Source organism: Oculina patagonica, chromosome 5, assembly GCF_052425735.1.
Source record: "Oculina patagonica isolate OP01 chromosome 5, crgOcupat, whole genome shotgun sequence".
NCBI classification, from domain to species: domain Eukaryota; kingdom Metazoa; phylum Cnidaria; class Anthozoa; order Scleractinia; family Oculinidae; genus Oculina; species Oculina patagonica.
Window position 1 is genome coordinate 24,493,755 of NC_135762.1, and position 112,546 is coordinate 24,606,300.

The window sequence follows — 112,546 nt, forward strand, 5'->3', positions numbered from 1 at the left end:
ACGCCCCGTGCTAAATCTCAATCGCTGGAATCCGTTTTGTGATGCCCTTCAAAGTTGCTATAAAGATCAGTATCGCTGGTGTGCGGCTTTCTACTTAACCAACCGGCTGGGTATCCTCGTGATTTATACATTCACGCCGGCGAGTCCAGTGAAACGACTTCTGTTGGAGGGTTGCTGTATCTTGATCCTGCTGACTTTTGCAATCCTAAGGCCCTACAAGGAAGCCCGTGATGTCAACGAGGGCGAGAAGAGTTACGAGTGGACGTACATATCTGACGTAGTACTCCTGACGACTCTTACCTTCATTGCTGTGATAACTTCCCTAATCAACAACAACGGTGCGACTAGTAACGGTTACAACAGAGTTCTCAACATATTGTCGTGCGTTCCCGTTGCAGTATTGTTGATAGTGGCCTGCTGTGTTGGCAGAAGATACCTACCCGCTTTCCGAGGACCTCCAGACGATGAGACTGTTTCAGTTATATCTGAAACATCAAGCATGTCGGTAACTCCTGAAACTTCCGTAACTCGACACAGCAGCAGCGGAAGGTACAGCTTAACAGGCAGGCCTCAAACAACCCGTTCTCTCTATGGCAGCATAGAGATCTTTACCAACTAAAATTAAAATAAATAACTTCCTTATATATTTAGTGAATGAAAAGGACTGTAATGACAGACAGGTAAAATCGCTTGCATTGAATTAATGCCTTTTACTCCTCGATTTATGACGAGGTTAAATTCCATTGCCGAGCTTTAGTTGATCAAAAGAACTAAAACCAAAACTTATCGGGGTAACAAGTGCGTCTAAGCACTCGAAGAGTTTCCATTATTATTTTTGTAATCTGTAATTAAAACTATAACAAATTCTCGAATCTGGTTGGATAGCAACAGTCCCGATATTTACGCGCGCTGCAATAGGATACTTGCACTCAAGTGGGTACCTTTACAATCCATCTAAACAACACCTCATATATCAACTGTCGCCCTTGATCTTTTCGTCGATGTTTTCCTTTGATTTCTCTATAGTTAATTGGTAACAGGGCTTTATGTCCTTCCCTTTTGTCTGTAGTCATATCAGTGAATGACAAATCGAATTTTTGCTTCGCGGTTGCTTGATTAGTCAAACCAGGTTAACGAACATCGCGGGCTCAAATAACTCTCGTGACGGGATTTCGTCATTAACTGGTACAAATTCACTTAATTCAATCGAAAGCTTTTAATTGGTGGGTTTTAATGGGGCTAACCGGCCAACGTTTTGATTGTTGTTATAGAGCTGGAATTTTTTTTCTCAACAATGCGCGTTCTTATTGGATACTTAGAGGTCACATGACATCTAACAATAAAACCGTTTCCCGCCAAAAGTCTTTGAGTGGGCCACATTGCAAAATCTATGACGTCAGAGGGTAACAATGCAATGTTGCCCGCGAATGTTGACCGACGACTGCCGTTACGTTGTGCTATATAACAAATCACTTAATGACTTGTCCCTCGGGAAACCAGTTAACGCCTCGGGAAACATGGAGGTTCCCTGGAAACAAAAATAACTGTTTCCCTTGGGACGAGTCATTAAGTGTATAATATGAAATTGTAGAACTTTTTTGGGATCGCCACGCAATCTTCACCTACGTGCTGAGCAGAATTGCGTAACGATGCCAGGAGACGAGATGATGCCTTGCACAATCATCCATTACATTATAATTGCCGTCCATGTAAACGTAAAATAATTACAAATATTTTTATTGTTGGAGAGGATAATCATTGTATCATCGGACAGTAGAACTTTGGATTGAAAGTGAAGTGAGAGGCTTGATTGCATTTTTGGGCCGTCGTTTTGTGGCTTAGGAACCTCCCCTTATAATTACGGATAGTATTATCTTCCACAAGGTCAGGTTTTTACCTATCGTCAGTAAACAACTTCCCCATGCTGACACTTTTTCCGGTCCCAAGGGTGTCCGCTAACGGAAGGTTTGACTGCACATTGAAAAAAGCAGTGTTTGTAGATGAGAATACAGTGTCGAAATATTTTTATTAGAATAGAATTTTTAAAACTTTCTAACGTCTTAAATACTCAAAATAAACTAATACAAGAGTTTCGAGGTTGTAATTGTAAAACTTTATTTTTATTTTTATTTTAAACTTTCTTTTATTTTTAGTCAATATTGTAGGTTGGAAACTGATACTAGGTTTGAATTTTTAGTTATTTTGAAACAGTTTGTAAGTGTTCACCTCTTTTTTCTTGAACAAGCAAACTTCAATTTCAAGTTTTAAAGTTCAATGGTCGAAAAAGTGTGTCATTTCATGATCTTGCCGGTAACCTACTAAAATTAAAAAAAATGGCCAAAAATAATCTAAAAAATCTATATAAAAGTTTGACCCGATCAATTTACGGAATCATGATTATTAAACACCAAAGTAATTTACAAATTTTAATTAAATTTACAAATTTACAATTTTTAAATAAAATACCTCGTATACAATGTGTGGTACTGTTGTTGTTCGTTTTTGAATTAACCGAGGGCTTTCTTTTGTTTTGGAAATGCATGTGAAGGTGATCCAAGTCCAGTTGCATTCTTATACATTAAGAGTTTTTATGTCGCTGAGAATAACAATATAAGACCATTTTCGGACAAGTGTACCGCCAACTCGATTTCAAATTATCCGCAGTGTTGTTTTGACCGATTGCAGCATGTGCGCATGCTCCGTGTGTGTCAACTTGTCCCTGGTAGGCGAGGAAAAAGTAACCAAACTGTTTATATAGAAAAAAAAAATGGCTCGCTCCCCAGGTTTACCCTACCTTCAAAGCGAGTGACCATGCCTCCCGAGCCAACTTTGCAATTTCTCATAGAAACGGCGCAGCTATTTATAAAGAAACGCATGGAAAGCTCTCTCGCCCGGGGTGGCTCGGTATGGAGGGTAACCCTTCATACCAAAGACAAAAAGCCTCGATATAAACAGGCCCTTAGAACTTATATATGAGAGTGGGCGGAACATTAACGAGAAGAAAAAGAGCAAGGAAAAAACTTCGGAACGGTTCAGCAAAAAAAAAATCCAAATTTTGGCTTATGCGCATGTGCCAAAGTAAAACATTGTACATTTTTACATGGAAGTTTCATGAAAGACTTGCTGCAGTGTCAGAAAGTACATTTCAAGCAAAGTTTAGAGAAATTTAGGACTGTAGCGCCAAAAAAAATAATTAACGGTTAAAAAACGTGTTTTTCAGAGTAATTTCAGCATATTAAGGGTTAAAATCGTTGTATTCGTCCACACTCGGCGAAAATTGAAGTTGGAAATGGCGCTTATTATTATATAGAGCGATTTTCATTTGAGTATGTTAATTCGCATTTGCTTTTCATTTTGCAGTTAGCGTTTCCTCTTTAAGGTCTTCCATCTCCTGAATCTGCGTTTCCAGTTCTATTATTCTCTCCAATAGTTCTTTCTCTCTTTTAGTGTTACATTCCATAACTTCAACCACCCTTCTCAAACTCTCCTTATCCGACTTTCCACGTTTTAACTCCGGGGTTAACTCATCAATTTTCACATAGGCTTGCTCCAATGCCTGCTCTTTGCGGTTGAGCTAAGGAACGCTACTTCTTGTCCGGAATCTACTCTAGAGTCGTTTTTTGATTTGTCTACATTAGAATCTTTTAGTTTGGATTTTTCAGTACAATCTTGTAACTTTAATCTCATATTTTTCTTTGAAAACATTATTTGTAAATTTTGCCTTGCTCGCGTTGTTTTATTTGGGTCAGTTGCTTGGTGGACGTGGGTTGAAATTGCCAAAAACAGAATCGAAACTCACACGTTTGTTATTTGGAAGGATAGACCTTCCCGTGATAACACCTTCTCTTGACATGCACTGCGCATGTCATTACATAAGATTACATATGGAATTTTGACATTTTGATGAATGATTGACGGTTATTGTTCCTGGTCCCTTTAAAAGTGCGCGTGCAAGATTTAGTATTGAAAAGAAGAGTTGTAGTACCAGTGCTTTAGTGAACTTGTAGCTGGAAAATAAACAGTATAAAAAGAGCTGATTGCGTTATTGGAGTTGGACGGCTAATTCCCCATAAAAACCGACTTCAACAATATAGAACTGTGACAATGTTGCCCTCCTTCGTTAGGTTGTCTTATCATCTAGTTTTTTGAAAGGCGCGGGAAACAAGTTGAGACATGTGAATATAATTTGCTATATTCAAAGAATATGGGCTAGGAAAACCAATCGGATGCAGTAAAGGCATTCAAATTTTATTACAGTGAGCTGAATGGACTTACATACCGTTTTGGTTTTGGCAGGTTGACGTCACAGGGAAGACCTTCGGGAAGTAAACTAACAATTGATGTTTTGCTCTTGAATGTTTCAATAAACTAAATGTGTAGGCTTGAATGATTTTTTCTTCAGTTTTTTTTAACCAAAAACCATTATATAGTACAGTGGAACCCATCCTCGGGGACCCAGGGGCAGTTAGTGGGGGCGACGGGCAGCTTATCGGGACAACGGGATTTTCGGGCGAAAGTTTACAACATAGAGCGTAACAGCCCCTGGGCACTTTGTCTTACCGAACCAGTTCCAGAAGCGTTTGAACTCCTTCCTCTTGATTGGCCACAAAAATATTTTTGTGGCCAATCAGCGAGGTTGACCAGAAGAGCGACTCTGACGTCTTCTTACACGAAGTTGTTTTCCTCATAGACTCGTCGTTGTTGTTAAGCCCGTCCATCGGATGATACTACGTGGGTCTCAGATAAAAAAGCAAAACAAAAACAAAACAACGAGACCTGGGAATATGTTAACTGTAGCATAGCGCAAGGAAACCAAAAGTTTTTAAAGCTATACGCGAGCACCTCTTGTTTATAAGTTTTGTTTTTGTTATTTAAATATCCAACAAATTAAACAAAAACCCTTTGTTTCAACTGTCAAGCTGGCAACAAAATAACAATAGGTGACGACAGCGATATCTTCGCTAACGCGTGGCCCGTGCAGTGAAATACCCAGACCGTGGCAAGTTCCAGAAGTCGAACGACCGAGAAAAATAATAAGAATTGTTGTTTACTCGAATAACTATTAAAAAGCGCGCAACTAACAGTGTAGAACTGGCAGTCGTCTAAGGGTTATTTTTTTTTTCTGAGACTCTCCATGTAATAGCATCCGATTGATGGGCAGAGCATCCACGACGAGTCTATGAGGAAAACAACTTCGTGTAAGAAGACATCAGAGTCTCCTGGCCGGTCCTCGTCGCTGATTGGCCACAAAAATATTTTTGTGGCCAATCAGGAGGAAGGAGTTCAAACGCTTCTGGAACTGGTTCGGTAAGACAAAGTGCCCAGGGGCTGTTACGCTCTATGTTGTAAACTTTCGCCCGAAAATCCCGTTGTCCCGATAAGCTGCACGTCGCCCTGGGTCTCCGAGGATGAGTGGAACCCCGATATAACGATATGCCAAGGGAGCAGTACAATAATATCGTTATATCGAAGAATCGTTATATCGAAACTCCCGATATAACGATATGGCCGTAAAATAACCGAAAATATCGTTATATCGGGGTAAGCCTAACAAGTACTTTTTACTGCATATCACAGAAGGATAAAGAGAAAAAAAAATGATAAGAAGGCTTAGAACACAGTTTCATTTTCGTATATCATCGTACAAAGCTGTTTTTAGAAAAGTTAGAGATGACTCGATTACTTGCAAATAAAATGTGACGGTGTACTGATAATATCGCTATATCAGGAGGATTTTACGTTCGGTCCGCTAAATTCTCATCGTTATATCTGGAATATCGTTATATCGAAGATCGTTATATCGGGGTTCCGTTCCATACATTTTACGGTAACTTTTGCCGGGACAAAGAATATTCATCGTTATATCGGGAATATCGTTATATCGAGGATCGTTATATCGGGGTTCCACTGTAGTTTATTCCAAACTTTTTAGGGCCGGATTACTGGGAGGGGAAAATAACTAGATTGAAAACTAGATTCCTCAGTTGATGAATTATCCTACCTTATTTATACTCCTAATTTAGTATCATGCGCAAAGGCACTAAACTTTAAACCGACTAGTGTGCCTCAAATTATTCTCGACTACTCTGCAGCGATTATGCTTGTAAATATGCCAGTGAAAATGGCCAGAACAAAACCTATGTTGCACGTTTTGATAGTTTCATTTTCTTCAACTTGTTTATTTTTATCTACTTATTTGGGAACGCCTCGTCATACCAATTATAACTTATCGATCCCTAAATCGTTACACTTACAGTTCACAAAAAATCCTTTACAAAGCAATGTCGTACAGGGACCGTGGAGCACTTTCCCAATTGGGGGGGGGGGGGGGGGGGGGGGCTGACTAGTGACTTGTAGTGGGGGGCTTTAGAGACTCTTTGAGTAAAGGTAATCAGGGCTTTATGCCGCGAGATTCTGTTCCAGGTATTGCCTGAGCTTTCGACTCTTTAAAACCTTTACCTTACAGAATTAATTGTTTTACAGCTTAAATTAACTAATATATTGGTCGTAGGAATAGCTAGAAACAGATAGCAAAGAAAAAAAGAGCTCTTTCTTTTTCTACTCGCACCTCCATGACGTCTTACGCAGACGTTCATTGGACTCGTCAGGCGCTCCTCCCTAACGCGTGAACGATTAGTGGGGGGAGAATGCGTGACGTGTCCAAAGAGTTTGGCCGTGGACGTTAACCTGACGGGCGATTACATGCTAAAAGTCAGTGTAGACCCAAGGCAAAATGTAGAGGTCTTTTTACTGCATCAATAATATTTCCGTGTAAGAAGGCTCATCACTGGAAGGTGAAAGAAATTTTAAGAAACGTGTGACAGAGCAATAAAGAACTCAATTCTGAGAATTAAATATTTTAGAACCTCTTGAAGGCACTTCTGAACAATCCTTACACTTTGATGCCTTTTCTGAATTTTGAGAACACTTACGATAACAATGCTTCCGTCGTCTGCTACGTAATTTTAATTACAAGTTTTATATACGCTGACATGTCATAACCGAAAACGGATCAATGCACAGGAATTTTGACGGATATTGTAATAAAACGAGGTGCATTAGGTCATGGAATCAGTACGGCTCCTCTACTCTCATACCGGATATAGCACATTTATGCAGTATCGGTTTCGGAGAACTATGCGTGTGTCACGTTTCATTTTCATACCGTAAATTAAAATAAAGCGACGCATTAACAGGAGACAGATTCTCACACAATTCTTGTTATGCTTAATTTAGTATGGATCCTCCCCCTACTCACATACCGGACATATATAGGACAATTCTTGGTTTTCACGTGACGTCATCAAAATTCTAAAATCCAGAATCGCAAGGCCCCTGAGTTTTTATCCTTCACTGGCTATTATACGTCCTTAATACATATTTTTTTGAAGGTTTTTAGCTCGATAGCATTCGCCGTCTTCAAGATAGAGCATTTTGAATTTTGGAGTTTCACGCCACACGAGATCAAAGATGGCCGCCAAAAGGCTGTCACGTATACTTAAAAAAATGCTTTATCTTACGATTTTTAACAATCTGAACAGTTGAGATTTTGCGAGAAGTGTTTATCTGAATGTTTACTTGTTCATGATGGTGATCTGACCGCTTTTTGTAGCAGTATTTAATGCCAGATGTTTTTGTTCAGTTTGTTGATTTCCGGCCGCCATGTTGGAGCCCAAGCAGTTAGGCTCCAACATGGCGATTCCATACTGTGCTCTCTAAATTTGCGTGAAACATTTTGACGAATAACTCGAGTACGGAATACCGTACAGCCCTGAGACTTGGACGAGTAGTTTATATTGTACTTTTCTACAACCTGTAATATTCTTGATTTTTTTTGACACAATAGTTTTGGATTTATTTTTTCGCAGCGTGACAGTGCAAACCACCCATTGATGCTGTATCAGTTTCGGTGAGCTTCCAGTGTAACACAACGCTGTTCGCGTGCCACGTTTCAGCTTCATACTGTATAGTTTAATAAAGCAAAGCATAAACAGGACACGGATTTTATGCTTCGGCTTGTGCAAATGGCTTAAATGTGCTTATCTGGGGTTAAATATTCTTAAACAATCATAGAACAATTAGAAACACGGCAAAATTACCGGACGGCGAAAGTCATATTTTCATATCATAGACATAATCAAAGTAAATATTTTTTTAGGACAGGAAATCGCATCTATTTCTTATTAAAACTGATTAAAATATCTCGATGTTTCAAAGCTGAAGCGGCAACATTTCACACTGAGTAACTTTAATATGAAAAGGCTAGTCAGCTCATGTAATGCATGCTGAGTACACTTCAAGTAAACAGGAACTCGTAGGTCACATGATATTCATGTCATATCACGGTATCCCCTTATATTGTTCATTATAAATGTATATTGTTTTCACAGAATCGATGCATCACTTTTCTTGGAATGAACTGTCGCTTACTCGCTGAGATCATTTGTTCTCGACTCCAAAAAAGATGATGTATCATCTTGTGCATACAGTGTCTTTGTTCATACTAATGCTGTGGAACACATCTGCTGCCGAAAGAGAAATTTATATTTCACCACGCGGAAATGATTCGTCACCTTGCACTAAAGAAATCCCGTGTAAGTCAGTCGATGTGGCACTCTCGCTCGCTTCTGGGCTCGACTCTACAAGGATTATATTGGCAAAAGGAAGTTACACGATGAAAAAAAGCCACAGTTTTACTGGGATGACTACGTTTGAACTGTTTGGCAATGGCTCAAATCGAGACGACGTAAAAATAACTTGTGATGTAAATGTCAGCCTTTCGTTTATTCTTAGCGAGAATATTTCCTTCGAGGGAATCAAGTTACAAAAGTGCGGTGGATGGCATCAAAGCGCTGTTGGAATGAATAAACGGTATCCAGATCTCCACGGAGCAAAATTCAAGACAGCCTTGGACTTCCGATATTGCAGAAATCTTCGAATCTCTAATGTCGAAATTTCGTATTCTCCAGGGCTAGGCGCTAATTTGTATGATATTGGAGGCTTCGTGAACTTTACAGACAGTGTGTTTGCTGATAATAAGGCTTCAGATGATGAATCCAGCAGATGGAATCCACTTGCTAGGTACGTGTATTCAGGAGGTGGTGTTTTTGTGATTTTAAACCGGTACGGCTCTAATACAGTAAATGTAACGCCAAGCGAGCATGACTCATATCAACACGATAACCACTATTTGTTTACAAATAGCCACTTTCTAAGAAACGAAGCGCGCTGGTCACGCAACGGTGAATACAAAGATCTCAATACGCCGGAACTTCCTTTCAGCAGCGGTGGGGGGCTGGCAGTGTATTTTGAGGGGAATGCTTCTAGATGCAATGTTGTAATCCAAGCTTGTAACTTCACTGATAATCAGGCCTCGTGGGGAGGGGGTCTTCAAATGGAAACCAAAGACAAAACAGAAAATAATTCCTTCATAATGGAGGAAACGACGTTTCGGGGAAATAGAGCAGATCTGGCTGGCGGTGGAGCTCGCATTGGAAATACACCAAACAAAGATGCTCAGCTTGAATTGAATCGATTCCATATCAACAACTGCTCATTTGTGAACAACGTGGCCGTATGGGGAGGTGGTGCCTCAATCTTTGGCTCAACAATTCCCCGAAAATGCGCCAAACACACAGATCCTAACGTTACTCAGTTCTACTTCAACGGATGCAGCTGGCAGAGCAACATAGGAAATGTAGGGGCCGCCATGGGGCTATATCTTTACAACTATAATGAAGACCAAATTGGACCGGAAATTCCATTCCGTGTTTGTTTTGATAATGATACCCTGTTTGAGTCTAATGAGGTTCAACTTCCTAACCGCTCCCTGACGATAGGACAAGGAGCTCTCTACAGTATGGAGGTACCTGTGATATTCAAAAACACTTCCAAATTTGTGAACAATAGCAAGTCCGCCTTAGTTTTAGATGGATCAACACTCGAAGTTCATGACCAACTAGAATTTATCAAAAACACTGGGTTTAGAGGTGGGGCAATAGCAATGTATGGACGATCGAGAATTATTTTCCATGAAAATTCAAACTTAAGCTTTGAAGCAAATTCATGCGAGGACAAAGGTGGAGCAATGTATATTCAAGCCCCAGGCCCTCCCCTGGTAAGTTTCAACGCAACTGGTACTAACATTTACACTTGTTTCTTCGGTTATTTCAATTCCTCCGTGGATTATAATGAGTGGAAAACAACCGTCATTTTTAAAGATAACAAATCGCTCCGTATTGCCTTGGGAAGAGCAGTCTATGCCACTACACTTAAAAGCTGTTGGGAAGCGGGCGAGAACCGTCAAAAGAACAGTGTACTGAGATGGAAGTTTGTCAAGTTTGAAAACTTGCCTGAGAATTTCACGAATTTTTCGGGCGAAGTTGCGACAGACCCAGTGGACATAGAACATGTAAAGAGTGACTGGGAGGTTGCTCCAGGTGAAGTTTTTGATGCAACTGTCATTTTGCATGACGAAGTTAAGAATCTCGTCCCAGGGATTATTGATGTTGTAATCAAATCGCCTTCAGTTCGCCTTAACAACCCGTCATCCTTGTTTCTAACAAATGGAACAATTCTAAATATCACTTTACACGGAAGAGAAGAAAGCAGCTTTTCTGTTGAGCTAAATTGCATCGGAAGTCAACTTTTAGGAAACGAGATAAAAGATGTCAAGTTAAAGAAGTGCTACCCTGGATTTCGTTTTTCCAATAAAATATCCATGTGCAAATGCATGAAGTCCTTCCCAGAATTAGAAGAGCAAGCCAGAGGCGTCTCAAGTTGCACCTCTGATAGGAAGGGCCTATATGTAAAGAAGGGATACTGGGCTGGAGAAGTTGATGGCAACTTTTCCACGTATGTCTGCCCTTATGGATACTGTAAATCAAGCCATTTAAACTCTGATGAGTATCGTTATGTTAAGGATAACGTGTGCAACCAAGGTAGAAATCAGAGCAGCACACTTTGCGGACAATGTGATGGGGATCACACCATTACTGTTGGTAGCGAACAGTGCCAAAAGGGATGCACGAACTGGTACTTGTTTCTCTTGATACCTGTTGGTTTGGGTCTTCTTCTCCTTGTCATGGGAATCATGCTGATAGATCTCGATTTCTTTACTGGATACCTAAACGCCTGGCTGTACTCCTACCAAGTCATGAAACTCTTGGCACCAGATGGATTCAAATTTATCTCTTTTAGTGAATTTGTCATTGCTTTAACTAAGATGCAAATTCAAGTTGGGGGCAACAGTTTCTGCTTGGCCATAGGCTGGGACGATGCAGATAAGCTAATGGTGATGTACGCCGTGCCGGTATACGTAACAGCAATTGTCGTCTTGCTAGCGAAGATGGTGGGCGCCTATCCAGACTGGTGCTTTAGCAAACGTGTAAAAGCTCCATTTCGTGGCATATGCACCATCCTTGTACTTTGTTATACGGACGTCACCTATATTTCTCTCAGGATTTTGCGTTACGCCAACGTTGGATCAAAGACCGTGCTCTTCGTCAATGGTGACATAGAGTATTTCAGTGGGAAGCATCTCTATTATGGAATCGTTGCCATATTCTTCATTGTGGTGTTCGTGTTACCGTTTCCGTCGTTCCTTTTATTTCGCTCGCGGCTGACCAATAATCTTCGCCCCGTGCTGAATCTCAATCGCTGGAATCCGTTTTTTGATGCTCTTCAAAGTTGCTTTAAAGATCAGTATCGCTGGTGTGCGGCTTTCTACTTTATCTGCCGGCTGGGTATCCTGGTGATTTTTACGTTTATGCCGGCGAGTCCAGTGAAACGGCTCCTGCTGGAGGGCTGCTGTATCTTGATCCTGCTGATCTTTGCAATCCTAAGGCCCTACAAGGAAGCCCGTGATGTCAAAGAGGATGAGAAGAGTTACGAATGGATGTACATATCTGACGTAGTACTCCTGACCACTCTTTCCTTCATTGCTGTGATAAGTTCTCCAATCGACAACAGTTGTGCGACTACCGGTGGTATAAAGCGCGGTTTCAAAATAGTTCTCAACATTTTGTCGTGCGTTCCCATTGCAGTCTTGTTGGTATTGGCCTGCAGTTTTGGCAAAAGATACCTACCCGCTTGCCGACGACCTCCAGACGATGACACCGCGCCAGTTATGTCAGAAACTTCGGAGACCAGCAGGGCAAGCATGTCGGCAACTCCTGAACCATCCGAAACTCGACACAGCAGCAGAGGAAGCCACAGCTTGACAGGCAGGCCTCAAACACCCCGTTCTCTCTATGGCAGCATAGATATCTAAACCAACTAAAATTAAAATAAGTAACTTCCTTATATATTTAGTGGATGAAAAGTACTGTAATGACAGACAGGTAAAATCGCTTGCATTGATTTGATGCTTTTACTCCTCGATTTATGATGCGGTTAAATTTTCGAATCTGGTTGGTTAGCAACAGTCTAGATATTTACCCGCGCTACAATAAGATACTCGCACTCAAGTGGGTTCCTAATTAATCTATCTAAAAATTAAAAAACGCCTTATTTGTCGCCGTTGATATTTTCGTTGATTTTTCCCATTGATTTTTCTACAGTTAATTGGTAACAGGACTTTATGTCGTTCCATTTTGTCTGTAGTCATATTCATTTGAATAACAAAACGAATTTTCGTTTCGCAGTTGTTTCATTAGACATGCCAGGCTGACGAACATCGCGGGCTCAAGTAATTCGTGTGATGGGATTTCGTCATTAACTGGTACTTATTCACTTAATTCAGTCGAAAACTTCTAATTGGAGGTTTTAAATGGGGCTAACCGGCCAACATGTTGACTAAAATAGACTAGATCAAAATGTCTACTTTTAAGCTTCTTGTTCATTACTGTTGTTCTTGTACAGCTGGAATATTTTCCCAACAGCGCGTGCTATTATTGGCCACTTCGAGGTCACATGACATCTAACAATAAAACCGTTTCCCGCCAAAAGTCTTTGAGCGGGCAATATTGCAAAATCTATGATATCAGAGGGTAACAATGCAATGTTGCCCGCGAATCTTGACCAAAGACCGCCATTTTTCTAAGGCTTTGGTGTGCTGTAATGACCAATCACTTAATGACAGGTCCTTCGGTAAACCAGTTAACACATCGGGAAACATTGAGATTCCCAGGAAACAAAATTAACTATTTCCTTTGGAACGAGTCTTTAAGTGTGTTCGTCACGCAATCTTCACCTACGTGCTGAGCAGAATTGCGTGACGATACAATTAGACGAGATGATGGCCCATCGTCCATTACATTATGATTGTCATCCATGAAAACGAAAAAGAATTGGAAATAATTTTAATTTAGGAGAAGCTAAAAAGTGGCAAAATCGTTTTCTATTTTATTTTTTTTCTTGCTTAGGATAATCAATGTATCATCATACAGTGGAACCTCTTAAGTGTTCACCGCTTTATTGTAAGCAAACTTACTTCAATTTTACGTTTTAAAGTTTGATGGTTCAAAAGGAGTGATCTCGCCGGTAACTAACCTGCTGAAACTAAGAAAAAAATGACCAAGAATAAATAAAAAAATAACAATTATGAAAAAGTTTGACCAGATCAAATTACGGAGTCATCATTATTTACCACCCAGAATAAATAATGACTTTCTACGGACAAAGTAATTTACAAATTTAAATAAAATACCTAATATATAATGTGTTATATTGTTATTGTTCGTTTTTAAATTAGCCTGCGAATACAGCCGCCTCTCATTCGCTCCCGCCACTACGTGAAAGAATGAGAGGCGACTGTATTCGCAGGCTATTTTTAAATTAACCGTTTTTTTTTTTTCTTTTTGGAATTACGTGTGACGGGGGAAAACAGATCTTATAATGATTCAATTGAGGTTTCTGTCGCTGAGGATGACAATATATTACCATGGTTAAAAAAAATGTTGATTATGTCATACCTCCCGACTAACTCCGTCGTCCAGGAAACCATTGACATGACAACGTGACATTGTACAAGCACAGTTAAAGACAACGCGAACTATTATTAATTGATGTAATTTGAAAACTACAACGGTCATCCTGTCCGTTTATCAGAAGAATGTAAGTTCGCGATTAATTTTGTCGGAGTTTGATTTGTGATTTATTAAGGTTTGTTTTATTCATTACGCTGAGAAGAATCGAAAATAGGGTAAAAGGTTAATTGCGCGAGATGGGAAAATCAATTTTTTACAACACAAACAATCAAAACACTGTTTTGCATAATTTTCCTTGAGCTCAGTGTCGCTCATTTCATCCATACAGAACAGAAATCAAAAGAAAAATGAAAAAAAAAATGAGAAAAATAAGCAAAACAAAACAACAACAATGATAACAACAACATACAGTGACTATCTGATTCACTGTTCTAGTTACTTTGCCCAAATTTAAAGATGGCCGTCTTTGAAAGACGTAGACATAGTTTTGATGAGATAATAATGGGAAGAGTTACCAAAAAAATCCCAGAATCCTGACGATAACAAAATGTTTGTTAAGGGGTAAAAATACAATAAAAGCCCACATTTAAGAACCCCTGATTATTGACCATAGGCTGAAGAAGTTCAGATGTTAAGGGTAAAAATGATTTTTTTTTTCTGTTTATGGTGCATGTACGTAAATTACTAAAGTTGCATGGATTTTCTTTTTGTATTGTACTGATATGTTTTCATTGGCTCTAAAAGCACACTTACTTGGGTCTGGATACGTGTGTTTTCTGATCTTTCATATAGAGCATAACAACTTCTTTCAATTTTTTAAATGACGTGGTTCATATTTTATATGATGCTAATTTGGCCAAATTTTAGCCTGGAGGTTTTATAATCCGCGATTCCTTATAAATGTGTTTTTACTGTATTTTAACTCATTTTACCTTGATATAAAGAAGTGCCAAGCGACTGGCTGATGTGTTGGTTTATCACGAGTTGGGTTCTTTTCCCTTAATATATCTTACTATCGGGGTACATTTTACTGTACTGGGCTGAAAAATAGCGTTCGTGACGGTCTTCGTTTAATGGGCGCTCCTTAAATCGGGATCTCTCTGTACCTGTTACCTGCAAGGAATTCAACATTTTGCGCAAACTAAAAGGAATTTTTTCGCGCGTTTTTATATTTCCGCGAGTTTTCGGCCTTTTTACCGCTAACGGTTAACCCCATTGAGATCCTCCTACAGATGTCGTTCATAGTTCGATATCGATGTCTTCATCGTCATCAAGGTCAACCATGTTGGCATCGTTAGCCTCTTCGATGTCCGAGTCAAGCAAAAACTAAACAAATTGCGTGATTTTACTTTATGGAGCGTTTCCGTGGTTTTCGAGGAGATTCTTGGAGGGCCTAGGGGCGTCCATTAGACACGGGGCGTTTATTAGAGAGGTGCGTCTAATACAAATTTTACACGTCAGGGGAGGCGTTTATTAGATACGAGGCGTTTATTTGAGAGTGGGCGTTTATTAGATAATTTACGGTAGTCTTGTTCAGGATAGTTGCAACCCTTACTTACTATTTTCCGTGCTCTCTGACCTTTTCGTGCCCACCATAACTCGATAGTGCACGCAAAGCATAAACCTATTATTAATTTACAATTAGGGCATCTAAAATAGATACACCACAAATATGCAGAGCCAGCATTAAAGAAGCACCGCAATCAGTGGGTTAGATAAACTAAGTGATTCTGTCGCGAAAGACATGGGATATAGGTTCCCTAATGAACGGGTTTAATACAAATTGACTTCTTTGAAATGTCTCGGTTAAAGAAAACGCAAAACGAAAATGATGTTTGCATTCACTGTATTTGTTATTTTTTAGTGATTTTCATTGTCATGGTTTCAAAGTTTAAAGGACAGAAAACGAGTTTTTTGTTGTTACATCGTTATAACCGAAGAGTAAAGTAATAATGAGCGAAGAAAAAAAAATTGACCTTCAAGTTGTGTCAGGTTCCAGATGAACAAACAAACATTCTGTAATTTTCATAATTGCAAACTTCTTAATTAAAAAGTCAGAGTAATCATCGTTATAAATTAAGATGTCATTCAGTCTTGAATCTCACAATTTTCAAACCTTTGAAGACCTCAAAATGATGATCCTATTGGTACTCACCGCTTTGGCTTTGCAGTCAGAGATTCACGCAGGTAAAGACTTTTATTGTAATTTTATTATTAACCCCGTTTACGGACCATTGTTTTTCTTAGGTAGACCATGATAAATTTTAAAGGGACTATGCATATATATGTCACAGATTTTTACAGATTTTTGAACAGCCAAAATTTATATTTGCGTTGTAGGAAACTTTGGGTGTGGATGGCTCGGATGGAAACGGATTGCAATTTGAAAACGTTAGCCAACGCTTTCGATAATCATAGCCGAATTCTGATTTCTATCCACCAAATAAAGGTTATATCTTCATTTAAATGTGCAAAGATAATGTTTTTCATGGGTAAAAGTGTTGTTTCAGAACAGTTTAGACAAAAAATCTGCGAAATCCCCGTAACATAGTCCCTTTAAGATAGAGCTATAAAAAAACGGATAAAAATGTAACACTACAATTCAAAGGTAAAATGGAAGGTATCATCATCGAGTTGAAGTCTTAGTCTTGACGGAATAGTCTAAGAAGTGCACTTATATAACTATTATTACGCTAGTGCATGCACTAAAGCTCAAGGGGTTAAGACGGAATCCCCCGTACAGGACTTCGAGTGTTAACTGGACAAAATTATGTACCAAAATCATTAACATTTTGTTGCAAACTTCTGTGCTACCGTGTGAAATATCTTATCAAAAGAAATCAGCATTTCTATCAACACGAAACATCGAAAACAAATTTCGAAGTTCAACTAAATGTCACTAAATCGCTTAAAAGACGATAGCTGCACGTGAAATTTTACATCAGTTTACACGGTTCTTGTTAGCTTTTAAATTCATTTTCTCAGGCGCTGATAAGAAATTGTTGTTGATGTTATCACGGATAATTACTTACATCTTTACCTTTTAAAAGAGATATAAAATAACACTTAAATTATTCCGGTACTCCAGATCGATTCCGTCTTAAAAATGTTTCTGTTTTGTGTGTTTGAAAACATAACAAACAGCTCTCCCTCCAACAATTTGTTAATTACGTTCATTGTCATTTTTTTGTCTTAAATGTTCGAAGGTACACAGTCGTATATTTAGTTCCATTTTGACCAAAACTGTTGCACAATCTCCGTAATGATCCACTTTTGAGCCATCATTTCGTTTCTTTTCTTTCCAGTGAGCGCTGGCTGTCCAAAGCTGCCTCCCATCCCATTAACGTATCCTGTCTACAAGTGGTGTATAACTGGGCCACAGGTAGTCAACCGAACCTGTACCTTTGTTTGCGTCAGAGGTTATTCTCTGGAAAATGACCCAAACCGGGTTTTTTTCCGATTTGTGTGCCAGGCTAATGGAACTTGGAGCGGAAAAGTACACAAATGCGTGGGTAAGTCCAATCCTCCCAGCCAAAAAAAAAAAAGTTTTGGCGGGAAGATTTTATGTTAATTCTGCAAAATGCAGAACCATGCATTCTACCGACCTAGGGAGATCTAAATTTATTTATATCGTAATATTCCTAAAATAAGCCTGGATTTTTGTTGTTTCTAAAAACATTTTAAAAACATATTTATGAGCACACTGTATGAGTTTGATGTCGAGGAGTAAAGAAAGGGAGGTTTTATGACAAAATGTTTTTATTTCAGCAAAGGCTTACCTTGGGTACCAGAGGATTTTTTCTCGCGCGCGGTAAATACTTCGGCGGCCGAAGGCCGTCACCACGAGTGGCGAAGCCGCGAGAAAAAACCTCGTGTTTTGAGCGGCTCGTAAAAAAGACATGACTGACACCGGAAAACGGGGAGGAAAAACCTGGCACTCAGCTGCAGGATAGCAAAGGCTGGAGTTTGAAAAAAGAGCAGCTTCACGCTGATTTAGGTTTCTAAACATTGCAACTATAATGCCAGTAGGGAACTTGCTTTTACGGATGAAATCGCGCGAGTCGCCTCACATTGGGCGTCCGTCCCGCCACACTTGTTCGCGCGTGACGCAATGTAAAGAAATGTGGATGGATTAATTTTGAAATTGAAAACGAAAGGGTCCGTTCAAAAAAGGGCAATACAAAATTACAATTTGACACTATTCCACAGCGATAAAAATCAACAGAAAACTACAATTGGCAAAAACTTAACTTTTTGTCTTGGAATACATTTTGTTAAAAAAGACGTTGCAGCTGAGTGATTTAAAAAAAAATGTTTTCTGGTTGCCAATCAACGCTATGTACACATGCATTTCTCTGCTGTTGTAGGCCCTTAAGGCTATTTTACCTGTTTATCAAAGTTCAGTCAAAGACCGCTATTTCATAGATGTAGGTTGGAAGGGGGGAGGGGGTGGGGGGACTCGTTGGCAATTGCCAAAACAATTAGTGTGAAAAAAATCGAATTCTTAAGTTCCCGTGAAAGAAACAGCACCATAAGGAGCTTGCTATAACTGAAATTCGGGATCACAAAAACTATTTAACAGCCTCCCCCTTATTTGTATCTTGGAAATTTTTGATTTCATACCTAGCTTGATACTTGCATTTCTCAGACACTAGAGCCCCAAACCTGCGCTGTCCCGATGACATAACAGTCACTGCCAGGAAAGGAAGCCCATCAGAAATGGTGTCCTGGAAAATAGACGTTGACGACAATTCGATCGCAGTCGAACCCAATGCCAAGGTCACGTTGCAATCCAGTCACGCGTCTCCCCACAATTTTACCATTGGCCGACATCTTGTTGCTGTCACGGCCACTGATAAAGCTGGAAACAAGGCGAGGTGTATGTTTTGGGTGTACATCAAAGGTAATCTTATAAATCTTATTTATTGGAATACGTTATCAACGGTCGCTTATTATTAGGTACCAGAATGAAGCAATGTCAGTCTTTCTAGGACTTCATTACAGAGTTACACTCACCCTTCAAATGATTAATGGAGATCGTTTATAAGGGAAGTATCCTGGGTATTTGTGTAATTTCAAAAGCTGAGAAACATTTCATTGTTAATGCAAACCTTAATTCAAAAATGGTCCAGGTTCGTTATAAAATACCGCCTAGTATACTTAAAACGTTGGCGAGTGTTTCTGGCCTTGGGTAGAAAGGGTCAAAATGAATTACTACTTGAAAACTGTCGGCTCTTTTTTTTCAAGTTCTCGCCAAATCCTCGCCTGTTTGTCCCAAAAATATGCTAGAAACGATCACGATTTGTTCTTTTATTCAAGAATTAGTTTGAAATATTTCCCTTCGTGATCTAGGGCTATTTTCAAAAAACTACTATAGCACAGTTTCGTCGAAAAACAATCCTCTTTATACTTCCCCTTTATAATTTCATTTCCAGATTTGGAGCCACCAACTTGTAGCTTCTGCCCAGGCGACATTGTCAGAGAAGGGAAAAGTTCGTTGGTAAGAGTGTCATGGGACGTGCCAGTTTGCTCCGACAATTCACACTTGCCCCCCAAAATCGTCCCCAGTCGACGTAACGGTGAACACTATCGAGTTCCTGGAACATATAAAATTCAGTACACTGTGGAGGACTTTGCGTTCCCGAAACCGAACATTTATACCGGGTGCTCCTTTAACATAATACTAAAGAGTAAGTAACAACTTTATATCTGTCTTGATTTAAGAAAACAAGGCCCCAGGAACTGCCTGAGGCCAGCAACTCTCTTAGCCCTCTTCTCCCTCCCCCCTGTGGATTTCAGAGAGTCCAGGGCGGGGCACTGCTAGGAAGCCTTCCCATGCCCGGTCACAGCTGAGCTCTCAGTGGTCTCAAGGCTTCTGAGCCAGCCCCCCAAAAATCAAAAGCCAGGAGCAGTCCTGACCACATTTCAAAGCAAAGTCTTTGCAGAAAACAAGCCAAAAACCTGACTTTAGCCACCCCCCCCCCCCCAGCCGGATTGCAATTTAACAGCTGACCCAGGGCTCCCTAGGGTTGTTAGATCAGGGCCCCAGCTTGCTGCCCACGGGGTCGGTGACGTTGCCCCCCGAGTCGGCCTTCAAGCACGGATCCCGGAGTCCACGTTTTGTCAAATCCAGACAGATATACTCTATACGTTGTTAACTTTTTTAAGGTAAATATGTAAGTAATTATCCGTGATAACACCAACAACAATTTCTTATCAGAGTCTGAGAAAATGAATTTTAAAGTTCACAAGGTATAGGCAAAATCTCACGTGTAGCCATTTTGTAAATTCGGCTTAAGCGATTCAGTGGAATTCAGCAGAACTTCGAAATTTGTTTTCGATGTTTGGTGTTGTTAGAAAAGATTTCTTTTGATAAGATATTTAAAGCAGTAACAAAAAAGTTTGCAATAAGGTGGAAATAATTCTGGTACAACAATTTCTTATCAGATTCTGAGAAAATGATATTCAAAGTTCACAAGCTATGGGCAAAAGCTCACATCTTTTAAGCGATTCATGGGAATTCAGTGGAACTTCGAAATTTGTTTTCGATGTTTGGTGTTGTCAGAAAAGATTTCTTTCGATAAGATATTTGAAGCAGTAACACAAAAGCTTGCAATCAGGTGTAAATAGTTTTGGTACATAATTTTGTCCAATAACTACTCCAAGTCCTGGCGGATTTCCTCTTAACCGTTACCAGGAGCCCATCAACTGGAGCCTTCATCTCCCATACTAACCCTTGGAGTCAACCCTTTCCCGTATTAATTTATTTTTAGAACTAATCTCCCGGGGTCTCTCGCGGGAGATTTCGCACCTCAGTCAATCATTTGTCGCATTCCGCTGTGGTTACGCAAGCTGTGTCATCTAAAACAATGGCGCAACGAGAAGGGAAGACTGCAGAATGTTGTTCCTTGTCGTCCTCTAAATTCAGTATTTCTTCGAAGGAAGACATCAAGTAATGCTATGACTAAAAAAACTGCGGGATTTTGTACAGGTCTGTCAAAAAAGTAGGAGCGATTGTTCGAATCGAAAGGCGGCGAGAACGATCTCGCAACTGTGAAACTACGAATATATTTTGAAAAGAGGATGGATAGGCGCAACAGATCGGTCAATATTATTTGCCGTGTAATTCTTCCGATAAGAAGGCAGCTTGATAAAAGCTTGATCGATTCTAATCGTTGTTGTGAACAATAAATTTTACTCAGGGTTGTAAACATTCACACCAAACGAACGTATCAATGGTATAAATTTATAAACAAGGTACGCACTTTGGCCTGTACCAAGTCCCTACCAACACATTGCAAATCAAATTCTACAAGGCAATCAAAACTCTGAGTGACAATAATTCAGACAAGCGCTAGCTTGACAGGTTTGGTCCTTCGTGGCGAAGGCACTGGACAAACATTAGAATAAAAATCTAAACAGCCGTCCCGGCTAAACGACTCGTTCGGCTTTAGAATTCTCCAGATAGTACAGGCATAGAGTTCTCTTTGGAAACATACAAAGCGAAAGTACGGGGATTAAAATAAGCGGATCACAAGGTCTCTAACCGAAGAAAGATGTAACATTCAGGCAGTTGGCCTGTACGGGTATAATTTTAAAATTGTAAGATGCGCAATATCTCACCTCTGCAACAGCGACTCAACGATCTCTGCTATAATTCCAGTTGCTGAACTTTAGAAGAAACAAACACATATCATTTTCCTGAGGTTTTATTCGAAGCATGATGATCTTATATTGGCTGGATCTTGGAGCATACGGATAGTCAAAATTTTCATCGAAGTCATCACGTTCATACTGTTCGTCGCCGTATCAAAGAGCACGCGTTCGCCACAGCTCGGCCCATATTAAATTATTTCTGCTTTCGTTCGGGAATAGATCTTACAAATCCAGCGTCAAATCTCACAGTACTGTTTACGTCTAACACTGCATGTAATAAGTCCGTGCAAACCAGAAATCGGTAAGATTCAAACAAGCAACTGAAGCAATTACATATTTCCGATCAACGCCATGACTAAACTGACTTCATTTTCATGGACAAAAAAGTGGTTTATTAATTAACTTTTAGTCGTTTAATATTCATTCACGAGTAAACCAGGCTCTCTCGGCTGTAAAATCAGGATAGAAGCAAAAATTATAAAGGAAAACGGACAGGGAATGTGCGTACGACATTGGCCGCCATTTTTTTTTTTACATCGTCGCCCTAGCTGCGCTGCATGTGGTCTGACCACAGGAGCAATGTTTTCGCGGGAAATGTGTTTCTAAAAATAAAAATATACGGGAAAGGGTTGACTCAAGGGTACAGTACGTATAGAGGCTCCAGTTGATGGGCTCCTGCCGTTACAGATTTTGCTGTCCAAACAACACCAGTCCAATCAACATTATTCTTATAGCGGAGCTCGCAAGGCGCCGAAGGCGCCTTGTGCGGAGCCCCATAGACAGGCAAATGGTATGAAAGAAGGAACACTATGGAAATGAGTTTTCATGGTCAACATGGATAGCGGCATGGTTCGCGGGCGCGTACGTACGGCGTACGGAGTCGCGCAAGATGGCCGCCATAGTTTGATGGTAGAAATAGTGAAGCAAGAAGGCCGTATAAAGGCGGCCGTATAAAGGCGGCCTTTAAAATTTAAAGAGGTTTGAAAAGAAAAACAAGAAGCAATGAAACAAAATGTGCCTGAAAATTACGTGTAGAAAGTAATCGACCGCCAAAAAAAAAGTGGACATTGAGAGCCATAATCGATCGATGACTTTCGTGTCTATTTGTAAGGCCAGCATCGTACATAAAGGAGCATTCGAAAGCTAAATCGGGTTGATAGAATAAACAAACCATTTTATTGCTACAGGGTAAAAAAAAAAGAAAGAAGAAAAAGGAAAAAAGAAAAAAAAAACTTGACTCTCTGGAATTTGAACTCACGACCTCCGGATCCGCAGACTGGCACCTTACCGATTGAGCTAATCCGACAGACTCTGAAAATGCACGTTGAATATATCCTATATCAATGTAATAGATATTGTGGAGTCTACTAAACTGCTGCGAAACTATAACAGGATCGCGAAACTATTTTCTATTGCTAGAAAGCAGATAATTTACTGTACTCTAAAGTAATTTTTCGTGCCATGAGTAATGATTTTGCCCCGCTTTAAGATTATTATTTCTGTCGTACTGCTGACATTCGGTTTAACCGTGAGCTATTTAAATTTGTCTTGAACCTATAAACCGCCATAAACATTAGTACTTTGGCCGCTTATTCACTAGAATGAAAACATTGTAAGCTCCAGTGAAAATTAAAGAGGTTTGAAAAGAAAAACAAGAAGCAATGAAACAAAATGTGCCTGAAAATTACGTGTAGACTGAGTAATCGACCGCCAAAAAAGTGGACATTGAGAGCCATAATCGATCGATGACTTTCGTGTCTATCTGTAAAGCCAGCATCGTACATGAAGGAGCATTCGAAAGCTAAATCGGGTTGATATAATAAACAAACCATTTTATTGCTACGGGGTAAAAAAAAAAGAAACAAAAAAGAAAAAAAACTCGACCCTCTGGGACTTGAACTCACGACCTCCGGATCCGCAGACTGGCACCTTACCGATTGCGCTAATCCAACAGACTCTGCGTTACTCGTTGAATATATCCTATATCAATGTAACAGATATTGTGGAGTCTACTAAACTGCTGCGAAACTAGAGGGGGGGGACAGGGGGGTCTAAACCTCCCGCCTCCCGTACTTTTTACTCCCGCTTCCCGTACCTTTTACTCCCGCCTCCAGTCCCTTTCTGCAGCTGTTCTCTCCTGTGTGTTCCATGTCCATTGAAATTTTGTGAAATTTTACTCGTTTTCTCCCGGTTCCCGCCACCTTAAGAATCCCGCTTCCCGACCTCTCTTCTCCTGCTTCCCGCCCCTTTTCTCCCGGGCTCCCGCCCCCCTGTCCCCCTCCACAAACTATTTTCTATTGCTAGAAAGCAGATAATTTACTGTACTCTAAAGTAATTTTTCGTGCCATGAGTAATGATTTTGCCCCGCTTTAAGATTATTATTTCTGTCGTACTGCTGACATTCGGTTTAACCGTGAGCTATTTAAATTTGTCTTGAACCTATAAACCGCCATAAACATTAGTACTTTGGCCGCTTATTCACTAGAATGAAAACATTGTAAGCTCCAGTGAAAATTAAATAAATGGGGAGATCTGCTTTTAGGCTTGCCTAAATCTATATATTACACTATCATATACACTGCTTATCACTCACCCTAAGATAGAGTTAAAAAATCAGGCACAAAAAGACCCTACATTAGAACATGAAGTTCATTATTCATGAACATAAATCGTTTATGCTTGCCAAGAAATTAGACAGAGGGTATCTTAAGAGCAGGCAGGAAAGAAGATTCTAAACTGGTATTTGGAAGGTCACGGGTTTGACTCCTGTTTGGCGCTCAGAAGCTTGTTCCCTGAGGAAATTCGAACTAAGAACAATTCTCCTTTTGGATATCGTATTCTGTATTGGCATTAAGACTAACTTGGTATGATCACTTTTAGGGCCCAGATGTCCAATTTACCCTCCTCCAAAGAACGGTGCCTTGGTTTGTTTGAACCGTGATGATGGCTCGTCTGGATTTTGCCAAGTGGTTTGTCAACATGGCACTGATTTTGTGGCTCCCCCTGCCTATTTATACATTTGTGATGACGCAGGCACATGGCGAACGCATTCTCCTTTTCCAAACCTCCAGCTTCCGTGGCCGGATTGCGCAAGTATGTATTCAGCTAATTCTTTTCCAGACAATTAAAGGAGAAGTTTATTCCAAAATGCCACTTTTCAATTTACTCCAAGATGGCGGCGGCCGGTTCTCGATTTTTGGATTACTTCAGACAAGGATTTCAAAAGGTTTTAACACTCTTTTGAAGCTGAAATATTGGTGGCTAACATATCTTTGTATAAACTTTTCGTTTGAGTGAAGAAAAAGAAAGTGCCGTTTTGAAATGAACCAATCCTTTCTGTCTCAAACGTCAGCGATGCCTCTGAAGTGAAGGCATCATTTTGGGCAGAGTCTCTGGACACAAAGCTAGAATGCTGATCTGTTTCGTTCTAGTGGTAAGGCTCTGAAATTTCGCGGGGGGGGGGGTGCCCCCTCCTCTTGCCGTTAAGGTTTTTTCCAAATTTTTAAAAAAATTGGAAAAGGTTCAGATGGCTTTTTAAGAAACGTTACAAGAAGTAAAGGTGTTTTTTCTTCTGGTTACTGTATCTACCCCAAACGCTGAAAAATATGCAGCTTTTCATTCTCGTCGTTTAATTTCTCAGTTCCCTTTGACATCTTGAAAAAGAAAATACGATCATTCATGTAAGGATGTTTGGAGTGGATTAACCCTCGGACGTACAACTAGCCGACAAGTGGGGGGGGGGGGGGGGGGGGGGGGGTAGCATCCACCCCAGTAAGGTTTTTCCAAAATTTTTAAAAGAGGATTAACTCTACAATGCTAAAACTTTCAGAAGCTGTTCATTTATTCCTTGCAGAAATTTTGACATATCACCCATGTGATATTTGACATTGCCATGGCAACGTCATAATTACAAGCAGGTCTGGCCAAAAATCGTCATTTTTAACATTTTTCTTTATTTGTTCCAGTTTTTTGAAACAAAATTGAACGATTTGTTATTTTTTTACATTCCATAAGCATTCTGGCTTGATTTTGCATAGATAAGATTTCCTTTATTTTGTGTTTTTCCAAGAAAATGGTGAAATCCAAGATGATGGCGGAAAGTGCTAATTTTAGGTTTTCTAGCTTAGTAATTAGCAGACGCTTCTTTTTTACAGACTTCTATAAAAAGACATTAATATTTTATAGACACATTTTATACACACTTCTAAATTCCAATTTGATTTGGAATCAGTAGGATCAAGAAGACCACTTTGTGGAAGATCTCACTGGAAGTTTCCTATCATTATTATTCCCACTGATTAGTCGCTGTACATGTTTGATCAAGAAAAAAAAACTCTTGTTGACGAGTTTCCTTAAGTAGTACTCATCGCTTGTCTGTTTGAACTGAGAAACTTTTTGTTGATTACTGTCAGGACTAAAATGATTTAAGTCACTTCTTATAAAAGTTATTTTTTATTCCTTATTGTTTTGTATTTCAGGCGGCGCTGGTCCTTCAGTGGTGAACAACCCCGGACTGTCGAAGTATTTCTTTTTTAATAGAAATCAGGCAAACTCTCAAGTTGTTTCGGAATTAAAGCAGAAATTTCTAGACTTCGCTAAAAGTCCAAGGATCCCACCATTTTATTGTATGTTCAACAGCGACTGTAAACCTGAAAAAGTTCACGTTTATGTTTAACAGTGATTTTTCGGGAACATGTAACAAGGTCCAGTTTGGCTTTGTTCTGTAGATTGAACGACTGGAGATTAAATCGTAGAACTAGAAAGAGAAATAAAAGCTATCGCATGTAAACTGTTACAGTGTGATTTTTTGTTTCATAAATATTCATTTTGCCAAGCCTGAAATGTTCACGTAAGTGATCTCACGCCTTTAGCCTTCAATTCACGCCGTAATTCCTCGGGGAAACTCATTTTAACAACGGTAACCAAGAGAAATATTATTTTCTCTTACTGTAACGTGACATTCCGTTACGAATTCTATAGACGGTTACGTACGGCTCACAACATTGTAATGGGGAAAGGGTGGGGGGATTTGAACTTGTTCCCTGTTTCAAGTGTAAAAAACGGCAAGTGACCCAAGAATTGTAACGTAAATTATAGCCACACTGAGTCAGTGATTAGGCTACAGCCCCCAGTAAATGACGGGGATGATCGAAGGATTTTTTTGGGTTTGAAATTTTCGATTCTGGGATTTTTTTGGGTAAGAAGATTTGGCAAGTATTTTTTGGGGGGAGTTGATTCAAATAGGGGATCTTTTAGGCTTTTAGGGTATTTAAAACAAACTTAAGTGCTTTGGCTCGGACTTGGCGTATTTATGGTTTGATGAATACCAAACGCGAGCGTTATTGCCCCTCCTGGCAATTTAGAGGTAATATTTGACAAGAGATTTTTTTAGGGGTTATTTTTGGTCCAGGGATTTTTTTGGGTAATGTCGGAAGACTTAGGGATTTTTTTGGGTCTTGAGTTTTGCCTTCATTCGATCATCCCCGTCATTTACAAGTCGGAGTACCCCCCTGGGGCTACAGCCGGGTTCCTTTCGCCTCGATATTGATGAAATGACGGAGTGTTATGCTACTTTACAAGTAAAAAAAAAATAGTACAGTGGTTACCGAATTCTTTTTCGAGATACGATATCTAAAAGAAGACTCATATTTTAAATGAACTTCCTTTGTCCTTGTCCTTGTCATTAACAATTGGATTTGCAAACGTAACGTAAAATGTAACTGGTTCGATCGTGCGCAGGCCGAGAGAAAATGAAAAAGAAAATTAGCTATAACATCAAATTTGGCTCATATTTTAGTCGGTAGAATAATAACCCGAAAGGTTTATATATCCCTTAAAAAATGGGGGTCACCGAGCGTTTAAGAGAGTAAACTGCAAGCAAAGTTAACGCTAGTACGACAACCCACCTTACAACAGGTTCCGTTGGTTATAAAAAGGTTCATTTTGCTATCTTACTATCAAATTGCATTCTACCATGTTCTTTAGGCTGTCGCGCGCTCTCCTCGCGCGCGCACCTTTAATTTGTATACGTAATTGGACTACATGCTGTCCAATTTGGAAATAATTTGATGAAAAAAATTCCGAGGGCAGCCAAAATTGGTTGAGGGCGTAGGCCGAGTCCAATTTGGCTGTCAGAGGAATTTTTTTAATCTAATTATTTCCAAATTGGACAAGCATGTAGTCCGGTTACATATTAATTATATAGCTTTTAGTCATTCAATCCAGCGCAAATGCAAACAATAAACTTATGTCCAGAACGGGAAAAGCAATCAACGATAGTAGGCATAACACAGCACATACAACTCACTCAAAGCATTGTATTCACAATAAAAATTAAATAAAACAGTGCAATTTTATTCACCTGAGTTTGCGAAGCTTGCTACAAAGTGAGTGAAAACACTGCATCAATCAGTGAAAGTCGTAAACAAAGTGTCCGAAGAGCTTTACAACTTCATGAATCTGACATACTCCTTTCCACTATCTCGTTCGTACTTCATCGCCGTCTTTTCTTTTCGAATTTCAGCCAAAAAACGACAAACAATTGCATCTAGCTCATGACGATGAATATCTGACAGATTTCTTGATTCGCTTCGCTGCACTTACGTTCACCCAAGTTTTGTACTATTGGAGGTGTTTTGCTCTTGGCTTTTGCTTCTTAGTGTAGCTAGCTCCTCTTCTGACAACGTAGAAAATTTCTCTTTGTTGTAACTATTGCTGAAAAGCTCAAAAGGAATGGAAAAACGTTGCAAACTTGCCTTATAAAATTCCGCCATTGTCGACTAACAATGCGAACAAGTTTACAGGGCTGACGCTATGCTTTGTGCTAATTGGCTAATATCCGTCACATGTTGTTTTTTCTTCGACTTGATTAGCTGAGACAAAACTGTCCAATTTTTCTTAAATTGGACAGTTTGTGCATTTTACCTGAAAGTCCTAATTGAAACTATCCAAATTTAATCCCAAATTGGACAGTTCTCAGAAATTAAGGAAAAATAGCTGCGCTGACAATATACGATTTACTGACAGCTATATAATTAAAACTCGAATTTGGCCTTAATGGCGCAAGCCAGCGTTTTTAACTAAAATCTGGACTTTAATTCCACTGATGAAATTCGAAGGCCTGAACCCGAAACGTATGGAACTTTGAATTGTTTTAAAGGCACTCACTACTCATTCAGTGAGAACTTTTTTTAAACTTTGCATTCTACTATTACTGAGCTGAGGGCTATCGTTCGTTATTTCGGGGTTACACTGCACTTGGCATATGTGGAATAAAAAATGTTGCGCCAACTAAAAGGACTTTTTACGGGCATCTTCGTATTTCCGCGAGTTTTTTTTGTTTAATTCTAGGTCACGAAAGGTTAATTTCCGGTGTAGAGAAGTAGTTGTTGTGTAAGATACCGTAAAATTCCGGTTATAAGCCACCCCCCCCCCCCGCTTATAAGCCCCCCCCCCCCCGGTTATAGGCCCATCTACCTGGAAACAAAAATATACATCCGGTTATAAGCCCTCCCGGATATAAGCCCCTCCGCTTATTAGCCCACTCAAAACCCCTTACGAAGTTGTATAAGCCCAGGGCTTATAACCGGAATTTTACGGTACCAGGTGAACAAACAACTTGATGTTTAACCAATTTTAATTGCCATAAAAAATTTGAGTTTTCAAGATTTAGGGATAAATGACAATAAAGTGATTAAGTTCATTTAAAAACTGTCAATTAATAAAGAACTCAAAGAACACTTGTCTAAACTTTTTTTGTTTTTTCTTTGTCTTAATATTGCCTTATTATTTGAACTGTGAACACAGGGAAACAAGCTTAATAAATTCTGGCTTGATCATACATGAATTAGGATTGAGCTAGTACAGTAAATTAAGGTCCAATTTATCAGTCGCTAGCAATGTCTCTGGTATTCAATCAATCAATCAATCAATCTTTATTAATGTGGTCAATCATGTGTTGTTTACACTGAGGGGACGTGGAGCAGGGGGCGAGAAGCAGGGACATGTAGCAACAACTAAATTAAAATATGTTCACACACAAGTAATTGAAGCGGGGACGTACCCCAGGGGCTTGTCGCAGCGGCACATCCCACCGCGTGTACTGATAATTTTTAGCACGTGCAAAACAAGTTCCTGCAACATTTTTTGTCCCTGCAACATGTTGCACGAAGTTCAACGAGTTGAATTCCGTTCAACATGTCGCAGGGACAAAACAGCTTTTAAGTGCGTGTCGCACGTGCCAAAAATAATCAGCACACACCGGCGAGGGGACCTGTCGCTTCAACATGTCTCGAGAACATGTCCCCGCTACATTTTCTTGCGTGTGTACACATTGTGATTTTGTCGCTGCTACATGTCGCTGCGACGTGTCCCTGCGACAAGTTCCCACGTGTGCGGGGACCTTAAGCACAACATTGTTGCCGCGAAACACGATTGACAAAATAAATAAAGCGGTCACCATTTAAGAATAATACTTGCAATATCAACACTCACTCTGAAAAGGCAAATGTCGACGATAAAAATAATAATAACAACTTTGCGATATAAAATAGATATACCACAAAGTTTGCTGAGCCAGCATCAAAAAGCACTGCAGGACAGTGGGTTAGAAAACAAAATAATCCGGTCGCTAATTACTGAATGGAATGGTTTTCGCTAATGAACGGGTTAAATACAAATTGACACCTTTTTTCTTTAGACTTTGTTAAGGACAAAAACAATTAAAGCGAAAATGATGTTTACATTCAGTGTATTGATTATTATTTTTATAGAGTTTCGTTGTCATGGTTTTAAAGATTTAAAGAATAGAAAACGATTGTCTCTTTGTTACATGTGTAGCACTGAGCGAAATAATCTTTTATTGACTTTTTTTGTCACGTTCCAGATGAACAAACAGCTATCCAGCGATTTTCATTATTACTACCTACTTGATTGTAAAGTCAGATTAATTAAGGAAACGAATTGCTTATTTTAACGATAGAGAACGAATGTTTCTTTGTTACATGCATAGCACTGAGCGAAATCATCTTTCATTGACTTTTTTTTTTTGTCATGTTCCAGATGAACAAACAGCCATCCAGTGATTTCATAATTACCACCTACTTGATTGAAAAGTCAGATTAATTAAAGGACCGAATTGCTATAAATCTAGATGTCGTTTAGTCTTTATGAGACAATTTCAAAACGCTGTATAACTCGTAGTTTTTAAAATGATGATCGCATTTTTACTCGCCGCTTTGGCATTACAATCAGAGATTTTAGCAGGTTAGGCCGTGATTAATTTAGAGTTGATTCATGAGAAGAGAGATGAAAATGTAACACTTAATTAAAATTCAAGGGCAAAATGAATGGGGTTTATTGCCACGTCGTCGAGTTGACTGAAGTCTTTCTTTACAGGGGCTTTGTCCCAGATTTTAACTGATTTTTGAACAGCCAAAGCATATATTTGTGTCGTAGGAAACCTAAAAATAATGGACCATTTATATTACCAATTGCTTTAGTAGACAACTGAAACTAGAGTCTTTGACTGCAGATGGCCTGAATGGAAATAAATTACAACTTGGAAAATTGTGGCCAAACCTTCTTTGGTTGTTTACGCTTGTCTTCGAAACTTAGGTCTGGTTTAAATAAAAACGATTGTGCCTATAGACCGAAGTTATTAAAAGGGTTGAAAAATGTAAAATTTGGAAGGACCTTTTTAAAATCTGCCTTGTGTGATAAAAACAAAAATTATAAATTGTTTTCATTCAAACAATTTATGAAATATGTCCAACGTGGTTTTCTGTGCGCATTTGTGTACAGGGTCGTAGCCAGACTTTTAGCATAGACGAGGCAAAATCGTGCTAGGGGGTCTGGGGGCATACCCTCAGAAAAGTACAGATTCTAGGAAACTCTGAAACGCGTTTTCAACATTTCAGTTATTTCTTCATATATAGATTAATCTTGATCAACAAGCTGGTAGTTATTTTCCCAACTAAACGTTTTTTTTTAATTTTTGGTTAAAATCTAGACGAGGAAAGTGCCTCGTCTTGCCTCTTGCTGGTGAAGTGAGCAAAGATAACTATATAGTCATATTTATTACACTGTCTTGATGACAAATGCAGCAAAATCTTCCAAATAGTTCCCTTAGCTTTTGAGCCATCTTTTTCTCTTTTTCTTTTATTTCAGTGAGCGCTGTCTGTCCTAAGCTGCCCTCCATCCCATTGGCATATCCTATCTACCGTGGGTGTACAACTGAGACACAAGTTGTCAACCGAACCTGTATCGTTGCTTGCGTCAGTGATTATTCTCTGGAAAATGAGCCAATAACCCGGTTTTCTTTCCAATTTGTCTGCCAGGCTAATGGCACTTGGAGCGGAAAAATACGCAAATGCGTAGGTAAGTTCGCGGCCCTTTCCCCTCACGCACCCATCAAAAATGATGATGACGATGATGATGATGATGATGATTATGATGATGATGATGATGATGATGACGATAATGATGATGATAATGAGTTTTCTGTACATACAACTATTGCCTTTTTCGTGGAGTGAAAAAATATTGGTTAAAGGACGAAATTTTCGACCGTTCCTTCAAAACGTTGGATTTGAAACATGACAAACTTCACAAGGATCAAAGACCATTAAAGTAACTGAACATTGCGACCAAAAAGGTCCACATTTAGGGACTTACCATCACAGATAATACCGTGCGACTCGCGTTTCACCTTCACCTCACATTGCACGTCTGCCTCTCTTCAAGCGTGAACAAAAAAGCTGGCTAAAATTGACAGTAAAAACAAAATTATTAGTAATAGTAATTGGACTGAGTGGAGTACAATTCAGGGAGTAATCGGGCGAGTCATTTCGAAGCCGATTTGAAATTACGAGCACGATTACTCTCTGAATTGTACGACACGAGGTCCAATTACTAATTAATCGTGTCAATAACAAAATTCAAAGTTAGGAAGTCTTTAGGAACCTTTTCTGTGAGGAAAAGTCAAAGGTAAATTCAGTTGGTTGCACAAAAAGTTAGAAAACAGCAAGAAAAAACCCATTCAAATGCGCATGATTGACGCACGGATGGCGTAGGTGTCCAATTACAGGTATCCAATTTGAAGTTGCTCAAATTGGATACCTGTAATTGGACACCCACGTGATCGCGCGCCGATTACGCGACAAATAGGCGCGCGCAGAACCAATCAAAAACGAGAATTTTGTTATAGATACGATTAATCACAAAATTGTCCTACCCGCTCATCCCCCAAAAACAAAACGAGTCGCTCCAGCAGCGATTTAGGCCCAGCCTTTGACCACTTCAGTTATTTATATTCATTGATATCAAGAGTAGAACTTTCATTTATTAGAACTTTTTTTTTATTAGACACAAGACGTCCGAGCCTGCGTTGTCCCAGTGGCATAACAGTCACCGCCATGAAAGGAAGCCCCTCAGAAATGGTGTCCTGGAAAATAGATGTTGACGACAACTCGATCCCAGTCGACCCCAATGCCAAGATCACGGTGGACTCCAGCCACGAGTCTCCCCAAAATTTTACTATTGGCCGACATGATATTTACGTCACTGCAACTGATAAGTAATAGTAATTGGACTGAGTGGAGTACAATTCAGAGAGTAATCGGGCGAGTAATTTCTAAATCGGCAGAGCGCGCAGCGCGAGGCCGATTTGAAATTACGAGCACGATTACTCTCTGAATTGTACGACACGAGGTCCAGTTACTAATTAAACGTATCAATAACAAAATTCGAGGTTAGAAAGTCTTTAATGACCTTTTTTCTAAAAAAAGTCAAAGGTTAATTCAATTGGTTGTGCAAAAAGTAGGAAAACAGCAAAAAAGAACCCACTCAAATGCGCGTGATTGACGCGTGAATGGCGTAGGTGTCCAATTACAGGTATCCAATTTGAAGTTGCTCAAATTGGATACCTGTAATTGGACACCCACGTGATCGCGCGCCGATTACGCGACAAATAGGCGCGCGCAGAACCAATCAAAATCGAGAATTTTGTTATAGATACGATTAAGCTGGAAACAATGCGACTTGTTATTTTGAAGTGATAATCAGAGGTAATCTTTAAAATCATTTTCATTAGAATTCGGAATCCTAGTCGCTTTACAGCTTAAGATGCCGGAATGAAGCAATGCCAGAATTTTAAGGAACCCCTGAGCAACCTAGATTTACCGTAAAAAGTGCATGTTTTCGTAGCAGTAAAGTAGTATTTAGCCGGCAGGGGAGTGGAAGGGGCGAGAGGGAAGACATCTGATAGAAGCTAATGGAAGTGGTGCCGCTGAAGCCTTCAAACCCTGACTCTGTTTAAGACAAAATCCCTTCATTTTGAGAGGCTTGTAACTCTGCTAGAAGAGAAACTGGTTGTTATGTTTAATTTATAATGTAGATATGCTGCCTTTGTAATTACATCTGCAAATGATTAGACATTTTAGTCTTTTCGGAAAAGAACCATGAACTGTAAGTCCAGCCTTCTGTATTTTCAGTCTTATAGCAGGGGACGTTAAACTACCCACACTCTTATTCGCAAAAAGTAGGGCACGAAGCTTTCTGTGTAGTAAATTACAGTATGTATACAGCGCATTTGAACATATACATATGGAAAATGCAATTTATAAATGCACTGTCATTATTATTATAAACTTTTCCCACGTTATTTTAAACCATTTATTTCAGCAACCATATAGTCAGTGGTATGGTGTGACTCAATAGCAACCTTCCAGCTGACCACTGAAGATCGTTTTAATTCCAGATTTGGAGCTGCCAACTTGTAGCTTCTGCCCAAGTGACATTGTCAGAGAAGAGAAAAGTGCGTTGGTATGAGTGTCATGGGACAGGCCAGTTTGCTCCGACAATTCACACTTGCCCCCCAAAATCGTCGCTAACCGACAAAACGGTGATCACTTTTCAGTTCCAGGAACATATAAAATTCAGTACATTGTGGAGGACTTCGCGTACCCGAGAGCGAACATATATACCGGGTGCTCCTTTAACATAATACTAACCAGTAAGTAACAACTGTACTGTAAATTTTTTTCACTTTTTTGTGTCTTTGTATCTTTTATTTACATACCCTATTTTTCAAAACGCCAATTAAAACTTGCCTTAGCTCTTATTCAAAAAGCAAAACTGCAAATTTTATCCATACATCTTGAGTCATGTACACAATTCGTGTCCAGGTTTTATTCTCGCCTTCGACTCGAGTCTACGAATACCACACAATATCTACCGGCAAAAGCATTTTTCATACTGTCGGGAAAGCAAGTGGCAACCCTTTGTTGGTAGTGAGTACTCGTTAACTTTCAATTATTTTCCCGTCAAAACAATTGCGCAAGTGCAGCTCTCAAGAATCTGAAACTCGTCCTTACGCCAAATGGTTACGAGCAGTCGCTTAGCAACGTAGAGGCGAAACTTGCTGGCTCAGTCCTGTTTCAGAGACCGATAGTGCTTGCCCAGACAATATAGCGTTAGATACATAAACTATCATGCACAGTCTACCATTCACTTACAGCTTTAACCTTAGAGTCCTCAAAGAATTTCAAAATCATTTATAGTCACACTGCCTCATTCTTAGCTATTTGAGGTTTAATTGCCTTGCCAAGAAATCAAATGGTGGGTATGTTTTGGTATTATTCTTCCCCTCTTTCATCATTCATCAAATAAATGTTGTATTCGAGGCCTTAAAAAAGCCCCGAAAAACATTATAAGAGGGCAGTGAATTGTCCTCGAAGCAGTTCTGGACCTGGAAATTGACCATCAATACAGAATTAAATTTGTACTTTATTTCAACCGTTCAACCATTTTGTTAGAGATGGTGCCGGCAACGAAAACCGAAACTGCTCATTTAAAATAACTTTGAAAGGTGAGATGCATACAATCTTACATTTCCTTTCTGTTTGAAGGATTTAATAAAACCGCCTGCGTGGCAGGGGTCGATAGGGGAGAGGGAGAGAGGGAAAAAAGAAGGGGGAAAGGAAAATAGAAAGACTTCGTTTTCTTTCCTCGAACTTCCCTTTTCACTGAGGAGAACGTGTTGCCTTTGTAATGACATCTGCAAATAGTTAGACGTTCTAGTAGTCTTCTCGATCGGATAAGGACGATAAACCGTACGCCCCATCTCCAGCATGTTCAGTGTTATGATCAGCAGGGGACGTTAAATAACCCACACACTAATCTTAAAGAGTAGGGCACGAAGTTCCCGGTGTTGTGGTCTGTTCTTTCACATGTATCTCTGGGTTAGTTGGTGAAGTGAGAACATAGACATGGACGGATAGCGGCTGCCCAAGGCGTCTTATATGCTAATGACCGCTCTCGTCCCATAATTCTAATTGTAAAGCGCATTGAGGTTTGTAAATGCGCTATATAAGAACCTATATCATTCATTCATTCATGCCCTCCAGGCAGACTACCACTGGTAGTCTTAACCATAATCAGACCGGGCTTTTTTGGACCTTCTCTGACCGGGAGGGGGGGGGGGGGTTCCCCCCTATGCATCTTACAGAATATTTTAGCAATCACAATAAAACTTATAGGATATATTGTATGTCCGAATGTCTTTCTTTCGGTATACGTCACGTGGGATGCTGACGTCACATCACGTGACAATTACATCATGATGTCAAACAGCCGCCATCTTGGATCCGCCATTTTGCATTTCAAAATTTTTGCAAAATGCCAGAAAACCACCCAAAATCATTGCAAAGTACTCAAAATAAATAAAAATGTGCTTTAAACCCGTTAAAGTGTAAAACTTATTCCCTTTAAGTTTATTTTTATAAACAGAAACACACAAAATTACAAATTTGGGAAAACATACCTGTCAAAATGTCGTTGCCATGGTGATGTCAAGTTCCTGACACATCATCCAACCCTTCCAAATTGTTGCCAGATAGATTTTAGGAAAACTCAGAAAGTTTGGCAGCGTTTGGTTAAATCTTAAAAAAGTTATAAAAGTTCAAAGTCAGCGCGGGCCTCAAAAGCCAACCCCCTCCCCCCCCCCCCCCGGTCTGAATAGGGTTAAGTGCGTGGCCCACAATTTCCAGCACCTAGCTCCGGTTTCTGTAGACTAATGAAGCCAGTATTTCCAAATGCTTCCATAACAACATATAATAAAACCCAACATTTCCGCTTTGTAATTCGACCTGGATAGAGGGCCCGCATGAAAAATATGGAGAACTGATATGGCTTTTTCTCTTAGTATATCAAATTTATTTTTCATGCATTACGTCAACAAAAGGTCAACAATCACAGGATGGTAATGACATTGGCAATGGCAATGGCAGGGGTAAAACATTGGTTTAGATCATTACCATGTGATATCCAAATGCACTTTACAATTCAAATGTAGTGAAATCGGATGCAAGCATGTATTAAGGTGACTGTGGCAGCCGCTCCCACCCAACCGCTAAATGCATGTGAACATCCCCACTTCCCAATACTGCGTGGAAGATATGAGGACTACGTTCCCTCTCTGTTCAAACAGTAATACGGGTACTGTAAATGAATAACGCTCCTACTACTAAATATGATTAGCTGCTGCAGACAAGGCCAACGGCTTAATGTCGCTGCCCAATGACTTTGGCTATGACCGGGGAAGATTGAGATGGTTCGTCATCGATTAAATATAATAAAGATGTAGCTTTTTACGAGACGTGCACTAGTGTAAGTTCCAGCCGAGTGGCCCAGCGTTTAATTCCGGATTTTGTAACATAAAGCGAGAAGAAAATCTCCCCCCACCCCCCTCTTGGATGGGATACTCATTCATCACGGGGATCGATACACGCAACACCTAATTCACCAGAGAGAGGTCTGTGAGAGCAAAGTTCCTTGCTCAAGAACACAACACAGTGACCTATCCTGGACCGTTCGATCTGCCAAAATCCAGCCCGCTGTGCTTCTTCTTTAGCCTGGGTCTCATGTGATCGCCCCGATGACGTTTCCATCGCATCGATCGTTTACAAATACTGAGACGATCGTAGGCGATCGAAGCGATTGGAAGCGATCGGGGCTTCTCATGTGATCGTCCTGATTAATTATAAACGAATACAGCAATTTTTAGTTTTCATAATTTTATTTAACAGCCAAATCCTGCCGAAGATTATCGCCTCCCAGGAATGGAGCTCTTGTCTGCACTTCAGATGCGAATCCTTTCTGTGCAGGTTTTTGTAAGAGTGGAACTGACTTTGAGTTCAATCCACCGATGTTGTTCTATTGTTCTGCTGGAAAATGGAACTCTTACTCATTCGGTCCCCAAGGCGCGAGCAGACCATCCTGGCCTAACTGTTCAGGTAAGAGAAAAATAGCTGATCAAATGTACTCTTCTAAATAGAATATGCCAAAAAATAATAAAGTTGTGTAAAGTTTGGTGGGGATGATGTGGCATTGAGCAGGCCATTTTCTTTAGCTGTGGGGCCCTATAAAGCACGGCCAAAGAGAATCTCCTATCGCAGCATATACAAAATCTTTTCTATCTTTTTGATGTAATATATCAAACACGAGAAACAGTGTTTTACCGGGATATACAAACACCGAGTTGAAAATACGACGCACAGCATTTTTTGACCAATGCCGATGAAACACTTTCTCGAGTGTTTGATATATCTTCTCAATCGAGACAAAAACTACGGAGTAAAACGAAAAAATAAAATCGTAAAAATCTGGGAACGGCGTTGGGATACTAAGTTTTTTTATTTTTATTTTTTTATTTTTACTGCAGGCAGTGCCAATCCCTCTTGGATGAAAATGTATGGCTTTCATTGGTATTACTATAATGGTGATGCACATCGCCCAGACGTTCAAGATACTCTTAAGAACCAGTTCCACACGTTGATGACGCAACCCTTTGTTCCTCCACCTTTTTGCTTAACTAATCCAAAATGCACAAAGGATAACTTTTCAGTCTCTCCAGGAGTAATAGGTACATGATTTCATCTTATTATATTGCAGCTTAAAGGAGCTACGTCCTCAACTCAACTTGCAAAAATTGGCAAATGTTTTCAACTTGTTGATCATAATCCGTCTTAATCTTAGTAAGTCGAAACCATCCTTGTTTGGTTTTTGGGGTTTTATTACCCCTGTGGTGATTTTTTTTTAGGTTTCCTTCAATTTGAAGCTACTAAAAACAAGACTTAAAATACCGTGACATAGGTCCTTTAAAATTAGATTTAGAGTGATGTGAAATAGGTTTAGGTGGATAATCGTGGAAACAATATTCAGAAACAGATCCTTTTCAGGCCCTTACAGAGAAGTAAAAGTTCCTTTATTATTTTTAAGATCTGTTCCATTTCAAATCGCTATTTATCACAAGATAAAGGCCAATTACCTTCCATGCCACTTACCGTGACTGAGGATAATTGTGCCTTAGGATATTAAACCATGTTACCCATATTTCCGTTTTGAATTTGTCATCAAAGTCCATCTGAAAACATAGTAATGTAACAATGTTACTCTCCGTCGCTAGGTAGTCATCTATAGCTAGCTCTGTAACAGGCTCATAAAACAAGTTTAGACGTGGTGTATATTAATTTGAAATAAATACAATGTTTTTAATATAATCCATGAAATATTATTCGTGCGTGTGATTGGTCTAAACATGTCACGTGATGCAGCCAAACTAAGGAATATCACGTGGATTCGTTTCGGAAAACTGTTCGCTTCTCTGAACAGATAATGACAGCGGACAAATATCAGTGGGTATTATCGCGCCAAATGGAGACTATATTGTTTATAGAATATAGGAGTACCAATCAATCGGAGGCAGTAAAGTCATTCAGATTTTATTAGAGCAGGGTTTTCACAAGAACTTTGCCATAGACGAGGCAAGATCTTGATAGGGGGTTCTAGGGACATGCCCTCCAGAAAATTTTGAAATCTAGAAACTCTGGAACTCTTTCTTGACATTTTTCATAAGGTATTTTTTAAGATCACCTTGGGATTCTTTTCCCAACAAAACATCTGTCCTGATTTAAGAAAACAAGGCCACCGGAACTGCCAGGGGCCAGCAACTCTCTCAGCCCTCCCTCCCTTCCCCCTGTGGGTTTCAGAGAGCCCAGGGGCACTGCTAGGAAGCCTTCCCATGCCCGATCACAGCTGAGCTCTCAACGGTCTCAAGGCTACTGAGCCTGGCCCCCCAAGAACCAAAAGCCAGGATTAGTCCTGACCACATTTCAAAGCAAAGTCTTTGCAGGAAACAAGCCAAAAACCTGACTTTAGCCCCCCCCCCCCCCCCCCCCCGCCGGATTGCAATTCGACAGCTGACCCAGAGCTTCCTAGGGTTGTTAGGTCAGGGCCCGGGCTACCTTCCCACGGGGTTGTTGACGTCCCCCCCCCCTCAAATTTCTCTGACCGCAAAGGCTTGAAGGCCGACTCCGTCGGTCTTCAAGAACGGATCCCGGAGTCCACGTTTTGCAAAATTCAGATAGACATATTTTGTTTTTCATTTTGGGTTAAAATTTAGACGAGGCAAGTGCCCTGCCTTGCCTCTTGCCTCTAGTTACGGCCCTGTAGAGTGAGCTTAAAGACTACTTAATGAACGGGTTTTTTAGTATTATTAATTTGCAGGTTGACGTCGCAGAGAAGACCAGAAGGAAACTTAAAATTGGTGTTTTGTTTTTGAATGTTTCAATAAATTTCACGTGTGGGTCTGAATGACTTCTTCTTCAGTTCTTTTAACAAAAAAAAAACAAAACAATCTGCATGATATAGTAGTATACTTCGAGCGTTTTACGGCCGGCTAACTGGAAGGGGAAAGTAACTAGATTCAAAACTAAAATTGAGAGTTGCTGATTAAATGAAACGTGATCATCTTCTATCGATCTACTCCTAGACTGGGTATCATGCGTACTGGCACTACCCTTCAAACGGATTATATTGTGTCTAAAATTATTCTCGACTATTCTGCAGTGATTATGCACATGATAGTGAAAATGGTCAGAACAAAACCTATGTTACACGTTTTGATAGTTTCTTTTGCTTCAACTTGCATTGTTTATTTTTATTGGGAATGCCTCGTCATAGAAATAATAACCTTTAAATCCCTAAATCGTTTTAGTACACAAAAAAAACCTATACAAAATAATCGTTGTGCAGGGACCTCGGAACATTTTTCCAATGTGGGAGGGGAGGGGGCTGACTAGTAACTTATAGTTGAGGGTTTTAGAGACTCTTCCACCTAAGGTAATCAAGGCTTTATTAGACCGAGATTCTGTTCCAGGAATTGCCTGAGCTTTCGACTCTTTTAAACCTTATATATTGGTCGTTGGAATAGTCAGGAACAGATAACAAAGAAAGAAAAAGAGTCGTTTCTTTTTCCACTTGCACTTTCATAACCTCCTGCGCAGACGTTTTTTGGACTCGTCACGCGCTCCTTCATCACACGTGAACGGTTAGTGGCGGAGGAATGCGTGACGTGCCCAACGAGTTTTGCCGTGGACGTTCACTTGACGGTCGAGAATATTTCTATAAGTCAGTGTAGACCCAAGGCAAAAATGCAGAGGTCTTTTACTACAACAAGATTATTTTTGCGTTAGAAGGTTCATCACTAGAGGCTGAAAGAAATTTTAAGAAACGTTTGGCAGAGTGATAAAAAACTCAATTCTGTGAATTTAATATATTGTAGGTGCGGACAGGGGGGTCTGAACCTCCCGCCTCCCGTACCTTTTACTCCCGCTTCCCGTACCGTTTACTCCCGCTTCCCGCCCCTTTCTGCGGTGGTTCCCATCTCTTCGTCCCATGTCTATTGCGAAATTTTACTCGTTTTCTCTCGGTTCCCGCCACTTTAGGAATCCCGTTTCCCGCCCTCTCTTCTCCCGCTTCCCGCCCCTTTTTTTCCCGGGCTCCCGCCCCCTGTCCCCCTCCATAATCTTAGAACCTCTTTAGAATTCTGAGTGCACTTACGACAACAATTCTTCCGTCGTCTGCTACGTAATTTTAATTCCAAAGTTATATATATATGCTGACATGCCATAACCGAAAACGAATCAACGCGCTGGAATTTTGACAGTTAATGCAATAAAACGAGATGCATTAAGTCTTGGAATCAGTGCGGCTCATCTCCCTACTCTCATACCAGATATAGGACATTAATGCAGTATCGGTTTCGGAGAACTTGCAGTGTAACACAACGCCGTTAGTGTGTCACGTTTCATTTTCATACCGTAAAATAAGGCATCGCATAAAAAAGGAGACAGATTCCCACACATTTTATCTGATGCTTGTGCTTGTGTGGGTCGGTTCAGGAAGGGAAACAAACCTTATTTTCTGGGATGGCCTTAGCAACACGGCAAAATTAATTACTGGAGCGAAAAGTCATATTTTCATATCATAAACAAAATATTGTTCAGCAAATAAGGCTAATAATTATTTAGGACAGGAAATTGCATCTATTTTTTATTAAGATACCTCGATGTTTCATAACTGAAGCGGCAACGTTCCACTCTTAGTTACAATAACATGACAAGGCTTGTCAGCTCATGTGATGCATCCTGAGCCACTTCAAGTAAACAGGAACTCGTAGGTCACATGAAATCCATGCCATATCACGACATCCCCTTATATTGTATTCTCAGAATTGATGCATCACTTTTCTTGGAATCAAGTGTCGCTTACTCGCATGATACCATTTGTTCACAACTCCGAAAAAGATGCTCTATCATCTTTTGAGTACAGTATCTATGTTTATACTAACTTTCACCGGGGATCTGGATTTCTCAGTAATAACAAGAGTCCGTAATAGCGGGGTGTCCGCAAGGCGAGAGTTACAACTGCCACAAATTATTCTCGACTGTTCTGTAGCGATCATGTTGAACGTTTTGATAGTAACACTGACTTCCTTCTAGTTGTTATTTTTATCTCTGACTTATTTCGAAATAACCCTTCATCATCAATCCCTAAATGGTGTCAGTACACAAAATTAATCTCATACAAAGTGATACCGTGTAGAGGCCCTGCCAGGGTGTCCTCGAGTCGCTTGCCTGAATTTTAAAATGCTTGGTGTCGCTGTTTCATCGGCCATTCTAGGCATTTTTGTCACTTGTCGGAATTTGGCTAGAGCAATTATTTTTTGTCGCAATTTCATTCATGTGCTGTCGCTACTTTTTGGGCCATGTCGCTTGTCGGAATTTACCCTGGCAGGGCCTCCGTGTAGGTTCAGAGCTTTATGTGACCGAGATTCTGTTACAGGTATTGTCTGAGATTTTGACTCTTTTAAACTTTCAACTTTCAAAATAAATTCTTTAACAGCTTGAATTAACTAATATATTGTCCGAATGAAGCACAACGAACAGAAAACAAAGAAAGCCGTTTTTTTTTTTTTTTTTTTTTTTTTTTTTTTTTCTACTTGTGTTTTCATAACCTCCTTAACGCAGACGTTCTTTGGACTCGTCACGCGCTCCTCACTCTCGCCTGAACGATAAGTGGGGGAGAATGCGTGACGTACTTAGCGAGTTTGGCCGTGGACGTTAACAGTTGACTTAAAAAATGTAGAGGACTTTTTACTGCAACAAGAACATTTCCGCGTACAAAGGCTGGAAGCTGAAAGAAATTTTAAGTAACGTGTGACTTATTGATAAAGAACTCAGTTGTGCCGTAATTAAATACTCATGATTTTAGAACCTCTTAAAGGCACTTCCAAATAATCCTTACACTTTGACGGCTTCTTTGGTTTTTGAGTGTTTTACGATAACAATGCTTTCGTCGTCTGCTACGTTTTTTTTTTAAAATTCCAAGGTGTTATATACGCTGACATACCATAACCGAAAACGGATCATCGCGCAGGAATTTTGACAGCTGTTGTAATAAAACGAGATGCAATAAGTCATGAAATCAGTACGGCCAGTACGGCTCCTCTGTCTACTCGCATACCGGACATAGGACATTCTTGGGGTACCGTAAAATTCCGGTTATAAGTTCCCGCTTATAAGCCCCCCTCCCTTCCCCGTTATAGGCCCATCTACCTGGAAACAAACAAATACATCCGATTATAAGCCGCCCCCGGTTATTAGCCCCCCCCCCCTTCGCCCCGCGGGGGCTGCCGAATGAGAGTACTAAAAAGGGCTAAATGCTTTGTTATGCGTTTCGAACTAAGAACACATATCGATCAACACTCCCGTGGCCCGTTTCGGAACTTTTTTTTCTATTCCGCTTATAAACCCTCCCGGATATAAGCCCCATATTAAAGCCCACCCAAAAACCCTTACGAAGCTAACCCAGGGCTTATAACCGGAATTTTACAGTACCAGTTTCGGAGAACTTGCAGTATAGCACAACACCGTTCGTGTGTCACGTTTCAGCTCCTTACCGTACCCAAATTCGCAAGTTAAGCCAATCAGAAGCGCGATCTCAAGTACTGTCCTGATATCCTACGATATCAAGTCACTGACCTGATATGCCACCATATCACGGTCACTTTGAAGTAAAGTAGTGTTACTGTACGATAAATTGAAAAGAGGCTTACCCATAAAACAGAACTTCGTAATTTAAATAAAGCCGTGTTTAGCGGTCGTAAAAAGAGAAAACCTTTCCCGCCAAAACTAAACTTGAGCGCGCTCGCCAATTTCGCGATGTTTGCCGATGAGTACTGAGACATTCATACTTAAAAATGGAGTCGGAGTTTCCATTTTTTTTCGCTTAATTTGAATTTTAAAAAGTTAGGGAATGAAACTCTAAACAAAAGAGTGAAAAGAAAAAGGAGAAGAAGAACTTGGTAAAAGTGTTGAAGACCTATTTAACACAATTTGCAGTACGTACCTTGCATGCAAGCATGGCTTCAACAGAGCGACAAATATAACCGGAGTTCAGTGCCTGAATTTGGGTACGGTAAATACCTAATCGTACCTTTTTGGTACGCTTCGGCTGCATATCAGGCTCGTTTGGTCTCGCCGAAGCGTACCAAAAAGGTACGACTAGGTATATAAATACTGTATAATAAAGCAATGAATTAACACGACACAGATCCCACACATTTTTTTTTTATGCTTGTGATTGCGCATATGGCTTAGAGTGCTTAAATGTGCTTATCCAGGGTTAAATATTGTTGAACAATAATAAATCATAGAGCCATTAGCAACACGACAGAATTAAACTGGAGTGAAAAGTATCATAATCAAAATATTGTTTAGCAGATAAGGCTAATATTTTTTTAGGACAGGAAATCGCATCGGGTTTTTTATTAAAATATCTCGATGTTTCATAACTGAAGTTGTAACATTCCACACTGAGTAAAAATAACATGAAAAGGCTTGTCAGCTCATGTGATGCATGCTTAGTACACTTCAAGTAAAAAAAAAACAAGAACTCGTAGGTCACTGACAGTCACATGAAATTCGTGCCTTATCATGACGTTCCCTGATTTTGTATTTTCAGAATTGACGCATCACTTTTCTTGCATTGGAATCAAGTGTCGCTCACTCGCATGATAACGTTCGTTCACGACTCCAAAAAAGATGTTCTATCATCTTTTGCTTACAGTATCTTTGTTCATACTAATGCTATGGAACACAATTGCCGCTGAAAGAGAAATTTATGTTTCACCAAGCGGAAATGATTCGCCACTTTGCACTAAAGAACTCCCGTGCAAGAGTCTCGATGAGGCACTATCGCTCGCTTATGGTCTTAACTCTACAAGGATAATATTGGCAAAAGGAAGCTACACGATGAAAAATAGCCACAATTTTACCAGGATGACTACGTTTGAACTGTTTGGCAATGGCTCAAACCGAGACGACGTAAAAATAACGTGTGATGCAAATGTTAGCCTTTCGTTTATTCTTAGCGAGAATATTTCCTTCGAGGGAATCAAGTTACAAAAGTGTGGTGGATGGCATCAGAGCGTTGTAGGAATTAAAAAACATTATCCAGATCTCCACGATGCGAAATTCAGGGCAGCCTTGGACTTTCGATATTGCAGAAATCTTCAAATCTCAAATGTCGAAATTTCGTTTTCTCCAGGACTAGGCGTTAATTTGTATGATGTTGGAGGCTTCGTGAACTTTACTGACAGTGTGTTTGCTGATAATAAGGCTTCAGATGATGAAACCAGCAGGTGCAACCCACTTGCCAAGTACGTGTATTCAGGAGGTGGTGTTTTTGTGATTTTAAACCGGTACGGCTCTAATACAGTGAATGTAACGCCAAGCGAGCATGACTCATATCAACACGACAACCACTATTTGTTTACAAATTGCCACTTTCTAAGAAATAAAGCGCGCTGGTCACGCAACGGTGAACACAATGATATCAATACGCTTGGACGGTGTTTCAGCAGCGGTGGAGGGTTGGCAGTGTACTTTCACGGAAATGCTTCGAGATGCAATGTTTCAATCCAAGCTTGCAACTTCACTGATAATCTGGCCTCGTGGGGAGGTGGTCTTCAAATTAAAACGAAAGACAACACGGAAAACAATACCTTTGTAATAGAGGGAACGACGTTTTTGAGAAATAAAGCAGTTTTGGCCGGTGGAGGAGCTCGCATTGGAAATACACCAAACAAAGATGCTCAGCTTTTTTGGAATCTATTCCATATCAACAACTGCTCGTTTCTGAACAACGCCGCCGAACGGGGAGGTGGCGCCTCAATCTTTGGGACAACAATTCCCCGAAAATGCACCAAACACACAGATTCCCCTGTCACACAGTTCTTCTTTAATGGCTGCAATTGGCAGAACAACAAAGGAATTGTAGGGGCTGCCATAGGGCTGTATCTTTACAACTATACTAAAGACCAAATTGGACCGAAATTTCATGTTTGTTTTGATAATGATACCCTGTTTGAGTCTAATGAGGCTCGCGGCTATCGAGACCTGACAATTGAACAAGGAGCTCTCTACAGTATGGAGGTACCTCTTATCTTCAAAAACACTACCAAATTTTTGACCAACAGCAAGTCCGCCTTAGTTTTAAATAAGGCGACACTCCACGTAAATGGCCAACTAGATTTTATCAACAACACTGGGTTTAGAGGCGGCGCAATAGCAATGTATGGACGATCGAGAATTATTTTCCATGAAAATTCAAACTTAAGCTTTGAAGCAAATTCATGCGTGCACAAAGGTGGAGCAATGTACATTCAAACGCCACGCCCTCCCCTGAAAAGTTTCAACGCAACTTGTAATAACAGTTTGAACGCAACTGGTACTAGCATTTACACTTGTTTTTTCGGCTATTTCAACTCCTCCGTAGATTATGATGACTGGAATACAACAGTCATCTTTACAAATAACAATTGCAAATCACCCCATAACGCCTCAGGAAAAGCAGTCTATGCCACTACACTTAAAAGATGTTGGAAAGCGTGTGAGAATCGGAATCACAACAGCGTATTTAGATGGAAGTTTGTCAAGTTTAGAGATTTGCCTGATAATTTAACGAATTTTTCGGGAAAAGTTGCGACAGACCCAGTGGACATAAAGCATGTAAAGAGAGACTGGGAGGTTGCTCCAGGTGAGGTTTTTAATGCAACTGTCATTTTGCGTGACGAGGTCAAGAACCCGGTCCCAGCAATTATTGATATTGTAATCAAATCGACCTCAGTAAGCCTTAACAACAATACATCATCCTTGTTTCTAACGACTGGCCATGGGAAAGTAACAAGAATCTCTTTACGTGGAAGAGAAGGAAGCAGATTTTCCGTGGAACTGAACTACATCGGATGTCAAATTATCGGAAAAGCAATACAAGATATCAAGTTGAAGAAGTGCTACGCTGGATTTCGTTTTTCGGATAAAACGTCCATGTGTGAATGCATAAAACCTGTCACGAATAGGGAAGCTAGAGGCGTCTCAAGATGCACCTCTGATGGAAAGAGCCTTTTTGTGAAGAAAGGATACTGGGCAGGAGAAGTTGATGGCAAGTTTTTCACGTATATCTGCCCTGTTGGATACTGTAATTCAAGCAATTTAAACTCTGATGAGTATCGTTATGTTAAGCATCACGTGTGCAAAGAAGGTAGAAATCAGAGCAGCATACTTTGCGGACAATGTGATGGAAATTACACCATTACTGTTGGTAGCGAAAAGTGCCAACCGGGATGCACGAACTGGTACTTGTTTCTCTTGATACCTGTTGGTTTGGGTCTTCTTCTCCTTGTCATGGGAATCATGCTGATTGATCTCGATTTCTTTACTGGATACCTAAACGCCTGGCTGTACTCTTACCAAGTTATGGAACTCTTAGCACCAGATGGATTTCAATTCAACGCTTTTCGTGAATTTGTCACTGCTTTAACCAAGATACAAATTCAAGTTGGCAGCAACAGCTTCTGCTTGGCCAAAAGCTGGGACGATGCAGATAAGCTAATGGTGTTGTACGCCATCCCGGTTTATGTAATAGCAACTGTCGTCTTGCTAGCGAAGATGGTGGGTGCTTTTCCAAACTGGTGGTTTAGCAGACGGGTCAGAGCTCCATTTCGCGGCATATGCACCATCCTTGTACTTTGTTATACGGACGTCACCTATATTTCTCTCAGGATTCTGCGTTACGCCAACGTTGGATCAAAGACCGTGCTCTTCGTCAATGGTGACATAGAGTATTTCAAAAAAAATCATCTCTATTATGGAATCGTCGCCATATTATTCATTTTGGTGTTCGTGTTACCGTTTCCGTTGTTCCTTTTATTTCGCCCTCATCTGACCAAAGGTCTTCGCCCCGTGCTGAATCTCAATCGCTGGAATCCGTTTTTTGATGCTCTTCAAAGCTGCTTTAAAGATCAGTATCGTTGGTGTGCGGCTTTCTACTTTATCTGCCGGCTGGGTATCCTGGTAGTTCATACGTTCATGCCGCCGAGTCCAGTGAAAAGACTTCTGCTGGAGGGTTGCTGTATCTTGATCCTGCTGATCTTTGCAATCCTCAGGCCCTACAAGGAAGCTCGTGATGTCAACGAGGGCGAGAAGAGTTACGAGTGGATGTACATATCTGACGTAGTACTCCTGACCACTCTTACCTTTATTGCTGTGATAAGTTCCCCAATCGAGAACAACGGTACGACTATTCATGGTACAAATCACGGTTTCCAAACAGTACTCAACATTTTGTCGTGCATTCCCGCTGTAGTGTTGTTGGGAGTAGCTTGCTGTATTGGCAGAAGATACCTATCCGCTTTCCGAGGACCTCCAGGCGATGAGACCGTACCAGTTATGTCTGAAACATCAAACATAAGAAGAGCAAGCATGTCGGAAACTCCCGAAACATCCGAGACTCGACACAGCAGCAGAGGAAGCCGCAGCTTATCAGGCAGGCCTCAAACATCCCGATATCTCTATGATACCATAGATATCCTTACCAACTGAAATTAAAATAAGTAATTAACTTTCTAATATGTACAATAAGCGAATGAAAAGGACTTTAATAACAGACATATAAAATCGCTTGCACTGGATTAAAGCTTTTACACCTCGATTTATGGTGAAATTAAATTCGATTTCCGAGCTTTCAGTTGATCAAAAGAACTAAAACCAAAACTAGTCGGGGTAACAAGTGCGTCCAAGCATTGGAAGAGTTTCCGATAATCATTATATAATCTAATCAAAACTTAAACAAATTCTCGAATCTGATTGGGTAGCAACAGGCCCGACTAATGCTAATTGGACAGTTAAGGGACGTACCTGTTTCGACAGTACGCCGTATTAATTTAAGCGCGCTGCAATAAGACACCTGCACTTAAGTGGGTTCCTTTACCATGAATCTAGAAAAACACCTTTCTGTTGCCCTCGACCTTTTTTGTTGTTTGTTTCTTAGGTTTTTCTAAACAGTTCATTGGCAGCAGGACTTTATGTTGTTTCATTGTGTCTGTAGTCGTATTAGTGAATAACAAAACGAATTTTTGGTTGGTAGTTGCTTGATTACTCATGTAATGACGGGATACCGTCATTATAATTAACTGGTACTTATTCACTCAATTCAATCGAAAGCTTCTAATTGGAGGATTTAAATGGGGCTAACCGGCCAACATGTTGACCAAAAATAGACTAGATCAAAATGTTTACTTTTGAGCTTCTCGTTCATAACTGTTGTTGTTATAGAGCTGGATCTTTACCCAACAGCGCGCGTTCTTATTGGCTACTTAGAGGTCACATGACATCTAACAATAAAACCGTTTCCCGCCAAAAGTCTTTGAGTGGGCAACATTACAAAATCTATGACGTCAGAGGGTAACAATGCAATGTTGCTCGCGAATGTTGACCGACGACTGCCGTTTCGTTGTGTTATATAACAAATCACTTAATGACTGGTCCCTCGGGAAACCAGTTAACGCCTCGGGAAACATTGAGGTTCCCTGGAAACAAAATTAACTGTTTCCCTTGGGACAAGTCATTATAATTAAGTGTATAATATGAAATTGTAGAACTTTTTTGGATCGCCACGCAATTTTCAACGATGCAAGGAGACGAGATGATGCCTTGCACAATTATCCATTACATTATGATTGTCGTCCATGTAAACGAAAAAATAATAAGAAATATTTATTATTGTAGGAGAGGATAATCATTGTATCATCGGACAGTAGAACTTTGGATTGAAAGTGAAGTGAGAGGCTTGGTTGTATTTTTGGACCTTCGTTTTGTGCCTAAGGAAAATACTAATACACTGCAGTTGAACCTCCCCTTATAATTACGGAAAATATTATCTTCCGTAGGCGGACCCTAGCGCTTAACACGGACATTTTTGACCTATTGTCAGTAAACAACTTCCCCATGCTGACACTTTTTCCGGTCCCAAGGGTGTCCGCTAACGGAAGGTTTGACTGCACATTGGAAAAAAGTAGTGTTTGTAGATGAAGAAGATACAGTGTCGACATATTTTTATTATAATAGAATTTTTAAAAATTTCTAACGTCTTGCCTCTCAAATACTCAAAATAAACTAATATAAGAGTTTCGAAGTTGTAATTGTAAAACGTTTTTAAAAAATTATATTTTTATTCAATATAGTAGGTTGCGAAACTGATACGAGGTTTGAATTTTTGGTTATTTTGAAACAGTTTGTAAGTGTTCACCTCTTTTATCTTGAACAAGCAAACTTCAATTTTAAGTTTTAAAGTTTAATGGTCCAAAAAGGTGTGTCATTTCATGATCTTGTTGGTAACCTACTAAAATTAAAAAAAAAATGGCAAAAAATAAGTTAAAAAATCTATATAAAAGTTTGACCCGATCAATTTACGGAGTCATAGTTCTTTAACACCAAAGTCATTTACAAATTTTAGGTAAATTTACAAATTGACAAATTTTAAATAAAATACCTCGTATACAATGTGTGGTACTGTAGTTGTTCGTTTTTAAATTAACCGCGCGAGGGCTTTCTTTTGTTTTGGAAATGCATGTGGAGGTGATCCAGATCCAGTTGCATTCTTATACATTGAGAGTTTTCTGTCGCTGAGAATAACAATATAAGACCATTTGCGGACAAATTTACCGCCAACTCGATATCAAATTATCCGCAGTGTTGCTTTGGCCGATTGCAGCATTTGCTCATGCTCCGTGTGTGTCAACTTGTTCCTGGTAGGCGAGGAAAAAATAACCAAGCTGTTTATATGGAAAAAAGTTGGCTCGTTCCCCAGGGTCACCCTACCTTTAAAGCGAGTGACCCAGCCTCCCGAACCAACTTTGCAATTTCTCACTGATATAAACGGCGCAGCTATTTATAAAGAAACGCATGAAAAGCTCTCTCGCCCGGGGTGGCTCGGTATGGAGGGTAACCCTTCTACCAGGGACAAAAAGCCTCGATATAAACAGGCCCTTAGTATTAAGAGGCTTTCTTTCTTAAAAACACCCACTCAAATCCGCGTCAAAAAATAATTTTGTCTAAAACTCTGGCAACTGAAAGACTTTACCGAGGCTAGAACTAAAACAGATTTGGTTTGATTCAAAATGATTTTCTGGCCGCGTTAGGAGCCATTAAATATTTTGCCCTTTCGGGCCCGCCGCAACAGTTGAAAAATTAGAAAAATAGGCATTTTTGAGTTGCTGTCAAATATTTCATTCGCATCGAACACCGACAATTTTTATATCAATTTGTTCATAAACATTTCTAGTTTTCTAAGAAGGTAGCAACTTTCCCCTCGATTTATCTGGAAATGCGGAATCAAGGATATAATGACCACTTCTGATTGGCATCGAACGAAGATTGAAAAATGACCTTGATTTGGAAGCGAATATTTCAATTTCGAGACCTAGCTGATAACTCTACTCTACACAGCCGAAAAGTGTAGTCCTCTATCTGCTAAAATATGCAAAATCAAATGTACGTTTTCAGTATTTCAAAAGTTATGACCATTTGTATCAGCCTAGTATCAGCACATGTGCGAGTAATAACAACATTTCCGCTTATATTGTCGTTATTACTCGCACATGTGCTGATACAAACGGTCATAACTTTTGAAATACTGAAAACGTACATGTGATTTTGCATATTTTAGCAGATAAAGGACTACACTTCCAGCTACAAGTACCAGTGAACTTGTAGCTGGAAAATAAACAGTATAAAATGAGCTGATTGCGTTATTGGAGTTGGACGGCTAATTCCCCATGAAAACCGACTTCAACAATATAGCACTGTGACAATGTTGCCCTCCGTCGTTAGGTGGTCTTATCATCTAGTCTTGTGAAAGGCTCGGGAAACAAGTTGAGACATGTAAATATAATTTGCTTTATTATATGGAGGAGAGTGTTTTACTGGGAACTAAACCACTCGTAGATTCCATACGCCACTCCATCCGGGACCCGAGTGGCGTATTTTCCGTATGACACTCATGCGAGTGACATATCTCTCATTGACGTCACGATTTGCGCCATTTCTATTTTGCTGAATGAGCTTGGTTTCGTGTCATTTGTTGTTAGCAAGCATCGGCACGAAGGTTAAATTTGTTTAACTAAGCAACGAAAAAGAATGAGTTTTCCAAAAAGGTTAATAATGAGAATAGGATAATGGAAACCTTGACGATTTTTTAAAGATTTTAGAGGGAATTCTTCGCAAGGGATTTCACGAGTGCAAGACGTCGTGAAGAAGAAAACAAAAGCAGTTGAAAACTATTGATCGGCCATCAAGACTTTGCCGCATCGGATTCAAGTCAAAGTCAGTGATGTTTTCAGTTCTTACGTGTTATTTAGTTGACGAGTATTTTGTTTGATCGGAATTCAGTTTTTAGTGTTTCTATATCCTGGGCACGGGTGCTTTGTATTTTCTTATAAAGACGAACGCTGATTTGTAAAACTGGCTCGATTATTCGAAAACAATGAAATAAAATTCGGCAACGTCAACTACATGTGGTCTCCATATAATAAAAAGAACATTACACTTTGGCTCAAAGATATGAATTTTATGTTCTCGTGGCAAAAACGATATCACACATGCTCGTTCGCTACGCTCACTCGTGAGATATCGTTTCTGCCACTCGAACATAAAATTCATATCTTCTCGCCACCGTGTAATATCCTCTTTATATTCAAAGAATATAGGCTAGGAATACCAATCGGATGCAGTAAAGGCACTGAGATTTTATTACAGTGAGCTGAATGGACTTACATACCGTTTTGGTTTTTGCAGGTTGACGTCACAGGGAAGACCTTCAGGAAGTAAACTAACAATTGGTGTTTTGCTCTTGAATGCTTCAATAAACTTAATGTGTAGGCCTGAGTGATTTCTTCTTCAGTTGTTTTTAACCAAAACCCATGATATAGTAGTTTATTCCGAACTTTTTAGGGCCGAATTACTGGGAGGGGAAAATAACTAGATTGAAACTAGATTCCTCAGTTGATAAATTATCCTGACCATTTTATACTCCTAATTTAGTATCATGCGCAAAGACACTAAACTTTAAACCAACTAGTGTGCCTCAAATTATTCTCGACTACTCTGCAGCGGTTATGCTTGTAAAAAGGCCAGTGAAAATGGCCAGAACAAAACCTATGTTGCACGTTTTGATAGTTTCATTTGCTTCAACTTGTTTATTTTAATCAACTTATTTGGGAATGCCTCGTCATACCAATTATAACCCTTCAATCCCTAAATCATTTCAATACACACAAAAACTAAACAAAGTCATGTAGTACAGGGACCGCGGAGCATTTTTCCAATGGGGAGAGCGGCGCTGACTAGTGACTTGTAGTTGGGAGGGGGGGGGGGGGGGGGGGGGGAGGCTGTGGAGACTCTTTTCGTAAAGGTAATCAGGGCTTTATGAGACCGATATTTTGTTCCAGATATTGCCTGAGCTTTCGACTCTTTTAAAACTTTACATTTAAAAAAATAATTCTTTTGCAGCTTAAATTAACTAATATATTGGTCGTAGGAAAAGCCACGAACAGATAGCAAAGAAGCAAACAAAGCCCTTTCTTTTTGTACTTGCACTTCCATGACCGCTTACGCAGATGTTCAGTAGTAGTAGTAGTAGTAGTAGTAGTAGTAGTAGTAGTAGTAGTAGTAGTAGTAGTAGTAGTAGTAGTAGTAGTAGTAGTAGTAGTAGTAGTAGTAGTAGTAGTAGTAGTAGTAGTAGTAGTAGTAGTAGTAGTAGTAGTAGTAGTAGTAGTAGTAGGAGTAGTAGGAGTAGTAGGAGTAGTAGTAGTAGTAGTACACTCCTCCTTTGGCGCTTAGCGGACATGAATGGCGCTTTGCGGACATTTTTAGTGGCGCTTAGCGGACATGTGGCGCTTAGCGGACAGCGATGGCGCTTTGCGGACATTTTTAGTGGCGCTTAGCGGACACTACGGCGCTTTGCGGACATTAATGGCGTCTAGCGGACATTATGCAAATTTGGCGCTTAGCGGACCGTCCGGTCCAATGGCGCTTTTTTCCCCTTTTTTAAATGTTTGCCCGTTTTTCTGTATCAAAGCCGAAAAGGTTCATACTTTATATTCTAACACATACTTACATCTTCTATTTAATGCGTGCTGTTTTAAACCGATTCTACATATTTTGGGTGTCCCTTTGATCGTAACAGGTTTTCGCCTTATTGACAGTCTTATTGGCTTTCGTTCGTGATGACCAAAATATTTAGCTTGGCGCTATCTCAATTTATGTTTATTTTGAAGTTTTTGGCTGTTAAGGAGGAGAAAAATATCTTCAAAGATTGTTCGGTAAAGATGGCTCGGTAGCCCCCATATTGAATTAATTATTTATTTGAGCTCTTAAAGGTGGATGCAATGGTCTAGACACTGTTAATTGTTGTGATTTAGACTTAATGTAATAAACAATTAATTCACTGATAGTTGTTTTTAGCTTTACATAAGGGTTTTCTATAGCTATGATTGATCAGAATACTTATCACTCAAATAATTGGTGAGAAAAGCTGTGAAATTCTTTTTCCGATAAGTAGACTGAGAGGTAAGGGGTAAGGGTGGAGGTTTGGTTGTCTGTGAGGACATCAAGAAAGGGCAGGAGGTAGTTAGCTTCTTTCTCCATTGTAAAGTAAAAAAAGGGGATATTTTTTTGGGCGTTTTGCACTCCTCAACTTCATAATTGGGCTGGTCAACACCCTTAATGACATACCTTTAAGATAACCAACAGTTGGTTAGGTTATTATAATGGTATTCGAAATTTGTTTGAGATCATGCACAAGAATCTATATCCTGAGCACGTTTTTAATAGCTTGATTAACCGTTATATAACTAAAGCCGGCGACACACTTGGCGATTTTATTCCAAAGAGGACGGCGCGCAACCTGTAAACGTTTTCGAATAAGCATCACCGACCCTTTATTTCAAATTACGCGCGTCACAAAATTTAGTAAAAGAAGGCCACCATTGTTTAACTGTCCTGCGCTGAAAAATCATTTCAAAGTCAAAACATTCAAGCAGATTTTTTCTCTAAGTTTTTCGTTTTCATGCTTCTACGCGTGTCGTTAAATTGAACTTAGTTTTTAGTCTTAGATAAAATTTTTATCGATCATCGAATGTTATAAAAGCGAAGATATTTCAAGAGCAGAAAAAACCCCTGTCTGTTTAAAACGAGGTGTTTGTAAACAACACATTAATTTTACTATATACTAAGGTGCAGTTTTTAGCTCATGCCATTTGAAGGTCTGTCAACTTTCTTGTATGTGTAGCGTGTAGCTTAAGCCGCTTCAAGGGCTGACGAACTTTAAACGGATAGCTTTCGCTGCTTGGGCGGCTTAAAGTTTTCTTTGCATGAAACGGTTGAACGGCTAGTAAATTTCTTCACACGGAACGGCTGCACGGCTCGAACGGCTAGTAAATTTTTTCACACGGAACGACTACACGGCTCGAACGGCTAGTAAATTTCTTCACACGGAACGGCTACACGGCTGGAACGGCAAGTAAATTTCTTCACACGGAACGGCTGCACGGCTCGAAAGGCTAGTCAATTTCTTCACACGGAACGGTCACACGGTTCGAACGGCTGACAATTTTTTTACACGGAACGGCCACACGGCTCAAACGGCCCTTAATTTATGTTACACGGATAGCTTAAACGGCTCAAACGGCATCCCTTTCCGTGCACACGGCTACTGAACGACAAACGCGCGGCTATCCGTGTTAAAACGGCAAGTCCTAAGGAACGTTTTCGCGTGAGAGGTCACATATTATACGGTTTTCAAATGTACGCAGCACAGCATAGGGTATGCAACTTACTTGTAAATGGATTTTGTAAGCCCATTGATATTAAACCTTTTTTTCTACTTATAAAATTACGAACTTTTTTAGTGAAAAAATTCTGTACCTCCATGGTAGTCTTTAGACGCGTGACGTATACACATTATCATATTCAAGCTGTAATCGTTGTTACATCAGTGAAACAAGCCGCATTTTTCTACGCGTGTGCGCGATTACTTATCACCTGACAGATCTTCTAATGTATTTGAAAACCTACATGGATCAGAGACATCTCTTGCTTCGAGTTCTACGGACTGCTTTGACACATTATCATATTTTACACATTATCATATTCAAGCTGTAATCGTTGTTACATCAGTGAAACAAGCCGCATTTTTTCTACGCGTGTGCGCAATTACTTATCACCTGACAGATCTTCTAATGTATTTGAAAACCTACATGGATCAGAGACATCTCTTGCTTCGAGTTCTACGGACTGCTTTGACGTTATCAACTTCGAAATTCCTATGCATTCCTTTGATGTTATGTCGGGTTTAAGACCCCTTTTTGGGGGTTTAAGCAAATCTTAGTTTTCATTGTTTTGATAAAAAAAAGTTTGGAAAGTTTTCCTTTGTTATTTTTAGGTAATCACTTATAAACGTAACGCTTAGTAACGTTTGTGATAAGCAGTCAATATTGACGAGATCACCTGGTGTTTAAATGGAGTCTCAGAACGAGTAGAATAAATTTGTCTTAGGGTTAATAGGTAAAGAAAGCCGGCAATTTCCTTAGTGATTATTACCATTACTGATGCTCTTTTTAAAGGAGAAGTTCACTCCAGAATGGACATTAATTTTTTTTACGCCAATAAAAAGTTTATGCAAAGATATGTTATTCACCAAATTTCAGCTTCTAACGAGCGCTTAAACTCTACGAAATCCTTTTCTGAAGTAGCCCAAAACTCGACAACTGAACGCCGCCATCTTGGAGCTGTTAATGTGTGCGTGACGTCAAAGAGCTCAGCCTGAAGTTGAGCGGGAAAATTTTAATTACTTCAAACTCCTTGTTTCTTTGTAGTGGCTTTTGTTTGTCAAAATGCCTGTTTGTGCAGCTCCATTTTGCCTAAACAGAGCTCCACGAAATACAAAAAGAGGTATTTCCGTTTTCACCGTCTTTCAATATTAAAAGAACAATTGCTCAAAAGCGGACACAAATATTTGTGTGTTCCGGCGTTAAATTCGGGTCAGATCGAGTTCATTATCGAAGTGCAATTTTCTGCAACTTTTTCAGGTTGATCTATTATTACCTATCCTTCGAGACCCTCGATTTTTCTCGTCGTCCCGCTCGACAATCTGTCTCTGGGTCTCCGAGGATGATCATGTTACCAATGTTGCAGTATTGCATACGGTACGTGCATGTTGCAATCAATTTAAGCTTTGTGACAAACAGAACATAAACAACCAATAAGTCCATAAACGGCAATGTCGCCAATGTCCTTCGCGGTAATAAACGTCCTCCTCCACTGTTCGCGTCAGTCATGACGACATGAACGCGAACATTGCTGTTTCGTTTTGTTTACAGCATCCATCCTAGTTATTTTACGCCGGACGTTTCCTTGAACATTATAAAACATTACCAAAGTAGCAGACCGTACCAGTTTGTCGTAGCAGTGCTACTGAAAAGAATATATTTACTTGTTTGCTTGACCACAAAGAATCGCCGGGACCTCGATCAAACGCCCCCAGGGTTTATTTAAAAGTTAGCAAATTTGACCCGGCGTTTAATGGGGGACCCGCGTTTACTCGAGAAAATACGACGAAGTCAACAACAACAACAGCAGAGAGTTTCTCTGGTTGATTAAAAATCCTCCCTGAAATAAAGTAAAAAAGTGAAATAGCATAATCGTAACATTGGTTGGTATTGCGTCTGCCTTTTTTATTTTTTGTGGGTTTTTTCACTTAGGAGACTATATCTGTGATCTTCTTCGAAGCAGTCTTCCGTATAGTTTTCGGAACACACAAATATTTATGTCCACTTTGCCAGGAATTTTTCATTTCTGCCCATTCTTATAATCCATTCGTGAGCATTTTTTCCTTTAGATATTGAAAGACGGTGAAAGGTTTTTTTGTATCTCTTGGAGCTCTGTTTGAGAAACATGGAGCTGCACAAACAGGCATTTTGACAAACAAAACAAAACAAGAAGTTTTGAGTATTCAAACTTCAGGCTGAGCTCTTTGACGTCACGCATACATTACTAGCTCCAAGATGGCGGCGTTCAGTTGTCGAATTTTGGGCTACTTTAGAGAAAGATTTCGTAGGGTTTTAGCGCTCGTTGGAAGCTGAAATTTCGGTTAATAATATATATTTTTGTAAAAACTTTTTATTGGCGTAAAGAAAATAAATGGCCACTCTGGAGTGAACTTTTCCTTTAGCGCCTACATGGTAATTCATGCGTACTGAGCAGTTACAAAAAATAACAATTTCTTCCTTTCCTTCGCATCATATTTGGCCTGTACTTGAATCAACGTCCTTGAAACATTTGTTTTTTCACAATGGCTTGAAATTAAATTACGCTGAAACTTCATTATAGTAAATTAATGAAACATGTTTTTAACGCGAATAAAACTCGCGTTTCTTTTCTAAACAGAAATTTTGGCTCGAAGTTTAGGTATCCTCGATAAATGTTAGATAAAGTCGCAAAGTTTGGCAACGTTTGTTAGAATATTAAACAAATTATAAGCGTTCAAAGTCGGCGCGGGCACTTTCCGCTCCCCCCCCCCCCTCTGGATAGGGTTAAGAAAATAATGCATTTTTAGGTCTAGAAAAGAAGTTAAATGCCCTTACCTAACGGCTAGGGCATCAACTAGCAGCTCTCTTTGTAACGGTAAAGACTGTTTCCTAGTCAAATGGCCCATACAGCCGGAGCTTATCCTAGTTTCTGTAGCATTAAGCGACTAGGGGTATTGCTACTCCCCCTGGATGGGTGCTAGTCCTTCGCAGGGTTCTAGACCTTAAGCGTGCATTTTTTTTACTATAGAACATTGAAAGGCATCTTCAAGTGGGTAAATAACTCGTATGCCCTCTGATGTCTTCAGTGTACGGCTCTGGAGTCTTTATTGTAAGGCTGTGAGAAGTCTGGTAACAACTTTAAAAATAACTCTTACTTCACTGGCGCTTTCCGGACAGAGCACTTTGCGCAACTTCAACAAATGGCGCTTTGCGGACATAAGAGGCTCTTTTATTGGTAACATGAAAATCATTGCTAACGCCACAAATCTTTACAAATTAAGTTTGCACTGCACCCAACTATTGGGAAAATGTAAATGTACCAAATAGCCCAAAAAACAAGATAGAAGCTTGATTAGTTTACGAATTATGAAAGTGTTATGAACGGTCACCATTATGTCAAAAAACGTTTTTTTAGAAAAAGGACGAAAAAATTGCCCTCGAAAAACCGCTTCAGTGTTTCACGCCCAATCTCTCAAATATTACAGTTTGTGCGAAGTTTTAAGTTTTCAGGAGGTAAGTCATGGAAAGCTTAAATATTGGCGAAGATATAGACATTTGAACCATAGACGCAGGTAACGTCTGCGTCGTTAATCGGTGTCATAAACAAATATCTACTGAATGCGTTTGCAGCCAGAATTTTTGTTATACTTTTAATATGAAGGCATTAACAAAATATTTGTTTTGGACAAGTTTCAAAAAGTTACCGTGCAAATAATTTTCTTTAGAAATTTTTCAAATTTTACTATTATTGCAGCCTTGGTGCATGTCCAAAACTGTGAAAATTAACAAGGTGTGTTTCTATTGATCTAAAACAAATACGCGGGTATAAAGAGCAAAGACAGTTGTGAAACATAGTTAGGAAGTAAGGAAATTCCCCCAGAAACAAAGGCGCTAAATCTCTCTAGAGTAAGCCAAAATCACCCTTTTGTGGCGCTTTGCGGACATGACAATGTTAAAAAAAATCTGTAAAAAAATACCGGTTAGACCTAGTAGTGTGAAACATTGCATACAAGCATTTAAAAACGCATCTTTTAATGTGGAGTACAAAAACTGGCTTACTCTCAAGGTTTTAGACAACTTGTTTTAAAAAAAGGCAAAAATGGCACATTTTGAGGGAATGGCGCTTTGCGGACATTTTGTCGCACTCAAACATACCTTACTAAAACACGTGCTGACAGCACCATATAAATCTGATTAAGCTTAAACTCCACATACACATTGCCAATATATACATCTACCTTTTGGGTGAGAATCACATCTAACTCCCGTAAAATGATAGAGTTAGAGAAGCATGAAGTCAAAATTGTGCAAAAATGGGGCTTCCCGTTTTTCGTGTAACCTGAAACACCCACTCGACATGACACCTTTACTGAATCTTTTGGGACGAAAAATGAACGATTTCTAAACTTACGAGAGTTACTTGCCGCAACTCTATGAACCAGTTTAAGGCATCTTTAGTCAACATTTGGTCTATTTCTGGATTTTAAAACGATTTTCCAGCACGAACGGGCAGCAATGGCGCCTAGCGGACACATCTTTGCCATTAACAGACTCTTTCTCCGACACAAGTGAGCCGAATACTCTCGAAAACTAACATAACATATGTCTTAGTGTTAGCCATGCTTTCGCCGAGTTTTATGTCATAATAGTTTATTGTTGTTGAGTTATAGCTTTTTGGAGTTATTTTGAAAAAGTGTCCGCTCAGCGACCCAACGGGAGGAGTGGTAGTAGTAGTAGTAGTAGTAGTAGTAGTAGTAGTAGTAGTAGTAGTAGTAGTAGTAGTAGTAGTAGTAGTAGTAGTAGTAGTAGTAGTAGTAGTAGTAGTAGTAGGAGTAGTAGGAGTAGTAGGAGTAGTAGTAGTAGTAGTAGTAGTAGTAGTAGTAGTAGTAGTAGTAGTAGTAGTAGTAGTAGTAGTAGTAGTAGTAGTAGTAGTAGTAGTAGTAGTAGTAGTAGTAGTAGTAGTAGTAGTAGTAGTAGTAGTAGTAGTAGTAGTAGTAGTAGTAGTAGTAGTAGTAGTAGTAGGAGTAGTAGTAGTAGTAGTAGTAGTAGTAGTAGTAGTAGTAGTAGTAGTAGTAGTAGTAGTAGTAGTAGTAGTAGTAGTAGTAGTTGTAGTAGTAGTAGTAGTAGTAGTAGTAGTAGTAGTAGTAGTAGTAGTAGTAGTAGTAGTAGTAGTAGTAGTAGTAGTAGTAGTAGTAGTAGTAGTAGTAGTAATAGTAATAAATTGCTTTATTTGCATGACCGTTACCGTTTACAGTGTTGCAAAAGCATATCTAAACTAAAAGTAACAAAACGATCCTATTATATCATACTAAAACTTGATTAAGTTACATCGCTTTCACCTGATAATAACAATGCATCACGTAAATTCATACATGAAAAAATAAACTTCATAACTAGCTTATTAACATGATAATCATTAGAGTTCATAAGAAGTTTAATGTTTTCTGAGGTTGTTTTCCTTTCAAAGTCAGGTACTATCTCATTGATTCGTTTTAAGAATGTCCGCCTTTGGGAAGAGTATTTGCTACAATCTAATAAGAAATGTGTTTCGTTTTCTACTTGATTTGACTTGCACAATGGACATAATCTATTTGCTCTGGGTATATGGTCAGTCTGATATCTACCCAGTTCAATCATAAGTTTGTGATTACTTAATTTAAATTTCACAAGATTTTTTCTTTCATTAAAATATCTTAACTGTTGTAAATAATCAGATGCAACGTATTCATTTTTAAAAACTTTAAAAAATTCTAATTTCCTTGAGTGTTCTAGGCTATGTCGCCAGAAAGATATATATTTCTCTTTCATATTGGTTGTGTATCGTTTAATTCTATAATTATCTAAAGATTCCGGGTCGAAATTGGGGAGATGGTAGTGTTCTATTAAATTCAAAAAATTGGAATAAAATCCGGAGTTGTTGATAGAGTGTAAGTTCTTTGACATAAGAAAAGATTGTTTGACAATTGAGTCGTTGTCTTTCTTGTTTAGATAGACAAAGTATTTCATAATTCTCTGGTTAATTGGGATAATTAAAGGTAATCTTCCAAGTTCCGCTCTACAAGCTATGTTCGAGGCCTTATTGTTTACTTCTAAGTACCGTTTACAAAATTTGAGATGAATTTTTTCTATTGGGGAACTATCCCAAGTTTTAAAATTCTGTTTCATGTACATCCCCCATATCTCACTGTTGTAGCTTAAGATAGGAAATATCATTGTGTCAAAAATTTGGGATGCAGTATTAGGTCTAAGTCTATTAAGGGTTGAGTGTTTTCGTATACTAAAAAAGGCATGCATCGCTTTTTCTTTTAAGTGTTCGAGTGCAAGAGTAAAGTTTCCCGTTGGGGTTAAACGTGTTCCTAAATACGTGTATTCTTGAACAATTTCAATTGATTCAGTGCCTATATTGAAGCTGATGTCAATGGACTTTCTTTGGCGTTTTTGAAATATCATTATTTTTGTTTTCTTTGGATTGATTTTTAGCATCCACGTTTCGCAATAGGACGAAAGGACGTTTAAACAGTTCTGCAATCCAAGTTTGGATCTTGATAGTATAATCAAATCATCTGCGTACAACAGGGAGTTTATTTTTGTTCCATTTGGAAGTACAAATGGATCAGATAGAGTGTTTTCAAATAAATATGGCAAATTATTTATATAGAGATTAAATAAAAGGGGGCTTAGGATACACCCTTGACGTACACCTCGTGAGTAGTAGTAGTAGTAGTAGTAGTAGTAGTAGTAGTAGTAGTAGTAGTAGTAGTAGTAGTGTGGCTTTACAATCAAAAACAAACTAAATTAAGCTAAACTAGTAAAATGAAAACCTATTATATGTATTACAGAGATTTTAAGAAATCAATGTAAAGAGACATCTATTTATAAAAGCCCGTTTGAAACGTTCCGTTCTTACTTTAGGGAGTATGAAGTCATGGCCCCTTTCTCTAAGAGCTCTGTTACGTTTGGGTGGGAGCAAGTCATATAATACATGGCCAGTGTCACTTGTGATTCTGTTGAAAAGATCATTGTCCCTATTCTTTATAACATCAGATATCAAAATGATCTTATTTGTATAGCCAAAACGATAGGCTCCCGAAAAAAAGTGTCAATCCGATCTAAATATTTGGACTCGTCACGCGCCCCTCCCTAACGCGTGAACGATTAGTGGGGGAGAATGCGTGACGTGCCCAACGAGTTTGGCCGTGGACGTTAACCTGACGGTCGATTTCATGCTAAAAGTCAGTGAAGACCCAAGGCAAAATGTAGAGGTCTTTTTACTGCAACAAGAATATTTCCATGTAAAAAGGCTCATCACTGGAAGGTGAAAGAAATTTTAAGAAACGTGTGGCAGAGCGATAAAGAACTCAATTCTGAGAATTAAATATAATTATGTATTAGAACCTCTTGAAGGCACTTCTGAACAATCCTTACACTTTGATGCCTTCTCTAAATTTTGAGTGCACTTACGATAACAGTGCTTCCGTCGTCTGCTACGTAATTTTAATTCCAAAGTAATACGCTGACTTGCCATAATTGAAAACGGATCAATGCGCAGGAATTTTGACGGATATTGTAATAAAACGAGGTGCATTAGGTCATGGAATCAGTACGGCTCCTCTACTCTCATACCGGATATAGCACATTTATGCAGTATCGGTTTCGGAGAACTTGCAGTGTAACACAACGCCATGAGTGTGTCACGTTTTATTTTCATACCGTAAAATAAAGCAACGCATTAACAGGAGACAGATTCTCACATAATTTTTGTTATGCTTATTTTAGTATGGATCCTCCCCCTACTCACATACCGGACATACGACAATTATATGCTGTATCAGTTTCGGTGAGCTTCCAGTGTAACACAACGCTGTTCGCGTGTCACGTTTCAGCTTCATACTATATTTAATAAAGCAAAGCAAAAACAGGACACAGATTTTATGCTTCGGCTTGTGCGTATGCCTTAAATGTGCTTATTTGGGGTTAAATATTCTAAAACAATCATAGAACAATTAGAAACACGGCAAAACTACTGGAGCGAAAAGTCATATTTTCATATCATAATTCAAAGTAAATAATGTTTTTTAGGACAGGAAATCGCATCTATTTCTTATTAAAACTGATTAAAATATCTCTATGTTTCAAAGCTGAAGCGGCAACATTTCACACTGATAATATGAAAAGGCTTGTCAGCTCAAGTGATGCATGCTGAGTACCGGCTTCAAGTAAACAGGAACTCGTAGGTCACATGATATTCATGTCATATCACGACATCCCCTTATATTGTTTTCACAGAATCGATGCATCACTTTTCTTGGAATCAAGTGTCGCTTACTCGCATGAGATCATTTGTTCACGACTCCAAAAAAGATGCTCTATCACCTTTTGCATATAGCATTTTTGTTCATACTAACGCTGCGGAACACATCTGCTGCCGAAAGAGAAATTTATGTTTCACCAAGCGGAAATGATTCGTCACCTTGCACTAAAGAGATCCCGTGTAAGACAGTCGATGTGGCACTCTCGCTCGCTTCTGGGCTCATCTCTACAAGGATAATACTGGCTGAAGGAAATTACACGATGAAAAATAGCCACAATTTTACTAGGATGACTACGTTTGAACTGTTTGGCGATGGCTCAAATCGAGACGACGTAAAAATAACGTGTGATGCAAATGTTAGCCTTTCGTTTATTCTTAGCGAGAATATTTCCTTCGAGGGAATCAGGTTACAAAAGTGTGGTGGATGGCATCGGAGTTCTGTTAAAAAGAAAAAAAATTATCCAGAACTCCAAGGTGCGAAATTCAAGACAGCCTTGGATTTTCGATATTGCCGAAATCTTCGCATCTACGATGTCGAAATTTCGTCATCTCCAGGACTAGGCGCTAATTTGTACGACGTCGGAGGCTTCGTGAACTTTACAGACAGTGTGTTTGCTGATAATAAGGCTTCTAATGACAGCAACTCAGATAAAGCAAGAGAATGGAAGCCGCTTTCCGAGTACGTGCATTCAGGAGGCGGGATTTTTATTATTTTAAACCGGTACGGCTCTAATACAGTAAATGTAACGCCAAGCGAGCATGACTCATATCAACACGACAACCACTATTTGTTTACAAATTGCCACTTTCTAAGAAACGAAGCTCGCTTGTCACGCACCAGTGAATACAAAGATCTCAATACACCAGAACTTTCTTTTAGTAGAGGTGGCGGATTGGCAGTGTTCTTCAATGGGAACGCAACTAGATGCAGCGTTGTAATCCAAGCTTGTAACTTCATTGCTAATCAGGCCTCGTGGGGAGGGGGTCTTCAAATTGAAACGACTGACAACACGGAAAACAATTCCTTTGTAATAGATGGAACGACGTTTCTGGGAAATACAGCAGATTTGGCTGGTGGAGGAGCTCGCACTGGAAATACGCCACACAAAGATGCTCAGCTTATTTTGAATCGGTTCCATATGAAGAACTGCACATTTGCAAACAACGTGGCCGTATGGGGAGGTGGTGCCTCAATCTTTGGCACAACAATTCCCCGAAAATGCGCCAAACACACAGATCCTAACGTCACTCAGTTCTACTTCAACGGATGCAGCTGGCAGAGCAACATAGGAAATGTGGGGGCCGCCATGGGGCTATATCTTTACAACTATAATGAAGACCAAATTGGACCGCAAATTCCATTCCGTGTTTGTTTTGATAATGATACCCTGTTTGAGTCTAATGAGGTTCAACTTCTTAACCGCTCCCTGACGATAGGACAAGGAGCTCTCTACAGTATGGAAGTACCTATGATATTCAAAAACACTTCCAAATTTGTGAACAATAGCAAGTCCGCCTTAGTTTTAGATGGATCAACACTCGAAGTTCATGACCAACTACAATTTATCAACAACACTGGGTTTAGAGGTGGTGCGATAGCAATGTATGGACGATCGAGAATTATTTTCCAGGAAAATGCAAACTTGACCTTTGAAGCAAATTCGTGTGAAGACAAAGGTGGAGCAATGTATATTCAAGCCCCAGGACCTCCCCTGGTAAGTTTCAACGCAACTGGTACTAACATTTACACTTGTTTCTTCGGCTATTTCAATCCCACCGTGGATTATAATGAGTGGAAAACAACCGTCATCTTTAAAGATAACAAATCGCTGCGTAGCACCTTGGGAAAGTCAGTCTATGCCACTACACTTAAAAGCTGTTGGCAAGCGGGCGAGAATCGACGAAACAACACCGTATTGAGATGGAACTTTGTCAAGTTTGAAAACTTGCCTGAAAATTTCAGGAACTTTTCTGGCGAAGTTGCGACAGACCCAGTGGATATAGAGCATGTAAAGAGTGACTGGGAGGTTGCTCCAGGTGAGGTTTTTGATGCAACTGTTATTTTGCGTGACGAGGTTAAGAATCTCGTTCCAGGAATTATTGACATTGTGATCAAACCGCCTTCAGTTGGCCTTCATAACCCATCAACCCTGTTTCTCACGACTGGCAAAAAAATTACAAATATCATTTTACACGGAAGAGAAGAAAGCAGCTTTTCTGTTGAGCTAAATTGCATCGGTAATCAACTTTTAGGAATAAAGATACAAAATGTAACGTTAAAGAAGTGTTACCCCGGATTTCGTTTTTGGAATAAAACATCCATGTGCAAATGCATGAATTCGAAGTCCTTCCCAAAATTAAGAGACCAAGCTAGAGGCGTCTCAAGATGTACTTCTGATAGGAAGAGCCTTTTGGTGAAGCAAGGATACTGGGCAGGAGAAGTTGGCGACAATTTTTCTACGTATGTCTGTCCTGATGGATACTGTAATTCAAGCGAGTCAAGCTCTAACGAGTATCGTTATGTTAAGGATTTCATGTGCAACGAAGGTAGAAATCAGAGCAGCATACTTTGCGGACAATGTGATGGAAATCACACCATAACTGTTGGTAGCGAACAATGCCAAAAGGGATGCTCGAACTGGTACTTGTTTCTCTTGATACCGTTTGGTTTAGTCCTTCTTCTGCTTGTTATGGGAATCATGCTGATAGATCTCGACGTCTTTACTGGATACCTAAACGCCTGGTTGTACTCCTACCAAGTCATGAAACTCTTAGTAGCAGATGGATTCCAATTTAACTCTTTTAGTGAATTTGTCATTGCTTTAACCAATATGCAAATTCAAGTTGAGGGCCACAGCTTCTGTTTGGCAAAAGGCTGGGACGATGCAGACAAGCTAATGGTGATGTACGCCATGCCAGTGTACGTAATAGCAATTGTCGTCTTGCTAGCGAAGATGGTGGGCGCCTTTCCAAACTGGTGCTTTAGCCAACGGGTCAGAGCTCCATTTCGCGGCATATGCACCATCCTTGTACTTTGTTATACGGATGTTACCTATATTTCTCTCAGGATTTTGCGTTACGCCAACGTTGGATCAAAGACCGTGCTTTTCGTCAATGGTGACATACAGTATTTCAAAGGGAAGCATCTCATTTATGGAATCGTTGCCATATTCTTCATTGTGGTGTTCGTGTTACCGTTTCCGTCGTTCCTTTTATTTCGCCCGCGGCTGACAAATAATCTTCGCCCCGTGCTAAATCTCAATCGCTGGAATCCGTTTTTTGATGCTCTTCAAAGTTGCTTTAAAGATCAGTATCGCTGGTGTGCGGCTTTCTACTTTATCTGCCGGCTGGGTATCCTGGTGATTTATACGTTTATGCCGGCGAGTCCAGTGAAACGACTTCTGTTGGAGGGCTGCTGTATCTTGATCCTGCTGATCTTTGCAATCCTAAGGCCCTACAAGGAAGCTCGTGATGTCAGAGAAGACGAGAAGAGCTACGAGTGGATGTACATATCTGACGTAGTACTCCTGACCACTCTTTCCTTCATTGCTATGATAAGTTCCCCAATTGACAACAACGGTACGACTACCAGAGGTGTAAAGAATGGTTTCGAAATAGTTCTCAACATTTTGTCGTGGGTCCCCATTGCAGTGTTGTTGGTGTTGGCCTGCAGTTTTGGCAGAAGATACCTACCCGCTTGCCAACGACCTCCAGATGATGCGACCGCACCAGTTATGTCTGAAACTTCAGACACCAGCAGGGCAAGCATGTCGGCAACTCCTGAACCATCCGAAACTCGACACAGCAGCAGAGGAAGCCACAGCTTGACAGGCAGGCCTCAAACACCCCGTTCTCTCTATAGTAGCATAGAGATCATTACCAACTAAAATTAAAATAAGTAACTTTCTTATATATTTGGTGAATGAAAAGTACCGTAATGACAGACAAGTAAAATCGCCTGCAGTGATTTGATGCTTTTACTCCTCGATTTATGATGAGGTTAAATTCTTTAATCTGGTTGGTTAGCAACAGTCTCGATATTTACCCGCGCTGCAATGAGGTACTCGCACTCTAGTGGGTTCCTATTTAATTCATCTAAAAAAACGCCTTAACTGTCGCCGTTGATCTTTTCGTTGATTTTTTTCCCCTTGATTTTTCTACAGTTAATTGGTAACAGGACTTTATGTCGTTCCATTTTGTCTGTAGTCATATTAGTGAATACCAAAACGAATTTTCGCTTCGCAGTTGCTTAATTAGACATGCCAGGTTGACGAACATCGCGGGGATTTCGTCATTAACTGGTACTTATTCACTTAATTCAATCGAAAACTTTAAATTAGAGGTTTTAAATGGGAACCGACCAACATGTTGGCTAAAAATAGACTATACCAAAATGTTTACTTTTAAGGCTCTTGTTCCCAACAGCGCGTGCTCTTATTGGCCACTTCGAGGTCACATGACATCTAACAATAAAACCGTTTCCCGCCAAAAGTCTTTGAGCGCGCAACATTGCAAAATCTATGACGTCAGAGGGTAAGAGTGTAATGTTGCCCGATAATGTTGACCGACGACCGCCGTTTTTCTGAGTCTTCGTTGTGCTATATAACAAATCACTTAATGACTAGTCCCTCAGGAAACATTGAGATTCTCGGGGAACAAAATTAACCGTTTCCCTTGGGAGCAGTCATTAACACGCACGGCCATTTACCGGTCCTTTTGGACCGGTAGCGCGAAAATTCCTAGAAAATTTGCCTTACTTCCGTTTTCCTCCAAATTTGGAGAACAGGAAGCTGATATGATTAGCCAATTACAGAGCAATTTTGGGCCAAGACACTTGAATGTCCCTTTCATGACCAATTTTCCAAGCGTGACCCGTGTTTGTTAAAAAAATTTCAACATGGCGGCCGATGTGGAATGAACTTTGACAGACTCTAAACAGCTTTTAAAAGCCGGTGAAGATGGTTTTTGAGGAGGAAGTTGATCCAGAAATTTTTCAAGTCTCAAACAAAGTTATTTGGACAGTTAGCTCGAAATTCGAAGCGAAAAATTGAGGTAAATGATCTTTTATTTTGCTTCGCACATGTTTGTGTCTGTTTGCGATATAAGCACATGTTCTTCAAAATGCGACAAAAAACCGTTCGGATCGCCGTTTTTTTTTATGTTTAGAAACTTGCCTTTATCATAAACAATTTGTCCTTTGTCGAGTTTGGGAAGGTAAAGCTCAATTTCTTTGATAATCACTTGTTTTGTAGGGATTATGCAGACGTGAGTAGCCGCACGTAACTTGAGCTCTGATAAGTCGTTGCCATGGAAACTGAAATGCGATCCTTCTGTTTACGTAAGAAAAAAAATAATAATTAAGTCCCTCTTTGGAATTTTTTCAACCGGTTTTCGGGAGCAATTTTGTCTTAGAACACGGAAAATGATTACTTGGACCTTAAAATTTACCCAGTGGAGCGTTTTTGCACTATTTCGGTTTTACCTAAATTTTGTGACTTATTTTTACTGATTTTTTGTGATTCAAAATTTTTATGAAACGTTTTAAGTATTCATGAAGGAGATTATATTTTTTCTAGAAAGCATATTTTGTGCCCTTTCAAATGAGATATTGGAGACTTTATAGCTGTAAATACTTTTGAAGTTATTAAATAAAATGTGCGACAAGGTCAATTTTGTATTATTTTTGTTGTGACAACAATGAGTTAAGTGTATAATATTAAATTGTAAAACTATTGTGGGTTCGTCACGCAATCTTCACCTACAGCTGTACGTGCTGAGCAGAATTGCGTGACGATACAATTAGACGAGATGATGGCCAATCGTCCATTACATTATGATTGTCGTCCAGGAAAACGAAAAATAATTGGAAATTTTTTTATTGTAGGAGAAGCTAAAAAGTGGCAAAATCGTTTTTGTTTTATTTTTATTGCCTAGGATAATCAATGTATCATTGTATAGTGGAACCTTGGCTTAATACTGCACTGAGAGGCTGGACTGTATTTTCAGGCCTTCATTGTGTGGGTTTGGCAAATAAACACAGTGCATTCGAACCTCCCGTAACGGATATCTTTCATAGGCGGACCCCTAACGCTTAACACGGACATTTTTTAGCTCTGATCAGTACACAACTCCCCCAAGTTGACACTTTTTTAAGGGTGTCCGCTTACGGAAGGTTCGACTGCACATTAAAAAAAACAGTGTTTGTAGATGAGGATACAGTGTAGAAATACTTTTATTAGAATAGAGTTTTTTACAAACTTTCTAACGTCTTACCTCTAAAATACTCAAAATAAAAAGTATATAAGAGTTTCGATTTTGTAATTGGAAAACTATAAAAAATATATCTAACTTGATTTGATAAAAGGTGTCTCCCGAAATTTGACATGACACCGTAGTTCTGAAGCCCTATTCCTGTAACGAACGCTGAATGAGGGCTAATTTTAGCTCAAGTTTAACGTAAGGTACTCTAGTTTATGTGTTTTTTAACCAAAAAGACTGCATATACGGCATTTTGTTTAAATCAAGAATTCTATCAATTTAATTAAGAGTGTTTACAACTTGAAATGTGAGTCAAAATTAATACCAAGATAGACATAAGAAAACACTCGGCGGAGAGCAAAACTGTAGCGTTCTTAAAGCATGCACGTCTCAAATAAACTGAACTAAAGCATTCTACATCGACATTCGATTCAACTTTAAGCAAATCAGGCGAAATATCTGAGGAAGCGGGCATGTGTTATCTCAATTGTCAACTCCATTGTCGCGGCCGGAAATGCACACGATCGCATCGCCTCCCACTAGCGAATCACAGAGAACTATGAACTATGAGTGTTAGCTAGGCGGAGATGACGCCTAAAATTGAGGGAAAAAGAAAACTATGTACTCACATCAGCGCTTGAAGCGATTCCTTGGCTATCCAATCCGACATGTTTCTTTTAGAAATAACCGACAATGTCCCGGATGTATTTGAATGTGGTCGAGCGCGTAACGCCCGCTTCCAAACTTCAACAGTAAAAAACTAAGTCTTTAGCCACGGTAAAGTTCAAGCCAAATATCGTTATGACCGCCTTCAAATCAGCCCGTATAGTCTAGTTCCGAGTCCTAATTGATGTGGCTAAAGACCTTTGCTGTCTAAAGCAAGCTCAACATTATCTGTACCTGGCAAAACGAGCCGACCGGTTATCTGTGTTTAACCGCCTAAGGCTCGGTTTGAGGTACGATAACAGCCGACGCACAACTTGCAAATCGTAAGACTTTCACCTTCACGGGACTTAATGATGTCCTCCGGCAAACTTCCTTTAGACAGCAGAATGGAAAGCTATAGATCACAACTGTTCAACTAGTTAGCGCGCGCAACTAGAATTCAAATGAAAGAGAGGGGTTGGAGTTAGAGACTGGGCTAGACTAACCACAAGTAATTCTAGGGGGAGGGAGACGGGGGGGGGGGGGAGACAGGGAGGGAGAAAAAAAAGTAAGATTGCATTCACTACATTAGACAGGGCGACATTTCATTGGAAGAAAGCCGAACAATTCTCCGTATCCTCAAACAAAAAAAAAAAAAACAAAAAAAAATGAAACCCCATACATTCCTTAACAGCCCGATAGCCACCTTTTATCAAATCAAGGTAGATTGTGCACAAGAATAAGTTATTTCTGTCCTAACGCAGCTCTGTAGCTCATTTCAAGCGATAATAGACCACAAAGTGAATGTAAAATCCATCAAATTGAAAAAAGAACCGATTTAATGAGCCAAAGTTGAGGAGTAATGAATTAGCTGACTTGGAGTTTCAGTAAATCAAAGCTTTAATCTTAGATGTCACCAAGCAGTAACACACACACGCAGTATGACCTTTTAAAGACCTTTAAACCTAACAGTAATCGAGTCTGCCCGCTTATTTGACAAGAAATGGGTAAACGAGAGTGAAAACACGACTTTGGTTCAATAATTCAGCTAAAATTTGTCTTAACTCGACAATCCATTGAACAATCTAACTTGATTTGATAAAAGGTGTCTCCCGAAATTTGACATGACACCGTAGTTCTGAAGCCCTATTCCTGTAACGAACGCTGAATGAGGGCTAATTTTAGCTCAAGTTTAACGTAAGGTACTCTAGTTTATGTGTTTTTTAACCAAAAAGACTGCATATACGGCATTTTGTTTAAATCAAGAATTCTATCAATTTAATTAAGAGTGTTTACAACTTGAAATGTGAGTCAAAATTAATACCAAGATAGACATAAGAAAACACTCGGCGGAGAGCAAAACTGTAGCGTTCTTAAAGCATGCACGTCTCAAATAAACTGAACTAAAGCATTCTACATCGACATTCGATTCAACTTTAAGCAAATCAGGCGAAATATCTGAGGAAGCGGGCATGTGTTATCTCAATTGTCAACTCCATTGTCGCGGCCGGAAATGCACACGATCGCATCGCCTCCCACTAGCGAATCACAGAGAACTATGAACTATGAGTGTTAGCTAGGCGGAGATGACGCCTAAAATTGAGGGAAAAAGAAAACTATGTACTCACATCAGCGCTTGAAGCGATTCCTTGGCTATCCAATCCGACATGTTTCTTTTAGAAATAACCGACAATGTCCCGGATGTATTTGAATGTGGTCGAGCGCGTAACGCCCGCTTCCAAACTTCAACAGTAAAAAACTAAGTCTTTAGCCACGGTAAAGTTCAAGCCAAATATCGTTATGACCGCCTTCAAATCAGCCCGTATAGTCTAGTTCCGAGTCCTAATTGATGTGGCTAAAGACCTTTGCTGTCTAAAGCAAGCTCAACATTATCTGTACCTGGCAAAACGAGCCGACCGGTTATCTGTGTTTAACCGCCTAAGGCTCGGTTTGAGGTACGATAACAGCCGACGCACAACTTGCAAATCGTAAGACTTTCACCTTCACGGGACTTAATGATGTCCTCCGGCAAACTTCCTTTAGACAGCAGAATGGAAAGCTATAGATCACAACTGTTCAACTAGTTAGCGCGCGCAACTAGAATTCAAATGAAAGAGAGGGGTTGGAGTTAGAGACTGGGCTAGACTAACCACAAGTAATTCTAGGGGGAGGGAGACGGGGGGGGGGGGGAGACAGGGAGGGAGAAAAAAAAGTAAGATTGCATTCACTACATTAGACAGGGCGACATTTCATTGGAAGAAAGCCGAACAATTCTCCGTATCCTCAAACAAAAAAAAAAAAAACAAAAAAAAATGAAACCCCATACATTCCTTAACAGCCCGATAGCCACCTTTTATCAAATCAAGGTAGATTGTGCACAAGAATAAGTTATTTCTGTCCTAACGCAGCTCTGTAGCTCATTTCAAGCGATAATAGACCACAAAGTGAATGTAAAATCCATCAAATTGAAAAAAGAACCGATTTAATGAGCCAAAGTTGAGGAGTAATGAATTAGCTGACTTGGAGTTTCAGTAAATCAAAGCTTTAATCTTAGATGTCACCAAGCAGTAACACACACACGCAGTATGACCTTTTAAAGACCTTTAAACCTAACAGTAATCGAGTCTGCCCGCTTATTTGACAAGAAATGGGTAAACGAGAGTGAAAACACGACTTTGGTTCAATAATTCAGCTAAAATTTGTCTTAACTCGACAATCCATTGAACAATCTAACTTGATTTGATAAAAGGTGTCTCCCGAAATTTGACATGACACCGTAGTTCTGAAGCCCTATTCCTGTAACGAACGCTGAATGAGGGCTAATTTTAGCTCAAGTTTAACGTAAGGTACTCTAGTTTATGTGTTTTTTAACCAAAAAGACTGCATATACGGCATTTTGTTTAAATCAAGAATTCTATCAATTTAATTAAGAGTGTTTACAACTTGAAATGTGAGTCAAAATTAATACCAAGATAGACATAAGAAAACACTCGGCGGAGAGCAAAACTGTAGCGTTCTTAAAGCATGCACGTCTCAAATAAACTGAACTAAAGCATTCTACATCGACATTCGATTCAACTTTAAGCAAATCAGGCGAAATATCTGAGGAAGCGGGCATGTGTTATCTCAATTGTCAACTCCATTGTCGCGGCCGGAAATGCACACGATCGCATCGCCTCCCACTAGCGAATCACAGAGAACTATGAACTATGAGTGTTAGCTAGGCGGAGATGACGCCTAAAATTGAGGGAAAAAGAAAACTATGTACTCACATCAGCGCTTGAAGCGATTCCTTGGCTATCCAATCCGACATGTTTCTTTTAGAAATAACCGACAATGTCCCGGATGTATTTGAATGTGGTCGAGCGCGTAACGCCCGCTTCCAAACTTCAACAGTAAAAAACTAAGTCTTTAGCCACGGTAAAGTTCAAGCCAAATATCGTTATGACCGCCTTCAAATCAGCCCGTATAGTCTAGTTCCGAGTCCTAATTGATGTGGCTAAAGACCTTTGCTGTCTAAAGCAAGCTCAACATTATCTGTACCTGGCAAAACGAGCCGACCGGTTATCTGTGTTTAACCGCCTAAGGCTCGGTTTGAGGTACGATAACAGCCGACGCACAACTTGCAAATCGTAAGACTTTCACCTTCACGGGACTTAATGATGTCCTCCGGCAAACTTCCTTTAGACAGCAGAATGGAAAGCTATAGATCACAACTGTTCAACTAGTTAGCGCGCGCAACTAGAATTCAAATGAAAGAGAGGGGTTGGAGTTAGAGACTGGGCTAGACTAACCACAAGTAATTCTAGGGGGAGGGAGACGGGGGGGGGGGGGGAGACAGGGAGGGAGAAAAAAAAGTAAGATTGCATTCACTACATTAGACAGGGCGACATTTCATTGGAAGAAAGCCGAACAATTCTCCGTATCCTCAAACAAAAAAAAAAAAAACAAAAAAAAATGAAACCCCATACATTCCTTAACAGCCCGATAGCCACCTTTTATCAAATCAAGGTAGATTGTGCACAAGAATAAGTTATTTCTGTCCTAACGCAGCTCTGTAGCTCATTTCAAGCGATAATAGACCACAAAGTGAATGTAAAATCCATCAAATTGAAAAAAGAACCGATTTAATGAGCCAAAGTTGAGGAGTAATGAATTAGCTGACTTGGAGTTTCAGTAAATCAAAGCTTTAATCTTAGATGTCACCAAGCAGTAACACACACACGCAGTATGACCTTTTAAAGACCTTTAAACCTAACAGTAATCGAGTCTGCCCGCTTATTTGACAAGAAATGGGTAAACGAGAGTGAAAACACGACTTTGGTTCAATAATTCAGCTAAAATTTGTCTTAACTCGACAATCCATTGAACAATCTAACTTGATTTGATAAAAGGTGTCTCCCGAAATTTGACATGACACCGTAGTTCTGAAGCCCTATTCCTGTAACGAACGCTGAATGAGGGCTAATTTTAGCTCAAGTTTAACGTAAGGTACTCTAGTTTATGTGTTTTTTAACCAAAAAGACTGCATATACGGCATTTTGTTTAAATCAAGAATTCTATCAATTTAATTAAGAGTGTTTACAACTTGAAATGTGAGTCAAAATTAATACCAAGATAGACATAAGAAAACACTCGGCGGAGAGCAAAACTGTAGCGTTCTTAAAGCATGCACGTCTCAAATAAACTGAACTAAAGCATTCTACATCGACATTCGATTCAACTTTAAGCAAATCAGGCGAAATATCTGAGGAAGCGGGCATGTGTTATCTCAATTGTCAACTCCATTGTCGCGGCCGGAAATGCACACGATCGCATCGCCTCCCACTAGCGAATCACAGAGAACTATGAACTATGAGTGTTAGCTAGGCGGAGATGACGCCTAAAATTGAGGGAAAAAGAAAACTATGTACTCACATCAGCGCTTGAAGCGATTCCTTGGCTATCCAATCCGACATGTTTCTTTTAGAAATAACCGACAATGTCCCGGATGTATTTGAATGTGGTCGAGCGCGTAACGCCCGCTTCCAAACTTCAACAGTAAAAAACTAAGTCTTTAGCCACGGTAAAGTTCAAGCCAAATATCGTTATGACCGCCTTCAAATCAGCCCGTATAGTCTAGTTCCGAGTCCTAATTGATGTGGCTAAAGACCTTTGCTGTCTAAAGCAAGCTCAACATTATCTGTACCTGGCAAAACGAGCCGACCGGTTATCTGTGTTTAACCGCCTAAGGCTCGGTTTGAGGTACGATAACAGCCGACGCACAACTTGCAAATCGTAAGACTTTCACCTTCACGGGACTTAATGATGTCCTCCGGCAAACTTCCTTTAGACAGCAGAATGGAAAGCTATAGATCACAACTGTTCAACTAGTTAGCGCGCGCAACTAGAATTCAAATGAAAGAGAGGGGTTGGAGTTAGAGACTGGGCTAGACTAACCACAAGTAATTCTAGGGGGAGGGAGACGGGGGGGGGGGAGACAGGGAGGGAGAAAAAAAAAGTAAGATTGCATTCACTACATTAGACAGGGCGACATTTCATTGGAAGAAAGCCGAACAATTCTCCGTATCCTCAAACAAAAAAAAAAAAACAAAAAAAAATGAAACCCCATACATTCCTTAACAGCCCGATAGCCACCTTTTATCAAATCAAGGTAGATTGTGCACAAGAATAAGTTATTTCTGTCCTAACGCAGCTCTGTAGCTCATTTCAAGCGATAATAGACCACAAAGTGAATGTAAAATCCATCAAATTGAAAAAAGAACCGATTTAATGAGCCAAAGTTGAGGAGTAATGAATTAGCTGACTTGGAGTTTCAGTAAATCAAAGCTTTAATCTTAGATGTCACCAAGCAGTAACACACACACGCAGTATGACCTTTTAAAGACCTTTAAACCTAACAGTAATCGAGTCTGCCCGCTTATTTGACAAGAAATGGGTAAACGAGAGTGAAAACACGACTTTGGTTCAATAATTCAGCTAAAATTTGTCTTAACTCGACAATCCATTGAACAATCTAACTTGATTTGATAAAAGGTGTCTCCCGAAATTTGACATGACACCGTAGTTCTGAAGCCCTATTCCTGTAACGAACGCTGAATGAGGGCTAATTTTAGCTCAAGTTTAACGTAAGGTACTCTAGTTTATGTGTTTTTTAACCAAAAAGACTGCATATACGGCATTTTGTTTAAATCAAGAATTCTATCAATTTAATTAAGAGTGTTTACAACTTGAAATGTGAGTCAAAATTAATACCAAGATAGACATAAGAAAACACTCGGCGGAGAGCAAAACTGTAGCGTTCTTAAAGCATGCACGTCTCAAATAAACTGAACTAAAGCATTCTACATCGACATTCGATTCAACTTTAAGCAAATCAGGCGAAATATCTGAGGAAGCGGGCATGTGTTATCTCAATTGTCAACTCCATTGTCGCGGCCGGAAATGCACACGATCGCATCGCCTCCCACTAGCGAATCACAGAGAACTATGAACTATGAGTGTTAGCTAGGCGGAGATGACGCCTAAAATTGAGGGAAAAAGAAAACTATGTACTCACATCAGCGCTTGAAGCGATTCCTTGGCTATCCAATCCGACATGTTTCTTTTAGAAATAACCGACAATGTCCCGGATGTATTTGAATGTGGTCGAGCGCGTAACGCCCGCTTCCAAACTTCAACAGTAAAAAACTAAGTCTTTAGCCACGGTAAAGTTCAAGCCAAATATCGTTATGACCGCCTTCAAATCAGCCCGTATAGTCTAGTTCCGAGTCCTAATTGATGTGGCTAAAGACCTTTGCTGTCTAAAGCAAGCTCAACATTATCTGTACCTGGCAAAACGAGCCGACCGGTTATCTGTGTTTAACCGCCTAAGGCTCGGTTTGAGGTACGATAACAGCCGACGCACAACTTGCAAATCGTAAGACTTTCACCTTCACGGGACTTAATGATGTCCTCCGGCAAACTTCCTTTAGACAGCAGAATGGAAAGCTATAGATCACAACTGTTCAACTAGTTAGCGCGCGCAACTAGAATTCAAATGAAAGAGAGGGGTTGGAGTTAGAGACTGGGCTAGACTAACCACAAGTAATTCTAGGGGGAGGGAGACGGGGGGGGGGGGGGAGACAGGGAGGGAGAAAAAAAAGTAAGATTGCATTCACTACATTAGACAGGGCGACATTTCATTGGAAGAAAGCCGAACAATTCTCCGTATCCTCAAACAAAAAAAAAAAAAACAAAAAAAAATGAAACCCCATACATTCCTTAACAGCCCGATAGCCACCTTTTATCAAATCAAGGTAGATTGTGCACAAGAATAAGTTATTTCTGTCCTAACGCAGCTCTGTAGCTCATTTCAAGCGATAATAGACCACAAAGTGAATGTAAAATCCATCAAATTGAAAAAAGAACCGATTTAATGAGCCAAAGTTGAGGAGTAATGAATTAGCTGACTTGGAGTTTCAGTAAATCAAAGCTTTAATCTTAGATGTCACCAAGCAGTAACACACACACGCAGTATGACCTTTTAAAGACCTTTAAACCTAACAGTAATCGAGTCTGCCCGCTTATTTGACAAGAAATGGGTAAACGAGAGTGAAAACACGACTTTGGTTCAATAATTCAGCTAAAATTTGTCTTAACTCGACAATCCATTGAACAATCTAACTTGATTTGATAAAAGGTGTCTCCCGAAATTTGACATGACACCGTAGTTCTGAAGCCCTATTCCTGTAACGAACGCTGAATGAGGGCTAATTTTAGCTCAAGTTTAACGTAAGGTACTCTAGTTTATGTGTTTTTTAACCAAAAAGACTGCATATACGGCATTTTGTTTAAATCAAGAATTCTATCAATTTAATTAAGAGTGTTTACAACTTGAAATGTGAGTCAAAATTAATACCAAGATAGACATAAGAAAACACTCGGCGGAGAGCAAAACTGTAGCGTTCTTAAAGCATGCACGTCTCAAATAAACTGAACTAAAGCATTCTACATCGACATTCGATTCAACTTTAAGCAAATCAGGCGAAATATCTGAGGAAGCGGGCATGTGTTATCTCAATTGTCAACTCCATTGTCGCGGCCGGAAATGCACACGATCGCATCGCCTCCCACTAGCGAATCACAGAGAACTATGAACTATGAGTGTTAGCTAGGCGGAGATGACGCCTAAAATTGAGGGAAAAAGAAAACTATGTACTCACATCAGCGCTTGAAGCGATTCCTTGGCTATCCAATCCGACATGTTTCTTTTAGAAATAACCGACAATGTCCCGGATGTATTTGAATGTGGTCGAGCGCGTAACGCCCGCTTCCAAACTTCAACAGTAAAAAACTAAGTCTTTAGCCACGGTAAAGTTCAAGCCAAATATCGTTATGACCGCCTTCAAATCAGCCCGTATAGTCTAGTTCCGAGTCCTAATTGATGTGGCTAAAGACCTTTGCTGTCTAAAGCAAGCTCAACATTATCTGTACCTGGCAAAACGAGCCGACCGGTTATCTGTGTTTAACCGCCTAAGGCTCGGTTTGAGGTACGATAACAGCCGACGCACAACTTGCAAATCGTAAGACTTTCACCTTCACGGGACTTAATGATGTCCTCCGGCAAACTTCCTTTAGACAGCAGAATGGAAAGCTATAGATCACAACTGTTCAACTAGTTAGCGCGCGCAACTAGAATTCAAATGAAAGAGAGGGGTTGGAGTTAGAGACTGGGCTAGACTAACCACAAGTAATTCTAGGGGGAGGGAGACGGGGGGGGGGGGGGAGACAGGGAGGGAGAAAAAAAAGTAAGATTGCATTCACTACATTAGACAGGGCGACATTTCATTGGAAGAAAGCCGAACAATTCTCCGTATCCTCAAACAAAAAAAAAAAAACAAAAAAAAATGAAACCCCATACATTCCTTAACAGCCCGATAGCCACCTTTTATCAAATCAAGGTAGATTGTGCACAAGAATAAGTTATTTCTGTCCTAACGCAGCTCTGTAGCTCATTTCAAGCGATAATAGACCACAAAGTGAATGTAAAATCCATCAAATTGAAAAAAGAACCGATTTAATGAGCCAAAGTTGAGGAGTAATGAATTAGCTGACTTGGAGTTTCAGTAAATCAAAGCTTTAATCTTAGATGTCACCAAGCAGTAACACACACACGCAGTATGACCTTTTAAAGACCTTTAAACCTAACAGTAATCGAGTCTGCCCGCTTATTTGACAAGAAATGGGTAAACGAGAGTGAAAACACGACTTTGGTTCAATAATTCAGCTAAAATTTGTCTTAACTCGACAATCCATTGAACAATCTAACTTGATTTGATAAAAGGTGTCTCCCGAAATTTGACATGACACCGTAGTTCTGAAGCCCTATTCCTGTAACGAACGCTGAATGAGGGCTAATTTTAGCTCAAGTTTAACGTAAGGTACTCTAGTTTATGTGTTTTTTAACCAAAAAGACTGCATATACGGCATTTTGTTTAAATCAAGAATTCTATCAATTTAATTAAGAGTGTTTACAACTTGAAATGTGAGTCAAAATTAATACCAAGATAGACATAAGAAAACACTCGGCGGAGAGCAAAACTGTAGCGTTCTTAAAGCATGCACGTCTCAAATAAACTGAACTAAAGCATTCTACATCGACATTCGATTCAACTTTAAGCAAATCAGGCGAAATATCTGAGGAAGCGGGCATGTGTTATCTCAATTGTCAACTCCATTGTCGCGGCCGGAAATGCACACGATCGCATCGCCTCCCACTAGCGAATCACAGAGAACTATGAACTATGAGTGTTAGCTAGGCGGAGATGACGCCTAAAATTGAGGGAAAAAGAAAACTATGTACTCACATCAGCGCTTGAAGCGATTCCTTGGCTATCCAATCCGACATGTTTCTTTTAGAAATAACCGACAATGTCCCGGATGTATTTGAATGTGGTCGAGCGCGTAACGCCCGCTTCCAAACTTCAACAGTAAAAAACTAAGTCTTTAGCCACGGTAAAGTTCAAGCCAAATATCGTTATGACCGCCTTCAAATCAGCCCGTATAGTCTAGTTCCGAGTCCTAATTGATGTGGCTAAAGACCTTTGCTGTCTAAAGCAAGCTCAACATTATCTGTACCTGGCAAAACGAGCCGACCGGTTATCTGTGTTTAACCGCCTAAGGCTCGGTTTGAGGTACGATAACAGCCGACGCACAACTTGCAAATCGTAAGACTTTCACCTTCACGGGACTTAATGATGTCCTCCGGCAAACTTCCTTTAGACAGCAGAATGGAAAGCTATAGATCACAACTGTTCAACTAGTTAGCGCGCGCAACTAGAATTCAAATGAAAGAGAGGGGTTGGAGTTAGAGACTGGGCTAGACTAACCACAAGTAATTCTAGGGGGAGGGAGACGGGGGGGGGGGGGGAGACAGGGAGGGAGAAAAAAAAGTAAGATTGCATTCACTACATTAGACAGGGCGACATTTCATTGGAAGAAAGCCGAACAATTCTCCGTATCCTCAAACAAAAAAAAAAAAACAAAAAAAAATGAAACCCCATACATTCCTTAACAGCCCGATAGCCACCTTTTATCAAATCAAGGTAGATTGTGCACAAGAATAAGTTATTTCTGTCCTAACGCAGCTCTGTAGCTCATTTCAAGCGATAATAGACCACAAAGTGAATGTAAAATCCATCAAATTGAAAAAAGAACCGATTTAATGAGCCAAAGTTGAGGAGTAATGAATTAGCTGACTTGGAGTTTCAGTAAATCAAAGCTTTAATCTTAGATGTCACCAAGCAGTAACACACACACGCAGTATGACCTTTTAAAGACCTTTAAACCTAACAGTAATCGAGTCTGCCCGCTTATTTGACAAGAAATGGGTAAACGAGAGTGAAAACACGACTTTGGTTCAATAATTCAGCTAAAATTTGTCTTAACTCGACAATCCATTGAACAATCTAACTTGATTTGATAAAAGGTGTCTCCCGAAATTTGACATGACACCGTAGTTCTGAAGCCCTATTCCTGTAACGAACGCTGAATGAGGGCTAATTTTAGCTCAAGTTTAACGTAAGGTACTCTAGTTTATGTGTTTTTTAACCAAAAAGACTGCATATACGGCATTTTGTTTAAATCAAGAATTCTATCAATTTAATTAAGAGTGTTTACAACTTGAAATGTGAGTCAAAATTAATACCAAGATAGACATAAGAAAACACTCGGCGGAGAGCAAAACTGTAGCGTTCTTAAAGCATGCACGTCTCAAATAAACTGAACTAAAGCATTCTACATCGACATTCGATTCAACTTTAAGCAAATCAGGCGAAATATCTGAGGAAGCGGGCATGTGTTATCTCAATTGTCAACTCCATTGTCGCGGCCGGAAATGCACACGATCGCATCGCCTCCCACTAGCGAATCACAGAGAACTATGAACTATGAGTGTTAGCTAGGCGGAGATGACGCCTAAAATTGAGGGAAAAAGAAAACTATGTACTCACATCAGCGCTTGAAGCGATTCCTTGGCTATCCAATCCGACATGTTTCTTTTAGAAATAACCGACAATGTCCCGGATGTATTTGAATGTGGTCGAGCGCGTAACGCCCGCTTCCAAACTTCAACAGTAAAAAACTAAGTCTTTAGCCACGGTAAAGTTCAAGCCAAATATCGTTATGACCGCCTTCAAATCAGCCCGTATAGTCTAGTTCCGAGTCCTAATTGATGTGGCTAAAGACCTTTGCTGTCTAAAGCAAGCTCAACATTATCTGTACCTGGCAAAACGAGCCGACCGGTTATCTGTGTTTAACCGCCTAAGGCTCGGTTTGAGGTACGATAACAGCCGACGCACAACTTGCAAATCGTAAGACTTTCACCTTCACGGGACTTAATGATGTCCTCCGGCAAACTTCCTTTAGACAGCAGAATGGAAAGCTATAGATCACAACTGTTCAACTAGTTAGCGCGCGCAACTAGAATTCAAATGAAAGAGAGGGGTTGGAGTTAGAGACTGGGCTAGACTAACCACAAGTAATTCTAGGGGGAGGGAGACGGGGGGGGGGGGAGACAGGGAGGGAGAAAAAAAAGTAAGATTGCATTCACTACATTAGACAGGGCGACATTTCATTGGAAGAAAGCCGAACAATTCTCCGTATCCTCAAACAAAAACAAAAAAAACAAAAAAAAATGAAACCCCATACATTCCTTAACAGCCCGATAGCCACCTTTTATCAAATCAAGGTAGATTGTGCACAAGAATAAGTTATTTCTGTCCTAACGCAGCTCTGTAGCTCATTTCAAGCGATAATAGACCACAAAGTGAATGTAAAATCCATCAAATTGAAAAAAGAACCGATTTAATGAGCCAAAGTTGAGGAGTAATGAATTAGCTGACTTGGAGTTTCAGTAAATCAAAGCTTTAATCTTAGATGTCACCAAGCAGTAACACACACACGCAGTATGACCTTTTAAAGACCTTTAAACCTAACAGTAATCGAGTCTGCCCGCTTATTTGACAAGAAATGGGTAAACGAGAGTGAAAACACGACTTTGGTTCAATAATTCAGCTAAAATTTGTCTTAACTCGACAATCCATTGAACAATCTAACTTGATTTGATAAAAGGTGTCTCCCGAAATTTGACATGACACCGTAGTTCTGAAGCCCTATTCCTGTAACGAACGCTGAATGAGGGCTAATTTTAGCTCAAGTTTAACGTAAGGTACTCTAGTTTATGTGTTTTTTAACCAAAAAGACTGCATATACGGCATTTTGTTTAAATCAAGAATTCTATCAATTTAATTAAGAGTGTTTACAACTTGAAATGTGAGTCAAAATTAATACCAAGATAGACATAAGAAAACACTCGGCGGAGAGCAAAACTGTAGCGTTCTTAAAGCATGCACGTCTCAAATAAACTGAACTAAAGCATTCTACATCGACATTCGATTCAACTTTAAGCAAATCAGGCGAAATATCTGAGGAAGCGGGCATGTGTTATCTCAATTGTCAACTCCATTGTCGCGGCCGGAAATGCACACGATCGCATCGCCTCCCACTAGCGAATCACAGAGAACTATGAACTATGAGTGTTAGCTAGGCGGAGATGACGCCTAAAATTGAGGGAAAAAGAAAACTATGTACTCACATCAGCGCTTGAAGCGATTCCTTGGCTATCCAATCCGACATGTTTCTTTTAGAAATAACCGACAATGTCCCGGATGTATTTGAATGTGGTCGAGCGCGTAACGCCCGCTTCCAAACTTCAACAGTAAAAAACTAAGTCTTTAGCCACGGTAAAGTTCAAGCCAAATATCGTTATGACCGCCTTCAAATCAGCCCGTATAGTCTAGTTCCGAGTCCTAATTGATGTGGCTAAAGACCTTTGCTGTCTAAAGCAAGCTCAACATTATCTGTACCTGGCAAAACGAGCCGACCGGTTATCTGTGTTTAACCGCCTAAGGCTCGGTTTGAGGTACGATAACAGCCGACGCACAACTTGCAAATCGTAAGACTTTCACCTTCACGGGACTTAATGATGTCCTCCGGCAAACTTCCTTTAGACAGCAGAATGGAAAGCTATAGATCACAACTGTTCAACTAGTTAGCGCGCGCAACTAGAATTCAAATGAAAGAGAGGGGTTGGAGTTAGAGACTGGGCTAGACTAACCACAAGTAATTCTAGGGGGAGGGAGACGGGGGGGGGGGGGGGAGACAGGGAGGGAGAAAAAAAAGTAAGATTGCATTCACTACATTAGACAGGGCGACATTTCATTGGAAGAAAGCCGAACAATTCTCCGTATCCTCAAACAAAAAAAAAAAAACAAAAAAAAATGAAACCCCATACATTCCTTAACAGCCCGATAGCCACCTTTTATCAAATCAAGGTAGATATATATTATTCAATATTATAGACCTGTTGTGAAACTGATACGAGATTTGAATCTTTGGTTAATTTAAAACAGTTTTTAAGTGTTCACCTCTTTATCGTAAGCAAACTTACTTCAATTTTAAGTTTAAAAGTTTGATGGTCCAGAAGGAGTGATCTCGCCGGTAACTAACCTGCTGAAACTAAGAAAAAAATAACCAAGAATAAAAAAAAAAATAAAAAATGACAATTATGAAAAAGTTTGACCAGATCAAATTACGGAGTCATCATTATTTACCACCCAGAATAAATAACGACTTTCTAGGGACAAAGTAATTTACAAATTTAAATAAAATACCTCGTATACAATTTGATGCATTGTTATTGTTCGTTTTTAAATTAACCGTGGGTTATCTTTCTTTTAGGAATTGCATGTGACGGGTAAAAACACATCTTATAATGATTCTATTGAGTTTTTTGTCGCTGAGGACGACAATATATTACCATAGTTAAAAAAAAATATGTTGACGCATTTTTTTTCCACCAAATGAATTTTCATACCTCCTGAATAACTCCGTCGTCCAGGAAACTATTGCCATGACAACGCGACATTGTACAAGCACAGTTACAGCAAGGCGCCCAAAAGTGTGACCACTTTTAATTTATTCAAATTCTTTCGTGCAGATTTAATCCAATCAGAAGTCAACTGCAAGCTATCCACGGCTTTTGATTGGATTAAATCTGCACGAAAGAATTTGAATAAATTAAAAGTGGTCACACTTTTGGGCGCCTTGCTGTAAAGACAACGCGAACTATAATTAATTGATGTAATTTGAAAACTACAACAGTCATCCTGTCCGTTTATCAGAAGAATGTCAGTTCGCGATTAATTTTGTCGGAGTTTGATTTGTGATTTATTAAGGGTTGTTTTATGCTTTACGTTGAGAGGAATCCAAGATAGGATAAAATGTTAATTTTGCGAGATTGGAAAGTCAATTTTTTACAACACAAACAGTCAAAACACTGTTTTCCATAATTTTCCTTATGCTCAGTGTCGCTTATTCCATTCGTACAAAACAAAAAGAACTTGCGAGGAAAGCGAGTTCAAAAGAAAAAACAAAGAAAAACAAAACAATAACAGCATCAGCAACAACAACAATGACAACAAAAACATACCGTGACCATATGCATGATTCATTGTTTTTGTTGCTTTGCCCAAGTTTAAAGATGGCCGTCTTTGAAAGACGTATACAGTAAACACCCGCGTATAAAAACCTAGAATTTTTGGGTTCACCCTGAATGGGTTCTTATATTTTGGGGTAGTTTTTCCGAACTCAGGCTGATTAGGTTCTTAGTAGGTTCTTATTTGTAGGAGTTGTCATAGTGATACCATTCAGAGAGCTACTGTAGTACTAGTATGTCATAATGGTTGAACATTTGTATTTTAAACCGCAAAAATGCCAAGCCTTATTTTTTAAACAATAATAAATTCAGCAAAAGTCAGGGCACTCTACAGATTCAAGTCCCAAGGCTACACCAGTATAATTTTATACAGTATTCTATACTCTGTATTTAAAAGATTTTCAATTAAACAAATTTAATTGAGCATTTTAATACCCAAATATATAAGAACCTATTTAGGCTGGCTAAGAACAATAGGTTCTTATACAAAAAAAAAAAAACACTCTTATTTTGTAGCCAAAATACTGAATTTTAATTGATAGAAATTGTGAAATTTCTGAGAAACACCATGAAAATGTGTTTTTACTGTATTTTACTGAATGTGTTGGTTTATCACGAGTTGGGTTCTTTTTCTCTAATATATCTTACTATCGGGGTACATTTTACTGTGCAGTGGGCTGAAAAATATATCGTTCGTGACGGTCTTCGTTTTGGTGGCTCCTTAAATCGGGACCCCACCGACCTGTTACATTCAAGGAATTCAAAATTGTGCGCAAACTAAAAGGATTTTTTACGCGCGTTTTTATATATTTCCGCGAGTTTTTAAAAATAGAAAACTTTTCGCTAAAATTCAATGTCGCAAAAGTTTAATTGCCAGTGTAATGAGGTTGTCAAGAAGCTGTGTAAGATTCCAGATGAACAAACAACTTGATGTCCAACCAATTTCAGTTGCCAGGAAAAATAAGAGTAATACTGATTTAGCGGTAAATGGCATTAGTGTGATGGGGTTCATTAAAAACTGCCGAGTAGTTAAAAAACTAAACTTTTCATTTGAATTTCTTTCGCTTAGTATTATTTTAAATGTCAAACAGCGAAGGCAGGGAAATACGTTTGGCAAATTATGGTTTTATCGCTCACATAAATTCGTTCTGAGCTAGTGAGCTTAGGCCCAATTTATCGGTCGCTTTTTAGCGACATCGATTTTTAATAAATTCAAGCCGTAGTAATGTTGACTCCGTTGCAGTACATCATGTAACAATGTGTTCGTTTTGTTCTTTGTGTTAGTATTGTGCTGATTTAAAGTGATCTCGCTTAGTTTTTGAGACTTAAATTATAATCCGACGCCGCAACTAAAAGGCTGCCGCCGCAATGCAATTGAACTTACAGAGAATAATAAACTCCGCAGAAATCGCAATTCAGGAAAAAAAATGTTTGCTAGCAGCTTGTAAGTTAAAACATTCGCGAAAAGTGCGTTACTTTCGATTGTCTCAACTACTGTAAATGATCTAATAAACGCCCGGGGCGTCTATTAAATTTTAGGGGTCCTGAGGAGGGGCGTTAAATAGACATGAGGCGTTTATTAGAGAGAGACGTTTATTACAATTTTACTATAACAACGTCAACAAAACAAAAAAGATGCGTATTTTGCTCTCGGAATAAGATAGGAAACAGAGTGCGAATGGGAGACATATCTAATCTGCGCTAATGAAAAGCCTAGAGATGTTCATAGTTCGATATCGATGTCTTCATCGTCATCGAGGTCAACCATGTTGGCGTCGTTGGCCTCTTCGATGTCCGAGTCAAGCAAAAACTAAACAAAGTGCGTGATTTTACATTATGGAGCGTTTCCTTTGTTTTTGAGGCGATTCTTGGAGGGGGCGTCTATAAGACACGGGGCGTTTATTAGAGAGGGGCGTCTAATATAAATTTTACACGTCAGGGGAGGCGTTTTTTTAGATACGAGGCGTTTATTTGAGAGTGGGCGTTTATTAGATAATTTACGGTAGTCTCGTTCAGGATAGTTGCAACCCTTACTCCGTGCTCTCCGACCTTTTCGGGCCCACCATAACTTGATAGTGCACGCAAAGCATGAACACATTGTTAATTTACAATAAGGGCATATAAAATAGATGCACCGCAAATATGCAGAGCCAACATTAAAGAAGCACCGCAACACAGTGGGTAAGAAAAACTAAGTATTTCAGTCGCGAACGACATGGGATATAGGTTCCCTAATGAACGGGTTTAATATTAATTGACTTCTTTGAAATGTCTCGGTTAAGGAGAACGCAAAACGAAAATGATGTTTGCATTCACTGTATTTGTTATTTTTTAGTGATTTTCATTGTCATGGTTTCAAAGTTTAAAGGACAGAAGACGAGTTTTTTGTTGTTACATCGTTATTAAAGGAAGAGTACAGTAATACTGAGCACAGAAAAGAAAAACAATTATCATTCAAGTTGTTTCAGGTTCCAGATGAACAAACAAACATTCTGCAATTTTCATAATTGCAAACTTCTTAATTAAAAAGTCAGAGTAATCATCGTTATAAATTAAGATGTCATTCAGTCTTGAATCTCACAATTTTCAAACCTTTGAAGACCTCAAAATGATGATCGTATTGGTACTCGCCGCTTTGGCTTTGCAGTCGGACATTTACGCAGGTAAAGAAGTTTATTGTAATTTTATTATGAACCCCGTTTACGGACAATTGTTTTTCTTGGGTAAGACCGTGATTAGTTCTAAGGTAGAATTATAAGAGAGATGAATATGTAACACTACAATTCAAAGGCAAAATGAAAGGTATCATCATCGAGTTGAAGTCTAAGTTTTGAAGGAGTAGTCTAAGGAATGCACTTCTTGTTAGTCAAGATTAGTCAACAGCATAACTATTATTACGCTAGTACATGCACTAAAGCTCAACGAGTTAGGACGGAATCTCCCAGGACTACGAGTATTAACTGGACAAAATTATGTACCAAAATTATTAACATCTTGTTGCAAACTTCTGTGTTACTGTTTGAAATATTTTATCAAAAGAAACCAGCATTTCAATCAACACGAAACATCGAAAACAAATTTTGAAGTTCAACTGAATTCCACTGAATCGCTTAAAAGACGATAGCTACACGTGAAATTTTACATCAGTTTACGGTTCTTGTGAACTTTGAAATTCATTTTCTCAGGCTCTGATAAGAAATTGCTGTTAATGTTATCTAGGATAATTACTTACATCTTTAGTTGTTACAAGGATAGAAACTAAGCAATCGGACTAAAATTATTCTGGTACTAGATTTTTGTCCAACTAAAATTGATATTACTCGATTGCCAGATCGATTCCGTCTTAAAAAATATTTCTGTTTTGTGCGTTCGAAAACATAACAATCAGCTCTCCCTCCAACGATATGTTGATTATGTTCATTGTCGTTTTCCATGCTCATATTTAAATGTGCGAAGGTACATAGTCGTATATTTAGGCCCCGTCCACACTGACCCGGGTAAATTTGAAAGCAGAGAAATTTGAAAACGCCCCGTAAATTTGAAAACGATACGTTTCATTTTTTGAGCGTTTTTGAAAAGCCCCGTTTTCGGTGACCAAAACGCCGTTTCAGTGTGGACGTTTGGCGTAACCGGGGAAAAAAAGATGCGTTTTCAAATTCACGCGAGTCAGTGTGGACGGGGCCTTAGTTCCATTTTGACCAAAACTGTTACGCAATCTCCGTAATTATCCCCTTTTAAACCATCATTTCGTTTTTTTTTCCTTCCAGTGAGCGCTGGCTGTCCAAAGCTGCCTCCCATCCCATTAACGTATCCTGTCTACAAGTGGTGTATAACTGGGCCACAGGTAGTCAATCGAACCTGTACCTTTGTTTGCGTCAGAGGTTATTCTCTGGAAACTGACCCAAACCGGGTTTTTTTCCGATTTGTGTGCCAGGCTAATGGAACTTGGAGCGGAAAAGTACACAAATGCGTGGGTAAGTCCAACCCTAGCTCCCAGCCAAAAAAAAAAGAGTTTTGGCGGGAAGATTTTATGTTAATTCTGCAAAATGCAGAACCATGCATTCTACCGACCTAGGGAGATCTAAATTAATTATATATCGTAATATTCCTAAAATAAGCCTGGATTTTTGTTGTTTCTAAAAAACATTTTAACCCTCGGACGTACAAGGGGGGGGAGGGGGGGAGGGTGGATGCCCCCCCATGAGGTTTTTTCCAAATTTTGAGAAAAAGATTTACTCTACAGTACTGAAACTTTTAGTAGCTGTTCATTCATCCTTTGCCGAAATTTTTATATGTCAACCATGTGTCAATGATATTTGACGTTGCCATGGCAACAGCATAAATACAGACAGGTCTTGCTAAAAATCGTCATTTTTTAACATTTTTCTTTATTTTTTCCAGTTTTTTTCAACAGAATTGCACGATTTGTTTATTTTAACATTCCATAAGCATTCTGACTTGATTTTGCATCAATTTCCGTTATTTTTGACTTTCTAAGAAAATGTTAAAATCCAAGATGGCGGATCCAAGAGGGCGGCTCTAATGACGTCACGTGACGTCATATGACGTCACAGCCAATTAAAATTATGCCATCTTGTAGAGTAAGCTACGGGTTTTCTTCTGAGAGCAAAATAATTTCGCTACGCCTTAATATAACAAAAACTCCGTGGAGGGGTTCCATCCACCACCCCCCCCCCCCCTTGTACGATGGTGGGGGTATGAGTTTGCTTGTACGTCCGAGGGTTAAAAACATATTTATGAGCACACTGTATGAGTTTGCTGTCGAGGAGTAAAGAAAGGGAGGTTTTATGACAAAATGTTTTTATTTCAGCAAAGACTTACCCTGGGTACCAGAGGATTTTTTCTCGCGCGCGGTAAATACTTCGGCGGCCGAAGGCCGTCACCACGAGTGGCGAGGCCGCGAGAAAAAACCTCGTTTTTTGAGCGGGTCGCAATAAAGACATGACTGACACCGGAAAACGGGAAGGAAAAACCTGGCACTCAGCTGCAGGATAGCAAAGGCTGGGGTTTGAGAAAAAGAGCAGCTTCACGCTGATTTAGGTTTCCAAACATTGCAACTATAATGGTTTAGGGAACTTGCTATTACGGATGAAATCGCGCGAGTCGCCTCACATTGGGCGTCCGTCCCGCCACACTTGTTCGCGCATGACGCAATGTAAAGAAATGTGGATGGATTAATTTTGAAATTGAAAACGAAAGGGTCCGTTCAAAAAAGGGCAATACAAAATTACAATTTGACACTATTCCACAGCGATAAAAATCAACAGAAAACTACAATTGGCAAAAACTTAACTTTTTGTCTTGGAATACATTTTGTTAAAAAAGACGTTGCAGCTGAGTGATTTAAAAAAAAATGTTTTCTGGTTGCCAATCAACGCTATGTACACATGCATTTCTCTGCTGTTGTAGGCCCCTTAAGCTATTTTACCTGTTTATCAAAGTTCAGTCAAAGACCGCTATTTCATAGATGTAGGTTGGAAGGGGGGAGGGGGTGGGGGGACTCGTAGGCAATTGCCAAAACAATTAGTGTGAAAAAAATCGAATTCTTAAGTTCCCGTGAAAGAAACAGCACCATAAGGAGCTTGCTATAACTGAAATTCGGGATCACAAAAACTATTTAACAGCCTCCCCCTTATTTGTATCTTGGAAATTTTTGATTTCATACCTAGCTTGATACTTGCATTTCTCAGACGCTAGAGCCCCAAACCTGCGCTGTCCCGATGACATAACAGTCACCGCCAGGAAAGGAAGCCCATCAGAAATGGTGTCCTGGAAAATAGACGTTGACGACAATTCGATCGCAGTCGAACCCAATGCCAAGGTCACGTTGCAATCCAGTCACGCGTCTCCCCACAATTTTACCATTGGCCGACATCTTGTTGCTGTCACGGCCACTGATAAAGCTGGAAACAAGGCGAGGTGTATGTTTTGGGTGTACATCAAAGGTAATCTTATAAATATTATTTATTGGAATACGTTATCCACGGTCGCTTATTATTAGGTACCAGAATGAAGCAATGTCAGTCTTTCTAGGACTTCATTACAGAGTTACACTCACCCTTCAAATATGATTAATGGAGATCGTTTAAAAGGGAAGTATCCTGGGTATTTGTGTAATTTCAAAAGCTGAGAAACATTTCATTGTTAATGCAAACCTTAATTCAAAAATGGTCCAGGTTTGTTATAAAATACCGCCTAGTATACTTAAAACGTTGGCGAGTGTTTCTGGCCTTGGGTAGAAAGGGTCAAAATGAATTAGTACTTGAAAACTGTCGGCTCTTTTTTTTCAAGTTCTCGCCAAATTCTCGCCTGTTTGTCCCAAAAATATGCTAGAAACGATCACGATTTGTTCTTTTATTCAAGAATTAGGTTGAAATATTTCCCTTCGTGATCTAGGGTTATTTTCAAAAACTACTATAGCACAGTTTCGTCGAAAAACAATCCTCTTTATACTTCTCCTTTATAATTTCATTTCCAGATTTGGAGCCACCAACTTGTAGCTTCTGCCCAGGCGACATTGTCAGAGAAGGGAAAAGTTCGTTGGTAAGAGTGTCATGGGACGTGCCAGTTTGCTCCGACAATTCACACTTGCCCCCCAAAATCGTCCCCAGTCGACGTAACGGTGAACACTATCGAGTTCCTGGAACATATAAAATTCAGTACACTGTAGAGGACTTTGCGTTCCCGAAACCGAACATTTATACCGGGTGCTCCTTTAACATAATACTAAAGAGTAAGTAACAACTTTATATCTGTCTTGATTTAAGAAAACAAGGCCCCAGGAACTGCCTGAGGCCAGCAACTCTCTTAGCCCTCTCCTCCCTTCCCCCTGTGGATTTCAGAGAGCCCAGGGCGGGGCACTGCTAGGAAGCCTTCCCATGCCCAATCACAGCTGAGCTCTCAGTGGTCTCAAGGCTTCTGAGCCAGCCCCCAAAAACCAAAAGCCAGGAGCAGTCCTGACCACATTTCAAAGCAAAGTCTTTGCAGAAAACAAGCCAAAAACCTGACTTTAGCCACCCCCCCCCCCCCCCAGCCGGATTGCAATTCAACAGCTGACCCAGGGCTCCCTAGGGTTGTTAGATCAGGGCCCCAGCTTGCTGCCCACGGGGTCGGTGACGTTGCCCCCCGAGTCGGCCTTCAAGCACGGATCCCGGAGTCCACGTTTTGTCAAATCCAGACAGATATACTCTATACGTTGTTAACTTTTTTAAGGTAAAGATGTAAGTAATTATCCGTGATAACACCAACAACAATTTCTTATCGGAGTCTGAGAAAATGAATTTTAAAGTTCACAAGGTATAGGCAAAATCTCACGTGTAGCCATTTTGTAAATTCGGCTTAAGCGATTCAGTGGAATTCAGCGGAACTTCGAAATTTGTTTTCGATGTTTGGTGTTGTTAGAAAAGATTTCTTTTGATAAGATATTTAAAGCAGTAACAAAAAAGTTTGCAATAAGGTGGAAATAATTCTGGTACAACAATTTCTTATCAGATTCTGAGAAAATGATATTCAAAGTTCACAAGCTATGGGCAAAAGCTCACATCTTTAAAGCGATTCATGGGAATTCAGTGGAACTTCGAAATTTGTTTTCGATGTTTGGTGTTGTCAGAAAAGATTTCTTTCGATAAGATATTTGAAGCAGTAACACAAAAGCTTGCAATCAGGTGTAAATAGTTTTGGTACATAATTTTGTCCAATAACTACTCCAAGTCCTGGCGGATTTCCTCTTAACCGTTACAGATTTTGCTGTCCAAACAACACCAGTCCAATCAACATTATTCTTATACACTATCATATACACTGCTTATCACTCACCCTAAGATAGAGTTAAAAAATCAGGCACAAAAAGACCCTACATTAGAACATGAAGTTCATTATTCATGAACATAAATCGTTTATGCTTGCCAAGAAATTAGACAGAGGGTATCTGAAGAGCAGGCAGAAAAGAAGATTCCAACTGGTATTTGGAAGGTCACGGGTTTGACTTCTGTTTCGCGCTCAGAAGCTATATTTTGTTCCCTGAGGAAATTCGAACTAAGAACAATTCTTCTTTTGGATATCGTATTCTGTATTGGCATTAAGACTAACTTGGTATGATCACTTTTAGGGCCCAGATGTCCTATGTACCCTCCTCCAAAGAACGGTGCCTTGGTTTGTTTGAACCGTGATGATGGCTCGTCTGCATTTTGCCAAGTGGTTTGTCAACATGGCACTGATTTTGTGGCTCCCCCTGCCTATTTATACATTTGTGATGACACAGGCACATGGCGAACGCATTATCTTTTTCCAAACCTCCAGCTTCCGTGGCCGGATTGCGCAAGTATGTATTCAGCTAATTCTTTTCCAGATGGCTCCCCCTGCCTATTTATACATTTGTGATGACACAGGCACATGGCGAACGCATTATCTTTTTCCAAACCTCCAGCTTCCGTGGCCGGATTGCGCAAGTATGTATTCAGCTAATTCTTTTCCAGACAATTAAAGGAGAAGTTTATTCCAAAATGCCAGATGGCGGCGGCCGGTTCTCGATTTTTGGACTACTTCAGACAAGGATTTCAAAGGGTTTTAACACTCTTTGGAAGCTGAGATATTGGTGACTAACATATCTTTGTATAAACTTTTCGTTTGCGTGAAGAAAAAGAAAGTGCCATTTTGAAATGAACCGGTCCTTTATGTCTCAAACGTCAGCGATGCCTCTGAAGTGAAGGCATCATTTTGGGCAGAGCCTCTGGACACAAAGCTAGAATGCTGATCTGTTTCGTTCTAGTGGTAAGGCTCTGAAATTTCGTGGGGGGGGGGGGGGGGGGGAGGTGCCCCCCTAAGGCATTTTCCAAATTTTGAAAAAAAATTGGAAAAGGTTCAGCTGGCTTTTCAAGAAACCTTACCAGAAGTAAAGATGTTTATATCTTCTGGTTACTGTATCTACCCCAAACGCTGAAAATATGCAGCTTTTCATTCTCGTCGGTTAATTTCTCAGGTTCCTTTGACATCTTGGAAAAGAAAATACGGTCATTTAAGTAAGGATGTATAGAGTGGATTAACCCTCGGACGTACAACTAGCCGACAAGTGGGGGGCCGAGTAGCATCTACCCCCGTTAGGTTTTTCCGAAATTTTGAAAAGAGGATCATGTTAACTCTACAATGCTGAAACTTTCAGTAGCTGTTCATTCATTCCTTGCAGACATTTTGACATGTCAACCATGTGTCCATTATTTTTGACTTTGCCTTGAGCAGGTCTGGCAAGGAATCGTCATTTTTAACATATTTATTTATTTTTTCCAGTTTTTTGAAACAAAATTGAACGATTTGTTAATTTTTACATTCCATAAGCATTCTGGCTTGTGATTTTGCATCAATTTCCTTGATTTTGTGACTTTCCAAGAAAATGGTGAAATCCAAGATGGCGGAAAGTGCTAATTCTATTAGCACACGCTTCTTTTTTATAGACATTCTATAAAAAGACATTTTATAGACACATTTTATACACACTTCTAAATTCCAATTTGATCTGGAATCACTGGGATCAAGAAAAGCCACTTTGTGGAAGATCTCACTGGAAATTTCCCATTATTATTATTCCCATTAGTTGCTGTACGTTTTATCAAGAAAAAATTCTCTTGTTGACGAGTTTCCCTAAGTAGTTCTCGTCGCTTGACTGTTTGAAATGAGAAACTTTATGTTGATTACTGTCAGGACTAAAATGATTTAAGTCACTTCTTATAAAAGTTATTTTTTATTTCTTATTGTTTTTTTTCTTCAGGCGGCGCTGGTCCTTCAGTGGTGAACAACCCCGGACTGTCGAAGTATTTCTTTTTTAATGGAAATCAGGCACACTCTCAAGTTGTTTCGGAATTAAAGCAGAAATTTCTAGACTTCGCTAAAAGTCCAAGCATCCCACCATTTTATTGTATGTTCAACAGCGACTGTAAACCTGAAAAAGTTCACGTTTATGTTTAACCGTGATTTTTCGGGAACATGTAACAAGGTCCAATTTGGCTTTGTTCTGTAGATTGAACGACTGGAGATTAAATCGTAGAACTAGAAAGTAAAAATAAAAGCTATCGCATGTAAACTGTTACAGTGTGATTTTTTGTTTCATAAATATTCATTTTGCCAAGCCTGAAATGTTCACGTAAGTGATCTCACGCCTTTAGCCTTCAATTCACGCCATAATTCCTCGGGGAAACTCATTTTAACAACGGTAACCAAGAGAAATATTATTTTCTCTTACTGTAACGTGACATTCCGTTACGAATTCTATAGACGGTTACGTATGGTTCACAACATTGTAATGGGGAAGGGTGGGGGGATTTGAATTTTTTCCCCTGTTTCAAGTGTAAAAAACGGCAAGTGGCCCAAGAATTGTAACGTGAATTATAGCCACACTGAGTCAGTGATTAGGCTACAGCGCGGGGTTCCTTTCGCCTCGAGAGTGATGAAATGACGGAGTGATTATGCTACTTTACAAGTAAAAAAAATAGTGGTTACCAAATTCTTTTTCGAGATACGATATCTAAAAGAAGACGCATATTTTAAATGAACTAATGCAGGCCAACAACTTCCTTTGTCCCTGTCCTTGCCATTAACAATTGGATTTGCAAACGTTCAAATCAGCAAAATACTGCAAAATGTAATTGATTCGATCGCGCGCAGGAAGAGAAAATAAAAATTTTAAAGAAAATTAGCTATATATTGTCAGTCGGTAGAATAATATCCCAAAAGGTTATATATCACTTAAAAACGGGGGTCACCGAGCGTTTAAGTGAGGAAACTGTAAGCGAAGTTAACGCTACGGCAACCCACATTATAACGGGTTCCGTTGGTTATAAGGTTCTTTTTGCTATCTTACAATCAAAGTGCATTCTACCATGTTCTTTAGGTTGTCGCGTGCTCTCCTCGCGGCGCACCTTTAAACTCAAATTTGTCTTCATGGCGCAAACCAGCGTTTTTAACTAAAATCTGGACTTTCCACTGATGAAATTCGAAGGGCTGAACCCGAAACGTGTGGAACTTTGAATTGTTTTAAAGGCACTCACTACTCATTTAGTGAGAACTTTTTTAAAACTTTGCATTCTACTACTACTGGACTGTGGGCTATCGTTCGTTATACCGGGGTTACACTGCACTTGACATATGTGGAATAAAAAATGTTGCGCCAACTAAAATGACTTTTTACGCGCGTCTTTGTATTTCTGCGAGTTTTAAAAATTCAATGTCACGAAAGTTTAATTTCCGGTGCAAAGAAGTAGTTATAAAGTTGTGTAAGATTCCAGGTGAACAAACAAATTGATGTTCAACCTATTTTAATTGCTATAAAAATCAGATTTATAAAAAAAATAGGGATAAGTGACATTAGATTGATTAAGTTCATTTAAAAACTGTCAATAATAAATAACTCAAAGAACACTTATCTTAACTTTTTGTTGCTTTTTCTTTGTCTTAATATTGTTTTTTTATTTTAACTGTCAACAAAGCGAAGCATGAATTAGGATTGAGCTAGTACAGTAAGTTTACGTCCAATTTATCAGTCGCTATTTAGCCACTTTGAACTTAAATACCTTATTGCATGAAATTTTCGCGACAGGTTCATTTCGCGCGTTTCGCGATATTTCCAAAAATATCGCGAAATTAAAGTGACGCGAACAATAAGTGTCGCGAACATAACATGACGCGAAAATTAAGTGATTCACAATCAAGAAAGAATAAGTTTAGTACCACTGAAGGAAGGAATCTTCAATGTAAATGAATGTTGTCGTCAATTGACTCAAGAACAATAACTCGTGCACGTACAAGCATGACCTATTTGTAGACATAGTGAGAAGTTTGTTGTTGCTTTTGCCGAGATGTAGTCCCACCCTTGCGTTTTCGTTAATTTTGACGTTATTGTTCCTTTGATAACGTCGTTTTAAATAATCAAGGGCATGTTAAATAATACTGCCACGGAAATGTATATTGCGTCTTACTCAAAAACGCGAAAATGAAGTGATTCAAAATACAAAATTCCGCAAAATCGCGAAATTTTTAGTGTGGCAAAATATGCGCATCTCAAGATCGCGAAATTCGCGAATATTTCATGTAATAAGGCCATCCCAATAAAATGTTTCGTTTCCCATCCTCCCCCCCCCCCCCCCCCCTTGTTGTGATGGTGGGTCGGTCGGTCGGGCAAAAAAAAAAAAGAAGAATGAACACTTTAAGGGGTCTGGGTTCATTTAAGAAGCCAGGAGATGCAGAACCAAAAGATTTTGTTTCAGTCAATCTTATTGAGAATGTTGGAACAATCGCTAATCCCTTGGCACGAAACAGCCTTTGAAAAACTTAGTATCGATGTTAATTAAAGACAAGAACATCACATCATACCAATTGTTGTTTATAAAACAAGATCGTGTGATTGTAAATTAAAGTTCTTGCCTCTTTGACTAGTGAATCTGGATTTTTTTTTACATTTCGAAAAAAATGGGTCGGTCGGGCGATTGGAAACGAAACATTTATTGGGATGGCCTAATGTAAATTCAAGATGTAGCAATGTCTCTGGTAATAATTCATTTCCCTACGTTGCAATACAGAATGGAAACAACGCATTCTATTTTGCCATTTGTGTGGGTATTGCGCTGATTCAACGCGATTATAACTAGTTTTTTGGGACCTCAATTAAAACATGACAGCGAAACTATCAAGCAGCGCAGCTGGATTTATAGAGGACAATAAAAGTTAAGAATACATTAGGTCTCCACACACGTAGGAACAAGACGCAGGGACAGGACGCAGCAACATGTAGCAGGGACAAAACCGTGTGTTATTCACACTGAGGGGACGTGGAGTATGGACGAGTAGCGAGGACATGCATCAGCAACAAAATTAAAATATGTTCACACACAAGTAGTTGAAGCAGGGACATGCCCCAGGGGCATGTCGCAGCGACGCATACCCTCGTGTGTGCTGATAATTTTTTGCACGTGCAAAACAAGTTCCTGCAACGTTTTGTCCCTGCGACATGTTGCACGAAGTTCAACGAGTTAAATTCCGTGCAACATGTCGCAGGGCCGCAAAACAGCTTCAAAGTGCGTGTCGCGCGTGCCAAAAATAATCAGCACACACGAAGGGACGTGTCGTTGCGACATGTCTCGGGAACATGTCCTCGCTACATTTTCCTGCGTGTGTACACATTGCAGGCACGGCGGAGCCGGGGGGCTGGGGGGGGGGGCTTTAGCCCCCCCAGAATTTCCGAAAAAATAAAAACTTACTAAGAGAAAAGTCTTTTAAGCTCCCCCCCACTTCAAGTCACTAGTCAGCCCCCCCCCCCCCTTGGAAAATTGCTCCGCCGTCCCTGCATTGTGATTTTGTTGCTGCGACGTGTCCCTGCGAACAACATTGTTGCCGTGCAACACGATCGACAAAATGAATAAAGTGGTTACCATTTATGGATACGTACTTGCAATATCAACACAGAAACTCTGAAAAGACAAATGTTGAGGATAAAAAAAACGACAACAATACATGCACCACAAAATTTGTTAAGAAAAAAAACAATTAAAGCGAAAATGATGTTTTCATTCAGTGTATTGATTATTATTTTTAGAGAGTTTCGTTGTCATGGTTTTAAAGTTATAAATGATAGAAAAAGAAAGTTTCTTTGTTACATGTGTAGCACTGAACAAAATTATCTTTCATGTTTTTTTTGTCATGTTCCAGATGAACAAACAGCCATCCAGCGATTTTCATTATTACCACCTAATTGATTGATGAGTCAGATTAATTAAGGGAACGAATTGCTATAAATCTAGATGTCGTTTAGTTTTTATGAGACAATTTCAAAACGCTGTATAACTCGTAGCTTTTAAAATGATAATCGCATTTTTACTCGCCGCTTTGGCATTACAATCAGAGATTTCAGCAGGTAAGGCCGTTATCAATTTAGAGTTGATTTATAAGAAGAGAGATGAAAATGTAACACTAAATTAAAATTCAAGGGCAAAATGAGTGGGGTGTATTACCACGTCGTCGAGTTGACTGACGTTTTACTTTTAATACAGGGGCTTTGTCCCAGATCTAAACATGTATTTAACAGAGTTTTGAACAGCCAAAATAGTAGGAAACCTAAAAATAATGGCCCATTTATATTACCAATGTGATGGCTAGGATGGAAATAAATAACAGCTTGGAAAATTAAGGCTAAAACTTTTCAAGTTGTTCCCGTGCGTCTTCAAAAATTTTTAGGCTGGTTTAGGCCCTGTCCACATTAACCCGGGTAAATTTGAAAACGATCGCTTCATCGCACGTTGCTTCCTTTTGTTTCGACCGAGAACACAAGACTAATTGACGTCAGCGGTTTCAAAAAGACCCGGTTTCGCCCGTTTTCGCCGTACACCACCTAGCCGGCGTTTTCAAATTTACCCATTTTGGAGAGCGTGTTTGAAAAGTACCGTTTTCGGTGACCGAAACCGCCGTTTCAGTGTTGGGCTATCCGGGTAAAAAAAGCTTAAGATGCGTTTTCAAATTTACTTGGGTCAGTGTGGACGGGGCCTTAGATAAAAATTATTATGCCTTTAGACCGAAGCTATTAAAAGGGTTGAACATTGAAAAACTTCGGAAGGACCTTTTTAAAATCTGCATTGTGTGATGGAAACAAAATTTATAAATTGTTTTCACTCAAACAATCAAACAATTTATTAAATACGTCCAACGTGGTTTTCTGTGCGCATTTGTGTACAGGACAGTCGCTTAGCAATGTAGAGGCGAAACTTGCTGGCTCAGTCCTGTCTCAGAGACCGATAGTGCTTGCCCAGACAATATAGTGTTAGATACATAAACTATCATGCACAGTCTACCATTCACCTACAGCTTTAGTAAAAATATAGTGCCACACGAACCTTAGAGTCCTCAAAGAATCATTTATAGTCACACTGCCTCATTCTTAGCTATTTGAGGTTTAATTGCCTTACCAAGAAATCAAATGGTGGGTATGTGAATTGCAGGCCGTAAGGAGGCGATTTTCAAACTAACTTACTAATTTTCTGGAATAAGCCTTTATTTTACAACTTATAATTTATTTACATTTATCATTTCGGCATATTTTAAATTATCCTTGCAGTTAGCTCAACTCTCACCAACCGTCATCCCGGTTTAGCCACGATATCATTTTTTTTATCTTTCTGAGCAATTCGACTTGGCAAAACTTCATCACTTGACATACATGTCACTGTTTTTCAGGGGCCAAATGTCCTATGTACCCTCCTCCCAAGAACGGTGCCTTGGTTTGTTTGAACCGTGATGAATGGCTCGTCTTGCCAAGTGGCTTGTCAAACCGGCACTGATTTTGTTAATCATCCGCCCTTGTTGTACATTTGTGATAACGCTGGCACTTGGCAAATACATTCTCTTTTTCCTCAGTCAAGCGCCAAGCTCCCATGACCGGATTGTGCAAGTATGTTTTGGTAACATATAAATGCTAGTCCTTTTTAGAAATCAGTTGGGTAACATAAATGCTAGCCCTTGGTTTGGTAACATTCTTCCCCTCTTTCATCATTCATCAAATAAATGTTGTATTCGAGGCCTTAAAAAATCCCCGAAAAACATTATAAGAGGGCGGTGAATTGTCCTCGAAGCAGTTCTGGACCTGGAAATTGACCATCAATACAGAATTAAATTTGTACTTTGTTTCAACCGTTCAACCGTTTTGTAAGGAAGTTTTGAGAAGGCAAAAAAGATTATTTTTAGTTCTTCACTGAGGTGCAGAGGCTTTACAAAGGAAGTAGCATTTTAAAGATTTTTCGAGAAACGTTATTGTTGATAGAGTAAAGGTGTTTGTTCTGATTAGTATATTTTCCCCGAAGATTGGAAAATTGGCCTCTTTATTCTCGGTAGCGGTGGATTTCGCAATTCGTTGACAAATTGAATAAAATTGGATTTTTCAGCTTATGCAAATAGAAAATCTCATCATTTTAGGAAAGAGTTGTAAAACGAAATTCAAGGAGAACTATTGAGACTAATGCAATGCAAAATCTCCTTAGTGATTGCCATAACAAAATTCCCTTGTCGATGCATGATTTTCTTTATTTTAGTCACCTGTCTACTTGACAATGAACTTACAATGAAATGAGAAACTTGAAGTTGATCACTGTTAATGGTTTAGGTTACTTAGACTAAGCTCTAATTGTATATTTTATTATTATTTTTAACATTTCAGGCGGCGCTGGTCCTTCAGTGGTGAAAAGTGCCGGTCTGTCGGAGTTTTTCTTCAATGGAAATCAGGCGCATTCTCAAGTGGTGTCGCAATTAAAGCAGAATTTTCTTAATTTTGCCAAAGGCCGTTACGTCCTGCCATGGTATTGTCTGTATAACAGCGCCTGTCAACCTGACAATGTACACGTTTACGTTTGAAACCGAAATCTACTGAAGATGTAACAACCAGACAATGTACACGTTTATGTTTGAAACCGAAATCTACTGAAGATGTAACAAAGCCCAGTTTGTCTTTGTTCTAGATTGAATAACTGAAAATGAAATGTTAGAATTAGAAAAAGAAATAAATGCTATCCCATTAAACAGCTACAGTGTGTATGTTTTTGTTTTTAATATCCCTTTTGCCTAGCCTGAAATGTAATTGATCTTGCGCCTTCAGCCTAGCCCAATTCCCCCATTAGAGTACCCCCGGGTTTCTTTCGCTTTGCGAATGATGAAATGACGGCGTGAATATATATATATATATATATAAAAAAAAAGATATATATATATACATGTTTATAGTGGTCATGCACTTAGCTTCATATCTCAACGAGATAGCTAGTTTACAGGCATGCCACTGAAACAGAGGAAACAAATAATTTATAAATGAACATAACAAGGTTAAAAATCCCAACTGGCAGGAGGCAGACCAGTTGGCTATATACAAAGCGTGGTCGAGGATTTTAACTCGGGACAACCGAGAAACAAATCCAGCTAGTGGCAAGGGCAGGCCTTGAACCGGTGACCTCCGGATTACAATACCAGCGCCCTAAACCACTCGGCCACGCTTGCCTTCCATTGTGACTTGCCTCCCATTGTGAATATGTGACTTTTGTAGCTTTAATAAATGAGGGGATTGTTTGATTCGGTGAACAAATACTGGAGAGTCCTGCATCTTACGACAATATAGATTTATTAAATCACTAATTCGTTACAATAAATCATTCTTAGTAAATGATACGTCGAACACAAACGAACTGTTTGTTTGTCTGCTAAGTCACAGCGCATTTTGGACTACTAAGTTTAGTTTCGATAATTTTGATATGCTTCCTCTTAAAAATGCTAAAAAGCCTTGAATCCAACAATGATCATCAATTCAAAAAACATTTCCTTAATGGAACACATTACTACAGTTATATTAATTAAATGCAAATAATTAAATTTTGGGGACTACTAAAACTAATTAAGAAAAACATTTTGTGTCAAATCAAACGTGCTATCAAACGACGTTAACAACCAGATATACTCAGAATAAAAAAAAAAATTGCGAAAAAAAAAAACATCAGATGTTGGTTAAAGTTATGCAAAAGTCCCTTTTTTATCAATTTGACAAGTCACCGGCTTACGTTTCAAACAAACAAACGAACTGTTTGTTTGTCTGCTTAGTCACAGCGCATTTTGGACTGCTAAGTTTAGTTTCGATAATTTTGATATGCTTCCTCTTAAAAATGCTAAAAAAGCCTGTAATTCAACATTGATTATCAATTAAAAAAACCTTTTCCTTGATGAATTATATTAATTAAATGCAAATAATTAAACTTTGGGGAAAAATAAGACTAATTAGGAAAAACATTGTTCGTCGAGTCAAACGTGCTTTCAAACGAAGTAAACAACCAGATACACGCAGAATAAAAATATGCGAAAAATAAAACATCAGATGTTGTTAATATCACGAAATCCTAAACACTAACTGATGTGGCTAAGTCATACGATCAACTTATTTTAACTCTCCGGCGACATCGTGCAAAAAGGCTGTAGAAACAACCCATCGCATATGCACATCAAATCACAATTCTTTTCAAGTTGCGACATGTTAACACTCGATATCGTCAGTTTATAGACAAGTGGACGAGCATGTGCAGTTAGAGTTTGATTAAGTCATGTACGCTGGTTATAATCGGCTGCAGCCTCATCAGTGATGTCGGATAAGTCGGTCGCGGACATTTCCGGCTCAGTTAATTCCCTGTGCAATTTCCTGGCTTCGTGCCATTTTTTGACGCATCTGATAGCCACCATTACAAACACGATCAAAGGAATGTAGGCCAAAACATACACGAACACTTTCAGAGCCAACCTGGTGCTATCGGACTTGGTCGAGTCGACTGGTGAACTGAAGATGGCGATGAGTGACAGCGTTGCTAACAGGGCTACGTCTGACATGTTGATCCATTCATAGCTTTCCTCGTCCTCTTTGACATCCGCGGATTCCTTGTAGGGCCTCAAGAAGGCAACCGTGAGGAGGATCAAGACACAGACGCTCTGCAGCAGGGCTCCCTTTATGGGACTTGAAGGCATGAAAGTGGCAATGATCAGAATAACAAATCGACAGAGGAAGTAGAAAGCTGCACACCAGCGAAACTTGTCCTTGAAACAGTTTTGGAGGGCATCAAATATTGGCTTCCAACGATTAAGATTCACCACCGGAAACAGGCGACGAGTGAGGGAAGGTCGAAACAGAAGAATTAGTGGGAATGGCAACACCACGACCAAAATGTACAGGATCGCCAAGATTCCGTACGCAATATGCTTTCCAGTGAGGAAATCAATGCTACCGTTTGCGTACACCACGATCTTTGATCCGACTGCGGCGGGATGCAGTATGCGCAGAGAGATTCGGGTGATGTCGGTGTAGCAGAGGACAAAAATGGTACAGAAAGCGCGGAATGGGGCGGCTCTGACTTTTTTGCTAAACCACCAGTTGGGATGATTACTTACGGCTCTGGCTAAGCAAATAACCAACACCAAAACGTACGTAGGCAGGGCGTACATTATCGCTAACTTATCTGCATCGTCCAAGCCTGCAGCAAAACAAATACCACCTCCGCCTGTTTTGAACTGAAAGTTGGCAAGGCCGATGACAAACTCGATAAAAGGGTCGAATGTAAAGCCGTCGGGAGTTATCACCTTCATGACTTGGTAGGAATACAACCAAGCGTTCAGATATCCGGTGAAGAAATCGAGATCGATGAGCATGACTCCCATGACCACGAGAAGGAGGATAAAGCCGTACAAGAGAAGCAGGAACAAGTGCCAGTTAAAGCAAGTGCTTGAACAACTTTCTCCTCCAAACAACACGCTGTAATTCGCCTTACAGTTTCCGCAAAGCAAGCTTTTCTGATCTCGGTCGTTATTGCAAACGTTGTTGGGAACGTACTTATGCTCGATCGCGTTTCGGTCTGTAAAGTTACAGTATCCAGTTGGGCAAAAATGAGTGACAAATTTGCCATTGACCGATCCTGCCCAGTAGCCTTGTTGAAGATAAAATGTCTTTCCATCTGCCTTGCACCTTCTGATACCATCATTTGTGGAATCCATGCAAACACATATTTTATTCCTGGGCATAAACCCGGGATTGCATTGTTTTAATGAAAGGTCAGTTATCGTTTCTGTTAATACCTGTCTTCCCAGGTAGCTTATTTCTACCGAAAATTTCTCGCCTGCTTTTCCAGCCAATTTTAGATACGAAATGCTTCCGTTTGCAATGAACAAAGGCGAAGGGGTGTAAAGTTCGACTGACGATGATTTCAGCTGTGGAATAATTTTAACAACGACAACACCAACGACGGAATTGCCGATCTCGTCAAGTAATTCAACTGAGGCATTAAAAACCTCGCTTGGGGCAACTTTCCAGTCGGCAGAATTATACTCTATGTCTACCGGGTCAGTGGCGACTTCCTTCCTCCGGGAGATTCTTTCCCCATTTGCGTCTCTGAATTCGACGAATTTCCAACGCAATACGGAGTTGTTTTGACGTGGTTCCCCAGCTTGCCGACAGTTCTTTAACGTCGTGGCGTACACTGAATTCCCTGCAGCATAGTACGGCGCTTTGTTGCCTTGAAAGACAACCTTTGTTTTCCAGTCATCATAATCCACAGATGAATCCGAGTATCCAAAGAAGCAGACGTGAGTATTTTTGCCAGTTGCATTGAAACCAACCAGAGGCGGTCCAGGGGCGTAGATATACAAAGCTCCACCTTTGTCCTCACACTCGTTCCCTTGGAAAAGAAGATAGGAATCTTCGTTGAAAATGATTCTTGAACGTCCATACATGGCCAACGCACCCCCTCTGAATCCTCGGTTATTAATGAAGTGTAGGTTGCCGTGTATTTCCATTGTAGAGCCATCTAAGGCTGCGGCAGACTTAGTGTTGTTGACAAAAGTCACGTTTCCGCGGAATATCAAAGGCACTTCGACGCTGTAAAGTGCGCCTTCTCCAATTGTCACGAGGTCCTCCATTCGGATGACTTGATTTCTTAGAAACGATGAGTCGTTGAAGCTGATATGATACGGAACTTCAGGTCCGATTTGGTCTTCGTTTTGATTTGACAGAAAAACTCCAATGGCGGCTCCAACGGTTCCAGTGTTGTCAAACCAGTGGCACTGAGTAAAAAAGAACTGAGTTACATCTTTTTGATCAATAATACCGGGGATTGTCGTTCCGTAAATAGAAGTACCACCTCCCCAAATCCCCGTGTTGTTCACGAACGAGCAGTTGTTTATGGTGAATGTATTTAGACGACGCCCGTCCTCTTCAATAAGGTTGCCTATTCGAGCCCCTCCACCGGCGAGAAATCCACTGTTGCTTTCAAATGTTGTGTGTTCCATCGTGAAGATATTGTTTCCTGTTCTTTCTGTCATCTCCAGCATAAGGCCTCCTCCCCATTGTGCACGATTACTTTCGAAAACACACGATTCTATACCAATGGTGCAACCACTTGCATTCGATCGAAAGTATATCGCCAATCCGCCCCCACGACTGAACGGAAGTTCTGGCGTGTCGACAAAGTCACGCTCGTGGCTTCCATTAAGCCACACGGCTTCGTTTCTGAGAAACCGGCAATTCCGGAAAATGTACCTGTTATTATGCTGGAATGAGTCGTGCTTACTTGGAGTTACATTGACGGTGTTATGGCCATAAGGATCTAAAGCCAAATAAACACCACCTCCCGAATACACATAGTCTATGCTTTGGTTTGAAAGGCCTTTAGAAGCTGAACTTGTATTCGAGAATGTTGTGTTACTATAGAGAGCGACATTGTCAGCAAACACGCTATTTGTAAAATTGATCAAGCCGCCACAATCATAACAATTCACACCAAGGCCTGGGGAGAACGAAATCTCGACATTAGTGAGTCGTATGTTCCTGCAGTATCGAAAATCCAAAGCAGCTCTAAAATTGACTCCATCTAAGCCGCGGTAAGGCTTCTTTGCATTGACGGAGCTTCGATGCCATCCACCACACTTGTGCAACTTGATTCCCTCGAAGAATATATTGTCGCTCAGGATAAATGAAAGGCTTACGTTCGTCTCGCATGTGACTTCTACATCCTCTGGATTTAAACGCTCTCCTACCAGACCAAAGTTTACCACATTTGTAAAACTGTAGCTCTTTTTCATCGAGTAATTGCCCTTTGCTGCTGATATTTGTGTCCAGTTTGCCCCGTTTTGACGTGCAAGCGAGATGGCGAAATCCAGCGACAGGCACGGCTGACTCGAATTTCCACAACCTTTAGAGTCCCTGCCGTTTGGTGAAATGAAAATAGTTGTCATCCTTCCCAGAGCAACGGAACTCTGGTAAATTAAAAGCATGAGGAACGCGAATCGTAAGATAAAAGCAGCCATCTTCATCTGTTATTCGCAGCACGATACGTAAAACAAGCATGCGATGTCGCTTTGTCAGATTCTCGGAAATATTGCACCAACATTAACCGATCTGCATGGGTGGTTCGCGTCACGCAATTTCTGTCACGCATTTTATTTTCGCAAGTTTTTGGTTTCGAGACTTACAAACATATTTGAATAATATTTTGATAGTGGCTAAGTGGAAAAATATATAATCTTTATATGAAAGGGTTTTATAAACAAACGTATATTAACTTTAAAGAGGAGTCGCAAAAACGTTATCGCGTTAAATATATTATTGCTTTGCATCATGTTGGAACGGATGGAAATCTGTCAGACGTGCGACCATCCATGGAATTGTGTGTAGCATAACAAACATTTTTGTCAGTCAGTATTTCAGCTGACCAAAAAGGGTATTTTACCATATGGAGAAAAAAAAAACAGAAAACAAAACATTCCGCCGCAACACACACCAGCTTACCGAAAAATTAAAAAGAAAATGAAGGTTACAAATCGGGTCACGCTAACGCTATTTGGGATATCTGTCAATCCTCGAGAACTTATCACATCGCCAATATTAAAATCTTATTATTTTACTAGCTCCGTGAGCTGTCAAGATAAAACGAATCCAGTGCTCTGATTGGCTACCCGAGCGGTCAAGATGGAGCCATCTTGACCGCTCGGGATCGCCCGCTGTGTTCCCGCAAGCGAAAAAACTTTTCAGTTCCGTCGTCGCTACTTCAAAAAGCTTTTTAGTCGTAAATTTGAGCTATGAAAGTATTTTCCCAAACAACACAAGTATTTTCTGTCGGTTTCTAGCGAAATGGAGTCCGATAACAAAGAAATAGGTATTGAAGTGAAATAATGAGAACAAGCAAATTAATCAACAAATGCTAACGAGTTTCGTAAATTTTATTTTCCATAACAACCACCTAATACAAAAATTAAAACCCAAAGCGACTTGAAGACATGTTATCGGTTTTTTTTCGGCGGAAAAGGGAGAAAAGTCAGTGACATACCTGAAGAATAAAGACTTCGGCAAACTAGTCGTTTGTGTAAAATCTTCAAAATGGAAGAAAGCGGACGGCACGGCGAACCAGGCACTGAAATCTTTTAAAACATCTTTTCTCCGAAGCCTCTAACGCTCACGTCGAATAAGGTCGGGTCGAACATTTATATCAATGATGTAGGAAAGTTTAAGCTTTTCCCGTGAAGTGGTAAGTCCCAAACAATTTCAACAATCACAATTTCAATATTCAGCTCTTGTCAGGGCAGGTTTGCACCACAAAAGCGCCAGAAGCGAGCAAATACTCTTCAAAACGTCCAATAATCAAAAGCTGGCGGCCAGATGGAATGGACATTCTTGTTTTAAGGCTTCAAACTCAACCATTAATCTCGTTACCAGATCTCGCAGGCGAAGCGGAAGGCGAGATCTGGTCAAATCTGATTTGTACCACGTGATTGGAATCAGGAATGTGGCAGGCGATTCCATTGCGCATGCCCTAGACAATTTTAAGAAAATGGCAATAAAATAAATAACCAATCCTCCCGGGGGGGGGGAGGGGTACTCCCTATAATGGCCTATACGGGGAGGCACCGCCCGAAAGGGGCACCTTTTTCAGGCTTCAGGTATACAAAGGGGTAGGGATTTCACGAGTTAAGGTATATGAAATGGTGTGGAAGTCTGTCATTTAGGTTTATAAAGCGGCCTTTTATTAAAATATTTCGAACAGACGCAATTTCTGCCTGTATTATTTTATTAAGCGCTACACGAAAATGACAAGAAAAAGTCCTGTTTTAAGTCCACGCCACGTCTTTTAGGTATATGAAAGGGGTACCTTTTTTCAGTTAAAGGTATACGAAAGGGGTACAATTTCTGTCAAAATGGTATATAAAAGGGTAAGGGGTTAGAACTCGGGGCGGAGCCTGCCTGCCTGTATTATTTTATTAAGCGCTACACGAAAATGACAAGAAAAAGTCCTGTTTTAAGTCCACGCCACGTCTTTCAGGTATATGAAAGGGGTACCTTTTTTCAGTTAAAGGTATACGAAAGGGGTACAATTTCTGTCAAAATGGTATATAAAAGGGTAAGGGGTTAGAACTCGGGGCGGAGCCTCCCCGTATAAAAAATTTTTGAGTACCCCCTCCCCCCCGGGGGGCCAATCCTCAACTATATGAATAACGAATGCTTTACCATTCTCGTCTTTCCTGGAATAATATCTAGCAGAGTATTTTACTAAGCAAAAGGCAATCATGAACTAGATTTCTCCTCCTCCTGTCTAGATTTTATGCAAATTTGATCCGGTCACGTAATCAAACGTAAATATTCTTACGGCAGATTCTCCGTTTTTAAACATCGTTATTCGTTTGAAATAGCTTTATAATGCTACAAAGAACTAAAACGAAATCTTCTTGTCTTTTGAGGCCGGCTGTAAACAACGAAACGTCCCAAAAATGAATATATTATGATTGCGTACATGATCTATAACTGGCTTCCTTTTTAGTCCATGGGCCCAGACCCCAAAATTTGGCATTTGGTACCATTCAGAGGGACAAATGCTATCATATATTTTTCGAATCCTTGAACATTCTAGTTCATTTTGGTATGTGATAGCAATTCCAAAAGAGTAGCTTTCTTGCTGAAATCACGTGATTTCTGACGTCATCTTTCCAAAATCAATGTTGCATTTTAATGCTCGAAGGGTAATGAATAATCACTTTATCGAAACTTCAAGCACGTAAATGTTGCGAGAGAGGCCTGACAAAGTACAGCAAAGGCAGATGATGCTAGTCAAGGGCTTTGGCCGCACTTAAGGGTTTTTCTCTGTATGGTTTCCATGGCAACAAAGCCGGATTGCAATTTAGACCTGTCATATATCGAGATTGATGTTAGAATTTCAAAATGTGGACCAAGTTTTTAAATAAATCAGGGAGAAAAAAACAAGGATTTGTATTTTACAATACGGACAGAGTATTTGAGGTTAATAAGAGTTTTACTGATCTCTCTTTTTTATAAAAAATGAAAGCTTTTTGAACCAAATGATGCGCGCGAGAGGCGGCCTCATTTGACTAAAGCGCGTGGAGGTTTTTATCTTACGTCATTCAAATTACAAATCTTGCCAGTGTATCTTATAAACTCTTTCTTTTTACATATTCTTGCATAAAGAACATAAAAATCTTGTAAATGTGATATCGATTCAGTGCTTTGTTTAGAGGATAAGGCATTTTGACATTTGCAATGTCCCGGATGAACGTGTTTCTTAATTGTCACAGAAAACGTGTATTCTTCATTGTGTTGTTCAATTACAGATGCGATATCAATTACAAAGTAATATCTAAAATAATTTTAAGTGAAGGTGGATAATATTAATGGAAGAATTTTCTCGACTGATGATACGCATTTCTTTGGCCGCCCTATTTGTGTCCCAAATTAAAGAGGGAAACAAACATTAAGCTGCATACTAAACACTGTTTTGTCTCAAAATTATTTTCTTAATAACTCGGTTGTAAAGAATGCCACAGAGCTTTTATTCGGCCTGTTCTACAAACCAATTCCTCTCTCCACCCATGTGTATAAATGGTACTGGCGAAGTCACCGCAAGGGGATAGCCCTGCGATGGATTAGCATCCCATCCAGGGGAGTAGCAATAGTGCTACAGATACCGGGACAAGCTCCGGCCTGATGGGTCACTTGGCTCGATCAAACACAAATTTTTCCTACTTACCATAAACCAATAGTTTTCAAGGACGTTTTTCATACGAACAAACAGTTTCTATAACATTGATATGACCATGTTATGACGGGTCTATTATTTCTACGAGAAATGATAAAAGTCGTTTTCTGTGAAAGCATGGAAACTGGATACAACTCGAGATCATTATTAAATAAATTCCGAAGTTCTTTAGACAGAAGATAACAACTTAACTGAGAAGAAAACACCACGAGTCGACACGAGCAACTTACAGCGTGTTTGCCAAACTTTCGAAACCTGTGAAATGTAATAGTGTATCCCACAAAATATTCGGAACGAGACGGCATTCAGGCTTTAATGCCGGTTCTGACTGAGAAATAACGGTTAACGGTTCTGACTGAGAAATTGTCGTTGTTCCCTTTCTGAAAAATTAGAACATCATAGAACTTAAAGCTGTCTAGTCTTTTCGTACTCAACTTCATTCCGTTCTTAAAATAAATAAATTGACGTCTTTGAAGAAAAAATCTTCCGAAGAGCTCAAGAACAGGAACTTCAAAAATTGTGGCTTATCAGCGGCGGGCACATTGACCACATTGTTTTTGGACACTT

The 112,546-nt window shown here is 39.7% G+C and overlaps 7 protein-coding genes and 1 pseudogene across 7 annotated transcripts; 7 read left to right on the forward strand and 1 right to left on the reverse strand.

Annotated features, from left to right (window-relative positions):
- The first annotated feature begins 8,216 nt into the window (after positions 1 to 8,216).
- On the forward strand, positions 8,217 to 70,763 carry LOC144653437 (uncharacterized). The gene is made up of 2 exons (XM_078513425.1): positions 8,217 to 8,318; positions 64,365 to 70,763. Exon 2 carries the CDS (start codon positions 64,492 to 64,494, stop codon positions 68,326 to 68,328), a length of 3,837 nt encoding a protein of 1,278 aa, XP_078369551.1. The 5' UTR covers positions 8,217 to 8,318; positions 64,365 to 64,491; the 3' UTR covers positions 68,329 to 70,763.
- On the forward strand, positions 8,408 to 13,659 carry LOC144653438 (uncharacterized). The gene has a single exon (XM_078513426.1). The coding sequence runs from the start codon at positions 8,465 to 8,467 to the stop codon at positions 12,269 to 12,271; it is 3,807 nt and encodes a 1,268-aa protein (XP_078369552.1). The 5' UTR covers positions 8,408 to 8,464; the 3' UTR covers positions 12,272 to 13,659.
- Positions 15,946 to 26,387, forward strand: LOC144653440 (sushi, von Willebrand factor type A, EGF and pentraxin domain-containing protein 1-like). The gene is made up of 6 exons (XM_078513427.1): positions 15,946 to 16,115; positions 17,234 to 17,440; positions 18,577 to 18,831; positions 19,364 to 19,618; positions 24,465 to 24,677; positions 26,063 to 26,387. Exons 1-6 carry the CDS (start codon positions 16,010 to 16,012, stop codon positions 26,257 to 26,259), a joined length of 1,233 nt encoding a protein of 410 aa, XP_078369553.1. The 5' UTR covers positions 15,946 to 16,009; the 3' UTR covers positions 26,260 to 26,387.
- Positions 32,945 to 34,665, forward strand: LOC144654104 (sushi, von Willebrand factor type A, EGF and pentraxin domain-containing protein 1-like; annotated as a pseudogene).
- On the forward strand, positions 34,963 to 40,235 carry LOC144654105 (uncharacterized). Its single transcript, XM_078514208.1, has 5 exons — positions 34,963 to 34,988; positions 35,399 to 35,451; positions 37,670 to 37,876; positions 38,305 to 38,505; positions 40,149 to 40,235. The coding sequence occupies exons 1-5, from the start codon at positions 34,963 to 34,965 to the stop codon at positions 40,151 to 40,153; spliced, it is 492 nt and encodes a 163-aa protein (XP_078370334.1). The 3' UTR covers positions 40,154 to 40,235.
- On the forward strand, positions 44,937 to 48,967 carry LOC144653436 (uncharacterized). Its single transcript, XM_078513424.1, has one exon. The coding sequence runs from the start codon at positions 45,029 to 45,031 to the stop codon at positions 48,866 to 48,868; it is 3,840 nt and encodes a 1,279-aa protein (XP_078369550.1). The 5' UTR covers positions 44,937 to 45,028; the 3' UTR covers positions 48,869 to 48,967.
- An 18,226-nt stretch (positions 70,764 to 88,989) lies between the features above and the next one.
- Positions 88,990 to 102,888, forward strand: LOC144653475 (sushi, von Willebrand factor type A, EGF and pentraxin domain-containing protein 1-like). The gene is made up of 6 exons (XM_078513468.1): positions 88,990 to 89,044; positions 90,149 to 90,355; positions 92,093 to 92,347; positions 92,881 to 93,135; positions 94,510 to 94,722; positions 102,586 to 102,888. Exons 1-6 carry the CDS (start codon positions 88,990 to 88,992, stop codon positions 102,777 to 102,779), a joined length of 1,179 nt encoding a protein of 392 aa, XP_078369594.1. The 3' UTR covers positions 102,780 to 102,888.
- Positions 102,889 to 103,513: 625 nt separating this feature from the next.
- Positions 103,514 to 108,327, reverse strand: LOC144653442 (uncharacterized). Its single transcript, XM_078513429.1, has one exon. It carries the CDS (start codon positions 108,249 to 108,251, stop codon positions 104,502 to 104,504), a length of 3,750 nt encoding a protein of 1,249 aa, XP_078369555.1. The 5' UTR covers positions 108,252 to 108,327; the 3' UTR covers positions 103,514 to 104,501.
- Between the last annotated feature and the right edge of the window lie 4,219 nt (positions 108,328 to 112,546).

Bases quoted from the DNA above. Each gene is read 5' to 3' on its own strand.
- LOC144653437 (XM_078513425.1), top strand. From the start codon at position 64,492: ATGCTCTATCACCTTTTGCATATAGCATTTTTGTTCATACTAACGCTG.
- LOC144653442 (XM_078513429.1), bottom strand. From the start codon at position 108,251: ATGAAGATGGCTGCTTTTATCTTACGATTCGCGTTCCTCATGCTTTTA.
- LOC144653436 (XM_078513424.1), top strand. From the start codon at position 45,029: ATGTTCTATCATCTTTTGCTTACAGTATCTTTGTTCATACTAATGCTA.
- LOC144654105 (XM_078514208.1), top strand. From the start codon at position 34,963: ATGGTTACGAGCAGTCGCTTAGCAAC. The intron at 34,989-35,398 runs GTAGAGGCGAAA...CCATTTTGTTAG, and splicing joins ACGAGCAGTCGCTTAGCAAC to AGATGGTGCCGGCAACGAAA. The intron at 35,452-37,669 runs GTGAGATGCATA...TTTATTTAACAG, and splicing joins ATTTAAAATAACTTTGAAAG to CCAAATCCTGCCGAAGATTA.
- LOC144653475 (XM_078513468.1), top strand. From the start codon at position 88,990: ATGATGATCGTATTGGTACTCGCCGCTTTGGCTTTGCAGTCGGACATT. The intron at 92,348-92,880 runs GTAATCTTATAA...TTTCATTTCCAG, and splicing joins GTTTTGGGTGTACATCAAAG to ATTTGGAGCCACCAACTTGT. The intron at 94,723-102,585 runs GTATGTATTCAG...TTAACATTTCAG, and splicing joins TCCGTGGCCGGATTGCGCAA to GCGGCGCTGGTCCTTCAGTG.
- LOC144653438 (XM_078513426.1), top strand. From the start codon at position 8,465: ATGATGTATCATCTTGTGCATACAGTGTCTTTGTTCATACTAATGCTG.
- LOC144653440 (XM_078513427.1), top strand. From the start codon at position 16,010: ATGTCATTCAGTCTTGAATCTCACAATTTTCAAACCTTTGAAGACCTC. The intron at 16,116-17,233 runs GTAAAGACTTTT...TTTTCTTTCCAG, and splicing joins GCAGTCAGAGATTCACGCAG to TGAGCGCTGGCTGTCCAAAG. The intron at 24,678-26,062 runs GTATGTATTCAG...TTTGTATTTCAG, and splicing joins TCCGTGGCCGGATTGCGCAA to GCGGCGCTGGTCCTTCAGTG.